At 43.7% G+C, this 121,741-nt stretch overlaps 1 protein-coding gene across 2 annotated transcripts; it reads left to right on the top strand.

The window, feature by feature from the left end:
* Window positions 1–23,258: 23,258 nt before the first annotated feature.
* On the top strand, window positions 23,259–92,910 carry SLC4A8 (solute carrier family 4 member 8). 2 transcript variants are annotated; one of them, XM_081061196.1, is made up of 25 exons: window positions 23,259–23,468; window positions 38,241–38,322; window positions 45,507–45,653; window positions 46,179–46,314; window positions 47,595–47,755; window positions 49,858–50,046; window positions 51,108–51,199; window positions 52,510–52,667; window positions 53,556–53,643; window positions 54,620–54,766; window positions 55,586–55,686; window positions 61,185–61,359; window positions 61,966–62,099; window positions 62,847–63,092; window positions 66,366–66,471; window positions 67,078–67,239; window positions 69,091–69,204; window positions 71,554–71,715; window positions 72,568–72,819; window positions 75,610–75,678; window positions 76,861–77,034; window positions 80,940–81,077; window positions 84,249–84,340; window positions 86,383–86,478; window positions 87,615–92,910. In XM_081061196.1, exons 1-25 carry the CDS (start codon window positions 23,424–23,426, stop codon window positions 87,625–87,627), a joined length of 3,279 nt encoding a protein of 1,092 aa, XP_080917322.1. In that variant the 5' UTR covers window positions 23,259–23,423; the 3' UTR covers window positions 87,628–92,910. The 2 variants fall into 2 exon arrangements, with proteins under 2 accessions (XP_080917322.1, XP_080917321.1); XM_081061195.1 differs by having other exon boundaries at window positions 23,292–23,468; window positions 45,507–45,674.
* The last annotated feature ends 28,831 nt before the right edge of the window (window positions 92,911–121,741 follow it).

The following is a 121,741-nucleotide window of genomic DNA, read 5'->3' on the forward strand; positions in this document are numbered from 1 at the left end:
CTTTCGGTGGCCGCGCTGCAGGAGAGCTCAGAGCCGGAGGCAGCGGCGCTGGCGGAGAAAAACGCGGCCGGGCAATGAGGAGTTCCGAGCTCCGTCCCAGGATTGCTTCTCGTGGACAAGGGTGGGTTTGGACAAATGACGCCTCTCCTCCATCCAACAGCAAGCGTGGGTACGGTGTGCCACGAGCAATGCTAAGGGCTTCCAATGCCAGGTCTCAGGGAAACCCCAGCTCCAGCAAATAACCTACGATTGTTATCCCTGCTATACTTGGGAGGCGGCTGATAACACAGCTAGAGTGATGCTCAAAGTGCATTCATTCCTGGACCAGCAGCACCAGCAGCAGCTGAATAATTTGTTAGAAATGTAGATTCTTGGGTCCCATCCCAGACCTAAACAATCCAAAGCTCTGGGGTTGCGGCCCAGATATTTGTGCTTTTAAAAGCCCTCCAGGTGACTCTGGTGCACACTGAATTTTGAGAACCATTGGACAAGTAGTGGCAGGGCTGGTATTGGAATTCATGTAAATTCAATTCCTAAACCCATGCTCTGAATCATACCCACAAGGCCACGGGCTGCTCCCCGGTCCTCTCCAGCTCTAAGGTTCTGTGACAATCTTTGGGTCCTTATCTCAGTAATAGAGAAGTAGCACAGCTGACTGCGAATAGCTGATAAGTTGGAAATTTTTTATGAAACTCGGACCACTAATGCTGCTTTTCTTTTGTTTTGATATTTAAACGAGTTTGTATTTCTAAGTCCATAAGACCTGGAAGCAGAGGGGTGGGTGGGTAGATCTGAGCGAGAAGACAGTTCTGACAGTTCTGAACTGGGACAGGCAGGGGAAGCCACTTGGGGATTAACAGTTGGGTGAAGAGAAGTAATCTTGTTTTCGAATCTGGGACCCCATGGTAAAATTGAGCTATTCAGCAGGAGGCCAGAGGTTTTCCAGTGATGGAAGCTGGAGAGACAAGGCCAGTGGAGCATGGAGAAGATCTTGCCGAGCATATTAGATGAGAATTATGCTGTAAGAGGAACATTTCCAAAGGAGTAGAAAAGGAAGCATCCACCCACCCTTGGCATGGTCACCAGTCTCCCCTCATTCCAAGTAGCTAAGTAACCCCTAATCCCCCAACTCCCTTACTTTCACTCTAGAGACTTTATGGGGTTTAAAGTCCTAAAAAAGAGACTTTCTACAGAGTTTACCTTGATCATCCATTTTAGCCCCTTTACAGACACTCAGGGCTCATTTTAAAACTCATTGCTCCAGCTGCCACTATTCTCGTCTCTTGCCTTATTGAACAGCTATCTTTCTCAGAATAAGGGCATTATCTATTGAAGATTGTGGGATACTGCCTGTCATTTCTCTCTGGGGGCTGGACACTCCTGTATAGGTCTGACCCTACCGTCTTTGCTCTACCTTTAACTGCTCTGTGACCCCCAGGGGTTGGTCGTGACCGTCAGGACCCAACCTGACCTGAGGGTGATAGGCTAGACTAGACTCACGGCCTCTGTTCTTCCCCAGGACGGAGGCATAAGCCCTAACCCCATCCTGGAATTCTTGAGAGAATGGTATCCAGTTTCGCAAGGAAGTAGCATCAGTCTGTGTTGTGAGCTCCACTTTCCAGAAGCAAATGATTCATCCAGTTTTAGTTCCGTTGACTCTGACTTTAAACGTGACTTTGAGTCCTCAGAATCATTAACTACCTAATTTGAAGGCACCTTGTAGTCTGCAGGATGTGGGACCCACCCCGCTAATGTGTCACGCACTGAGCTGTTCTCTACTGGGAGGAAGGGCTGTTTGGGCTCCCTGCCCTCTGCTCCAGGACCTGGAGATGTACCCCTGCAGAGTGCGTGGTGATTGACTGCAGCCTGCCACTGAGGCCAGGCCACTTTAAAAAATGGTTTTCTTTAATTGAAAAAGTTGTATAGGCACGTGGTTAAAAAAAAAATCAAGCACTATAAAAAAGTATACAATGAAAATACATTTCCTTCTTCCCTAGAGCTTCTGTTCTTGTCTCCAGAAATCATCCATGCATATTCATGACCCAAACTTCCCATCATTAAGCAGAACATGCCTGAATTCCCTGTTCCTCCCTCAGGAAGTTCTATGAATTTCCTTTTTTTTCTCACAACCTTATTTTTGTTTCTTGGCCGTTTCAGATTTGCTGTTGGGTGTTCTGAGTTTCACTTTTCACATCCGTGTGCTTTGTGGGTCTCGCCATCATAAAGCAGGAAATGCGGTGGGGAGCACATTAGTGGAAGGAAGTGACACAGGAGCAGCTTTGAGGCTAATGACATCAGCTTTGGCCCTTATCAAGTCTCTTCCTTCCACATGCAGTCCCTGCTGAGGGAACGCCCACTTCTGGGTGCGGCAGAATGAAGGAGATTTGCCTATCAGGAGGAGGTGCTGGCTGCACTTAGCAAGGAAAGTTTGCAGAGGAAGCTGCCTTGACGTTGCCTGGAAGGGCAGCTGGTCTGCTGACAACCTGCCCATTCTACCTAGCAGTGTACCCCGCCCCCTTCCCGTGCCTAACCACAGAAGGAACCTGACATGTCCTATTCACTTTCTTACATCTCAATTTCTTATCTGTAAAGTGGAGTTAACGATGCCTAGGGTTGTTGGAAAACTCAAGCAGATAACTGAGGTGGAAGTGTGACAGTTCAGTTCTTCTACTCCATCTATGTTTTCATCTCTTTTCTCCCTGTGTTCCCTCTCCCTCATTCTCATCTCATTTCCATGGCCAGAAGAGAGAAGTCAAAGCAAGAAATGTTTTAGGAACCTAAGCAGAGCTGTTCCAAGTTCTGCCATAATCACTCATGCTTTGCAATTCACTCACCGCTATGTGCCTCAATGTCTTCATCTGTAAAATGGGTATAATTTTATTTTTATTATTGAGTTATTATATTAAATAAGTAAAATGTTTAACCCACTACCTGGTTCACAACAAGCACTCAGAAAACATTAGAATGTTAGTCATTATCATTAGCTATTTTCCTTCTTTCCTTCCTACCTTTGACAAAACAGTGTTGAAGCCCACCATGGGTAGCCTCTGTGCTAGGTATTGGGTAGGACTCAGAGATACAAAGGTAAGTAAGCCATGTCTCTCCTCAGGGCACCCATAGTCTAGGAAAGGAAGTTGATGAATGTAAAAAGGATTATGAGTGGCAGAGCCCGGACTAGGGTGAGCGAGACATTTGCCTTGGGTGCAGAATTGAAGGCGGCAACAAAAATTCAACAATCAAGTAATAATATAATATTTTAAGAAATCAAAATGAATGCAAAAAAATCTGTGATGAACAAAATATCAACAATTGAAAGAAGAGTGCTCTGCCGATCCATTTTGGAGCCTAAGGCAAAAGAAAAAAATGTGTCCCCCATATTCATGTTTTCCTGTATTTAAAAAAAAATTTTTTTTAATTGGGGAACAGTGTGTTTTTCCAGGATCCGTCAGTCGTTGTCCTTCAATCTAGTTGTGGAGGGCACAGCTCCCTGGCCCATGTGGGATTCGAACCGGCAACCCTGTTGTTAAGAGCTCGCGCTCTAACCAACTGAGCCATCTGGCTGCCCCTGTAGTTTTTAAATGGTTATTTTTTTCTAGTACATTAAAGTAGTTTAAAAATACTGAAAAATTGAAAAGTAAGTGTATTACAGTTCACAACATTAATTTAAGTTTAAATATTTATACCCAAACAATTTACTATGATTTCACTTCAGCTTAAGTTAAAGTTTATTTAAGATCAGCGGTTGGTCAAGAGAAATTTTCAAACATGGCAGTTTCTCAACTGAAAATGAAATGAGCAAGGAATTAGATTTTGAAAGTATCATTGATGAGTTTGCTTGCATTAAAGCCAATTTCTTTTTTCCTCAGATTCCAATATGGCTCAGCACTGCACTGGATTGGGGTCTGGACGAAGAACCTGGAGAGAATGGAGGGGGTAATAAGAGAAAGAGAGAAGGGTTAGAAGAGTTGGAGGGGTGGGTAATGATATTAACTAAGCCCCTGGCGGTGAATAAGGAAAGGAAGTACAATTTGAGTGGTGTGTCCAGGAAGCCCCCGGTAGTTAGGAGGTGGCTGTGTTGGTTAATTTTATGTGTCAGCTTAACTAGGCTATGGTGCCCAGTTGTCTGGTCAAACACTAGTCGAGGCGTTGCTGCAAAGGTATTGGTGGATGTCATGACCAGCTACAGTCGGTTGAATTGAAGCAAAGCAGATGACCCTCCACAGTCTGAGTCGGCTTCATCCAATCAGTTGCAGGCCGTAAGGGCGAAGCCTGAGGTTTCCAGGAGAAGAATCAAGTTCTGCCTCAAGACTGCAACCTAGAAACCGTGTCTGAATTTGCAGCCGACTGGCCTGACCCACAAATCTCAGACTTACCAGCCCGTGCAGTCATATGAGTCAACTCTTTAAGAGAAACCTATCTGTGTGTATCTTGTTCTGTGTCTCTTGAGAACCGTGAGTAATACAGTGACCATATGTGAGATAAGGCGGTGGACATTGGGCAAGAACTCTTAGCAGAGATTCTCCTAGAAAATACAGCTTGTCACAGCTTTAGTCCTAGCTTGTCCTGGCCTCTGCCCCATTTGTTACAGAAAGTGCTGGCATCTTTATCCTATGTGAAACCCTTTCCAGCATCACAGGAAACAATAGCCCTTCTCGAGGAAGGACTAGGGAGCAGGCACTACGGGTATCCCTGTTTTCACAAGTGAGTGGTTTCTAGGCACAGCAGGTCCCTGTGACCCCAGGATCGGAGCTCTTTGCTGCTCCTTTTGGCAAGTCCCTCCATTCACTCAAGTCCCTATTTTATAATCCTCAGAAAAGTTTTCTGGTCTTTTCCCTCCCCGATCTGCAAAGTTCTTGTTAAAATGACTCGGTATTTTATATTTGGGTTGCTATGTAGAAAATATTATCTATTCCAGGAGACTCTTGATCCATTTTAAAAAATATAACTGAAGCCTCCTAATGTCACACAATGAATAATTTTTCCTCTCTTGGGAAACATGCGAGATTGGCAAATGGGGACTATGGACTCTTTTAACAGTTGAACCCCCAGGATATTTTAAGTCTTGATAATTAATATGCAGAACCAATATCTTTTCAAAGTTTGAGCTCATCCCTTGTTGTGACAATATATGCCTGTCACATCCTACTGTAATCTGGCAGAACGTGTGTATATTCAGGTACCAATTGGTCTGTGTTCTCCTGCAAGTATGAGATATGAAGGAGTCCATTTGTGCTCCTCTAAGGTCTTGCTGAAAACAATTATGTCATGTAAACAAACTAGGTAGTTCACATCCCCAATCACCTTTTTCATGGAGTGGCTAAAGGGATCAAGTGCTCTGGGCCATCCCTTCAAATTGATAAAATTCCATGGACAAGTAAGAATTTGGGGGTTTTCCCCTCACTAACCACAGGTTTTTCTTAGTACCACTCCTCACCAAATAGCACCCACTCGCTGTCTGGCAGTGGGCCCCAACTCTGAGCAAACCTACATACTAAACCTCCTCACTGTGCCTGGCTATTTAGCCACCACCACCGAGGGGGGTTAGAGAGCCTCACTGATCATCAATCGCTGCTCAGACACTTTCTGGAAATCCCGATTTCAAACAATAAAATCCAATATGCTCTCAGAAAACATAAGCCACATTCCATTCACTGAGAAAGAAAAGATTATTTTAATTTAGGGCTTCCTTTCTAGTCTCTCCTCCTGATCTCTGGGTATTTAGGAGTCCCTGAGATCAAGGCACTCTGGATTTAGCCACAGATCCAGGTGGAAAAAACCCAGGGGAGAGCAGAGGGACAATACTTGGCTCTGTGTGGCCTCTGCCCATCCTACGCACCACACCTGGGGGGAAGGGCCATTTGGTACCTACATGCTGTCTTTGGAGAATGCCAACGGTTGATAAAGGCTGGATTTAAGACCAGACAGCAGGTGACTGGAAGAGCCAGGATTCCACCGAGGTCTCACTCCAAAACTGTTTTCACTTTGCCGAAATCATATGCTGCTGATATGTCTAAGTAGATACTTAGAAAACCCAAGAGAATCAATTGGAAATCTATCAGAGCCACAAAGAGAGCTCAGTAAGTTGACTGCTTTTAAAGTAACTTTAACTGTTTCCGACACTATCATGAAAACAGTTACTATTTAAGGTACTTACTAAAAATCAGCACGATACCTGAGCAGTACCAATGGCTGCCTCTGGAGAGGAAAACCACGTACAAAAGAAGGATGCTTCAAGAATAGAGAGAGAAGACCCCTGTGGGGAGCTGGAGACGGACCTGCAGGCCTTGGTGAGCTCTGCAGTGTGTTACCGTGTCCTGGCATTCGATACCCTGACAAACCCACAGGTGCTGAATCTAAAGCTTATAGTGGTCAGAGTATTTGGCCCTCTGGCATTTTTTGGTCCCTTGGCTGTTAGTCTAAGCTCAGCATGGTGATCCCTTTCTCCTTGCCAGTGAAGGGTAAAGCAGGGTGTCTGCTGGAGGCCTCTAGGAAAGCTTTGATTGCTTTGAAAAACAAACAACAAACAAATATAAGAATAAGACAGTCCCTTAGAAGCCTACGTGAGGACAAATCCCCACAGAGGGATGGGCCCCTGTTAACACTGCTGAGCTGGAGCTTACACTGCTCTGGGGGTCCACCCCATCCTGTTATGTGAGATAACTCAGTGGGCTGTTCTGGAGCCAAGGGAGAGAAAAAAGGGGGAAAGGAGGGGCACTAGCCCAAAGGAACCCAGACTTCCTCCAAGGACATTAAGGTTTTGCTTTGAGCCTACCCGAACTAGAATCTTCTACAGAACCTGGAATGGGACTGTGGAAACGATCCTGCCTGGGGAGCCAGAGAACCTGACTGCCCATGTGAATCTAATTTTTTAACTCCACAAGCTGAGACAACCATGTCTGAAGGGGAACCTTAGCCGCCTGCCATGTGAGTGGCTTCTCTGACATCTTGCAAAGAAGTGAAGTCTTGGAGCTGGGACTCATGCACTTATTGCCTTTGGAACCAGAGTTGGAGCACAGGGAACTTTCTGGAGGTGCCAGGTCTCCTCATTCTTCACAGGGTTATCCATGGCCAGATGCTATGGGAGAGGCACATCTCAGCGTATAGGGCTGGGAGGCCCTGATAGGACTCGGTCCAATCAAAGGAGTGACTCATAAGTGACAGCTGACACTTCTGTAGTCATTGGCAAGTTGTCTAACCTCCGTCTTCTCTTTTTAAAAAGAGGATATTGAGATGAGTGTGTTGTGACATTTAGATGAGACAATGTATGCAAATCACTTGTAAAGTGCTCAGAACACCACATTCCATGTTCAACAACAATAACAGCAGTGACAGCACAGGCACCCAGGGCCACCAAGGAGAGCCGTGGAACTCTACTAAACGTGCTGGGGCCACACAGGCCTGAAGACAAGGGTCCATGGAGCCAGCACGTGGCTTCCTTAGTATGTGCCTGTAACTACCTGAGAGCTTCACTTGTTTTCAGGGCTTGGGCGGGAGCCTCACAGCTCGTTGGTGAGCTTGGCTAACCCCTCAAGTTTGGTCTGGGTTGGAAGGTGGGCAAGGACCGCTTGGATCCTGCTCAAAGTTCTTTCATTTTGGTTTACTCCCAAAGCAACCGAAAGCAGTGCAAAGACTAGAAATGAGACAAGGGTACATCCAGTCAGTGGTCGCCCTCCCCCAGGGCCTCTGGTGTCGTTTCCCAGAGATGCATCCCCCAGAGTGTGGTGGTGTTGGCAGCCAGGGGGAGGAAGACATCCGTTACGCTGGAGGAATGCAGAACCTCGGGCTTGGTGCCTTTATACTCCCCACCACCAGAAACAACAAAATCACAATGATTCTGTCACTCAAGCCATGTAATGCAGGTCTAAAGCGGAAGCCTCCAAGTTGTTCCTGTGTCCACCTCGGGGCAATCTCCCCTGTCTGTACCTGGGCTGCAGGCAGGCAGTTGTTAGCCCGTGAGGAGCCCTCCGAAATGTTAGAAGGTCTCCCTTCCTCTGGGCAAATACAGACCTGTCTGGATACAAGCTGCACAACCACCTGTGGGGGCGTGCTACAGGGCTTTGGAGGTCCCAAATTTGTGCAGGGCCTGCCCCAGTGACCCCTGCCTTAGGGTAAGCAAGGGAAGTGGGCCTCACTCTGGGGAAAGCCAGACTTAGAGACAAACTCCAGGGATCGTACCGCTTAGCCCCTGTTGGCTGTTTGCTGTAAATTAGACCCCAGTCTGATATCAGGAGCTGCACGAAGGGGGCTGATGACTGTTTTGGAGCCCCGGGCTGCCTGCTGAACATGAAATTGTCAATCGGTGGAAGGTGACTCCCGACGTAATGCAGGAGCTTGACTATGTATAAGGATGGACAGAGACTGGGACAGGGCTGGTGAAGCGGAAAGGACCTGCTTTCTTCTTTGTCTAGCATATCTTCAGGGAACTACCTCCCTTCAATTATTAGTCCATGAGATTCAGATGAAGCCCACATCATTCCCCAGCACAAACGGGGCATATGGTATCTATGTACATATATCCTTTGGCCACCAGGATTGGTGTAGGGTTAGACACATTACCTAAGCCAGGCTACTCAGAGCCGTCTCTGAGATATTTCTTGGACCTAGCCAAAAAGATAACCCTTCCCCTGCCCCATGCTTCCTATCCCTCACCCTACTTGACCATTGATGAAATAATTAGCTGGGAAGGTGCTAGAAGGTGAGAGCAGCTAGTGGCCATCTGTGTTGTCACATGAGGAAGGAGAATCAGCCTGAGCATGAAGCCGACACTGAGAAAGCAGAGAATAAAGATAGAGTGAGAGAACCCTAATGATATATTTTGGACTCCTGGGTCCTGCTGTATGTGAAATCATTTATTCCTATATGTCTCCCTTTTCCCATTTCCTTCCCTCCTTTCCCTTCCCTTCCCTTCCCTTTTTATCCCTTCCCTTCCTTTCCCTTCTCCTCTCCCCTCGTTTCCTCTCCTTTCTCTCTCTGTCTCTCTCTCCTTTTCTCCCTCTTTTCCTGCCTTCCTTCCTGCCATCCATTCTTCTTGTATTGGTTAAAAGTTGTTTGAGTGTGCTTTTGTTACTTGCAATCCCCCAAATCTGACCAATAAATAATCCGATGTACTGAATTAACTTACTGCTAGAGGGCAGTTGGTGAAACAGCTGTCCATGTTCACTTAATCCGAGGCCCAGCAGGAGGAAGCAGAGAGAAACTCCCGAGAGTAACAGGAAACGATGCTTCTGACTCACCAAAGACCAGAGAAAGAGAGTTGAGTGGTGACTCACTGTGGGAAGGTGGGGACATACTAGATTGGGAAAGATGGACCACCCATTCTTCTAGGTTTTATCCTGTCAGATGCCTTTGAACCAGGCAATTTCCCAGGTAAGATTGGGAGACATACGGGAGACCAGGGGAATTGAAGGACTTCCCTGTGGGAGAGGAGGTGACCCCAGGACTAGAGAGGCAAGAGGCTGGTCCAGTGCCTGGTCCATCTCCAAGCCCACCCAGGGCATGCTGTACCTCAACTCCTATTAGTGCTGAGTGAGCCTGGGAGATCTTCATTTCTCCACCTCATTATAATCAGGCCTGCTGATATTCTGTGGCCAACCATATCCCTTGTGTTTGCTTTGGAGAGATTACACCAAATTCCCTAGTGAGGTCTCCCCTGTTACATATACATGATGCAAACCCACCCTGCCCCCTCCCTCATTTTCCTCGGGTAAACTTCTTGGAGTAGAACTTGCTGGGTCAAAGGCTATGAACATTATTAAAGTTTTTGATTCTTATTCCAGGAGGAACTATTATCTGTTACTAGAAAAGAGATGTAAAAAGTTCTTGCTGTTGTCAACTAGGAGAGGGCTGATGGCCAAATAACTAATGTAAGAGGTGGTCTGTTTTTCTCAAAAACAGGCATGTCTATAATAAATTAAATTAAGACCATAAAATATGGTGTGAGTGCAGCAGATCACATGGCATTAAACAAATTGGACTGCCTGATTCCCAGGAGTTACAGGGGATAGAAAGCACCAAAGAGACATAATGGGGTTATCAGATGCTTCCTGGAAAGTAGGAAGTGTGGTGGTGGCAGCAGCTGAAGTTGCATTTACTGAGGGCAACTACTGTGTAAATGGGGTTAGGACCAGAGGCGGGCAAAGAACTAGCATTTTTCTTTAAGGACATTCCTTGTTTAATGAGGGAGATCACTATCTGCAAATAAAATTATCCCAGGACTGATTCTGTCCTGGCATAAGCAAGAACATTCTAACATTCGATCCACAGTTGGAAAGGTCAATGCATATGAAAGCACTGTGGAAGCCATAAGCCGTTATTGGTGTGGAGTACAGGGCTAGGCACCAGGGAGTCAGAGATGAAAGACGTAAGTCCCTATTTGTAAGGAGTTCCCAGCCTACTGAACCATTCATTCCTCTAGAATGTGGTAAGAGCTGTAACAGAGGAACATACGTACGAGGTTAGACAATTAAGTTTGCAAACTCGTCCTAGACAAAGTGCTACACACCTCATTGCTGAATATCACTACGGTCACCTTCGAAGTACTCTCCTTGGGAAGCTATGCACTGACACCAGCGCCTAGTCCACCCTTCAAAGCAATTTTGGAACTCTTTTTCTGGAATGGCCATCAGAGCTGTCATCATATTACCCTTGATGTCCTGAATGTTATCCAAATGTCTTCCTTTCAATATTTCCTTTATCTTCTGGTAAAGAAAGAAGTCACTGGGGGCCAGATCAGGTGAGTAGTGAGTGTGTTCCAATACAGTTCTTTGTTTAGTGGCTAAAAACTCCCTCACAGACACTGCTGTGTGAGCTGGTGCATTGTCGTGATGCAAGGGCCATGAATTGTTGGCGAAAAGCTCAGGTCGTCTAACTTTTTCACGCAGCCTTTTCAGCTCTTCCAAATAGTAAACTTGGTTAACTGTCCAGTTGATACAAATTCATAATGAATAATCCCTCTGATAAAAAAAAGTTAGCAACATCATTACAAGTTCACGAACTTATTTGTCAGACCTCGTATGTGGAAGGCCCAGGGATGACACAAAGGAGGGAGTGATTAGCTTACCTGCTGGAGGAAGAGGTGACATGACCTGCTTTGTGAAGAACGAGTGGAAGTTTGCCAGGTGGGTATGTGGGAGAGACGCAGGTAGAGGGGCAGTCGGGTTACCTCGGTGGCCACCACAATTGAGAGCACAAATGACATGCCTCGGCTCGTCCCCAGGTCCACAGCAATTTCAGACCCAGAAGTCCAGTCTGGGGCGCTCTGAAGCTCCATTCTCACCCCAGGATCGCTGGGTTACTGGTGTGTAGCAACAGAGCCAGCTTGGTCCTTGCAGCAGGGGGCGTCGTTAAGGAGGAGGAGCCAACCCAGGTCAGTGAGGGGTCAGTGTGCCAGCTGGGCGAAGTTATGGAGGCATGTGGAAACCTTGTCTTGCCCTGAGTGTGTGTCTCTGAAACGTGGGACCCTTGTGCTCCTAGCAGGACGGGTCAGAATTTCCTGTTGAAGACTCACTATTTTTTTTAAACCAGGCAATTTCCACCAGATGCCCAGCTGCCTGCTCTAGTGATTGGGAATGCACAGATTCTGACTGTAGATATCTGCATTAATTTCCTAGGGCTGCTATGAAAAAGTACCACAAACGGAATGGCTTAAAACAGAAATTTATTGTCTCACAGTTCTGTACAAGTCTGCGGGGCCATTCTGTTGTCTAAAACCTACAGAGGAACTCTGCCTTGCCTCTTCCCAGCCATCTTTGTCATTCCTTGGACTGTAGACGTATCTCTCCAACCCTGTCTTCACACGGCCATCTCGTTATAAAGACACCAATCATATTGGATGAAGGGCCCACTCTACTTCAGTAGGACCTCATTTTAACTGATTACACCTGCAACGATCCTATTTTCAAATAAAGTCACATTCTAAGGTACTGGGGGTTACCTTTTTTTTTTTGGAGGGGTGGGACAGACACAATTTACCCCATAACAGCATCTCAGACATGTGGCAGAACTTCTGATGGCAAGGACTGGAACTCCCAGCGCCCTGAAGTGCTGCTCGGGGGTGACAGTTCAGGAACGTGGTGTTCACATCTCTTGGCTCAAAGACCCAAGGCTTCCAGGATTGTGGACATAAGAAGGTGTGGGTTACAGGGAGCTGGGGCTGTGCCACACCACAGCGATGGTGGGTGTGGAGGGAGGGGGCGGATGTGAGTCCCCGTCAGGGGAGCCCTTCTGGGGCCCTTTCATGTTTGTTCTTCAAGGAAAGAGGCACCCAGTGTAATGCTTCCTCTTGAGCATTTTCCTTCCAGAACAGGTGAGGAGTGAGGAAGGGATCTGACCAGCTACCTGGTTTTGTTCTGTTTTGTTTTTTTCAGAGTTTTCCTGGATAGTTTTGCTTGCTCTTAAAAAAAAAAAAAAAAAACCCACAAAAAACCCATTGGTGGTTTAATTGTGATGTCCTGCAATTTATAGATAAGTGAAAGGAGAATTAACAGCTTTAAAGAAATTGAGCTTTTCCTACCAGACACAGGAGGTGCTTTTGATTTACTCAAGACTTCTTTTGTGCCACTCAGTAAGTAGTAGCTGACTTTTTTCATGTAGTTCTTGCTCCTTACTTGTTTGGTCTTTTATTTCTTTATTATAAAGGCCTTTTATTTCTTTATGTAACAGGAATCTTTTCTCTCATTCTATTAACTAGTCACTTGTGCTTTGTGTTAGAGGAAAGTTATTAATTTTTGTACAATAATCTTGTGCCCAGCCAGTTTTCTGAATTGTCCTATTGTTTGCAGTAGTTTTCAGTTGATTCTCTTAGGATTTCCAGGTTTACAATATTATAATTTAGTCTCTTCCTTTCTGATTTTTCATGTATTTTTTTCTGTTGTCAAGTGCCATTGATTCCCTCCTGCACATTAAGTAATAGCCATTGTGATCATTCTTCGCTAGTTTCTGGCTTTGCTGGGAATACTTGTCGTGTTTTCCTATTAAGTATGATACCAGCTTTGGTTGTTCTGTTTAGAGTCACCATGAATACATCTGGGCTTGAATTTATTCATCTTTTTAGTGGAGTATATTTCTTTGAAGCTTTCTTGTCCCGCCCCCCCATCCATGATTTGGATTTTCTCTCTCTTCTAACAATCTTTCTTTTCATAGAACATTTGCCAGTTAGTTGAGTTTTTTCAGTTATTGACACAGAGTTGAGAAAATTTTCTTTGCATTAGTGAGGTTATTTATTCTCATTTCTTTTTTTTTTTTTTTTTGCATTTATACTTTTGCCCCTTGCCTGGCCCTTCCCCGCACTATGACTCCTTAGCTGATGGTTTACCTTTTTACCCAAAGAATTAATTTTGAATATATTTTCCCCAGATTTACTGAGATATAATTGACATATAACATTGTGTTAAGTTTAAGGTGTATGACCTGATGATTTGATACATGCATATGTTGCAAAATGACTGCCACAATAAGGTTAGTGAACACATCCATCACCTCACATAACTTTGAAGTAGATATTACTGTATTGTTAACTATAGTCACCGTGCTGTACACTAGATCCCCAGAACTTACTTAATCTTACGACTGGAATTTTTACCCTTGACCAACCTCTCTCCATTTCTCCCAACCCCCAGCCTTTGGCAACAACCATTCTACTCTCTGTTTCTATGAATTTTGTTTTTTCAGTTAGATTCCACTTTATAAGTGATGTTATACAGTATGTTGTCTTTCTTTACTTATTTTACCTACCATAATGCCCTCAGATTCCATCCATATTGTCACAAATGGCAGGATTTCTTTCCTTTGTTGGCCAAATAATATTCTGTATGTGTGTGTACATTCTTCATACATTCATCTGTTGATGGACACTTAGCTTGTCTTGACTATTGTGAATAATGCTGCAATAAACATGGGAATGCAGATATTTCTTCGAGATGGTGATTTTATTTCCTTTGGATGTATTTCCAGAAAAGGGATTGTTGGATCGTATGATAGTTCTATTTTTAATATTTTGCAGACTCTCCATACTTTTCTCCATAGTGGCTGTACCAGTTTACCAGTCTCCCTGATGATCAGATGTTGAGCATGTTTTTCATGTACCTGTTGGCCATTTGTATGTCTTCTTTAGAAAAATGTCTATTCATGTCCTTTGCCCATTTTTAAATTGGATTATTTGATTTTTGCTATTGAGTTGTATGAGTTCCTTATACATTTTGGATATTGACCTCTTTACCAGATACATGGTTTGCAAATATTTTCTCCCATTCCCATAGGTTCTATTTTTAATTTTTGAGGAAAATTTTCTCCCATAGGTTGCCTTTTCATTTTGTTGATTGTTTTTCTTTTGTGTGTTTTTTTTTTTTTTTTTTTTGCTGTGCAGAAGCTTTTTTAGCTTGATGTAATCCCATTTGTCTATTTTTGTTATTGCACCTTGTGCTTTTGGTGTGATATCCCCCCAAATCATTGCAAAGACCGATGTCAAGAAGTCTTTTCCCTCTGTTTTCTTCTAGGAGTTCTGTGGTTTCAGGTCTTACATTTAAGTCTTTAATGTATTTTGAGCTAATTTTTATGACTGATGTAAGATAGGGGTCCAATTTCATTCTTTTGTGTGTGAATATCCAGTTTGCCCAACTACATTTATTGAAGAGATGATTCTTTCCCCATTGAGTATCTTTGACCCCTTTGTCCAATATTAGTTGACTGAATATGCATGGGTTTATTTCCAGGCTTTCAATTCTGTTGCATTGGTCTGTATGTCTGTTTTTATGCCAGTACCATACCATTTTGATTACTGTAGCTTTGTAATATAATTTGGAATGTTCTTGAATATATTCATAAGTTTGATTGTTTTTCAGTTTTCTCATTTAATAATTTCTACCTTTATCTTTAGGAAGTCTTTAGTTTTTTTGTGGCTCTCTGTAATTTTTTGAGTTGGATGCTTAATTCGTTTATTTTCATATTTATGTGTGTAATTATTTAAAGCTATAAAATATTTCTGGTCTCAGTCTTCTGCAATTTCAGTTTTAATTTCCTTTCTTTATGAATGAATTACTTAAGAGTTTTTAAAATTCCATTAAATAGTTTAAAAATTTTTTGTTACGGATTTCAAGTTTTATTACAATATGGTAATAGAATATATTTTACTCTATAGAATTTATTTCATTTTCTTTTGGCATAATAGTCAATTTTGGTGATTCTTCCATAAGCCCTTAAAAATATATATTCTTTGTTTTCAAAATATAGGGTTTAGTATATATCAATTAGCTCAATCATATCAATTATGTAACTCAAGCGTACATCTTTACTTATTTTTTTTGTCTTGCTCTGTCACAGACTGAGAGGTAAAATAAACTCTTCTCATAATAATATGTTTCAATTCTTCTATGTATTTCCAGTAAATTTAGTTTTTCTATGTTTGTTAAAATGTTTTTTGGTTGCATAGGTATTTATTAGATCTTCATTGTAAAGTAAGTGTTTATTGTTATAAAGTGCTGCCTATAATTCTTGCTTTGAAATCAGTGTTACTAGAAGGAAAGATCATGACTTTAGATCATGACATACTTTCTTTCTTCCTCACTCCCTCCTTCCCTTTCTCTCTCATTTAAATGGCATACTTTTGCCCATCCTTTATTTTTCAAACTGTCTGAGTCATCTTGCCTTAGGCATGACACTCATATTTTGGGGACAATCTGTACTTTTGGCATTTGGTCAGCTTGGGGCAGGAGATGTCCTGAAGTAGTGCCCACTGGCCTGGGAATTTGCCTGTTTGATAGAGGTCTTTTTTAGATTATTTATGTTTTTGAAAATGTCTTTATTTCACTTTCATCCTCCCCTTTTTTGCCCTTCTAGCTCCCACATTTTAATGATGAAAAATTTCAAACATTGCAAGATGAAAAACAATAACAATGAACATCTGTAAAGCTTCCAGTAGATTCCACAATGTTAACATCTTGCCATATTTACTTTATTTTTTTCTCTCGCTCTCTATCTCTATTATCATTTGAAAATCAGTTGTAGCTCATGGTACTCTACCCCTGAACACTGCAGCATGCATCACCGAAGACTAAGAATCATGTACGTGACCACAAACCATTATCCCATACCGTGTTTCCCTGAAAATAAGACCAGGTCTTATATTAAGTTTTGCTCCAAAAGACACATTAGGGTTTATGTTCAGGGGATGTCATCCTGAAAAATCATGCTAGGGCTTATTTTCCGGTGAGGTCTTATTTTCAGGGAAACACAGTACAAAAAAATTAACAATAGTGGAAGTGTTTTTAAATGCTATATTTCATTGCTGGCAGTTCTCCTGGTATTCCAGAATCATAGGGATGCAAGGGCCTTGCTGGAGGCAGAATCTCATCCTGATCATGCCCTCATCCTGGGCGCAAGTGTTCGAAGGGCTGTCATGTGGAAGAGTGAGCAGATTTTTCCCTTTGGAGCTACAGAAGTGAGCACTTGGGGTAAAGAGTGGAAGTTTTCAAGGGGGAAAACTGAACTTGGTATGAGGTTGCTGGCCCCATTCAGCAGTGAGTTTCCTGTCACTGGAAATATCCAGGGAAAATTGGGTGGCCCTTTTCTTGGATGCTGTGGAGGGAATTGCGTTGGATAGAAAACTGGTCTTTAGGATTTTCAAGTCCTTTCCAATAATTCTTAAGGGATAAGGACAAGAAGTTCTGGAGAGACCCAAGGTGATCTATAGCTTGTAATCAAATGGTAATGGCTCTTGTTCATTTTGCCTACCCCCAAACAGAGCTGATTGTTTCTACATGTTTTAAGGCTGTTTATTTTTTTCTCTGCTTTTCATCGACTGACCATCATCTCATAACTGTGGTTGTTCTTGGTAAATCTAGCAAATACTCTTTTCCTGTTTTTTACAAGAAAGGACCGGAGAAACACTGTCTCCTTTAAAGAGGAGGCTGGCCTTTTCAATTTGGCAAAGGATTAGAGGTAGAAAAAGATAAATTAGTGAAATACCTTCTAATTCAACGTCTATTCCTTTTTGCTCCAGCCCAAATGTCTGAATGGCCCTCTTTTCTTTTTTATTAACTGCAAAATAAAAGGCCTCAAGGGATGTTTCATGGGGAGTAAGAGTAGCTTGGACTGAATTCATATCTATGTCAGACAATGTGCTTCCAGAGATATAAGCAGTAATAGTTACTTTCAAAACTTCATGAGAGTTTGTTCAGTGTACTAATGAATGGGTATCACTGACAAGCTCTCTAAAGTAGAAATTATATGAAACTGTCATCTGATCGAAAGGGTAACAGAGGGAACCCCCGGGTTTTTGCTATGGACAGTTCATGTCAATTCTAAAGGAGATTTCACATTTTCACTGTTCCATCAAAGCCAATTCAATTTCATGCAGGAGGTGGCTGAATAGAATTATATTTCTAGGAAGCCACTCAATGAAGTGGAAAGCATAAGTAGTTCTTGAGCCAGCTCTGTTAGTATTAACTGGCCTGGGCAAGTGCCTATTCTAGCCACATTGTAGTTTCCTACTCCATGAAATGTTCTGTGTGCATTTATAGACCCATGGAAGGGAAATGAGATAAGGTGATAAGAAGTTAAGAATTATACACCTGTGAGGTATTGAATTTGTGGCTGCCTTAAGGTGTGGGGACAAAGCACCCAAAAAACAGTTTCCAGGCTCTCGGCCTCACATAGAAAGGTGCTGGCTCGGGTAGCAAATGGCCATCAACTGTGATCAGATGCCAGCAGCTGTGGCTAGTTGGCCGTCAGCTGTAACCCGTAAGCCATTGGCCACTAATATAACGGCTGTGGCTATGCTAGCAAAAGGAATGGGGGCTAGCGAGAAGATGGTGGCTGGCAAGCGCGGACTGCTGTTAGGCAGATTATGTAGATCCTGCTTCCTGTGTCTCCAGCCCAGCCGCCAGCGAGAATATATTGGTTTGACTCCCCTATCTGTGGCTCCGTGGGTGTTCCTTTTTGGCCTTACCGTGTCCTGCGTTCTTGGGCGGGGAGTGGGAGCTGAGACCCTGCACGACATAAGGATTTCACAGGTCTATTGGCTAAAAGTAAGAACTTCCCTACTTAGTATAACAAGCTCAAGAGGTCCTTCCCCCAACCCCTAGTAGATAAGATATCGGATGAAACCACTGTACACATGTGGGGACAGAGCCAGGAGAGCAGTTTCTAGGATCTCAAACTCCCGTGGAAAGGTGCTGGCTAGGGTAGTAGATGGCCATCAGCTGTGACTAGTTGGCCATCAGCTGTAACCAGTTAGCCATTAGCCACTAATATAACTGCCGTGGCTATGGTGGCGAGGGTTTGGCAGAGAAGCAGACGGCGGATTGTGGCTGGCAAGTGCGGTTAGCAAGCGGATGGCAGATTGTGGCTCATGTGAATCCTACTTCCTGTGTTTCGCCTGCCGCCAGTGAGACTGGGGTGCAGGAAGACCCCTTGTTGGGGTACTGGCGGATGTTTGCTTTTGTGTCTTGACCAGCCTCCAGTGAGACTATAGTGATATGACTCCCCTATCTATGGCTCCGGGGGTGTTCCTTTTTGGCCTCACCATGTCCTGCGTTCTTATGTGGGGAGCGGGAGCTGAGTCCCTGCATTACAACACAGACCTGATTTCTAAGCAAGGCTATGTTTGGTTAGAAACAGGTACGATAAATTTATTTAATTAATATGTGTTCAGATCTGATATCAAAGACTTTGCAAGTAGTCCTGGTTAATGCTTGTTTCTCCCAAATTCCCAAATGACTTCCCATCTGAGTCTGAGAGTCTCATGGCCTCTTACCACCAAAGCCTGCTTTTCTATTTTGTTCTGCTTCCTCTATAGGTCTTTCTCCTGACCTTTGCCTCTGTCCAATATCTTAATCGTGATTCCAGAGAAGGCAGAAAGTAGATCTTTGCCATTTTACTTGTGTTCAATCTACCAGCGTCTCACTAAGTCTGGAGCAAGATGTAAAGGAGAAGAGTGTAAGGTATACCTATGGATAATGTTGATGACAATTGGGGGCGGGATGGCTACTTTTCCGAGTCAAGGGTCAGTTGCTGTGGCGCTTCATTGTTCTTTCCGGTGATGTGTGGTGTTCCAGGCTGGCAGCATGCTGTGAACAAAGAAAGTTATATCCTGTAGATATGCCATAACTTGGCAAGGGCTAACGGCGAGTCAAGCACCTGCATAACCTTTTAGTTTGGCAAAGAATGGTGTTTCGCTCCCGCTCTCCCTCCCTTCACAGGAAATGCTCCCAGATGACAGCACAAACAAGCCCTAATTAAGTCTTTCCTCGCATCTTGACAATCTTTTCCACCAACCTTTTTTGGGGGTTTAGATGTGTAATTAAGAGGAAGTGGGAGAAACTAAAATCAGGTATGAGTTGCAGCTGGGAATTGGGAGTACATAATGGCAAGTAAAGACGTGAACTTCTGTCCTGGCAGCTCTTTGGACAAATTAAACAGGGCAAGAGATACAGTAAATTGACAGAGGAATTAAGAAGCTTTTGATGGAAAACTTGGTTGCAATTATATGAGAACATTTTCTCAGACATTTAGAGTTCCTTGTGTTTTTGCCTTTTAGTCTCTGAATAAGAGCATTTCAATGTTTTTCAGCCAATATTTAAAGATAAGTGCCTAGTGCTTCCCTGGGAAGGCTGTGAACATATCCTTATGTGTCAAATTTGGGCCTTTGTGTACTTACCTGAAAGGAGAGTCCCATATATTTATCATGTCTCCAGGGGTTCAAGACCTACCCCCTCCCCCAAGTTTAAGAACCACTGGTACTAGAGAAGAGAAGGATCTAGAGTCAAAATCTGGAAGGATAGCCACATTTGGAAGCAATGAAGAGACGGTGGAGCCTATAAAAGTTAGGGCGGGACGGAGGCCCCAGGCAGCCCTATGAGAAGCGGTAGGTGATTAAGCATGTGCACTCTGGGATTGGATACATCTGAGCTCAGAGCCCAGTGTCTATTAACTGTGCTGGCTGTGTGAACTGGGCAGGCTACATCTCTAAGCCTCACTCTTCAGTTTTCTCATCTGGAACATGGGATGATAGAACCTACGTCATAGAACTGTTACAAGGATTAATTGAGGTCATCCATGCAGTATGCCTCCTTGCCTTCGTGTGTGTATGTGCGTGTGTGTGTGTAGCCCCTGTCTCTACATGTACTTTGTATTTTTCTGTCCATTTTATGCCTTGTTCTAGACCAGGCATCTTGTGCAGGCCCCGGGAAGCTCTGAGTTCTGTTCCCCTATCTGCTTTTTCTGCTCTCTTTAGAAAATCAGTGTGAGGTGCCATCCTTGGCTGAATATCCTCCTTCGAGCTCCTTTAGTACCAGCTCGCTGGCCAGGCTGAGAGCAGTACATTTGCACTTTTCAAGCAGCGTAGGGAGCAGTAGAAACTAAGAATGTAGAGCCTGGAGCCAAGTGAGCCAGCCTCGTTTGGAAAGGAGAAACCAAACCAACGCTGGGAGAGCAGAAACTATAGGCAGTAGTGCCCCAGATGGCAGGCAGCTGCCTCAGGCAGCCTCCGAGGCCGCTTCTGGGGCCTAGTTCCTTTTGTAATTTGCACCACAGACCAGAAGATGGGGCTCGTGACCCTGGAGTCAAGGGCCGGAGGCTCTGCGGTGTTCCACTTTTGAACTGGAGGAAAATCAGACCCACTAGAGCTCCCATAATCCTTTACCTCCTCATTCCTCTCCCTACTCTGCCCACTCAAGCCCACTTTCATGGCAGGGAGCTGTATTTCTGGAGAGAGGGGAATGTGGGCATATTTTCCTCTGGTCACCATCCTTGGCCTCTCCTGAATTACCACATTGCCAGAGTTAGTCTAACCCTCTGCCTGAGATTTTCCCCTCTAATCCATCTTGCCCCTAATCGCAGCTTTTGGCAGTGGTACTACTTATATGGGACGTGTTGTGTAGTGACCAAGAACTGCGGAATCAGACAGACTCGTCCTTGACTCACCTCCTCAGGTGAAGCTCCCCTCACCCCACCTAAAGTAGCCCTCCCCACCCTCCCCTACTCTCTATCATATAACTGTTATTTGCGTCATAGGGGCGATCATGACCTGTGATTACCTTGTTTGTTTACTTGTTTACTATTTCCCCACTAGGTTGTTAGGCTCGAAAGGGCAAGACCCTGTTTGTCTTATTGCTGTTTCCACAACACCCAACATAGGGCTGAATACATAGATTCTCAGTAAATATGTTTTGAATTAATAAATGACTAAATCTCAGCTTAACAACTGCTTGACCTTGAGAAAGCTGCTAAACTTCTTTGAGCCTCAGTTTTCTTACCAGTGAAATGGAGAAAGAAATAATGGAGCTATTATGAAGATTTAAAGACACAATTCATTTATACCATTAAACCTGGGTCCTGGTTCTTGGACATGTACTCTAAAACCTTCAACAGTGTCCTACTTTCTATCATGTGAGAAAAACAAAGTCTGAACTAATTAGCTGGTTCTCCATCATTTGACCATACCTTTTCTTTACCACAATTTTTACTTCCCACTGCTGTTTTCTGTAAATTTCCACTTTGACCCAAATCATGGCTACCCTGAATGGGCCATGTGCATTTCTATTCTTAAGTCTTTGCCCAAGAGTTAAAAATGCCTGCTCCCTACCTTGGCTCAACTATTTTCAGATTTAGCTCAAATTCATGTCCTTTGTGTCATGTTCCTAAAGTGCCCCACGTCATAAAGATCATTTTCTTTTTTGAATTTTTGTAATCATTGTTGTTTATATTTCTCATATGGTTCTTATCCTACGTTCTATTAGCTTGTCATTGTATTAACAAACAGTATACCCTGTTTCCCTAATTATATTGTAAACCCCTTGGAGATATGTATTATATTTTAGATTTCTCTGTATCTTCAGTGCCATTTGGGCCTGTATGTAGTAAGTTTTCAATATGTTTTTGATTGGATTGAATTACAAGCGCATATATTTGCTAACTACTTTCTACATGCACAGCATTCTTGATGCTCAGTGGATTATATAGAAGGATTATTGTAAGAAAAATAGCCATTGCCTTAAAAAATTTACAATATTATAGAAAGTTGAAGTCAACATATAATTAAAGTACTTAAATAACCACAGCATGGTAACTACTATAAGAAAGATATGAAGTGCTGTGAGGATTTAGAGGAGAGAGGGAGGCTATCTCAGGAGTATTAGGGAGAGTGGGATCAAGAAAAGCTTCTTGGAAGAGGTCACCTTTGAGATTGACTTTAAGGAGAGGTTATGATTTTGATGGGAAAAGATGGGGTGAATTCCAGGATCCAAGGGACAGGATTAGTGAAGAGAGTGCTAGAGACTGTGGCAATGAGCTAAAACCTAGAAACGGGACCAGGGTCCTATACAGGAGATCAGAAATATGGTTCTGCCTCAGTGACACTGAAGTGCACCCTTGTTTTATATTTCAGGGCCAATGCAAGGGTGGTATGCAGGGGTTGAAACTTTAACATGTACCTATGGTGCAGAAGTGTAGCTTCTTTGGAGACTGAGAATGACTTGCAACAGTTCTTTTTGCTCCAATGTGTACTCACCTACGGTCTGATGTGATAGTGCAGATAAAAGGAAAAGGCCCCTTTCCTCCTCTTGAGGACAGAGGATTGGTTGGATCATGGCCAGCCTCTCTTCTTTTAAAGCCAAATCAAATTGAATGTGTTACTCATGATTTTCTAATCTTGCCTTCGACCAGTAATTCTTGTTATTAAATAATAATTTGCCTTAGATCATTTCTCGGAAAAGTTGGAAGTGTTTTTGTGGAATTACTTCAACAATCATCCTTCGCTCAACTTTGTGCTTTTCACTGCCAACTTGAAACGCAGGGTGAAGACCTAATCATAGTGAGTCGGTGGAGGACGTAGGATAACTGCCCGTCTGCTTCTCTTTAATGCTCTTTAATCTGGGCACTAGTTCAGAGATTAACAGGTAATCTTAGAAGGCCATTTCCCCTCATCTTTAGTTACTTCCTTCTACAATTCCAACGGACGTTTCCCCAGAATTTAAAAATCATTATCCAAGGAATGAAATAGAATAGACAAAACCGACACTTTCCCAGTTTTCTAGGGTCAGGTGCAGCTGCAAACAGAAGCACGATTTTCAGTTTCTAGCAAAGCAGTTGGAAGGACCTTCAAGCTCAGGGGCCCCTGAAGGGAGGGAGGCGGTTTCCACGGCAACCGGGGCTCATCGGGCTGCTTCCTCCTCCTCCTCCTGGTAGCCCAGGGTACCGCCGGACAGCGTCCTCCCGTGCTCCGCGTCCTGATTGGCCGCACAGGCTGCGCGCTGATTGGCTGCAGCGATGCCTCGCGGGACGGTGGCTATGGAGGCGGCGGCTGTTGATGGTTGACCGTTGGCTCCGGGGTTGGGGTCGCCGCTCGGGCGATTCGTTCAGACCGGATCAGAGTGTGCACGCGGCTGACGCTCGGCCTGGAGCCCGCGAGAGAGACCTAGCTCGGCTCCGCCATGCCGGCCGGGAGTAACGAGCCGGACGGCGTCCTCCGCTATCAGGTAGGGCCCCGCCTCCCGCCACTCCCCGGGGCTCAGCCTCCTCATCCTCTGCCCACCCTCCTGCCGCTGCCCCCGAATCGGGCTCCGCAGGCCACTCCCTGAGGGCGAGGGGAAGCCAGCCCAAGACACCAGAGGGCGCTCCGGGAGGTTGGGGAGTCGGCCGGGTCTGCGAGAGGATGACCTTGGACCAAACCCCGGAGCTGGCCGATTGCTGCCGCATCCCTTGCGCGGCCGGCAGTGACCTCTGTTCGCCGGGGGTCCTCCCTGTTGGGAGAGAGGCTGGCTTCTGGCCTTGCCGTGTCCTGCCTGAATGTGAGAGAAAGGGTAGCCAGGGATCTTGCTCTGGTGGGGCAGGTCTCCTCTTTGTTTTTATTTCTGGGGGGTTCTGTTTTTTTAATGGCTTAGAGGAAGAGCTGGAGAGACTCGAGGTTGGGACCAAACCCTGTTAGTATGTCCAGCTTTGTGGCTTCCTCCACGCCACTGCACAGACATCTGACAAGTTCTGGGAAGGGAAGCAGAAATGGGCTGGGGAAGTGCTGAGGGGTGTAGAACTGGTGTTTATTTCAGGGAGTGAGCAAATCAGATTTAAGTAACTGATAACCCAACTGCTGGGGTGGCTCATGTAAGGAAAAGCATCGCACTACGTGTCAGAGTCCGGAGGTTCAAATCTACATCTACCTCACACAGGCTTTGTGACCTTGAGTAAGTCACTTTCCTCTTTGAACCTCAGTTCCCCCATCGAGTAAAATGGGAATGATAATATATGCTTTCCTTACCTCACAGGGTCAGTTTGAAGGCAAAATGAGGTGCTATTGTGAAAGGGCTTTGTGGAATGTTTATTGTGTGACCACCAGTGAGTGAGGGGTGGTTCATTGGATTCCCTGCTCCCCTTTTCCTGTGCAATCAGGTGGAAAGACGGATTGAAGGGGGGGTCAGATCTACAGTGGAGGGCTGTTTAGAGAATGATGGACCTTCCTAGGCAGAATGATGGACCTCAAAAAAGGTGATGGGTTCTTGGCAACAAGTGCCTCATTGACATCAGGGATGGTCTGTAAGGAGGCAGGGAAAACACTGAGTTTGTAGCAAAATGGGTATCAGACACTTACTCTCTCCTCTTCTTCCTGGTAATAGTTTGCTACTAGAAGGACCATAATTCCTTCTTTGCTTGCTCCATCAAAAAAAAGAGAACCATATCTCAGATTTTGGAAAATCTTTTCCTATTTAATTCTTCTAAGGCCTACCAAATATATTCACTCTATGTTTGGGATACAATGATTAGCAAAAATAGGCGATGTTCTTGCCCTCTGGAGCTTCCCATCTAGTGGAGCGGGGGTATGAGGGAGAGAAATAACCATTTTAATTCACACAAGTGAATTATTATAAACTGTGATGCGTGCTTTGAAAGAAAGATAGTACCATGAGTGGTTCTGACCTTGGTCTCAGGTCAAAGAAAACTTGGGTAAAGATCTAAGGGAAGAGGGAAATCAAAGGGCCTTGGAGACAAAGAGAACACTATATTTAAAAGTCCTGTGGCAGAAGGAGGTACATCTGTCTACAAGACCTAAAAGAGGGCCAGTATGGCTAGAGCCACAGAAAGTAAGTAAGGGGAATGGTGTAAGATGTACTCTGGCATCATAACATGCAGGGCCATCGTGGCCCATACTGAGGAAGTTGGTATTTCTCTGAGGAACAAGGGGAAGCCACTGAAAGGGTTTAAGCAGGGAGAGAAGGAAAAGAGAGAGGTAGAGAGGAAGAGATAGAGCATGCCAGAGACAGCAAGCCAATGAGATCATGATCAAATTTTCCAATTGAAAAGATTTCTCTGCCTGCAGAGAGGAGAACAGGCTGGAACGAATGTGAGGAGATAAAGTCCTTAACATGCAGAATATGTATTGTCAAGATCATAATAACCCTTATGCTTCTATTACCATGTTTTCCCGAAAATAAGACCTAGCTGGACAATCAGCTCTAGTGTGTCTTTTGGAGCAAAATTAATATAAGACTCTGTATTATGTCACATCATATCATATCATATATCATATCATATCATATCATACCCAGTCTTATAATAGAGTAAAATAAGACCGGGTCTTATATTAATTTTTGCTCCAAAAGGCGCATTAGAGCTGATTGGCTAGGTCTTATTTTTGGAGAAACACGGTAATGCTCTGTGAATTTGATAATTGCTGAGAGCTTCTGGGGTAGGATAGAAAATAACTATCTCTTTTATATCTAGTTTGTGAAACTTTCATGGGTACTGGGATGAGGAGAAGAAAAGGAATAGAGTGGGAGAACAGTAGGACCTCGTGAAGGCTGAGTGAGGTGGTGGGCAAATGGGAACTTGGAGATAGGGAGGAAAAGAAATGAGAGTACAAGCAGGAAGGGAAATGGGGCTGACTTGTAGGAGACACAGGGAATCGACTGAAAATTACCAGTTAAGCCTCCTATGTGCCAACTAGGCTGTGTGGCGGGGAGATGGACCTTGCAAAGTGAGGAGATTGTGTAGCTCGATGTAAACAGAGAGAGACTGAAGACATCACATCTAAATATCTTAAGTCTATGCTGTTTTCTCTGGTTTGAACTACTGTATTAGCCTCCTGATGGTCCCTCTGCCTTCTCACTTGCCTTTCTACTTTAAACATGACAGCCAGAGGGAGCTTTTAAAAACACAAATCATATTATGTCATATCCTATCTTGAAACCCTTCAGGGCCTTCCCAGTGCATTTTGGAATAAAATCCAAACTCCTTACATGGCCTCCTGAGCTTGAAAGTGAGCAGGCCTTGTCCACCCTCCCTGACTGCCTCTCCTGCACTCTCTCACCATGCACTCCTCCACGGGCTTTGTGTTTCTTCAATAGGGCAAGCTCCTTCATGCTCCAGGAGCTTTGTTCTTGTCATTCCCTCCACCTAGGACATTTTTCTATCTAGGCCTTCTCATGACTCAAGTGTCACGTCCACAGAGTGACTTTCCTTGACCTCTACCCATAGTCACTCCCTTTCTGATGATACTGTTTTGTTTTCTTAATAGCAGTATAATTTATCTGAATTGTTCTTGTTTTCATTTCTTGTTTATTTTCAAACAGAAGTTTCATGAGGGCAGGAACCAGGCACAAAGTCTTGTCATCTAGTACAGTGCTTGGTATAAAGTAGGTGCATGAGTAAATGAATGATTCTCCCATATCTGGAGCCAATAGGCCTCTCCTGCAGGAGCTCATGGCCTTGTCAGGATTAGCACAGGGCAACAGACGGCCATCACTTGATTACTCAAAAGCTCTTCCTTCTGTGCTGCCATGTCATGGAGCTCAGGTGCTCCAGCTGGAAAATCTTTCCCCTCTTGTCCACTTAGTATATTCCATTTTAACCTTCGAGGTGGCTCCATATCACTATCAGAATTCATCACTCTGTCTTCTCTGCTCATAACACCCACCGAGTTCTGTTGCTTCTCCCACTCCTTACTTATGGAATATACATGTTCATCTCTGCTACTAACCTGACAGCTCCCGCTGATGTTGTTGTTTATGTTAGCGACCTTTTATTGGCACTTGCCATTTGCCAGACACTGTGTTAAGTGCTTTCCATGCATGCAGAGAGGTTAAGTAACTTGTCATAAGTGGCAGAGCTGCCCCTCTCCAAAGGATGTGCCCTTAATCACTCTGCATTACTGCTTGTGTAGCTTGTGTCTTTGACTCCTAGACCAGCGTCTGGCTCAGAGTGAGCACTTCGCAAGTGTTTGAGGAATATGTGTGGCACGGTGTATGAAGGATGTATTAGAGTGAGAAGAGACTGGGGTATAGCTGTAGATGTGAAAAAAACCAACTCCATCTCTGTGTCCGGGGTTTAAGTTTCATGCGGTGACCCTTGACCAGGTTCACTGTCCTTAGCAAGCCTATCAAAGCTTTCTAGTTCATTATCTGTGTTCCTTAATACGTAGCCATAAATATTTTTGTTAGTAATAGCCAGAATGGCATGACAACCGAGAGATATGTCAAGCTAGTGGTAGCATTGATTATAAGCGATTATCTATCACAAGACCGCCAGGACTCATGGCCTCTGGTGCTACTGCATTCTCTGTCCCTGTGTCCTGTCAGTCATTAGTACTGTAAAAAAAGTACTGTAACAGCTCTGTTATTAGAGAATAATCTGTGTAGAACTGCTGGGTCATCTTTTCCGCTCTGACCCAATCTTCCCATAAGTAAATTACCCTATAATAAATTCTGTTATAGTCTATGGAGTTGCCTGCTTCATTTTCTGGTCTTAAGATACCTGCATTACTGAAATTTGATAAGATCTCCAGAGGTGGTTATTGAAATTTTAGGAGTAAGTGAGCTCTTAAAGGGGGTAGTAATGGAGGAAGAAGACCAGGAGCTTTAGGGACAGCCCCTAGTTTAGACTGGAACTGAGGACATCTTGTATTATAGCTTCAAAGTTCTTCTGATCAGCACTTGTAAAACTGAGCAGAAGGAAGTGCTGGAGGAGAAGGCTGGAGAGTTTGGAACCATCAGCACCAAGCTAAATGGAGCTGGGATCTGCAGGGAGGCTCAGCGAGGGTGGAAGTGACGGAGGGGGGAGCCAGTGAATTTGGCAATTATCAAGACTTTTATGTGAATCAGGCCTGCTCAGAATGGAAAATTTTGCAAAATCTTGAGAATAACAAACCCTGGTAAATGGGTGATAAATGGGAAGCATGGCTGATGGGAAGAGAGTTACACTGCATGTCTTAAGGTGGGCCTGAGGAAGCTCTAAGAGTTCCTGAAGGACGCCTGAATGCTCATTCCCAATGGCTCTTGTTGAAGCTCAGTAAATATTTACTGAGTGAATGAATGAATGAATGGCTCTGTAGAGAGCAGGTCAGCTTTTCTGAGGTCAGTTTATGGTAGGTAAGCAGTCAGTAAATATTTGCTGAATGTCATTGAACAAAAGTACCAATCATAGCAGTTTCTCCTCTCACTACATTGCTGCCATCCATACTCCTTCACCCTCTCCCAACAACAGGCTAGGTGTCCTTTCCCTATGTGGGAATTGGCGAAGCTGTGAGCATTCTCTTTACCTGGCTTTGCCAGCTCTACTGGGGAACTTCAGTAGGAGAGTCGTGGACTGTCCTGCCAAGCAAATAATTGAGGTTCTGGGACAATTCAGGCTGCAAATTTACTTCCCGCAAAATTTGTGGATAATTGTCTTAGCTTGTGGTTTGCCTTGGCAGGGTAGATAGGGCTCCCAGTTAAGCCTGCCATAATAGTAACCAGGACACAGCAAAGCAACCATGTTTATTCTAAACCTGCTGCTTGGTAACAGCAACAAATCTTAGATAATGGAGAGGTTGGTTGTTTCCTGTCAGGTAGTAACACATTTACTCTAGTCTTGGTAGTTAGGAAGCCATAATGTATATTAGTTTCCATCGCTGCCATAACAAATTACCACAAATTTAGTGGCTTACAACAACACAACTTGATTATCTTACAGTTCTGTAGTTCGGAAGTCCAACAAGCTCTTACTGGGCTAAAATCAAAGTGTTGGTGTTTCCTTCTTGAGGCTCTAGGAGAGAATCTGTTTCCTTGACTTCTTCAGCTTCTAGAGGTTGCCTGCAGTCCTTGGCTTCTAGTTGCCTTCCTCCATCTTCAAAGCGAGCAACATAGCGCGTCTCAGACCTTGCTTTTGGCCTCACATCTCTTTCTCTGAGTTTATTCTTGTCTCCCTTTCGATTTTTAGAGATCTTTGTGTTGCTTACTTTGAGCCCAGGTAATCCAGGATAATCTCTTTATTTTAAATTCAGCTGGTTAACATTCTGCCTACCATAGTGTATTAACCAGTAATCTATACTAAGCAGGAGGGACTCCAAGTAGGTTTCAGTAAAAGAATCACTGAAACCAGAGCCACTTTGGAATTTTAGGCTCTAGGAGGCTGCTGAAGAGTCAGAATAGGAGGTTCATGGGTATTCAGGAGCTCATAGTCCCTGTGAAGAGGTCGGGAACAGCTGCCCAAGTCCCCCTGGAACCCCTTTTTCTTGCTATTGGCTGTCTGCATTCAGTGAGAAAGTCAAATTGACAGCACTGGAGAGTTGGGGATGTGGGTCAGATTCAGTGATGGGTCTCCTAGGGACCAGAATTCAGACTTTGCTGGATGGAGAGGAAGATGGAAGTGAGTAAGGAGATGGAGAAGTATTGGAAGACTGGTCAGTAAAGGGGCAATTTGAAGTACCAGAGCACTAAGGATTTAAGAAGGTAATAATGTGGGTCTTGAGCTGTTGTCACTGTGGACATTAATTCATGATTAGGTGATGCGAGCTCTCTAAAATGACCAAGTTCTTTGCTTTGGGCAGTATTAGAGTATAACAGTAATAATACTAAGGAATAAAGAGAGTTCTTCCTATCCCACTTAGCTCTTGTGCGATCTAATTTAGCTTGATTTAGTACTGTTGTGAGGATTAAGTGAGGTAATATATGGAAAGCCCAATCTAGGCAAATAGTAAGTGCACAATAAGTGTTTGTTCCTAATACTAATTGCATTAACTCAGTTTGCTGATTAGAAACCCTGGAAGCCCCTTCTATATGTGTTGATTTGAAAATGGTTAAATATATCAGAACTTAATAAATGCTTGACTCTTTTTTTATTTTTTTATTTTTGGTCTGGGGTGGGAATGGATGGGAGTGTTACTTATAATCTTTAACAACATTGGATCCTTAGGAAAAAAGACAAAATGGGTCTTTGGAGGTAAAAAGTTTGAAACTGACCGCAGGAAAGGAAGTGGGATTGAGTTTGGCAGGTCTCCAGCTCCACAGGTCCAGAGTAGAGCAGCAGGGGAGATATGTCCCGGAGAGGGCTCAAGGTGGGCTCTGCTGCCTGCCATTTCCCCCTCCCCTGCAGCCTCTGTGACTGCTTCCCCCAGCAGGAGCCGTTTTGTAACGCAGCCCTGCCCCTGCCTTTTAATTTGTACATTAACTTTAAGTGAGAATCTGGTCTGCTACTTAGCTCTAACTCATTCATTTTTCAAGGCTCATAACAATGCTTTCTCTCTCACTAAGTGCCTTGTAATTTCAACGTTTTCATGTGTATTTAACCCCCTTAGTTCTTTTTTATTTTGTCTTGTCCTTGTGGTAGGCACCCAAATCAATTCACATTTACATAGAGGGCCATTGTCAGTGAGCTAGGAGGAAGTACAGAAAAGAGGAGATTTAGAAAACAAGGCCTTTTCCTAATTTAGTTCACTCTTCTTTCCCTCCCTGTCTCTCCCTCCTTCCTTTCATTTTTCTCCTAAACCAATTTGGATTTAGAGGCTTGATCAGATTCAGGGACAATTTATTTGGTAAGATGACCTCATGGGTGGCGATAAGGTCTCCCATTAGGAGGCATATAATGTCTGGTTGTCTCTTTGTGATATTAGTGAAAAATCAATACATTCCATTTGGGATTGTAAAATGGCAATGTTCTAATTCTAACACTTCTTTCTATTCTTTTTTATAATAAGAAACTTCTCTCATCTACTCTATGGTACAATTTATATAGGAAAACAAGGGTAAATTTTGACTAGTTTTCAAAACAATGAGTTGGTTTATTAGTATTATCCTCCAATGGTGACCAATTAGGTAATTTTTAAAGTGACATTATGAACTCATGTATTTCAACATATTTGATATATGGAGGGTACCAAAAAAATGTATACACATTTTAAGAAAGGAAAACTGTATTAAAATTGTAATATTCAATATATACCGATAACACAAGATGAATACAAGTCACGTTTGACTTCTGCAATTACCAGAGGTGCTCAAAGCTGTTACCATCAGCGTGCAGACACTTCTGATTACGGTGAACTACTGTTTGAGCAACAGTGACCAAAGTTTCCACTTGCATACTTTTTTTGGCACCCCCGGTATTCAGTCTGTTGCATTATTGCCTTTATTGATGCTCAAATTGTCCTATTTTTGGCCAAAAAGGACCTCGCCAAAAGGCTCCTGAGTCCTTTTGGCACAACCCTGGTTGTCTTTGAGTGCCTTTTAGTAGAAAATGGTAGTTTGACCACAATCTAAGTGCTAATGATACTCATGGCTACTGGGTGATCGTTTTTTGAGCAGACAGAGCGAGAAAATATAAATTTAAACATTTACGTATAAAATACATCATATATTCTTGCTGATACTTGTAATTCAAATTCAGGACTGCATGGTTTTCCCTTCTATCTTAAAACTGTATCTCCTTTCACCTCTGCTGAGAATCCCAGTTCGCAGTCACATTGAGAGTAAGTGGAAAAATTCACATAATTACTCATTTGTTTTATCTCACAATACACAACAGTCTCAGAATAATAAAACCAACAACAATATGGTAACTAAAAAGCAGTTTAAGATCTTCAATTGTTTTTGTCCTTAGGGTATACACTACTAAGGATGTTCGGTCTGTTTATTATGTTTTCAAGTTATTTGGAATCATTTCTCTTGGAATAGTTATACCATCACATTAGTGTTTGTTTTCATGTTGGTTTTGATTTCTGGAAATTGTTTTAAACATATTTAATTTTGTTACAAAATTATGTAAAATATTTAAAAATTAGGTATATTCAAAGAAGCTTAGTTTCTATCTTTTTAAAAAGATTTTAAAAATATTTAAAAGATGTTAAAACTATAGCTAACATACAATATTATATTAGTTTCAGGGGCACACCACAGTTATTCAACATTTATAAACCTAAAGAAGTGATCACCATGATAAGTCCAGCAACCATCTGACACCATATTATACTATCACAATATTATTGACTACATTCCCTATGCTGTATATGTGTATTACATCCCCATGACTTATTTGTGTTATACCCAGAAATTTGGACCTCTTGTTCTGCTTCACCTTTACCCCATTTGAAAATTTTTAAATTGCAGTTGACATCCAATATGATTTTATATTAAATTCAGGTGTACAGCATAGTGGTTAGACATTAATATAATTTAAGAAGTGGTCCCCCTGACTAGTCTAGTACCCACCTGGCACTATATGTAGTTATTGCCATATCATTGACTATATTCCCTATGCTTTACATCCCCATGACTATTTTGTAACTACCAGTTTGTACATCTTAATCCCTTCCCCTTTTTCACCCACACCCCAACCCTCTCCCGCATAGAAATCATCAAACTGTTCTCTGTATCTGAGCATGTTTCTGTCTTGTCTGTTTATTTTGTTCTTTAGATTCCACATGTAAGCGAAATCCCATTGCATCTGTCCTTGTCTGTCTGACACTCCACTCAGCACAATACCCTCCAGGTCCATCCATGCTGCCGCAGATGGCAAGAACCCATTCCCTTCCCTGGCCGAGCAATATTCTATTATATATACAGAGGGTGCCAAAGAAATGTATACACATTTTAAGAAAGGAAAAAACTGCATTAAAATTGTAATAATATATACTGATAACAAAAGATGAACACAAGTCATGCGTATACATTTTTTTGGCGCTCCCAGTATGTATTACCTCCTCTTTATCTATTCTTTCATTGACTGACACCAAGGCTGCCTCCGTATCTTGGCCATTGTAAACGACATTGCAATGAACACATGGACGCACAGGTCCTCTCACAGGAGAGTTCTGGGTTTCCTCAGGTAAATACCCAGAAGTGGGAGTACTAGGTCCTTCTTTGTCTCTTGTTATAGCCTTTGTTTTAAAGTCTATTTTGTCTGGTATAAGTATTGTTACCCCAGCTTTGTTTTGTTTTTTTAAATTTCAATTTTCATGAAATAATGTTTTTCATCTCTTTACTTTCCATCTGTGTGTGTCTTTCAATCTGCAGTGTGTCTCTTGTAGGCAGCATATGTAAGGGTTTTGTTTTCTTATCCATTCAGCTCTCCTATGTGTTTTGATTGGAGCATTTAATCCATTTACATTGAAAGTAATTATTGATATATCTGTAGCTATTGCCATTTTACTATTCATAATTTTGATCTTTTCTTTGGGTCTTAAAGAAGTTCCTCTAACATTCCTTGTACACCCTTTTTTATTTTATTTTTTATTTTTTTAAGGAGGGCGCAGCTCACAGTGGCCCATGCAGGGATCGAACTGGCAACCTTGGTGTTATTAGCACTGCGCCCTAACCAACTGAGCTAACCAGCCACCCGTAACATTCCTTGTACCGGTAATACTGGTTTGGTGATGATGAACTCCTTTAGCTTTTTGTTGTCTGGGAAGCTCTTTATCTGTCCTTTGATTTTACATGATAGCTTTGCTGGGTAGAGTACCCTTGGTTGTAGGTCCTTGCTTTTCATCACATTGACTATTTTGTGCCAATCCCTTCTAGCCTGCAAAGTTTCTGTTGAGAAATCAGCGGACAATCTTATGGGGGCTCTCTTATAAGTCACTAGTTGACTTTCTCTTGCTTCTTTTAGGATTCGCTCTTTGTCTTTAATCTTTGCTATTTTCACTATTATAATGTGTCTTGGTGTGGGCCTGTTTGGGTTCATCTTGTTTTGGACTCTCTATGCTTCCTGGATTTTTACGTCTATTTCCTTTGCCAGGTTAGGAAAGTTTTCAGTCATTGTTTCTTCAAAAAGGTTCTCAATCCCTTGCTCTCTTCTCCTTCTGGTATCCCGTATGATGCAAATGTTGGTATGCTTGATGTCCCAGAGGTCTCTTAAGCTATCCTTGTTGTTTTGGATTATTTTTTATTTTTTCTGTTTTGATAGGGTGTTTTATGCTACCTTCCAAATTGCTGATTTCATCCTGTGCTTCATCTAGTCTGCTGGTGATTCCTTCTAGTGCATTCTACATTTCAGTTATTATATTATTCACTTCTGACTGGTTCTTTTTATGGTTTCTATGTCCATTTTTATGCTTGCTATCTCTCTGTTGAAGTTCTCATTAAAGTTCCTTGAGCATCTTAATAACCATTGTTTTGAACTCTGACTCTGGTAAGTTGCTTGCCTTCATTTCGTTTAGTTCTTTTTCTGGAGTTTTCTACTGTTCTTTCATTTGGATCATATTTCTTTGTTTTCTCATTTTTGCTGCATCTCTGTGTTTGTTTCTATGTATTAGGTAGACCTTCTATGTCTCCCAGTCTTGGCCAGATGGCCTTATGTAGCAGGTGCCCTGTGGGGCCCTGGCACAGTCTTCCTGGAGCTCCAGGTGCTCCAGGAGTGTCCTTTGTATAGGTTTTGTGTGCCCTCCTGTTATAATTGAGCCTTGATTACTATTGGCATGTCAGTGGGTGGGTTTGTCCTCAGGCTTACGGGCTGCAGCGTGGGGGGGTGCTTACCCCACTGAGTTGGATTTTCCCCAGCGAGCTCTGGTGCCTGTTGAGACTTGCTTTTGTGTGTGCCACTTGTAGGCCTAATTGGGCAGTGCTTTGCTGTGTTCTGAAGCCCACCTCCAAGTATGTTGGTTCTGGGCCTCTTAGGAAGGACTCGGGTGCGGGTCCAGGTCACCCACTGCCTGTGACTAGCCAGGGACTACCTGGTAGGAGCTATAAAGCTATCTGTGGTTGCTCACTATCTGTTTGAAAGTTGGAGGCATGTGGGAGAGGACACACTGCAAACCAAAGATGGCTACCACCAGTACCAGGCCTGGGGTAGCTCCACACCAAAAGCCAGGACACCCCAGGCCTGCTGCCACCTGCCGCCTTCCTTAAGGGTCAGCCACTGATAAAGCCTTGTGTAATACGTGAGTTGCGTGAGGCAGGGTCTCAGGGCGTCACTAGAGTGGGAAGAGCTGTGGTCACCAGGTTAATGTAGACTCTGGTTTGGTGCCAGTGCTGAGCCTGGAGCGACTCAGCAAAAGTCTCAGAGCACATGGAGGCCAGTCGCTGCCCAACTGGGGCCTGGGGACTCCAACAGTTTTCCAAGAAAGAGTGTAATGTGGGCAGGGCTGGCTGCTCATGGGAAAGTGCCTCCTTCGTTGGGGGAATTGGTTAGGCCAGCATCCCAGTGAGTCAGCAGGGCAGAGCAAGCAGAGCTCAAGAGACCAATCAGATTTAGATTTGGCTGTAAGGGTAGGGGGAGGGCTCAACACAGGAAAGATGGCAACCTCCTGCCGGCTGCATGGGAGGAGGCTGCACAGGGAAAATGCCGACTGTCCTCCAGCCCTTGCTCCATAGCCACACACCTCAGTCTGCCCTCCACCCCAGGCCTCTGAGGCCCCCCGAATCTCCATCCCTATGACGGAGCCCAGAGTGAGTGCCTGGGGGTGTGAGAGTCTGTTTGCGGGCCATTTAAGAGGATGTCTGGGTTTCCCACAGCCTTCCATCCTACCTGGATGGTCAGAATCCCCACTGTTTTTCACAGTCAGATATGCGGGCTCCTCTTCTTGGCACTAGTACTTTGGACTGGGGAGACTCATGTAGGGCTGGGATCTCTCGCTCCCTCGGGGGGACCGTCTATGGTGGAGATATCCCTCCCGGCTGTTCTCTGCCACATGGAGGTTTGGGGCCAGCCCATTTCGCATCTCCACCCTTCCTGCTAGTCTCGATGTGACTTCTTCTTTATATCCTTAGTTATAAAATTTCTGTTCAGCCTGACTTCACATGGTTCTCCAGGTTGACTGTTCTATAATTTAATTGTAATTTTAAGGTGTTCACTGAAGGAAGCAGGCACGGTGTTTATCTACTCTGCCATCCTGGATCTCTGCTTTAGTTTCTATATTTATCTCCTCTCCCCAATGCCCTCTCTCTCCTTCTAGAGGTAACTTTTAAAAAAATCTTTAATGGCACGATGTTATTCCTTTGTATTTTTTTTTAACTTTTATTTATTTTAAGTGTGGTTTTCCAGGACCCATCAGCTCCAAGTCAAGCAGTTGTTTCAATCTAGTTGTGGAGGGCGCAGCTCACAGTGGCCCTTGTGGGGACTGAACTGGCAACCTTGTTGTTAAGAGCACCGGGCTCTAGCCAGCTGAACTAACCAGCCACCCCCCACTTTGTATGTTTGTAAAGATAAACAGATACTTATGTTCTAACACCGTTTCTTAGCTAAATGTTGGCCAACTATACAGTTTTCTCCACCTTGCTTTTTAAACTTAATATTATATCTTGTAGATTATTCCACGGTAGTAATAATATGTAAATTTAAAAATGTCCATAAAACTAAATTCATAGATAAAATACTATAACTAGACATTCGAGTATTTCATCTACTTCCCTAAAAGTTTGCTTATCAAGTTGCCCTCAAAAACTTCTTTTGAATCTTTTTATGGGGAAAATGGACTGTGGTACATTCAGGGTTGTCTTATTTGGGAGCATAGGTGATAACTGCAAAATAGTAAAACACTTAAGATGGAAATTTGAGCAGGACCTGAAGGGATAGAGAGGATTTGGTGTGCTGGGTAGTTGGGGGAGGGGCACGTTAAAGGGCCAGACAGTGCAAGCAAAGGCATGAAGGTGGGAATGTGCATGGCGCCCATGGGATTAGGGAGCCTGGCTGGAGCTATAGGTTTGGTAAGGGAAATAGACTAGCAGGGAAATCAACTAAGGTACTTTTTGAAATAATTCAGGGTCTGGCGAAGGTCTTGATAAGGTAGGTGCCATTATATTCTTTCTTTCAACAAAGATTTATTGAGTACCTATTATGTGAAAACTGTGCAGAGTGCTGGGGAAACCGGTGGTGAGGAAGACAGATATGAACCCTCCCTTAAGAAGCAGAGACATTTCATTACTAAGGTGAAGTACAGTGTGCTATGAGGGCATAAAAATGGAGGGACCTAGCTTACTTCAGAAGAAGGGTAGTTGGGGAAGACATCCAAGGAAGTGCATTTAGGCTGAGATCTGTGGGATGATGAATTAAGTATTAGCGGCTGGTGGTGGAGGTGGGGGTAGCAGGCAGAGGGTGGTAGGTCTAGGCAGAAGGAGCAGCACTGAGGGAAGAAACTCAGTGTGATTCCAGAACTGAAAAAAATGTCCAGTGTGACTGAAAGCATTGGAGAGTTGGGATAGAGTGGGTGTGAAATGAGAGTGAATTTGAGAGAAATTGCAAAGGAGGTCTTGATAAGGAAAGGGAACTTTTTCTTTGAGGGCATATAATAGGCACTCAATACATGTGGAATGGATGAATAAATAAGTTTGAAATTTCAAATGTGGGCTAAGAAATGATGGTGCGAATGAGGTAAGGGAAAGTGAGTGAGCGCAGGCTGCTAGTTTTGGATGGAATATTCGTTTGGCTTTAGATACATGGGTCCTGAGGTGCGGCATCCTGGTCCTTTGTCAGATGCCGAGCCACGTCATTTCAGGCTGCTGTTGAAATTGTTAAGACTCAAGTGAGGGAAACAAAAGGTAGAGCGCTCTTCCTTGGGAATTACGGTTAGAGAAAGAAGATGAGCCTTAGGATGAGACAGAGGAGATATGGTCAGAGGAGCGGGATGGAGGATTTCAAGGACAGAGTGGTGAACAGGCTCAAATGCTGCAGGAGACCAATTTACACCAAATGAGACAATGTCGTTGACACCACTTACAAAATGAGAACATGTTATACGGATGTACAGGTGGGTGCGGAGGTAGAAAGAGCATGAGATCTGTAGTCACAAGACCTGGACTCGTTCCTAGTTCTGCCTTTTACCCCATTTGTGACCTTGGGCAGTAATTACTTAATGTTCTCTGAGTCTCAGGCTGCTCATTTATAAAATGAGAATGAGAATGGCTGCGATGTTTGCATCTCCAAGTTAATGGAGAAGTTCAGATTAAAAATGTACGGAGACCATTGTGTATTTCCTCCAAGTGTTGCATAAAAGGTCTGGCATACGAATGGTGCTTAACTGAGTGTTTGAATGAATGTAGGGGTATTACTATAACTACTTATTTATGTTTCACCAGAGACCAGATGAAGAGGCTGTGGTGGATCAGGGTGGGACCAGTACGATTCTCAACATTCACTATGAGAAAGAAGAATTGGAAGGTAAGAATTGCTGTTCTATGTCACGGGGAAAAAGCAAGACACTGCCTGGTGTGGGAGGAAGAGCTTTGCCGTCAGAAGACCTGGGTGTGAGTCCTAACTCTTTCTCACTAGCTGTAAGATGTTGGGGGAAACCCACTTAGTTTCCCTTCGCCGCAATTTCCTTGTCTGTTAAATAAAAGTGGGGATAATAACACCTGTCTTACTATTACGATCTAACAGACAGCATGTGAGACAGTGCTTTGAGTATTGTGAAGTCCAATATAAATATTAATAAATGACCTGTTCCTTGAGAATGCGAAGTACTCAGGTCAGTTTATTGATCGACAATCCTTAGAAATATAAATATATACAAAATTTTAAAAGAAAAAAAGAGAAATTTTAAAACTCAGCTTGGCTATGACACTGTTTATACCCACTTACGATGTTTGCTCTTCCCTTCTACGTATACCCATTTCTGCCTGGTGTTTTCATCTAAACAAGAAAAGGGAAAATACGTGCACATCTATAACATATTGAAGAGCTGACAGCACAGAGTTGTATACAAGCCCAACTGAAATGGAGGGAAGGCAGAGGCGCTTTTATTGACCTGCTCTGTCTGGTTTACCTTATGAAGGCTCTTTTTCCTTTCTCTCTTGCCTCACCCCCAGCTCCCCACATAACCGTCGTGTGTTGTCCTGCTTTCCTTTTCCCCGTGGGGCCTGGTTTCCTGATACGTGGTGATGCTCAGTTTTATTAGAGAAAGGCTCATGTCTAGTATAGCTCTAATGCGAACCCACATTTGGCTCCAAAAAGCCTCTCTGAACTCCCTGCAACATCCTCTGCAACGTCGAAGGCTATGATACAGCAACTTTCTAATGACAGGGACAGCGTGTGAAATATTCTCTCCGTACTGCTTGTTCCCATGACTTTTTCTCATCAAAGTTGTACCGTCCCCAGAGAAAGCTTGTCCTTTGGATGGGGAGAGCGAAAGCTGTGCAGGCTGACTCAGCCTCTGGGTGTGCTACCATGAGAACTTATGTGGGTGGCTCTGTGGAGGTCACTGGAGTTTGGATATATCAAGGTCAAGTTTTCCAAGTTATTTTAATCAGATATAATATTTAGAAGAAGAGCTAACTCGGATATCTGCAACTGGGAGAAAGTGGGAGAAGGAAAGGAGGTGATGGTGGGAGACGAACATTTGTTGAGTGCCCCCCGGTGTGTTAGGCATTTGATTAGGGCCTTTGTATAAGTTGTCTTTGTTATCTTCACAACAACGAACACAGGTTTTATCCCTATTTTACATGTGTGGAAGCTGCTCACGGTCATCTGGTCTAATGGTAGGTGAGCCTGGGATGGAAGTCTGCGCTTTCCACTCTCCCAGGAGGCCTGCAAGGGAGGACAGTATCCAGCATCAACCCCTCAACCTCCGCATCTTGCTCCATTCTGTAAACATCTGTATGTGTTCCCCGCCCTCCTCCTACCCTGAGAATCCTGTTGCCTCTCTGCCTTCTTACTGCTCCATGCGGGCAATGCTTCTTCTCTCAGTTTAGTTGCTTGGGTCCACTAGATTTATCCTCAGCAAGGAAGTAACCATTTATGAACAACAGTCTCGTCTCCTTGGGCATAGACTAATACACTTGGGCAAACTCTCTTGAATCCTGAGACTATTTCATACGTAGAAGTCAGCTGAGTAATAGGCAGTAGAAGCAGCTGCTCATGATGACATCATGTATTCCTTACGCACTGTCCATTTTGCCGAAAAAGAAAGCCATCGATGATGATGTCAGCACTAGGGGACAGTGCACTGGGAAATGGTCCTTCCTACGTAGACCTTTTTGAAAACTAGGATCTTGTTTATTTATCGCTATGAATAAAAGGCACTCCAGGCAAATGGAGGACAAATGGTGCCTACTCCTCAGGCTTGATGTGGTTTTAGAGCAGCTCTAGAGAGAAGAGGGGATTTGCTGTAGGGTTGGACATGCCGTGGGCTCTGCCCTGACTCCCTATGAGGGCAGCCCCAGACTCAGTGAGGCTGCACTCAGGGTGGCATCGTCTCTTGGAGGTGTGGGATAAAATCAATCCCACTGTGATGGAAGACAAGTAAATTGTATTCTGATTTGATATGAATACCATGAAACAAGGCTGTGTGGCTGCAGATAAATCCCTGGGTCTTCCTTTCCCTTTTATTCCATACCCTCAACCCCACATGATGTAAACCATTTCCAAAACTGCTCTGAGATTTAAGTCTGTGGACATCATGAGACTTTTGTGAGTGTGGGTCTTTTGCATAAATTAATTCCATCAGTTGGAGATGGTGCGTTAAACTGTGATGTTGCTTTTTTATATATATATGAGAGGAGTGAAAAGCAAACATTAGAACAGATTTCCAAAGATAAACTCACAAAGAGTGATAGTCCGCGACTGTGCTTCAGTGGGCTTTCCCAGTCCCAGAGGAACACTGAGCAGTTGCTTTAGTTAGAGGAATGGATTTTTCCATTTTTCCTGGAGGATCATTATTACTGATTAACTACTAGATTTATGAATCCTAGAGTAAGTTTAGCGCCTTCTAATAAGTTTTAACAAATGTGTAAGAGACATTTGGTCACATTTATAAGTTTTAAAAAAAAAAGGCTTGCATCTGATCCACATATTAGATTCCCCCCTGCTCTTATTGATGGAATCAACCTGTAGCCCAGGGGCTCGGAAGGAACAAAACCCTTTTGTATGTGCTAATGACTTCTGTCTGTAGGGAATGGTCAGCCCAATCGCTGTCTGCAGGGTGGAATCCCAACTTGGATTTCTGTCCTGCTCTGCAAGATTCATTCAGTTCACTAATTCATTCCCAGTTCACTAATGATTGATCTCTGTATGTGTATACGTACTTATTTTTTAAAATATACACGAATGTTGCATCTTTCCCATAAGTTTTACAACATGAATATTTGTCTTTGCATACAGATAGCCCCCAAAGAGTAGATTTGACAATGACGGGAAAAAAGAATGGAGAATTAGATGGGAAGGAGGTTGAATTTGGGTGAGTGGATAGGTAGATGAGGGAGATGAAGACTGTGTGATGTGGGCAGGAGAGCAGGCCCGCAAAGGGACCACAGGACGGGGGTCGTTTCGTGAAGTCCCTAGACTGCCGGAATCCAGTTAGAGAGAATGGATTTTATTGGTGCTATTTTCATTTCCTAGCGTCCATTCGTTTGTCATCTTTTCTGCTGATTTCACTCAGAAAATCCAAGTTTCTGCTTCAGAGTCCTCAGCCTAGAAACTGATGCCTAATTTTCTGATTGCCACTCGGTCCTTCTTCGTGCTGAGCCCAGCCGGGGCTTGTTTTCCTTTCTGCCTGTCTCACTGCTGTTTTCAAAAGATAGGCCCTGTGGTCGGCTAATATTTGTGAGAACCTATTAGATCTCAAACTCATAGAGGAGGAAGAGTCTCCCTTCTCTAGGATGTAAGCTTTACCTTCCTTCCTCCAGACCCCTCAAAAGCACCTGTAGGAAGTCTTCCCCACCTGCCTAGTGGGAATTTAAATATCAAGCAAAATCATGCATTATTTACTCAACGTGGATTTACTGAGCCTCTTCTATAGTCTGTTTTTGCAGCAATAAGAAAGGATAGTGAGAACAATTGAACCATCGTGACTTCTCCAAAGAATGCCCTTGCCTCAGCCTTCCCTAGGTCTTGAACATTAGAACCCGGACTCGCCATTATCTGGACAAGACCTGAGAAGTCATTTGGTCCAACCTCCTTGTTTGATTTCAATAGTGTCAGTGAGTAAATTAACCAAGAAAATGAGATCTAATAATATAGGTTCCAATACCTAATCACTGTCTTCCCAATTTCTCTTTAGAATACAGTTAAAATTAAGTAATATGAGCAATATACCAGCACGAGCCCAGTGGAAGTGTGTGGAATGTGCTTAAGGAGAAGTGGAGGTCCTAACCTGGCCAGTCACCTTCTGGGGGATTTGCCAGGAAGAGTAAGCACATGGCTGGGATGGCTCTATTGAAGGACAGTGTTACTCCTCAGACTGTTCTTCACCTAAGTCCAGCGCCACCTGGACACATCTGATTTTATAACACCTAGGTCAGTCACCGTTTTAGGGGCTGGTTGAAGTGATTCTCTAAGATCTAATTACGCTTTTTATGACCCACGGGTTCTTCATGATCTGCCCTGTCTGTCTCTCTAACGTTGCCCCCTCCTCTCCTTTCTTCCTTCACCTTGCTCTGGCCCTACTGGCTGTCCCTTGGCCTTGGAACCAGCCCTGCACGTTGCGTCGTAGGGCCTATGCACTTGATCTTCCCTTTCCCTGGAATGCTCTTCTCCCAGGTCTTCTCATGGCCTCTCCTTCTCATCATTTCAGATGAGAGACCTTCTTAGGTCAGACTGTGTTCTCCTGAGGAGGTCCTAAGAGTTTCTGTTCCTGGTGGAGGCACTTAGGAGATACTCCATTTTCTGAATATTTGTGGATAGATGACCATGCATAAGACACGGCGCTTTGTTATGTGAGGGATTCCAAGAGAAAGAAGGTCTAGCCTGGGACCTCAAGGAGCTTGCAGATGAGTAGTGGGAGATAAGACTGATGTGCAAGGCATGACGTAAGTGCGTAAGAGAATGCTAGCCAAGGACTCTGGGAATTTAGAGGAAGGATGTGGCACATCTGATCCAGGAGATCAGAAATCATACCAAGAAAGAAAGTGCATTTACAATGAACCTTGAAGGAGTGAGCCAAGTCAGCTTCCAGAAAGCACTGGCACTTTTGTGGACTAGCCGTTTGGTGCAGGTAGAAGAAATAATGTGAGATGGTGTTGCAGCAGCCGAAGCCGTGAGAAAGAGACAGAGTCCGAACCAGGCCATTGTGTCGCTGGGGTAGATGCAGAAGGTGCACGTCTCTCGATTCCTCCTCCCCCTGCACCATCATTCTGTGTGAGCTTGTGTGGAATTTCCACTTTGCTCTCTCTTGAGCTGATCACTCACTTGTTGTAGATGTATTTCCCTATTGAGTGTATAATTTGTCCTAGAGGAAGAAAAGACTAGAAAGGAGGCTGGGGCCTTCGTGTGCTGGAGCATGAAGGGCCTGACTGTCGGAGTGAGCCGGCATCAGGGCAGGGCTTTAGGGTGATTGGGTTTTTGTAGGATTGAATTGGTGTGGGAGACAGGACGGAGGCCCCTCCGGGAGTCGAAGGGGGAGGAGAGAAAAACTGGACATCCCTAACCTGTAGGATGTAGCACCAGGGGGCAAAGGGTAAGGGTAGAAATCTAAGGTAACTCGGAGGTTTTAAGCCTGGAAAGTTGAGAGAATGGTTATGTCATGGGCAGAAACATTGAAGAGATGAGTCTGAGCCTGATTGGAAATGGAGGATGGTGAGTTTGCTTTGGGACGTATTGAATCACTGTAGATAAAGATTTGGGGGTCATTTGTAGAAGTGAACTCTGAAATCGGGAGAGTAAATATCACTAAAAAGAGAAGAAAAGGGCCAAGAGACAAACCGAGGGAGACTTCCTTTGGTGGATTGTGGAAGGGATGGAGAAGCGGCCAGAGGAGTGCAAGCGAAGGGGGGGGGCAGGAGCCAAGGGATCTCCCACCACCAAGGGGAAGAAGTGGTGGGAGTGGTCAAAGGACCCAGATGCTGCCTGGAATGTGATGGGCTCTCGAGAAACTCCTGAATTGAATGAGAGACGTAAAGTGGTAGAGATTTGGTGATAGAGAGGAGGTGGTCTTTGGTGTCCTTAATGAGAGCAGTTGCAGTGGCGAGTGGTCACCTGCAGTGGCGAGTGAGCGAGGGCCTGGTGAGCACAGGGACGTAGGTTGGTAGACTGTTCTTGAAAGTGGTTTGATGGAGAAGGGAAGAGGGCAAGGTAGAAATCTGGGAGAGTAGCACTGCATTGGGAAAGTTTCTTTGTAAGATAAGGGTGACGTGAGCATGTGTGTAGCCAAGACACCTGTGGAAGGGATGGGTGGAAAAGAGAGAGGGAGTAGGACTCCAGAGGGGTGGGAGACGATGCTCGTTACTCATTAGCCTGGCAAAGAGGAAAAGCTGGGGAGGAAAGCAAGCCAGGCTGAGGGGGAGGAGCTCACAAGAGAGGACCCGGGTCTTCTCATGAAAACATGAAGCGAGATCACCTGCTCAGAGGCAGGAATAGTGGAAAAGGCTGTGGATTTGAAGACAGGAACTAAAGATTGGAATCGTTTTTGTGGTGGAAGGTATGGGGAGTCAGCCTGAGATCTAGAGTGCTGAGCAGTAGTAACACTGGGCAGAAATGGGAGAAAACCAAGGCTCTGTGTGCTGGAGATGGTAACATCCTAGAAGCTTCTCATTCTGGGCTCCAGGCTTGACAGGAAGGCAGGTGAAGCCAGGTGTAGCTGCGAGAGACCTGCAAGTCATGAAGAGAATAAAATAAGGTATATAGAAGGAACGAGGGAGTAGAAAAGGAGGAACTAGCAAGGAATGCTATTAGATTACTTTTTCATGTTTCCCCTCTTTTTGTATAATATGTAATATCTTTTCCTATAACTCCAGCCCTTTTGCTCCTTCTGATTTGTAACCAGTCTCTCACTGCTATTCTGCAGTGTGTATTCTACAGTGCAGGGGGAAAAAATGGATACTGATCCTAGAATGTGTTGACTGCTAAAATTTATTCCAGGTATTGTGTTAAGCATTTTACATACATTATTTTATTTACTGCTCATAAACCCCTCTGAGTTTAATAAGCTTTTAGTACTCCCTTTTAAAGACAGTCACAGAGCGATTAGGTAACTTGTTCAGGGTCACGAGGCCAGTGAAGGATGAGGTCAAGTTTTGGACCCAGGCAGGTTGACCTGAGCACTTAACCACTTTTCTAAACGGCCTCCCTGTCAGCACTTGGTGCCGTTGTCATAGAGTGACTGTATTGCTTTTTAACAATTGTACGAATTGTCATTGTAATAACAAGTAGCATTTGTACTGGCTTTTAATGTTCACACACATTATTTCCTTTGATCTTAACAACACTTCTGTGAGGTTTGCAGACACATGCAGGACAAAGGAGAACTTCAGCTCCAAGATCTCTATGTTCTTAGCTCTGGAAGTCTTTGAAGTTTTATAATTGCAGAGTTGTGACCAGGCTGAAGAGTTGTATGCTTTCTCCCCCGCCCCCCTTAAATGTGCTAGTCTCTTTTTACTAAAGGATTCTCTGTACGATCTTCTGCTTCTTTTCAGGTCATAGAACTCTGTACGTGGGGGTTCGGATGCCACTGGGCCGGCAGAGCCATCGGCACCACCGAACCCATGGCCAGAAGCACCGGAGACGAGGCCGGGGCAAAGGAGCCAGCCAGGGGGAGGAAGGCCCTGAGGCCTTAGCCCACGGTAACACCCTTGGGAGAGAGGGTGGGTATCTGTGGCAGAGAGGCGTGGTGAGGCTGAGGGAATGTGTGGTAGGCATCAGAAGCAGGTGGTCTTGATTCTCTAGCCCATCTAGAGCGTTTTCAGAGCTTGCTTCTGGAAAGAAGCAGGAGAAATGTCACTAAGAATCAAAAGTATCTTCCTGAAAACTATACAGTTCAGGCCCCCAAAATCAATACCATAGTAGGTGAAGTCATTTACTAGAGAATTAGCCATTCCTTTTGATCAAATTCATCAGATTTCCAATTTCTCGCGGGTTTTCCTCAAGTGGTCTTAGTTAGTAATTTTTTCCTCCCATGAAACTGCTTCCACAGAAGAGCTCTTTAAAAAATTTCTGGGGGTAAAGAAATCTTTCAGATCTGCATTCAGGATTATCTTGTGTATGTTCCTGAAGGTGTAAGGCCCCCAGACACGCTAAGTATGGCAGAATGCTATTTCTGTTCTAAGTTGAGGTTGGGTGCAGACCTTTCTCTGTGGTTGATTTTCCAGACACACCGTCTCAGCGTGTGCAGTTCATTCTTGGCACTGAGGAAGACGAAGAGCACGTGCCCCACGACCTGTTCACAGAGCTGGATGAGATCTGTATGAAAGAGGGAGAAGATGCCGAGTGGAAGGAGACAGCCAGGTGAGGCCCTAAAATAAACTCGGTCAAGACTTGCTTGGAAGGCACATGTGTACCTGTCAGCAAGTGGCAGGTCTGCCAGCCTTTTATTTCTTCATGGGAGAAGTGATGACTGACATGGGGGCTGGTATTCCAGAGTCTTCTATGGAGAGTCTTGATGTTAACCTCTTTGTGATGTCTCTTGTCACACCTTTGCCAGTTGATCTTGAGCCTGGGATTGGTGACAGAAACATGGAACCTTCAGGGGGTCTTCTCCTATTTGGCTGGGACCCAGAGTACTTTGTGGGCTCTCCTGATGATGTAGGTCTGGTTTAGAAGATGCCTGATGGGGCCGCCTTGGTTTGGACCTCGCCCAGAAGACACAGCATAGGTCCAGACTTTTCCTGCAGGTGAACCATAGAGACATTTGGATTTTAATTCACTGGAACTCCCAGAATTTTTGAGACTTGAACTTCCTGTGGGACATTCCAACCTCCTAGAGAAGCTTGGGATTATGGTCAGCCTGCCAGTAGGCTTCCTGGGATAGCTGTAGAGTGACCGTGCTTGTCTGAGGCTCAGACCCCAGAAGAGCCCTCAGATAACCAGGGCCATGCCTAGGGTTCCACTAGTAACTGGCCAGTGAGCGCTATGGATGATACAAAGCCAGCATGTCTGAACCTCGGGAAGGAGGCAAGGTGGGTAACTAGCAGCACGTGGCTCCGGCTCGCATCGGAACAGCTCTGCCTGGATGCGTGCCGTGTCTGTGGATGTGGGTAGAGAGGATTAAATAAGCCAGTCGACCTGAGACCAAGTGAACAGGCAATTAATCATTCTGTCTTTGCAAACTGCTAAAGGTCACACAGATAGGCTCTTTAAAAAAGAAAACTTTCATCATTTTATTAGTGTGATTTGTCAGTGTATCCAAATGACATAGAGTAGATCTATTTTTAATTGCATAAGTAATGCATGCTCATTATAAAAATTAGAAAATAAAGATAAGCAAAAAAATTATATTATGTGCGGAACTCCAGGGATAATGGGGAATGTAATACTTGGTGTGTTATACATGTATATGTTTGTATTTTTTAAATTTTCTTTTAGTAAAAATGGAATCAGACTATACTCAATCTTACACTGTTTTACAGCCTGCTGTTTTCACTTACCAATGGACCCTGAGCATATAGGTTAGATTTCAGTGTTCAGTGTGATGACTCAGAGACCTTTCTTTGTGGCTTACATGAAAGATTCTCTTGGAAAGTCCTCATTTTCTGTCTTTGGCATTTAGTTCTTTGTAATGCTTTCAGGTGGCTGAAGTTTGAAGAAGATGTGGAGGATGGAGGAGAGCGCTGGAGCAAGCCTTACGTGGCCACCCTCTCACTGCACAGTCTCTTTGAACTAAGGAGCTGTCTTATTAATGGAACGGTCCTTCTGGATATGCATGCAAATAGCATAGAAGAAATTTCAGGTAAGGTTAGGTAAGGGAAAACAGAGGAATGTTTGCGTTGTAAATTAAGAAGTGTGGTGTAGAGGAAACAATAAAGTGTCTGTGTGTCCTTGGGCAAGTCATTTAACCTTCCTGACTTCAATGTTCTCAGCTGTGGAGTCTTGATGTTGTGGAATGGGTTTCAAACTAAGAAGCTACGGGATTCAAATGACATGACATTTAGTCTTCCATTTGTCTGTTCATTCAGCAGACATTTATTTTGTATCTGTTTTTGCCTGATAATGTGCTAGGCACAGGGGAAGAAAGATATGACAGTTCTTACCTTCAAGGAGCTCACCTTCTAGTGGGGAAAATAGCCAAGGAACAATTAATGTGATTGAAACAATGGAGATATGGTTTAATAATAATTAGAGAAAGGGGCAACTGGGAGTTTTACAGAGAAAAAGTAATTAAAGATTTAAAAAATATAGCAGCTAGGGAACCCATGTAAGAAATTGAGCCAAAGTACCCCACTTCTTCAGCAAGATATGAAGGGGAGATGTCTGATGGAGTTTCCGGAGTGGTTGAGTGTTAAGTTACTATATTTTGGGAATGGAGTTTGGGAAACACCTGGGTGCGTGTGAAGATTTTTCCCTCAGCCTGGCTCAATTTGGATGGACAGGTTAAATAAGGATTTCTCCAAAATTTTCTCCATTTTTGGTATCCAAGTAATTCTGCCTCTCCGGGATCACATGGGGACCCGAAGGGGGGGCCATCACTGATGGGATGGATCCTGTGTCCCTCCAAAGACTCTAGGGAAAAGTTATTCCTTGCTGCTTCCAGCTTCCAGCTGGGCTGCTGTTCCTTAGCTCACAGCCTCATAACTCCACGTGCCTCTGCCTTCACATGGACTTCTCATCTGTGTCTCTCTTATAAAGATATTTGTCAGTATCATCCAGTATCATCTCCTCTCGAGATCCTTAATTACATCTGCAAAGACCCTTTTTACAAATAAGATCACTTTCACAGGTCTAGGGGTTAGTACACAGATGAATCTTTTTGGGGGCCACCATTAACCCACTACAAAAAGAGGGGAGAGACTTTCAATTCATTAGTGTCAATTGTTGCAAAGAGGTCAGGTTAGGTAAGGACTAGAAATATCCATCAGATTTAGCAACTGGAAGGTTATTGATGATTATATCAAAAGCACTTTCACTGAGGTAGCCAAATTACAGGGAGCTGAGACATTTTTGTTTTGAGAAGTTTAAGAGATAGGAGAGAGAGAGAGAGACAGAGAGGAGGCATTAGATAAAGGGGGATTGGGTTAGATATTCTTTTTTTTTTTTTCCAAGATGAAGGATCCTGAAACGTGTTTATAATATGGGGGCAAGGAACCAATCGATATAAAAGCTAAAGAGAGAGAAATACGGTTCTTTGGCTTGAATATTCAAAATAGATTTTATTTATTAATTGATATCGGCACTCCAACAGTCATGGATGAAGTTGGAGTTGAGAATATGTGGACGTTTTGGGGGGACCTGAGGGGATGTGTATATATAGGGTTGAAGTAAAACTGCCATGGGGCTCCACAGTTGGTTCCCAATGTATTCATGTTAGTGATGAATCACAGCAACGTTACAATTTTGGAAGAAGGGAATATAGAGGAACTTCGGCAGATGACAGAACACATGGGTAATATTGTGGGCTTTTGAGTCAGACAGTCTTGGGTTGGAATCCCAGCTCTGCACCTTACTAGCTATGAGACCTTGAGAAATTTTGTAATGTTTAGACCTCAGTTTCCTGATCTATAAAAATTGTTATAGTACCAGCCACTTCTCAGAGTTTTTATAAGGATTAGATTAGAAAATCTATGTAACGTTTATCGTATAGTTCCTGGCACATACTAAGTGCTCAGTAGTTTCTATTTCTAGTATTAATAACTTGCTGTACGAATAAAGTATAACTCATCACAGCAGCTCTCTTCAGATAGCTCTTCCAGGCACTGACGCAGGAATTGTACCTCAGTGACCCTTGTTGAACTGCTTCCCCCAACTCCGTGCCCCTCACCTGACCCCACCTGGCATTGGCCTCATTGGGTCCATGGCTCATCAGTTTGAGCATTCATGTTAGCGTCTGTTTTCCAGACCTGGTTCTGGACCAGCAGGAACTGTTCAGTGACCTGAATGACAGCGTGAGGGTTAAAGTACGGGAAGCTCTTCTCAAAAAGCATCATCATCAAAATGAAAAGAAGAGAAATAACCTCATTCCCATTGTTCGCTCCTTTGCTGAGGTTGGGAAGAAGCAATCTGATCCACATTCGATGGATAAAAATGGTAAGATTATTAGGAGTGACTGTTTCTCTTTTTTTATTAGTAAGACATTAAGGAACTAGCTGGAGATACTAAGTTACTAGAGGATAGAGCTATAATAATCTGCTTCCATAGTCACTTAGATACTGTACTTTTTGGTGATTGGCAAGTGGGTAGCTGAGAGTGGCGACCATGTCTCGTCACTAGGGCGCATGCCTCAGATGGACCTCAGTGGACTCAGGCTGAGAGGTTTGTGCCCCAGAGTGGCCTCAGGACTCATGTAGATTTTGGGAGACATCCCTATTGGAGATAATTTGGGGCAAGAGGAGGTCAGCTGGAGCTTTCTTGGAGTATAGAAATGTCTTAGATTAGGGAGGCAAAGTAGAGCAGTGTGGACTCTTGAGTCAGACTTCTACGCTTGAGATTCTGGCTTCACCACTTGCAAAGTGTGTAACCTTGGCTGACCTTCTCGACCTCTTGAAGTCTCATTTCCTCCTCGTAAAAGAAGGATAATGCTAGGATTTACTCCATAAGTTTCTTGTGAGCCTTCAATAACTTAATCCACATAAAGCCCTTAGCCAGGTGCATGGTGGGTTTTGAGCACTCACTGAATTTTCAGCGGCTGATTGGTCAGGCAGGACCGGATCTATGTTGATCTCTCCCTGTCCCCACATTTACTGGATCACAGTGTGCAGGGGATATGCCTGTGAATCTGTACATTTGCAAAGTTCTTCATAGGATTCTCTGATGTACATTTCTGGTGAAGGATTACTACCTTAATAGAAGAAGAAAAGAGGATTACAGAGTGTTCAGGAAGAAGGTACAGGAGTAGTAAGACCTCTGTCTTTCCTTTACCACTATCGAGTACACAAGGAGTGGGTTCAAGGAGTGGGCGTGTGTGGGTTCTAGCTTCTTAGTCATCTTAAGCTCTTCCTTCTGCGGCCTTTGCAGGCTATAGTCAGAGCCGAACGATGATGGATGAGGGCTGTTAGAATGGGAAAGGGCAGTGCTCGCTTCGGCAGCACATATACTAGAATGGGAAAGAGCAGGGACTCAGAGAATTCTGTTTGATTTTCTCCAAATAGGTCAAACTCTGTCTCCTCAGTCTGTTCCAACTACAAATCTTGAAGTAAAAAATGGAGTGAATTGTGACCACAGCCCTGTGGATTTAAGTAAGGTGAGCAGAGACATAGGAAGTTGGCTTATAGGCCTAAGAGTATTTCTAGTGGAACGCAGAGTCCAGTTGCTGGAAGCTGGGTAAGCTTTGGTATTTTGACACCTTTTCTCCAAGACCAGAACCCCTTCTACAGGAAAGGAGGCCCATCTGCTTATGTCTTCTCCCTTTGACACCAGCCTGGATGGGACTGACTCACAAGTTTGGTCCATCAGATTCAACATGCTGAAACTTAGACTGGCCTCAGATGATACTCCCTGACACAGACCTCCTGATTTTTCAGAATTATTTTTGGGTATCTGCTTTCCAGCAGCTCCTTCTCACCTCCAACGGTTTTGCTAAAACTATATTTTTGCTACTGTCTCCTAAAACTACTTCGTGGTTGAAACTTTTTTGGAGACTGTGATTTTAGTATTCAAGGCCTTCCGTAGTTGCAGTGCCTTATTGTAATTTCTCGTTCAAGCCTGGATCTCCTGCCTCCAGCCTCTTCTTGCCATGGTCTAGCCTTGACACTGTCTTTCTAAAGCGCAGATAATGTCAGGTCACTTCTCTGCTTATAAGGCAGGGAGCCTTATAAAAACCGGAAACCTCTGACAGAACATTCAAGTTTTATTTTTCTAAATTGTTTTTTATTTTTCAATTACGGTTGACATACAATACTATATTAGTTTCAGGTGTACAACAGAGTGATTAGACATTTAAAAATTTATGAAGTGCTCACCCTGGTAAATCCAGTGCCCATCTGACACCATACAGAATTATTACAATATTATTGACTCTATTCCCTACGTTGTACTTCACATCCCTGTAACTACCAATTTGAACTTCTTAATCCCTTCACTTTTCTCACTCATCCCCTTCAACTCCCCTCCCATCTGGCAACCCTCAAAATGTTCTCTGTACCTATGAGTTTCTGTTTGGTTTGTTTGTTTATTTTGTGTTTTAGATTCCATATATAAGGCATTAAGTATTTTAAAAATAGAAAACAATTGACCTAGAACTTCAAGAACATTTTGTCTTTGAGGAAACATGATGTAATAAAATTCAAATCTGAGCATCTGGATTTAAATTCTCTTAAAAGCTCTGCCATCTCAGGCAAGTCAACTTCATCTCTCTTGGTCTCAGTGGCTTCATTTTTTAAAATGAAAAATGGAGCTAATATGACCTATGTTATCCACCTTACCGAGTTTTTGTAAGGATCCACTGAAGTAGGGTAAGAAAACATTTGTTAAATCATACAGTGACATATGAATGTAAGGCATTAGGAGAGTGAGTGATGTTTGAGGTTGTCAGAGGTCCTTTTGGACTTTCAGGTGGACCTTCACTTTATGAAAAAAATTCCCACGGGGGCAGAGGCCTCAAACGTCCTGGTTGGCGAGGTGGATACCCTGGACCGCCCCATCGTTGCCTTCGTGAGGCTGTCTCCAGCTGTTCTTCTCTCAGGCCTGACAGAAGTGCCCATCCCAACAAGGTAAAGACAAAGACAGCAACTCAGTGCATTCTGCCCAAAACACAGATGTATGTGAGCTCCGGGGAAACAAACCAGCTAACGCCAAAAGATAGCATTAATGAATTTTGGGAATGCTGTTTAAAATTCAGCAGTGTCTCACTGGGGTATATTTGATTAACTTCCATGAAGAAGAATTCTAAGACTGCTAAGGTTATGACTGCACAGTACCTGCAACCTTGGAAATGGAGAACTGAAGAGCATTCAAAGGGCATAGCCTGGGCTTGTCACTTGTTATGATGAGACGCCTAGCTTATTCTCCTAGTTCTACACAACCGTATCCCAGGGAAATGTCTCCGAGCACAGGCATTGATGTCTCTTTCCACAGTTCTGGCAGGATTTGTTTGGCTGGCAGACATATCCACGTTCGTTCCAAAGGCTATTCATATGCTCTGAAGGTGGCGATTCAGGTGACTCAGAGCCTCATTAATTACGGAGCATTCAGATGTCCAGAGCACAATTTAGACTCCTCTCCAGGGCTTGAGAATTTCAACTTCCTTATTCCTTTCCTTTCCCCATCATTTTCTTATGAGAGCAATGAATGAGATTCAGATAACCTTGAATTTACACTATAATGCCATGTTTTGAAAAAGCAAGAAATTGTGTCTATGGAAACCCTAAGAATTACAACCACATTATTGAATGGAGTCATACAGATAGCTTCCAGTGACCATAGTTGCGCTATTAGGTCAAGGCAACTTGTATTGCTCCATCATTAGTCTGCCTCCCTTTATTGAAGGTACCGTGATGATTTCTGTGTGATAGGAGAGAGAAATGTTCTGTTCAGAGAGGAGTAAGATGCCACTTCTTTATGTTTACTCACATACTTTTGCCTTTTGTGTGTGTTGCCAGATTTTTGTTTATCCTGTTGGGTCCAGTAGGGAAAGGTCAGCAGTACCATGAGATTGGCAGATCCATGGCCACCATCATGACAGATGAGGTACGCACCCCTTCTGTTTTTCATTCATTCATCTCATAAATATTTATTGAGTTTTTGCTCTGTGCCCGGCACTGTGCTAGTTGTTGGGGATAAAATCATTGCAATCGCAACGTCTGCTGGGGAGCAGCTCAGGTCACTTCTCTGAATGCTTCTTGTGGGAGGACTGAGCCCTCTGGGAGACTTTTCTTCCTATGTCATCTCTCCCTTTTTGAATAATCAAGGATGCAGACAAATATTTTTCTGGGAAAATAATTATTGCCAAGTAGGATACCTAGACAGAAAGATATTAAGGCTGACTTAACTTTCTGGAGAAGACAGTTAATTAAATGCATCCAACCTATTTACATAAAAAACCTCAGTCCTGTTCCACATAAATGAGACCAGTTTGTATGAGTCAGGGGTTTGCACTCGGCACTGTAATGTAAATGTACCAAGGCAACCAGACATTTTGGCTGCCGTGGTGATGAACCCCCACTGTATCCCCTGGTGAAGACTGCACTGTTCATGTAAGTTGCAAAGCAAGACTTTCAAGGCATATGTCTTAGCAGGATGAGGGAGATGGGGCTGGGTTTTGTCAGCGCTCTTGGACTGGAAAGCTTATTTCACTGAGGACGACCTTCATTAGTAATTCTATCCATAATTCAACCATTATGATTAGGAAATTTTCCATGCATCTTGCCTTTTATTCCATTCTTTGAGGAGATAACAGAAGTCAACATCCGTAGAGTCATGTCTTATCTCTCTTTATACTAGTAGACACATACTTACGTAGTTCTTTTTGCTCCATCTCATCTTTAGGTTCATTTTTTGTTTCTTAGGTTCATTAGCACTTTCCTAAGTGCTAGTTTTCCACATTTCAGGTCCCCATGACAGAGATGAAAATCAAGAGGTTGTATCTATCTTTCACCGTATCCATTGGTGATTGTTTTAAGTAAAGTCATTTTCAGCTTTCCTGAGGGTTTTTTCTTCTCTGTAGATTTTTCACGATGTGGCATATAAGGCAAAAGAGCGAGATGATCTCCTGGCGGGGATTGATGAGTTCCTCGACCAGGTGACGGTGCTCCCCCCAGGGGAGTGGGACCCCTCCATTAGAATTGAGCCACCAAAAAACGTCCCTTCCCAGGTAAAGTATGCACATTAGTCAGTAGTGGCTTAGTGTCACTTACTGAGTGCTTACCGTGGATAAAGAAAAGACTGTGTTGGGTACATGCTAAATAAATTGGAACATAGCCCTGATTTGGGGCACCGAGAATGTCAGAACAGTAATAAGAGATGAATATGTAATAACTCAGGTTGGCTCAGGTGGTAGGGTCAGTCAGGATTACCTGGGATGAAGAGTAAGCCAACTCTGAAGGACTGATGTGGAATGACGGAGAGGAGAGGGAAACACATTTCTTGGTAGTATGTCATGAACGAAGCCATTAAATGAAAAGAGCAAATTGTATATAGAGAGCAAATAGAGTTCCCCTTTTCTGACAGGTCAAAGATGGGAAGGGTACTCCTACTGTGCCCTAGACACTAGGCCAGATGCTTTACACGTGCGAATTCAATCTTCTCAGCAACTAGGCATTGTTAGCCTCAGTTTTACAAATGAGGAATAAAACTATCTTCAAGGTTTAAAGTAAAGTAAGATTGCACAGAGGCAGATTTGACATTGGAATTTAGGTCATATCTGATGCCAAAGCCTCCATTTTTCTGTTTCTGGGCAAGGCAGAGTTAGGAGACAGGTACTAGTAGAGGGGAAGAGAAATTATATATTGTTGTTTTCAGGAAAGTCAATAAACTGCCCCAAATCAGTAAATGCATTTGAAAGCTACAAACAACTTGGATATTTTTTATCTGCTTTTGGATTATTTTACTACCACCACCCCCCCGGCCCCCCCTTAAGGAAGGACAGAATAGATGTCTGATTTTACTAATTTTGTGGTCTTTCTGTTAAAAGGAGAAAAGGAAAATGCCTGGAGTACCAAATGGAAACATTTGCCACATAGAACCAGAACCACATGGGGGCCACAGCGGGCCAGAACTTCAACGCACCGGGCGGTAAGTTCTGGGCTATTTCACAGCTGATACAGCTTGCTGGGCAGAAGTCATGTAAAGGAATGAGTCGTCCTCTTTGCTTATAGCCTTCTTCTCTGTAGTGTCTTAATTGGCTGGGAATGATTTTTCAAATGGAACCACTGACTATGAGTATTATGAATATATCACATATTGTATCCATTCAAGTTTCTCAAATCACTGCCATATTCTGTCTCACCTCCAGTACTTCCTACACAATGTTCCCTCTAATTTGAACACACGTCCCCTTCTTCATCTCCTGGCTAACCTGCTGTTTATCCTTTGTCTCAGCTTAGGTGTCACTTCCTTTGGAAAATCTTCCAGGACTCTGTATAGATGAGGTTAGGTGTTCCTGCTGTGTGCTGCTACAGCTCCGAGCTCTCTCTCCTGCCCACCCGCCACCCTCCCCCCAGCCCGGGTAGAGCCCTTATCATACTTTATTATTATTGCTTGATTCGTTGTTTTTCTTTATGGAATGTTTGCTCCCTCAGGGCAGGGACCCCATTATATTCCTAGTACCCAGAACAGTGCCCTGCATAGAGCAGGTATTTAATATCTGATGAATGAATGAATGAATGAATGAATGAATGCTTTTAGAATGATGCCTGTTCAGTAACATGAATGGACTAAGTGTGGATAAATATTGAGTGATTATTTTAAGAAACTTCCGTAGGGTAGGAAAATATGTGCTATTTTAGGCGTGTGTCTCAGAATAGGCAATCTACTCTTCTAGGCCAAATTTTAAGGAGTGATGTCCAAGGAGGAGTTTCTCTATGATAGGTGAGGGAACAGATCCCCAGACTAGGAGGTTTTATTTGCCAGGTAGGAAGATGGTAAAAGAGGATGATATTTTGGGTTGGAGTGACATTTAGAGGTGTCCCCCAGATTGTGGGAGAAGGTCGAGACTATGGTTCTGGCTCTGTAAGTTGTGCTTGTGTCTAAGAAGGATCTGCTGGTTGGAGATTCTCAGGACAGGACTCAGGTCATGGAAAGAAGCTCTTAACACCCTCTACTCCCTTGCTTTCACTTTATTATTTCCTCCTTGCTTAAAGTTGTTTTCCTTATTTTTCCATCCTTCGTATCCTACCCAATGGAAACCCAAGGCTTTTTTTGAATTATGGAGAGTGATTTCTTTTTCCATTCTTGGAAATTCAGGGAGAGGAAATGAGAGGAGACTGAGAAGCAGGAGAGAATGGCACTCAACTAGCAGTTTCCTGATAGGGGAGTGTATTTCCTTGTTGGAGGAATGCATTTGAGAATGGGGAAAGATAAGGGAGGCATCACTGGAGGAAAGGAGGAGTCCTTTGATGGAAGGGGTCACCAAAAAGAGGGAGCAACCTTTAAGAGGAAGCTTAACGTTTTCTTTAAAGTTGGGAGGGGGCTGAGTTGGGTGGAAAGGCCTGGTATTGAGAGGCAGTTCAAGGGAAACATGTGTCCTCAGAATAGATTCCAGGACCGAGACTGTCTTAGAGGAGATGGTGTTTTTTAAGGGAAAGTGTCTTGGGTACGGATTTGATAGTATTTCAGAGTTATGATTTATTTTTTGAATATAAAGTGTCCACACCCTCGGATTTAGAATTTGAAAGCAGTAGAAATGAGGGCAACAAGTTTCCTCCAAACGGATAATCCATGCAGAGGTCAGATTTCAGGTTTCTTTTGGTGTCAAAGAGAGGAGAATAAACTAGGGTCCCAGGCCTTTTGGGAAGGGGTCACTCATAATCAGTTTCATGTAGGAGTTTGGAAGATCATTAGATTGGATCTCAACAGTTATAAAATCGCGCAAATGGTGCCTGACAGCCCGGAAAACCCCGTGTAGCCAGGAGCGTCAAATGTTCAATCCCCAATGCCGAATACCTTTACTCACAAATGCAAATGGGATTTGAGGAAGTCTTCCCATAATGTCACGGTAGGAACTTCTGGAGTTGCCAAAGGTGAAAGGAAGGGTTATCTGGGCTCAGAGCCTAGTTCTGCTTGGGGTGTGGGAGATACTTCCTCTTCCTGAACTCCTGATGTTTTCCTCTGAGCCCTTTGTAAAAGACTTCAAGACACAGGGCCTTCCTCCCATTGGAGCCTTTTAGGCCAGGTGACCTATGTGTCAGGGACCATAGTTCCATGCCAGCTGTGGCCCCTTCCCCAATCTCAAATTACATAGTGGGTGAATGTGAACCTTTCAAAGCAGATTGACATCCTAGAACTTTCTGGACCCTCTTGGACTGCACGGACTAAAAGTAAATTAGCCTGGGTTTTATTAATCTAATTCTTCACACCTTTAGTTGTGTTTCTTTGAGGGAGTGCACAACCTGGGGCAAAACTTGGAGACTTAGGGGACATTATCCTCGTTGGATGGAGCCGTATTTGAAGATGTGAGAGCATAGACTCGAAGAAGGAGGGAAAGGAGACAAAGTGGAACATACTCATAGTACTTTGAGTTCTGTTACCTGGCCTGCCAGGCCAGGGCTCAGACAGGGTCGTGGACCTCCCTGACACTGATACCAATACATTCCCATACGTAACTGTATGTACTTTACTGGTGATGCCACTTTGGGGAAGGGTTAATGAGAAAAAGAATCAGGAGCTGTTATCTCGATGATCCCCACACACGTCAGACGGGTTTCTTCCAGAGCACACCAGACCAATGGCTGGCTCGCCTGTCCCTAAAGCCCCCAGGAAGGGCTCCCTAAGTCAGTGCTTCGGAGCCCAGTGACCCTGTACATGGGTAGGTCCTTTCTTGCATCAACCTTAAATTTGTATCCCGGTGTGCCTCCTGCCTCACCCCAACCCACGTGAACATTAAGTGTAGCGTGGAAAGGGAAAGGAACTCTCCAACGTGGAGAGAAGCCTCCGTGTCTGATAAATGTCTGTGGTAGATGTGCAGTGATGGGCTGATTTTATGCGTGAGTGGCTGGTATGTGGCTGGCTCCATAAACAGTGTTCAGAAATTATTTTATAGTTATACCATCAATAAGAGCCTCGAATCTTTTCTCTCCCCTTTAAATCACTGCTAGGCAGGCAGAGGTCCGCCCTGTCTACGGCTTCTCATAAATCCATTTCACATAAATCTTTTGTCTGTTACTCACAGACGTTCCTCCCTGAATGCTCCTCCTGCGTCCAAGGGCCGACCAGTCATGGCAGCACCTCACTGGGTTGAGGCTCATAATTGCAGAGGGAGATTTTCCTCCCAGAATAATACCCTTCAGAGGAAGGTCACTGGTGATTAAGAGGTGATATTCACATGGTACTGAGATGCTTGTTGGCTAAGGACCCAGAAACACTTGAGTCTTGCCCCAGACTAATTGCAGCTACCTGTAAGTTCCTTAAGTGGCTATTTACCGAGAGAAGAATGCAAGAAGAAACACTTTATTACAAACTGGAGCCTTGGTCCCAAAACCTGAGGTGGATCTCTGGTGCTCTAGGTTAGATGCTGTCCCAGCTCCTTACTTACTCTAGATGTGCCGGACAGGCGTTTCAAACCAGAACAGGTCACCAGGCTGGCTCTGCCTCTCCCCCTAAGCCTAGATCCAGATCGTGATGTTACCGCTGTACGTTGAGGAAGGGTGAATCCCAACTACACCCACCCAAACCAGAGGAAGAGAGCAGAACCGCGTCTGCCCTGTATCCTCCTGCGCGCCCACTGTACCTGGCCAGATGAGAGTGTTTTCGAATGGAGAAAGTTTGTTGTGTCTTCTCCCCGGGATATAGGCCCCAGACCTTGGCCCACCTCCAGGCTCCTAAGCAGAGAGAAAGAAAAAAAAAAGCTGGCCAAGCCTCCTTCCATGAGAGAGGAGGTTTTTAAAAAAGCTTTTTGTTGTAGACAATTTCAACATACAAACAGGAGATAGGATGTATAAGGAACCCCCATGTGTCCGTCAACAGGTATCAACATTTTGCCAAACTTTTTTCATCTATTTCTCCTCACTTAATTGTTTTATTTTATGTTTTCTAGATTATTTTAAACCAAATCACCGGTAGCATGTCCTTTTACCTGTTACCACTTCAGTATGTATCTTTGTTTGACAAGGATATTTTATAAAACAACTATCATGCCATTATTAAATGTAACAAAAGAAACTAATTCTTTAAGTTGTGTAATGCTCACCCCATATTCAACTTTTTGTGATTGCCTTCGCAATATCTTTTTAGAGTTCATCTGTTTGACATTGCATTTGGTTATTGTTCCCATTCTGTAACAGCCCTCCCTCTTTTTGTTCTATGCCATCGATTTGTAGAAGAAACCAGGCAATCTCTTCCTGTAGAATGCTGAGTGGCTCTTTTTGTTACTCACCTAACAACGTTCACCGTAGTGCAGTGACTCCACTCTCAGAAAAAGTAACTTAGTCTGGGAACACTACTCCTTGGTGTGTGATATTTGTTCTTTTTTTGGCGGGCGGTGGGGGGAGAGGATAGAATATCTTGTTCTTGACCTGTCTCATCCTTAGGAAGTTAGAGATGGGTCCTGCCACCAAGTCCTGTTGATTCTAGCTCCTGATTAGCCCTTGAACCCATCCACTTCTCACCCCAATCCAGTGTATCCAGTCTTGCCCCATATTCCATCCATTACACCCCCCTTCCAGAGTGATCCTTGCAGAATGCATGTGTAATTATGTCACTCCCCTGTTTACAATCCTTCAGTTGACTTGACGTGCCATTAGGATAAAGTTCTAATTCCTTAAAACAATTTACAGGGCCCTTCGTGACTCAGCTTTTCCAGCTTCTCCAGCCTCGGCTGTTGGTCCTGGCCTCTCACACTGTCTTATCCGGCCATATGTCTTTCAGTACGATGACCCGCCACGCTCTCTCACCTCTAGGTATCACCATGCTAGCACCTCTGCCTCATCAGGCTAACTCCTGGGCCGTTCTCAGAGTCCCCACTGGAATGCCGTTCTGTGCTGCCATGGCACCCTCACAGCACTGCCTGTCTCCTGCACTGGACCTTTGGTTCTGAGAGAAGGGCTATGTTTGTCTTGCTCACTGCTGTATCTCCAGTACCTGGCGCAGTGCCAGACACAAAGTATTTGCTGCTCCTTACCAACTGTATGAAAGAGTTATTATGCTAATCTCTCAAGAGTAAGATGGATAATTGTTCAGAGTAGGAAAGTGCATGTGAAGGAGGCTTTTTATCTAGAAGAGATGTAATAAAACTATTTTAATACCCTTAATTGATTTTGTACATTTCCTCCTAATAGTTCAAAATTTGAAGTTTGAAGCTAATACTTAATTTCATATTAATTTTTTAGAACTTTTTATTGACTGGTTAATATGCACACCCAAATTAAATCTTTTTATGCTGGGGATAATCATTCCAATTCTTGCCCTTGGTTGCAAATAGAGTCTGTGCTGACCCCAGGTAAATCTCTTGTACTTGGGGTCAAATTGAAGCCAAAATATCCATGCAGAGCACAGTTGAAGTGCTTTTAAATGTGGGCGGCTCATATGTGTCCGTGGAAGAGGGACAGTGTTAGATGTCATCTGCCATGTTTCCACAGGCTCTTTGGGGGCTTGGTGCTGGACATCAAGCGGAAGGCCCCCTGGTATTGGAGCGATTACCGGGATGCACTCAGCTTACAGTGTTTGGCCTCCTTCCTGTTCCTGTACTGTGCTTGCATGTCACCTGTCATCACCTTTGGGGGATTGCTCGGCGAAGCCACCGAGGGACGCATAGTAAGAACTTTTAACCACTTCTAATGGTCCTGAAAAAGACTTAAAATATTGTGGGGGCAGCCAAGCCCACTGTGGCGGGCGACATTCCCTGGGCGAGGACTGAGGAGATTAGAGTCTTTCTGTTGAATCACTTTGGTATCCTGACTTCCCACCACGCAGCAACACACGTCTTCCTTTAGAACAGACTCTCCTCTGCTTGCCTATCAATTTCAGTGGCTGATTGTCCAATTGAATTGCCCAGTACTCCAAGGATGGAAAACGATATATTAATGTCACTCAAAAATAAGATTTAAGGTGATTCTGCATGACAGCTTGTAGTGTGAATGGTGTCACTGTGCTTTATATGTTTAAATACTGAATTGAGTCACTGCACAGCAGGACTTAGCTAAGGAATCACATGTGGATGGATTGGGGCACCTGAATTATCAAAATGACATTCCTTTACAGGAGTATCAGACAGTGTGTACACGTCACTCTTGCTAAGATAAAATACAAGCAAGTGACTTGTCAGGACACACATGAGAGCTAAGTCAGGAGTGTACATAAACCCACGTTACTCATTCCAGATGAACTGTGGACTCAGTGATGATTTTTTCCCCCTTTCAGAGTGCCATTGAATCCTTGTTCGGAGCCTCCATGACTGGAATTGCCTATTCCTTGTTTGCGGGGCAGGCTCTCACCATCCTAGGAAGTACGGGGCCAGTGCTTGTGTTTGAAAAGATTTTGTTCAAATTCTGCAAGTAAGACATTGGGTTTTCTGAAAACTGACTGCATGTGTTATTGTGCTGTGAGGGTTGAATGTCAGGGTCCGAGGCTAGTATAAGCAGGTAAATATCCTTCGGGGTGGTAAAAACCTGAAGGAAGAACATCATTTGGTCCGTTTTCCTGCCGCCAGGTAGTACCATACCTAAAACAGCACATCTTATAGTTAAAGAGTCTGGTTAATGTCCCTCAGCCATTATTGAAATCTTGACTTTTTATCTTTAAAAATCTTTCCCTAGCTAATTCAAACTTCTCCACTTCCGTTTCAGGTCAATTTTTAGTTTGGCCTAATAGAATACCCCTTCACATTCTGGTTGCTAGTGGTGGTTGGGCTCAGCAATGCCCTTGTTTCCCTACTTTTTCTATAAAATCTTTTTTTCATTTTGTATTAGCAGTAGGAGCATATGGAACAAGGGCCAGCTCCTTTTTCTTAACTGCCAGAATAAGATCTTAATCATATTGGGCAGTCACGGCAGAAATGTGTGTGGCACAGCCCCTTCCTTCTCCACTTTCCATGTCCTCACTATGACAAGTACCACCCATGAAGCAAGCCTTTGTCACAACAGTCCCAGGGCAGCATTTAGGAGTGAAGTGCCGTCAGACTGGGGAGAAACTGGGTTGCAGTACTCGTGTAGATAATCTGAAATGAATGAACCACATTTTTGACCCGTCGCCTCTCGGTGCCATCCATTCAGGCGTTTTGATGAACTTTGGTTTTGTTTCAGAGACTACGCTCTTTCATACCTCTCCTTGCGAGCTTGTATTGGGCTGTGGACCGCCTTCCTGTGTATTGTCCTTGTAGCAACTGATGCCAGTTCCCTTGTCTGCTATATTACCCGCTTTACTGAAGAAGCGTTTGCCTCCCTGATTTGCATTATATTCATCTATGAAGCAATAGAAAAGTTGATTCACCTGGCGGAGACCTATCCCATCCACATGCACAGCCAGCTGGATCACCTGAGCCTGTATTAGTAAGTATGCTTTCTGCTGGTCTTTTTTTTTTTTTAATTGAACAAAGGGCTCGAGTTTAATGGCTGATGTAGTATGCCAGGCAGTGCTTGCAGTTTCTCTTAAGGAAGTGTCTGCGCCCCTGGGAGACAGCCCAGCTATGGATGTGGAGACTTGGAGGATTGCCAGAGGAGAACAGTCAAAATTGATGACAGAGAGGATGGACTAAGAGGGGAATTCAGAGGGGACTTGAGAATGTTTTCCAAGCCTGTCTTTTGGTCCCAGGCATTGAGACAAACATAGGCTGCAAATGTAGCAGGTAGAATTTAAGTTAGTTGTTGGGAAGAACTTATTTTCGTAAGGACTTGTGAGACCCTGGACCATGTTATCAAGATTCTCTGAAAGTATGTACAGGCGACTTGTGTGGATCATTGGGTTTGAAGTGTATTAGTAATTCCTTCCAGACCCATGGGTCTTTTACTCTGTTTCTTAAAGGTCTAGAAATCTATTTACTTACCTAGATTTCAACTAAAGACACTGTGTTTTTTTCACATGTTCAATATTTGGATCAACTGGAAAAGAAACACAGTATTTGGTTGTGTTTTCAACCATCTAGGGGAGTCTTGTCCTATAAAACAGTTCTTCTCCGGAATAATATCCTCCAAATTATGACTAAAGACCCTTATCCTCTAACTCTGTATATCCAGTTCCCTCCCTTCTGGCTGGCTGTGCATTTCTGATGTGGAGGGTCTGGTTGTGAAGAACAATTTCAACCTGAAACTGCCTGAGCAGAGAGAGCACACTGCATGGGAGACGTTTGCTAACCCCCCACCGATACACTTTTATAGATTGAAAAAAATCAGAATTCACATAACATTTGTTAGAATTTTAAAAAACTATTTTGTTATAAAATAACCATTAGAGCAGTAGGGAGTATCATTTTTGAAGCCGGGTGGATTGCCTGTTGGCATTAGAGTAAGGTTCTTTGACTTTTTTTTTTTTAAGGTTTTTTTTTTTTTTATTAGTTTCAGGTGTACAAGACAAGGTAATACTTAGACGTTCATTTATATCCCTCACACTGTGAACCCCCCTCCCCCCATCCATTATCCCTCTTTGACTTTTTAAAATTATTTATTTAACAAGTATTTGTTGAGAACCTACTATATGCCAGGCACTGTTTTAGGCCCGGGAAACATAGTGATGTACAGGCCAGACAAAGTCTCTACCCTCAAGAGTGGGAGAAGGCGGACAAAAGTGACCGGCCCTGGACTGAGGAGACTTTCGATCTGGATACTGTAATTCTTTGTTAATAAAGCCTAAGATAGTATTTTTCTTAGTTTCATTCCACTGAATTGATGTGAAGTTAGACTTTCAACTCTTTAAATGATTTTATGTTAATATGTGTGGGACTGATTTGCTTTTTAATGGACTTAATTTTTTTAGAGCAGTTTTTAGATTCACAGCAAATCGAGCAGCAAGTGGAGAGTCCCCATATGGCCCACTCCCTCCACTGTCAACAGCCCGTACGTTTGTTGCAATCAATGACCCTGCATTGACACATCAGTATCACCCAGAGTCCGTAGTTTACATTAGGGTCGCTCTTGGTGTGTTGCACATTCTGTGGGTTTTGACAAATGTGTAATGACGTACCCACCATGAAAATATCACGTAGCGTAGTTTCACCGCCCTAAAAATCCTCTATGCTCTGCCTATTCATCCATCCTCACCACCCTAACCACTGATCTTTATACTGTCACCATGGTTTGCCTTTTCCACAGCATCATACAGTTATAATCACACAGCGGTTGGCTGTTCAGATTGGCTTTGTTCACTTCGTAATATGCCCTCAAAGGTCTTCCATGTGTTTCGGCTTGATAGTTAATTTCTTTTTATTTATATTTTTAAAAATGTATTTATATTTAAATTAAATGTATTGAGGTAACCTTAGTTGATAATTATAAATGTTTCAAGTGTACAATTCTATCGTACGTCATCTGTGTATTGCGTTGAGTGCCCACCACTCAAAGTCTATTTTCCTTCCCTTACCACATGTCCGACCCTCTTTACCCTCTTCATCCTCCTTCCAGTCCTGTTCCCCTCTGGGAACTACCATACTGTTGTCTGTCTATGAGGTTTCTTTTGTTGGTTTTGTTTGTTCGTTTGTTGCTTTCAGTTTTATATCCCACATATGAGTGAAATCATATGGTTCTTGTCCTTTTCTGTCTGACTTATTTTGCTTAGCATGATGTTCTCAAGATCCATTCATGTCGTTGTAAATGGCAGTATTTCATCCTTTCTTATGGTTGAGTAGTATTCTGTTGATATATGTACCATATCTTTATCCAGTCGTCCGTCGAAGGACACGTAGGTGGTTTCTTTTTAGCACTGAATAGTAGTCCATTGTCTAGATGTACTATAGTACAGCCATTTGCCTACTGAAGGACATCTCTGTTGTTTCCAAGTTTGGAATTGATTTTTCATACCTAAATGTAAGACTTTATAGCTTTCCCTATTACTTTTTGTTTTGTTGATTTCCTCCTATTATTATAACCTGTTGAGATCTTTTTGAATTTTAATTCCATTCATGCTATTTCTTTAGAAGGCATGCTCATTAAATGCGGAGATGAAACCAAGCTGGTGGGAATGGCTATGTCAGTTGAGCACATGGGGAGCCAGGTCAGGCATGAAGTATGCTGGGACTGCGAGGCAACATGGTGGGCAGTGGGACAGGTCTGGTCTGGTCTGGTTTAGATAGAAGAAGCCTGGGAAGCCAGGGAATGGCCAACGTAGTGGAATATTACCAGGTGTTATGCAGTGTTAGGAAGAGCTTACAACACAATTCTAGGAGACTCTGAATTTTAGAGCAAGAATGTGACAGAGGTATAGGGAGCAGGGTATCCAGGCTTGGGGAGCTGTCGGGAGCTGAATGGGGTACCATGTCTTCCTTGCTATGTAGGCTAAATTCCACAGGATGAGCGTAGGAGAAAGAAACTAAGCAAGAAACCACCAGGGCTCATTCTGTGCACATCAGATGCCATAGTTGGTTGTCAGTACAATTTAATCCAAGGCCCACGTGCTGATTTGAGCCCATCTTTTCTAATGACTGACTGAAAAATTGGGATGTGGATAGACCTGCAGATGGGCCTCAACCAGTAGGACCAACCTCAGGGATCTGAAGCGGGCAAAGGAGAAACAAGGCGGGCTGTGATAGAGCTTGTAGCCCAGTCATGGCTAAAAATATTGAATTGAATACTTGGCCCCTTTCCTCAGGAATCTTTTTTTTCTTTTCCCCTCAGCTGCAGGTGTACTCTCCCAGAGAATCCAAACAATCACACACTCCAGTACTGGAAGGAACACAACATCGTGACAGCAGAAGTCCACTGGGCTAACCTGACTGTTACTGTAAGTCTGGGAGCTGCCAAGTGGCCTACCGTTGTGACTGCCAGGTTTAAGGGGGCTTTCTAAGTAGCAGTGGGTAGCCCTTTAGCAAGCTCGGGTATTTACAGAAATAAAGCTTTTTATTTTTTTAAACTATTCTTACTGACTTTTTTTCCCTTCAAAATTCTCTTGTATGTAAAGGGAATAGAGAAAAAGATTCTCTCTCTCTTCTCTCCCACATGCAATAGTTACATCCTACCCATTGACCCTGCACGAAGGATATGTGAGGATGAAACCAGGCAGGGTTGGGGGGCAAATCTGGGTTTTATGGGCTCAAAGAACAGTCAAATTTGGAAGTCCTCTGGAATAAAAATAATACAAATTGCTAGGACCCTCCGAGAACTTCATGTTAGCTCGAGACAGTTCACATTTTCTAAAATATCGTAGTTAGGACCATAAGTGGTCACCCTACCTGTGCAGGCGAGAGCCCCACTACTGCATGGAGGTCAGTGCGCAGGCACCCGGTACCCACCAGCACCTGTGGGATGACAGCGGGTGGTAGATGCGGAAGGCAGTGGCTGCTTCCTCCCTCCTGCCTGTCTCTCGTTACCCAGATGCTTGTTCCTACAGGAATGCCAGCAGATGCATGGCGAGTTCCTGGGATCTGCGTGTGGCCATCACGGACCCTATACTCCTGACGTGCTCTTTTGGTCCTGCATTCTCTTCTTCACCACCTTCATCCTCTCGAGCACCTTAAAGACATTTAAGACAAGCCGCTATTTCCCAACCAGAGTAGGTAGCATGCTCATCCATTTCTTCTGTGTCAGAAGTCTAACATAACAGAGCTTGTTCTCAGCCTCCATGCTGCTTGCTGAGTAGGGTGGTGGGTGGAGAGCTCCAAATGTCCTGATGAGCCACACTGTGTCATCGTGTAGTGTTCAGCAGCTTCTTTTATAGGCGTGTCATATGGAATGAGGAGTTAATACTTAAAACCTTTTTGATTTAAAAGTACCAGTGAGTTGAAGGTGGAGTGGTATTCTCTAAAAGCTATTAAGTCTCATTTCCAGAATGTTGTTAAGTTTCATTTCCAGGATGTTGAGACATAGCATGCAATAGCTACAGCTGGCTCCTGAATATATTTCCTTGGGATGATCGCTTTGGATACGTAGGGGACCCCAAAGTCTCCTCCAAGGGATGGCTCTCATAATAGCTTGTGAGACCACTGATCACATTGTCTGAAGCAGCCCCGTGCTCCTGACTCAGTTTGCATGACCGAAGCCTCAACGGCCTTTCCCTGACGCAGACGACAGTGCCGTTGTGACCAGTTATGGCGGAGCAGAATTAGAGGTCAAGTGTAAAGTGGCTAGAGGGGCCATTGCTTGGAAAAGGAGCTCAAGTCGGGAGAAAATGGTGGTTTCTCAGTAAGTGAGGTTTTACTCAGGCACATTTGCAGAGCAGGATGTGTGAATGGGTAGAGGGCTCAATTGATTGGATATCTACTGTACACACATACCTGACCAAAACACTCTTAGACTTCAGTGAGCCTACACAGTGGTTAAGGGAGACACATATTAAATAAGTTCAGGGCCACTGTCCTGGTCTGAACAAAGAGTGGACAAGTGGCAGTGGTATACTAACTACTTGTTCAGTTCTGGGTTAAGTGACTGGGTTAAACTAAGTCACTGCCATCAGATAGGAAGTTGAAACACGTGAAACAACCAGGTCCATATGAGACAGTAGTAAAGAGTTGTATGCCAACCTTGCATGTAAGTGCCATAGGAGTTCAGAGGAGAGAAGGGCCACTGAGTCCCAAGATAGCCAAGATGGCTTCATGGTGGGGACAGATACACGTTCAGAGAAGTTATGTAACATTCGGAGGAGAACTAACAAAACCAGGCGGGGGAGCTGGAAACCTCAGGTTTCAAAGGAAAGCAAAGCTAGGTTAAGGGATGCTACTTGTGGCTGAGATATATTTTGCTCTATCTCTATTGGAAGTTCAGAGTAAGGCAGGCACTGGGCATTGCAGAGGCACTGTATGTTATTAAAGGTACACTAAACTATACAGTGAGATAGTTCTCTTAGGAACAAAATGGTGATAAATGCTATGGAGAAAAATAAAGCAGGCAAGGAATATAGGAAGAACTGGGGTAGGGGGTGGTGACCAATTTTAAGTAGGGTCACCAGAGAAGATCTCATGGAGAAGGTGATAAAGGAAGTGAGGGAGCAACCCAAGAGGTTACCGGAGAAAAACCATGCAAGGTAGAGGAATGAGCAAGTACAAAGACTCGCAGGTGGGAATGAGTCTGGCATGTTTAAGAAACAAACAGGAGGTCTGTGTGGCTGGAGCAGAGTGAGCGAGTGGGAGAGCCTTAGGAGCTGGGATCAGACGCTGGTGTATGGGGGCCTCGTATGCCAAGATGGCCGTTTGGATTTTTAACTCAGTCAAATGAGGAGCCATTTTAGGGTTTTGGTGGAGGCATTAACTTGGGCATATTAACATACTCCTGTTGTTTAAATATGCTTGTTTTTATTCACTATAAAATTAAAGCATTCTACTGAAGCTTTTAAACCTTTTACAATATTAAATTCTTTCCTGCTGCAGTTAACCTACTAAAACAGTTTTCCAATCCTTTCACATGCCAGGTACGCTCCATGGTGAGTGACTTTGCCGTTTTCCTCACAATCTTCACAATGGTCATTATTGATTTTTTGATTGGAGTCCCATCCCCAAAGCTTCAAGTTCCCAGTGTGTTCAAGGTAAATAGAGCTCAGTGTGCTTGTTACCCTCATGTAGTTTCATAGAAACCGGTCCCGAGCATATTTCAAAGGTCTTTCCATATCCTACTCAAGCCTTGCAGGCCTCTACATCTGAACCTTGCTCTTTGTGACTTACTTTTCCGGAAAACAAACTCTTCATTGTTGGCTAGGTTCAAGTCAGAGAACAACAAACCTAAGGTCGTTTAATAAAGGAAAAATATTGTTTATTATCATTAATGCCGCTTACTATTTTTAATATGTGAAGATTTAAAACAGTGGAATGTGCACATTTACGTAAATACATACCAATTACTATGGAAATGTAGGTCTCTGAGACAAGTCTGGTTAATAGCACTTTCGTTGAGCACCAACTGTATGAGGACACTGGGAAGGATGAGAAAGCTAAATGTAGGACTGGGCCCCACTGCTGAAGAATCTTGCCTTGTGAAGTGGTGAGCTGGCCAAGGGGCCTCATCCAGAGTCAGGTTACTCCTGTCAGAGTAACCGCGACATCTCTTCAACCTTATTTCATTGTTTGTATAACTCTGTAATCTATAATATTTCCCCAAAAACCTGTATAAAAAATAAAACAAATGATCAGTATGTGAGGACTCCAAATCGATTTCCATTTGGAGGCACTGAGTAAACAGAAGATGGAAAAAGCTGAGCTCGGCTCCCTAGATCCCCATGGGATAGAGAGGAGAGAAAACCTGGCCATACTCAGTGAGTAGAGAAGAATCATAAAATGAGAGGACGGGAAAGGCTGTGGAGGAGAAGGAAGTCAGGAATGACGCAGTCTTTGACTTGTAAAAGCCTCTGTATAGTCAGCCTTTGTCTTCTCTTCTTCAGCCCTCCCTGAAGTAGGCCTGCTTAAAAATATCTTTTTCCATATTGCCTGAACATTTATTTTGTTCAATTTTCTGAAATGCCACTAGTTAGAAATTTACGGATTTGAAAACACCCTCTTTAAAACTATAATACCTCCCAGAATGTGTCGTTCTCACCTTTGTGTGAATGAGTAGGGTCAGCTTTCTCTCTACTACCTAGCTGAGGTCAACCCTGCAGGAGGAATGGCCTTTGTGTAAAAACAAGCAATTTGGGAGCATTAAGCAGTACTTGGAAAGGTTCCCGAATGGGTAGGCTTAAGATAGTCAGGAGACACCGGATTTCTGGGACATCTGGGAAGGCCTCTGGGAAGTGGGAGAAAGATGAGAAAGGGAAATGGGAGAATGTCAAAGAAAATGTTGCTCATTGGCAGGTCTTGCTTTCAGGAAGCAGAGAAGAAATTTTCTTTCTTCTTCGCTTCCCTATTACACCACATGGCCCCAGTGATCAAAGACCCAATTTGAAAGTTTGTACTATTACTAATAAGTTATCATTAGGTAGGGATAAGTTTTTGTATTAGCCTGACAATTTAACTACCACTTCAAACATTGTTATTGAGGAAACAGATTCTGTAAATTTTCTGACCCTAACCCATTCATAATTTGGGACTTGGTCATGTTATTGAAGAGTCTTTGAATCCTAGAGTCACAACCAATATGGAACCAAATACTTTGGATGTAACAATCTTTGCTTTGTTGAGTTTTGGTCCATTCTGAGCCAATTTGTATCCCTGGCCTTTTATCCTCCATCACTGCTTGCCAAACAAGGTGAACTCTTCTTCCTCAGAGTACTCTGAGGAGTGGGGGACGGGCTGAGGCTCTGGGAGAGTTTAGGTATGTCATGAACACCCAAGTAACATTTATGAACAGTGGTCTTTCAGGGGCATTGGAGAGTGTCCTGGATCACAGAAGTCCCCAGGTTCTGCAGTCTCAGACTTCTCTCTCAAGTCTGTAGACCCTGGATCCCTATTTCACTGCTGATGGGAGAATCCAGTGTAAGCCCATGAGATTCCATGCAACTGGCTCTACTGTGCCTTTATTGTGCTGCAGACATACATTCTCTGGCTTCTGGAAGAAGATAGTCACAATTATTTATATTTATCTTTGGAAGTCATTGAATTATTTTTTGACAATTTTGTTGCTAATTATATTTTACTTGGGCTAATGTTGAGATGAAGTTGCTTTCTCTGTACACAGTTTTGGAGAGTAGGAGAAAGAAGTGAAGAATTAATGAATATTCCATAAGAAATTGATAATTGAGGATCGACTCTTTCAAAGGGGATTTGGAACAAAGTCATAGATTTTTTTAATACAGAGTTTCTGTATTTTGTACCCTTCTTTTTAAAAAGGATTCCTATTCAAGAATAAAAAGAATGTTGATATTGTGATTCCTTTTGATCTGTTTTGCCATAATGACTACAGTTAACTTAAAATACAAAAACAAACCTTATTTTTTTCCCTTTAGCCAACAAGGGATGATCGAGGGTGGATCATTAGTCCTATTGGTCCCAATCCCTGGTGGACTGTGATAGCTGCAATTATCCCAGCTCTTCTCTGCACGATCTTAATATTCATGGACCAGCAGATCACAGCTGTCATCATTAACAGGAAGGAACACAAGCTCAAGGTGACAAGAAGTTCTGACCTAAAAGGACTAATGGCAGCCTGTTAACTTTAAAATTTTTTTTTCAGTTTTAGGGTAAACCCATTTATACCACAAACTGTAGAACCTGGATAAAAACAGTCATGAAAGGAGATCATAAGGGTTTTTAAGGGGTTTCCAATTCTTAGATTGGAGCACAGTGGTATGATGCAAAAGAAATTTGGGCTCCATTACTCTCCTCTCAAACTTTTGGGAAAGGTAGGCATGCAGAGTTCCTGGTGGTCCATATGCTCTGGGTCAGGCTAATTTTCATGAGGTTCAGGTCAGGGCTTCAGCCACTCTTTCCCAGAGGCAGGTATTCGCCCACTGGTGTCCATTACTGGGGTTTCCAGACTGAACACAGGTAGGGTTGGTTCCTGTGCATGTATTAGTGAGAGACTTCATGCCTTCATTTCTGTTCTTTCCTTACTTAGAGTAGGCAACATGAAAATTTGGCAAGAATTTGGGAGTGTGATTTAGGAACCCAATAAGGACATTTATCTTCAACTCTTGTAGTGTTTACCATCTAGAATGGTCAAGACGTGGCTTGGTCTCTGGTTACTCTGCCAAGAAAGGGCAAATTTTTGAATGTGTGAGATTCAGAGTGAGATCTTTGATAAAGAATGGATATTGGCCTGTTTTGGACAGGCTGAGGTTTCCCTTTCTCTCCTGCGTTCCCTCTAAACCAGGAGGGGCTGAAGACTTATCTGGGATCACTGGACCCCTTCCTCCTTACCCATCACCCCTTCCTGCTTTGGCCCTGAGACATTGAGCTCTCTGTCCCATGCCCCACCACACCAGCCCACTGATGGTGACAGAGACTCTGTCTTCCCACAGAAAGGTTGTGGCTACCACCTGGACCTGCTGATGGTGGCCGTCATGCTGGGCGTCTGCTCCATCATGGGCCTGCCCTGGTTTGTGGCTGCCACTGTCCTGTCCATCACACACGTGAACAGCCTCAAACTGGAGTCGGAGTGCTCTGCTCCTGGAGAACAGCCCAAATTCTTGGGCATTCGAGAACAGAGAGTGACCGGCCTTATGATCTTTGTGCTGATGGGCTGCTCAGTTTTCATGACGGCTGTATTAAAGGTAATCATTCATTCATTCATTAGGTAACGAGTGCTTGATTTGAAAATAAGAAAGGTCATTCTAGTGGGTAAGACAGATAAAATGTAGTTTAAAAAGTTAGTTAAGAAAGCAAACATAATAATTCCAGAATAGAAGTGATAAAGGGAAATATATAGTGGTCTGTCGTGCTATAGAGAGTTAAGAGAGTACTGTTTTAGTTAGTGTGGTCAGAGAAGGCCTCTCTAAGGAGATGCCATTTAGGATGAGATGGAGCCAGCCATTTCATGGATAGTGAGAGATGGATGGCATGGGGGAAAGGGAGAGAAGTATTTAGTAAGGCCCTGAGGTGGGAAAGAGTGATACATGTTCTAGGAAACATCAGGGCTCTAGGATGTTGAGGCATCTCACAAAGGCAAAAGCACAGTGAGGTGAGATTGAAGAGTGAGCGGGGAAGATCACGCGGGGCCTTCTTCACGCTGGTAAAGGTAATCTCGGAAGGGAGACATAGAGAGGGACATGATCCATTTAGTATTTTAAAATGATCATTCTGGCTGATGGTTAGAGATTAAGGTTTTAGGGTTGGGGAAAAATAGAAGCAGAGAGAGCAGTGAGGCTATTAACAGGTGCGAGATGATGGTGGCTCGGATGAGGAAGTTGGTAGTAGGGACAGATAAAAGGCATGGGTTCTGTACATCTTGGAGGCAGAGCCAAAGGCCTTTCTTTCCTGTTGACTAGATATAGAACAGGGTGAGGAAAAGGGAAAAATCAAAATGTCTGCTAGGTTTCTGACTTGACCATCTGGATGGAGAGTAATGGCATTTAAGATGGTGACGACTGCGTGAAGAAGGAAGTGATTTTGTGAGGGGCGGGACTGTGGTCAGAGTTGGGTGAGATGTTTGGGAGGCAGCTGAGTGGAGAGGCTAGAGGAAGGTTCTGGATTGAAAATATAAATGTGGGAGTCCACATAGATGATACTGAAAGCCAAGGGAGTAGATGAGCTCCCTTGGGGAGATGGGCAGATGTAAAAGAGAAATAGGATCAGATGAGAGCAGAGTCTAAGGAGCTCCAAGTTTAGAAGTCAGGTAGGAGAGGAGACAGCAACAGAGACTCCGAAACAGCTGTCACAAGTAGGAGGGAAACCAGGAGGCTGTGGTGTCAGGGAAGCCACTCGAGGGGAGTGTATTAAATAGGAGGGATTCGTTCGAAACTGTCTAGAAAGATGAAGGCTAAGCCAAGGCCACTGGATGTGGCAACATGGAGGCCTAACATGATAAGAGTAGATTCAGTGGAACAGTTGGGCAGAAGCCAAATTACAAGGGACTGAAGAGTAAAGAGGAGGTGATAAAGTAAAGAGTGTGAACAGGCAGCTGTTTCAAGAGGGTTTTCTGTGAAATGGAACAGAAAAATGGGCAATGGCTGGTGTGAGATGTGGGATTAAAAGGGGATTTTTGGAAAGATGGAAGGTTCCTTGAACATGAAAAAAACAAAACCTTTCTTGTGTGGGTGTAAGGCCTATATGTGGGGAATTGAGGTAAAAAGGAAAACTCTTTGGCTGGATCTCTAATCCCTAACCTCTGGAGCACTTATCTCCCTTGCCTCTGTTCCCCTTTTTGGTGAAACTTCAACCACCCTTGCAAATTTACACTGCAAATGCTGTTTAAGGGTGAGAACTAAAAGATGGGAAAGGATTCCACACTATCTTCCTGTCCTCTTACTTTCCACTCACTCAATCTTGTCACCTCTCCTCACTTCCCTTACCCACCTCTACTCTCTGTCCCTGGCCCTACCCACTCCCACCTCTGGTCTAGGTGCCATCTGGAGGGGCCCAAAGATTGCTGCTCCTCCAGGAATGTAACCAGGGTGGTGGACATCGCCTGGCCTTCCCGTAACTGTCTTGGGGGGGGGGTATTCTTTTAGGAAACCATTCAATAGTTCTATGAACAAGGTTTGCACCAAATTGAGATGTCTACTCACTCTAGTTTCAATTGGGGTTTTCTAGTGCTGAGGAAATTATGTTTGAGAATGTTCTTTAGCCCCAGAAGAAAAGCAAGTCAAGTTGAGTCTTTAGCTGTGAGACTTTCCTTGCCTTGGTTCTATAGGCCTCATTTCCCTACCTCATAGAATTGCTCTAAAGATTACCTGGATTGATAGATGTGAGATGATAGGTGTGCATGTACGTATAGTCAAGTGCAACATAATAATGTTGCCATTTCTTCCCAAATCATTCCCTCTCTGATAGGACACCTTACCTCCCCACTCCTGCCCTCAAGTCTGGTTAGTAAAAAGGGAAACTTTTCAGTGCATATTATTTTTTTTAGATAAGAAATAGTCATTCCCTTTATTTTTAAAAGTAGGTAAAAAAGTCATTTCATTTTTTTTCTCATGCATCCATAGAGCGCAGGTTAAAACTCTATAGTTTAGTTCGTATTAAAATACACCAAATCCCTGAGGAGATGAATGTGTAATTACAAAAGGTTTAAAAGGTATCAGTTGTAAAAGAGGGGTGTGTGGGTGTGTGTGTGTCTGTCTGTCTGCCTGCCCATCCCCATGGAGGAGGAAGAGCAAGAGATGGGTAAGAGATGAGGTCTATGATTTACTCAGGACCAGATTACACTTACGTGTAATGATTTTTATCGCTGTCAGCTTCTGTTTTGCTTCTACTTCTAAATCATGTAAAGGCAGCAGAAACTATGCAATGTTTATGCAGTGATTTTGTGACTTTGCTTCCTTCTTGGTAATTTAAAAATCGATATAGTCTCGAGGGCGTTGATACCAAGTGTAATCTCAGGCCTTTCTGTCCTCTGTCTTCAGTTCATCCCGATGCCGGTACTCTACGGAGTCTTCCTCTACATGGGAGTCTCTTCTCTCCAGGGAATTCAGGTAATGCGTGACTCAGCCAGGGCAGTGTCTTCTCACCATGAGCTTACCTGTCCTGTCCAGGGCGGACAGCTCCCTAGGGAAGCACAAACCAGTTCTTGAGAACCATTTCCTAGCCTCGCTGATTAAGCTATTTTAAACATTTCTTTGGACGTTGGTTGAAATAAAGTCATGTTAGCATGAGGGTACCGAGACTTCCAGGGTGGCCTGGGCTTCATGTCATGGTTCCAGTCACTTGTTAATTATTCAACAGACAATTATTAGAAACGCATTAAACAGTAGGTGCTGTGTCAGGTGCAGGTAAACTTAGATATGAAAGGTCAGCCAACACTAATACCAAACTGGCTTCCACACACAGACAATGCTAGTTTTAGTGCCAGGCTAAAGGGTAAGAGAAGGGGTTTAACTGGGGGTACGTTGGTGAAGAAATTTGGGAGTAGTGGGAGCTGCTCCAGGCTAGCAGATACTACTTCCTGTCATACTCTGCCTTTTCCCATCTATCCGCTTGTTCCCCTGAGTCCTTTGAACAGAGACACTCAGGAGCTTGTCACTGATTATTTGGCTACTCCAGATGACGTGATGACTTAGCTACTTTTGTTGGTGCCTGGTTCCTCTTTGTTTTTATAGAATGTCTTTATCGTGGTTGTTCTGATACACTGAGTTCTAATGTGACTTTGGGCAGGTTATTTAATCTCTTTGGGTCTCTGTTTTCCATTTTATAGTATAAAGACGGTCATGTTTTCTATATCCAGAATGTTACGAGGTTTCATTTTATGTTTTTACTATAAATAATAACAAGAATTTGCAAACTCCTCCAATAACCAGGAAGAGATTTTGATAATAAAGAGAAAGATGCAATTGCCTAATTTTGTTTTCAACAGTACTGAGAAAGAGCTTTCTATGGAACCACAGTATGGGGTAGGAAAAAGAAATTTGAACCTAAAATTTAAAAAGATGGATTTGAATTCTGACTCTGTCACTTAACAACCTTGGCCAAATTACATGCTCTCTGGGACTCAGTTTCCATACATTACATGCTCTCTGGGACTCAGTTTCCATTTCTGTCCCATGGAAATGGTATTACCTACCTTTCAGAGCAGGTGATGTAAGAGACATGAATGGGCCTAATAGGGCTTCTGACCCAGAGAATACTCCTGAAAATCAATGCCAGTCCCCTCCTTTCAGTTCTTTGATCGTCTGAAGCTCTTTGGGATGCCTGCAAAGCACCAGCCAGATTTCATCTACCTGCGGCACGTGCCGCTGCGCAAAGTACATCTCTTCACGCTCATCCAGCTGACCTGCCTGGTCCTGCTCTGGGTCATCAAGGCGTCTCCAGCCGCTATTGTCTTTCCAATGATGGTGAGTTTACAAACATTATTATTTCGTTTTAAACATGATGATAAAATATACATAACATAGAATTTACCATCTGTACCTTTTAAAGTGTATTAATCCAGTGGCTCTAAGTACATTCACATTGTCGTGCAGCTCTCACCACCATCCATCTCCAGAACTTTTCTCATCTTGCAAAACTGAAACTCTGTGCCCATTAAACAGTAACTTCCATTCCCTCCTCCCCCAGCCCCTGGCAGCCACCATTCTACTGTCGGTTTCTAGAGACCTCAGACAAGTGGAATCATGCAGTATTTGTCCTTTCGTAATGGGCTTATTTCACTTAGCATAAGAACTTCAAGGTTCATCCATGGTGTAGAATGTGTCAGAATTTCCTTCCTTTTTAAAGGCTGAATAATATTCCGTTGTGTGTGTGTGTGTGTCTATATGTATATAGAATATAATATATATATTCCATTGTGTGTATGTATATATGTAATATACATGTAATATATGTGTCACATTTTGTTTGTTTATTCATTGATCAATAGACACTTGGATTGCTTCCATTTTTTGGCTATTGTGAATAATGCCGTGACTATGTGAGTCATGCTAACAGGAAACAAATACCTGTTTGTATCCCTACTTTCAGTTTCTCAGGGTCAATATGCAGAAGCGGGATTGCTGGCTCATATGGCACTTCCATTTTTAATTTTTTAGGACATGTCATACTGTTTTTCATAGCAGCTGCACCATTTTACATTCCCACCAGCAGTGCACAGGGTTCCAGTTTCTCCACATTTTTGCCAACACTTATTTTCTGGGTTTTTTTTTGAGGGGGGGTTGTTTGTTTTTTTGTTCTGTCTTCTCATGTGCTTATTGACCATCTGTCTATCTTCTTTGGAGAAATGTCTATTCAAGTCCTTTGCCCATTTTTAAATTGGGTTGTTTGTTTTTTTGTTGTTGAGTTTTAGGAGTTCTTTATATAATATGGGTATTAATACCTTATTGATGGTGAGTTTTTGTTTTTTGGTTGATCTTTGTAGGAGCAGCATTATTTTGGGGATCTTGGGGTGTCGATGCATGTGTGTAACAGTTTGCCACGTTTCTTTTCAAGGTTATGAGTCTGCCTGTCCTTCCTTCCTTCCTTCCTTCTTTCCTTCCTTCCTTCCTTCCTTCCTTCCTACCTTCTTCCCTCCCCTCCCCTCCCCCACTCCTCTCTCCCTCCTCCTCCGCCTTCTCCTCCTCCACCTCCTCCTCCTTCTTCTCTCTTTCTCTCTCTCTGTCTCTGTCTCTCTCTCTCTCTCTCTCTCTCTCTCTCTCTCTCTCTCTCTCTCTCTCTCCCGACATGGAGAGGAGCTTCATGTCTGCAATAATTTGCATATGACTTCCAAAACAGTAGAGTTCCAATTTAGAATTTACTGCAATCAGAAATGCCTAAAGTGGTAGAAATGCACTGCTTTAAACCACTGGGAGGGAGGAAGAGGTTGGTGTAACACTGATAAGTGATTGGGACATCCTTTCCTCCTTTCTAACTGAAGCAAGGGCTTTGGAAAGGAGACTAGGAAAGCTGAACTGCGTGTGGTGTAACAGGTGACAAGCTGTTTTCTAAATCTAGGGTGATGATGAAATTCTTGCCACCTGACTTTCATCTCCTCCTCTTGATGACTTTCTTTCTCTAGCTTACTCCATGTCATGAGGATACTGAGAATTCAGTGGGATGTTTGAAAGTTACCATGTTTCCCCGAAAATAAGACCTAGCTGGACCATCAACTCTAATGCCTCTTTTGGAGCAAAAATTAATATAAGACCTGGTATTATATTACATTATACCCCGTATTACATTATATTATATTATACTACCGTATTTGCCGGCGTATAAGACGACTGGGCGTATAAGACGACCCCCTAACATTTCCACTCAAAATACAGAGTTTGTTATATACTCGCCGTATAAGACTACCCCCTCTTCCGCACACCTTCCACACACCAAATAACTTTCAGTTTAAAATTTGCATCATACTTCTTTCTTTTGGCTGGTGCCATGATAGGGATGATAGGGGTTTGACTGGTCGACATTTTCTATGCTGTACTGTACAATGGTGCAGTATTGTGGTTGGCTGTTGGCTGTATACAAAGCCTGATTTGATTGGTCCCTGCTCCCTGTTTGCCCGCCCTGTCACTATAGCAGTCTGGTCCACCCTTGCATCAGCATCTCCCTGGGACCTCACTAGTGCGCAAGTGCGAGCTCTTCAACATTCTAACAGGCACCATGATAGCGCAAAATCGCGAATCTTCAATGCATATGTAAAGAAATATACGGTAACCCGAATTTACCACACTCGCAAAATCGCACACAGCCGACCATACACCCAGTATGGTATCGCGATTCGCGATTTTGCGCTATCATACTGGGTGTATGCTCGGCTGTGTGCGATTTTGCGAGTGTGGTAAAATCGCATAACAGCAAAATCGCATAACAGCCGAGCATACAGCCAGCAGCGCTGCTGATGCCTGAACGGTATGTGGAATGAAGTGGGCGGGCATCGGGAGGCCACTATGGCACGGGCAAGCACTATGGGCAGTCTATCTGAAGTGTACCTGGCGTATAAGACGACCCCCCCACTTGGAGGCATATTTTTCGGGGCCAAAAAATCGTCTTATACGCCGGCAAATACGGTATATTATACCCGGTCTTATAGTAAAATAAGACCAGGTCTTATATTAATTTTTGCTTCAAAAGAGGCATTAGAGCTGATGGTCCAGCTAGGTCTTATTTTTGGAGAAACACAGTACCCAAAGAGTGGGCCTCTAGGGAAAAAAGGCAATGAGGATAATGTTTGGTATTTGTTTAGGTACTTTTGAATGCTGTCTTACTGGGAGAATATTCAAAGGTGAGGAACCTGGAGCGGGGTTTCTTTTTCCCTAGTCTCCTAGATATATACTTTCCTGATGGGCTTCTCAATTTTGTCACAATACATGTAGGGTTCTGCATTTGGGTGTTATGTTCAGGGGTTGGGTGTTTGGTTAAAGAAATAGCAAATTTCTGACAACTCCTGGAAGGGATACTATCAGTTTTGGATTCATTGATAATAGTCAATTGAAATTCAGGAGAAATGTGGTTGAATTTAATAAGCCTGATTTGCCTTATTCTTTGTCCAGTCACCAGATGTAGCTGATGAGCACCAGTCAATCCAGGCAGGACCTTTTGGGTTATTATTGGTTCCTTTTTGGCTAACATGACCCTTTTGGGAAAAAAGTGGAGCAGCAGTTGAGAAACCCTGACCTATTTCTATTGAGGATTAGCTGTAAGATTTTAGGCAAGTCACTTTCTCTCCCTGGTTCTCAGTTTTCTCATTTAGAAAGCATGTCAGACCAGGCCAGAGGGCAGAGACAACAACCACTAGAGATCCATGATGCAGGCATAAAGCAAGGATTTTGTGGGGAAACGTATAGGCAAAGGGCCAGAGGAAATCCAGATGGTCCTTCAAGGTCCCCTCACCCCATAGTGAGGCATGCTTGGGCTGGCACAGCTGGCCCCACCATAGCCCTGCTCCTGCAGAGGCTCTCCAGCCTTATGCTGCCCTGTAGCCCTTCCTGCTGCTCCTCCTCCCTCCACCGCCACCCCCCCACCCTGCCAGGTCAGGCAGCTCTTAGAGTCCTCTGCAGATGAATGGTTTCTCTTTATCATGAGGGGATTAAATTAGTTGCTCTCTAAATTGGGTTGTTATGATTGTTAAATAAAATAGTGTGTGTAAAACACTTCTCTGAGTATCTGGTACAAAGAGGGCACTCAATAAAAGGCAACTGTAATGATTGTTAGGAGTTTGATTTAGCTTCAAATGTCCTAGTCTGCTGTGAAAAGAAGACTTTGCTCTTAACTCCAGGAAGTAATTGAGCCCTCTTAATCCACTTTCTTTATTTTTCTTCAGGTTTTGGCCTTGGTCTTTGTCAGGAAAGTCATGGATCTCTGTTTCTCTAAGCGAGAGCTGAGCTGGTTAGATGATCTCATGCCTGAAAGCAAAAAGAAGAAGTTGGATGATGCCAAAAAGAAGGCCAAGGAGGAAGAGGTCATGCCTCTTGCACCAACTGTACACCTTGGGACAGCCTCAAGTTACAGAACATGGGAGGGGCCACACGTCTGGGATCCCAAGGGTTATATTTAGGAGCTGGGAAGCTTCCACCAAAGCTGTTCTTAGCTGAGAAAGGATTAAGGAGTCTTGTCCCTGTGTGTCCTTCATTTTTGGATTTGATAACCAGCTCCCCCCGCCCCCTTTGTTTGTCTACAGTCTACTCACCAGGTTCACACTTAGAATATGAACATATAGAATCTGCTCTTATTATCAGATCTAATGGTTCATGTTCTCCCAAAAGGTCTAATTTGACAAGTATACAAAACCTATTATTTTCTCAGAGTATTTGTTATGTACCTAATTGCAGATGATGTTGTGATTGGCACCATGCAAAGATAACGTGCATAGGACTTTCTGTCCTTCCTCGTTTCCCTCAGCACTTGACATCTGCCATCCACACAATGGACCCTCAGTCATTAGCCTATACGTGCAAAGAATGAATGTGAAACAAAATGAAAATACCAGACCAAGAAATGAATGAGCCGGAAAGTGTTTCCAAATACAGTTAATGCCTGAAATCGTGTCCTTTGAAATGCATTTTAAGGGATATTTTTTCTAATATCTTGAACTTTTAAAATCTTGTACTACTTTTTCCCGTCCTATTGAGGTGTAATTGACATAGAACATCGTGTCAGTTAAAGATATAAAATGTAATGATTTGATACTTGTATACAGAGGGTGCCAAAAAATGTATACACATTTTAAGAAAGAAAAAAACTGTATTAAAATTACACTGATGGTAACCACTTTGAGCACCTCTTGTAATTGCAGAAGTCAAATGTGACTTGTGTTCATCTTCTGTTATCAGTATATGTTGAGTATTACAATTTTAATACAGTTTTTTCCTTTCTTAAAATGTGTATACTTTTTTTGGCGCCCTCTGTATATTGAAAAATGACTACCGCAATAGGGTTAGTTAACATATCCATCACCTCACATAAGTCACAATTTTTTTTTTGTCGTGAGAACTTTTAAAATACTCTCTTAGTAACTTTCAAATATATAATACAGTATTGTTAACTATAGTCACCATGCTATACATTACATCCCCAGAACATATTCCTTTAACCACCTTCACCCATTTCCCTCACCCCACCTCCACCCCTGGCAACCACCAATCTGTTCTGTTTCTATGACTTCAGTTTTTTTAGATTCCACATATAGATGAGATCATGCGCTATTTTTCTCTGTTTGACTTACTTCACTTAGCATAATACCCTCAAGGTTCATTCATGTTGCTGCAAATGGCAGGATTTCCTTCTTTTTTATGCCTGAGTAGTATTCCTGTCGGTATGACCTTTTCTTTATCCATTCATCTATTGATGGACATCTAGGTTACTTTATTTAGGGTGATCAGGATGACTCCTCTAAGGAGACATCTCAGCAGAAACTTGAATAAAATGAGGGGCAAACAATGAGGATATCTGAGAGTAGGAACATTCCAGGGAAACAGGAAATGCAATGGTCTTGAGGCAGGAAAGAGCTTGGTATGCTTGAGTAAAATCAGGAAAACCAATGAGGCTGGAAGGGGGAGAGGGGTAGCGCAGAAACTAGTTAGAAGGCTGTGGCAATAGTTCAGGCAAGAAGTGATGGTGGCTGAGGCTAAGGGAGAGGTGCTGAAGGTTGCTAGGTTTCGAAGATGGAGCTGACAGGTTTTGCTGATGCATAGTGAGCATGGCTGAAAGAGAGGAATCAAGGACGACTCTTAGATTTTTGGAGTGAACAATTGGATGAATGGCTGTGCTATTTATTAAGATGGGGAAGACCTAGGAAGAGCAGCACTGGGAGGAAAATCATGGGATCTCTTTTGGATGTTAAGTTTGAGGTGGCTGGTAAACATTATATTATTTTCCAAAATTTCTGAAGTTTAAAATTACTGTATAAAATTATTTTAAAACCTAAGTGTAGTAAAAGAAAAAATGAATACCCTCAATTTTCACATCAGCATCCAATATTTATGTTCAATTTTTTTATGTTCTGTTTAAATCCTTACCATAGTGTTCATATAACTGTGATTAACTGTATATTTGTGTGTGGGGCAATACACACAGACACACACACATTCTGATTTTCATATCCTCAACTTTATTTCATAAGACACTTTAATGTTTCTATATATCTATATGATAATCATTTATTGTTTTAATGGCTGCATAATATTCCATAGTATTATTATCTTAATTTAAACATCCTTCCTTCATTAAAATTTATAGTTGTTTTTAGTTTTATTATTGATTATACTACTTTAAGTTTCTTTGTACATATTTTTTCTCTGTAATTATTTCCTTTAAATTAATGACATTTTTAAAAAATTTATTTATTGGGGTGACAATTGTTAATGAAATTACATAATTTCAGGTGTACAATCCTGTATTACATCATCTATCAATCCCATTGTGTGTTCACCACCCAGAGTCAGTTCTCCTTCCATCACCATATATTTGATCCCCTTTACGCTCATCTCCCTCCCCCCACCCCCCTTACCCTCTGGTAACCACTAAACTATTGTCTGTGTCTATGAGTTTTTGTTTCTCATTTGTTTGTAATGACATTATTTTTTAAGAAACCATTTTATTATGAAACATTTCAAACGTATACAAAAGTAGAAAGAAACAGTATCCATATTCCCCCAATTAACTATTTTTAACAATCAGTTTGAATTAAGATACAAATAAGGTCCATATATTGCAATTGGTTGATATGTTTCTTAAATCTCTTTAAGGGTTCCCCTTTCATCTTTTTTTCTTTTTGTTGAAGAAACCGGATCGTTGATCTATAGGGTTTCCCACCATTTAGATTTTACTAAATGTGTCCCTTGGTGTCATTTAACATGTTCTTCTGTCCCTTATATTTCTAGTAAATTGGTAGTTGGGCCTAGAGACTCATTCAGATTCAGGTTCTTTTATTTTTTTTTAAAGTATTATTCCATGTACAAATATCTGCTTGTCTCTTTTTGTGTTGAGTCAAATCTATGAAAGAACATAATTATACTCTTTTATAATAAATGTGAGAAAAATTAGATAGAAATTGGGATTATAGAAAAATGGGCTAGTGTAGACTCATGGTTTTACTTGGTCCAACATATAATAACATCTCCTTTTCTTCCAGGAGGCTGAGAAAATGTTAGAGATGGGAGGAGACAAGTTCTCCTTAGAGAGCAGGAAGTTACTAAGCAGTCCTGGAAAGACCAACAGTTTCAGGTAAAACTGCCTCAACGCCACGGAGTTTACTGTTTGGGTTATTCTGTAAGCATTCTGGCTTTGTCAGGGGTGGGGGGTGTCACACATGCAGCTGCTGGTGTAAAAAGCTAACACTCAGCCTCCCAGTTCCAACCTGTGGAAACACCATTTCTTTTCATGGTTTACGGACTACCCGCCGCGTGTCAGGCACTAGACCAGGTGCTGGGAATCACAGAGAACAGAGGAAGGAGCCCAGGTACCGAGCGCCTTCTCCTTGCCAAGACTGTGCTAGGATGTTTACTGTGTGCTCTTGTTTAACCTTTACACCACCTCTCTGACACGTCTCATTATCCACATTTGGGCTGTGAGGAAACCGAAGCCTGGAGGGTTGTAGGTAATTTTCCCAAGGTCACAATGCTGCTAAGTAGGAGGTTTAAGATGCAAACGCTAGTCTTTGTATTCCTCAAACTAGTGCTCCTGCCTTTCTCTGCCACCTTCCAAAGATGAATAAGATATGGTCTTTGTTTCCAGAGAGTTCTCAGCCTGGTGGGCGTGAAATTCCCAAGCTTGGGCAAGCCTTTGGGGAGGAGCAGAGACAGCCCATTCCAATGTAGCTTGTGGCATCTACAGTCCTAGGAGCCAAGGGAGACTGAACTGGGATCACAAAAATCCTTTACTTCTGCCATTAGTTTATCCCCTTCCTCTACTGAAGCCATTGCTCATCACAAGTCACAGGAAGCTAAATTAGTCCATTTGTGGTTTCATTTCTGGTTTTTGTTTCACAATGGAAGAGATACACATAAGCTGAAAAAAGCCCAGAGGTTCCGAGGGGGCAGAAATGGAAGAGAGAGGAGATCTGAGTAATACAGATCCTGGATAATTTATTGCTGAATCAATCACTGAATTTATTGTGGTTTATGTTGTATACTGAGTGGGAAATGAGGAAAGTCTTTTCTTTGATCTTTAAAAAATTTATTTATTTTTGACAAATACAAATAGTATATATGTAAGGTGTACAACGTGATGTTTTGATGTATGTATACTGTATGAAATGATTACTACAATCAAACTAATAACATGTATCACCTCCTGTAATACCATTCTTTTTGTATGTGTGGTGAAAACACTTGAGATCTACTTTCTTAGCAAATTTCAAGTGTGCAACACATTATTATTAACCATGGTCACCATGCTGTACATGGGTTTTCAGAATTTATTCATCTTGTAACTAAAAGTTTGTCCCATTTGATCAATGTTTTCCCTTTCCTCCATCACCCAGCCCGAGCCTCTGGTGACCACCATTCTACTTTCTGAATTTGACTTTTGTTTTTTAACTGACCCCAGTGAAATGGAATCTTTGGACTTGAATAAACTTTCTACACGTTCTGGAAGGAGCCATAGGCTTTGACTCACTGGTGGCAAAGTAGGAGCAATATTCTTCCTCTACTGGGTGCTGCCTCCTCTTTCGGCCTTTTGAAAGGAGACAGCCTGGCTTGTAGAAAACTAGAGTCCAAAGACTGGATTTAAGGTCTTGATTCTCCACCTCCTGACATTTGACCTTGAATGGTCACTTAGCCCTAGGAGCTTTGGTTTTTGCACCTTCAAATGAGCATGTTAACATTCTCTAATGCTCTGATAGTTAAGATCATATATTTTAAAAGTCCCTTGTAAACTACAAATGGGAAACAGTTGGCCATGTAAGTGAGAAAAATGAATGAAGGGTGCTTAGTGCCATGCCTGGCACACAGCGAGCGCTCAGTAAGTGGGAGCTCCTGCTGGCATCACAGCGCTGTCATCAATGTCCCCAGAGGGGCCCCTCGAAGGAGTGTGGAATTGTGGGGGCAGGGCCAGCCACCACCTGGCACACCAGGCCCTCGGCACCACCTCGTGCGTCACCTTGCTTATCTACGCTGTGACCATCTGGATCCTAGCCCTCTTGTCAGCTGCTAGTTGAGCTCCCTCAGACCTAATCTTGTCCTCTCCCGTGGGTGGTGGTCATTATAGACTGACATATGTATTTTATATGTATGTCTCGCATTTACTGTCCTAAGTATTGATTTCAGATGTGACCCCTCTGAGATTAATATATCTGATGAAATGCCTAAAACCACAGTCTGGAAAGCGCTCAGTATGAATTCTGGAAATACAAAGGAAAAGAGGTAAAGAGAATTTTAATTGCTGATTTTTATTTATTTATGACTTTTAAAGATAGTAATCATGTTGAAAGTAAAAGATATTTTAGTTGTAAAATTGAATTTGTCTAATAAGCATCACTTCCCAGACTGCTGCTAATCCCACGAGAATAGCTATAAGCCAAAGAAAAGTCAAAATGCTTTTTCACTATTTGAACAGATACGCAGTTTTGAGCTGACCATTTACACAGGCCTAATGTCAGGATGGAATTATTTTGGGATATAAATCTGCTTTATCTACTTACTTCCCTTCATCCCCTTTCTAGTTTCCATTTCAAGATCTATAGAGCATTCCTCCAGTTACTGCAACCACACAAATGGGATGTTGCTGAAATATTCAGGCAGTGTGGATACAGGTCCAGAACGAGAATTATTGCCAAGTAAAGATTTTGAAATATTACGTTGTAACTGTTTTCTTATTTTGAAAACTAAATTCTGCATATCATTTGCCAATAGCATAGATCAATTTTAATCAGGTTAATGAAAAAATGGAGGGATTTGAGGCACCTTTGCCTGCATTGAAGTAGACTTGACACCCAAACTGAATAATTTAGTCCAAACACCATTTAAGTTTAAGTAGGCAGATCACGGAAGGCAAAATCTGAGGTTTTATTAAAGGCAACTTTTCTAGTTAAAAAAAAAAAAAAGGCAGTAGGCTAGAAATTAGGAGGCCTTGTTTAGTTATTAATTTTGTGCATAACGTGGCAGGCCACCGTTTCTGCCTCTCTGTTTCCTCAGCAGGAAAATGGGGACAATACAACTGCCTCACTCCTAAGGCTGCTCTGAGGAGAAACAGAAGTACTGTGCAGAACCACAGCCACCAGTGGGGTGGTAGTGATGGGTTATATCTTCACCAAATGGGTTAAAGTAAATCTGTGCTGGCTGTGAGTGAAATATAGAATCTTGTTTCCTTCAGAGGAAAATCCAGGCAGCTGTCGAAATGTATAACGCACACGGTTATTTTTAGTTGATAACTAGTCTACTTGTAAATGAACTTAAAATATAGCCAGATCCAAATTGTGGTGACATCTTCAAAGTATTGTGTTAAAAGCAGGAATGAATCATGTGTTCCCTTTTTGTCTAATTGTAACACTTTTATTCAGTCTCTTCAACTAAAAGTCTTTGCTCGGATGGAAGATTTGGGCTATGAGGTGCCTCAGGGAAGTTCTGGTCACAGAGAAGATGGTGAATCTCTCAGAGAAGAAACAAGACCAAGCCTGGCCCTGTCCATGGTCACGTAAAAGCCATGCCAAAGCATTCAGTTTTTCATGGTATGAGTTGGAGGGCATCCAGCTATCCCCATACCAGCAGCCAGTCACCAGACGTGAATGTGGAAGCAGAAGACCACCTCCTGCTGGTACTTCTCCTCTTCCTTCTCTTTCTCTTCAAACTGCCACCATTGAAGACCCATTTTCCAGACATTTTCTCTGAAACTCTCTGCCGTCCTGCCAAGCCATACGGATCCATTCTGCCACTGAGGATTCCTCCAACGATGTCCCTGTTTCTAAAGGATGGGGTAGGGGAGTAGGAGCAGAGCAGAGCGAAAAAGGAAGGCTCTCCAGGCCCACAACAGCTGTGGGCCTGCTCTGGGGGATGCTGGTCAGACCCAGAGGGTGTCAGGAGGCTCTGCTACGAGGAGGGTCAGCGAGCTGGGCATTGGCAGTGCCCACCACTGCAGCCAGAAGACGCCTCTGACCCGGTGCGTCTTCCCCGTTCCCTAGCAGCAGTCTGCATAACTCAGCAAGAACCTTGGATGATGAAAGGGCCGAGAGATATATTGGAGTTACTTAGCTGAGACAGGAAAAGGCTCGGGGGGAATCAATAATTTAAGTGAGGATGAGTAGCGTCTGTTAGTTTCATTGAGGATAGAGTAAGAGAATCAACTTAAATTGCTACAGAAGAAATTAGCTTAGACATAAGGACTTCTAGGCTGAAAATTTGTCATAGTGTCTGCTTTGCAGATATCTGGGAAAGGTTTGATAATAGTTGTTTGTGAGTAGAAGGGGAACTAAGATGTTTTTATTGGCCATGTTGTGGAAACATCCATATCTGCTGCTGTCTCCTGAGGACACATTTGATTCCATTCCTGGAGAGATCCAAGTGCTTACGTAATGTTTCCTTAGCTGCCTTAGTAGCGAACCATCATCAACTCAATGGACCGAAGCCACCTTCAGCTGTGTGGTTTCTTCATCATCAGGATTTCTGTTGGTTGACAAATGTTCTGGCTCTCAGATGTAAAAAGCCACACTGGGAAATGAACTGTAAGTGGTGAAATTAGTTTTGGTATTTAGTTTACAGCTATATTTATAGTTTTTCTTTTCTCTGTTGCATTGAATATCAAGGGTTTGGGCTCCAGTGTGTATAGACTTTCCCTTTCTTTGTGCACAGAATGTGACCAGCAAGCATGTCGGCACCCAGGGAATCCGATCACATTAGTTTTCCATCCTGGAAAATCTTTGTATAGTGGGACATTCCCCTGGTATGCTCTCCTTTCATAGGTGAAGAGTTGGCTATATAACGTTACTGAATTTTGCATTCCTGAGACTCTTAAAATATGTTAGTGTATTCTAGGCTCACTCTCAGGACCTTTGATAGTGAAGGAATCCTGCATTTCTTTCATATTTCCCTTCTCTTAAAGCCACAATTATTTTAATACGCAGATGATTTTCAAAATATCTAACAACTGGTACTGGCTGGACACCATCCACTCAGAACGGATGCCTGCTGTAAACAAGCAGTGTGCGTATGGCCTATTGGCTGAACATCAAGCTGCTTTCAAATATGGAAATGATATCCCTTTGAATTGTGGGTATTGTGCCTGGTTTGTCTGATTTCTACTCACAAGGCTGTTTGAGGGACAGCCTCGGCTTCCTTTCATATGGTGCAGACGGAACAGGTATTCTCCTTTGAACCATATGGGCGTTAAAATCCTTGTGAGCCAAAGCTTCACATTTTGTCACTTTAGGATAAATGTAATAGTTGTACCCATTTACCTACCTAATCTAGAAAAATCAAAAGGCATCCTGTCAATGGGAAAGGCTTTCGTGCTGGCTTTCCCTGTCCCTCTCTGGCTGCTCCCTGGAACTCGCCTCCTTTTTCACCTTTGTTTCTTGAAAACACCCTTGTTTTCTTACTCCATTGTGCCCCACCATGTTCTCCTGCCACCTCTGCGTGGGGAGGCTGGTGACTGCTTTACCTGTAATAGGGAAGAGCCCATCGTGCAACAAAACTCGGTGACAATATCGCTCAGAAAGGTCTCTCTCCTACTACACTGATGTCTTGTGATGCCTGTGTCTGCTGGGCTCCTCGAGAGTAGGGATCTGTCTTCGTGAACCCTGCGCAGTGCAGTTACAGGACCGCAGGTGTGCTTTCGAGTCCTTCCCGAGCTGACTCTCCCAGGTGCCTGCGCCTTGGGAATGTTAGCTGTTTTCAAAGGCTGTGCCAATCTTTTTAGGCCTTTAGATTTTTCTCCAACAATAGCTAGCCTCATTTCTGCTACATCTCAATGGCCCGAATCATTCCCTATTCTTACTCTTTCCCAGCTCCCACCAAACACTCAACCCCAGTCCTGACTGCTTCCTTGCTCAGGTCTGTGGCTGGTGACCGTGGTGGCCGATTCAAGCTGGACTGCCTTAGGGCTAGGAAACTTGGAGTGGAGGTGAAGCAGCAGCAGCGTGTGTATATGTATGTGCATAGGCACGTGTGTTTATCGACAAGTGAACATGTATCCGTAAGATTTCATTGCTGCTATTAAACAGCCTGTGCACCTAAGCTGTGGGACATAAAAAACAATATGATCATTCTCCCATCTCAGACTTCTCTAACAGAATAGCTTGGGGACAAGAATAGGCTGAGTAGTCAATAGAAAAAAAGTGTTTAAGATCAACATTAAGGAGTAATGGAGTTAGGCGTAGAAAGCAAGCCAGGTGTTTAGGCGATTTCCATGCCCAGGTTTGGTTGGGCCAGATAAGCAGTCCAAGGGGTGATTTCAGGAAGAGTTGGTGTCAGCAGGCCAGTGTCCTGATGGACTGGCAGTATAGTGGTAGGAAGGCAAGGAAGCCGGGGATTTCAGAGAAGAATGATGAGCGGAAGGTTGGTCTAAGGGGAAGAACTGGCATCGCTAAGAGGGTGGGCTACTTCCTAGTCCATGACTTCTAGGGCGGGGTTGGTCTAGACAGAAGGTAAAGACCAGCAGAAATATGCTGTGAAATTGTCCAATATATTTGGCTGCATTAAATGTAGGCTAGCTCTTTGGGGCTATGTAGGATTTCAAATTTCTGATGATGGGATGATCAGGAGATCCGGTCTTTCCCACATAACAGCTCCTATCCCCATCTCCCTGTTCAGATAAATTGGTTTTCAGGATAGGGGGGTAGTGAACCATATATTTCCAAAAGACAGTGTGAACATTTGCTGTTTCTCTTTGTCTGGGATGTGATTGCCTTTTAAATTAGTCATAAATGTTTGATAAGAACCTGGGATATGCTAGTCTCGGGCTTGGTTGACATCTCAGGCTGTCTGACCACTGTGACCTTCAAGGGGTCTCTGGTTCTCGGAAGCTGTAGTTTCTGGTCATCCAAAACTGACAATTCCCAGTGCTGCTTTATTTTGTACCTACTCAACTCGCCAGACTTCACTTTCAGTAGAGGAATCAGCAGTTCTCCCTGCATCGTCTCTATTGATTCCAACGTCCATGTTTTGAGTCTCCACGTTTTCCTGAAGCGTGGGAGAAAGCTCGACCCCAGGACCCCTGCTCTCCTTTTAAATGGCCTCACAAGCACTATCCAGTATGTTCTCTCTGCTCATTTAATCGGCTTCTCTACATTTCCTATTCTGCAGGAGAGTAGCACCTCCTCTTACGACTCTAAGCAGGCTTGGCTTGTTTGTTACTGCATCTTCCTTGGACTTCTCAGGTTTCCAAGCCACATCCCGGCAGGACATTCGGGAGCCCTGCGCTGCATGTTGACAGCCTCCTTTTCCTTTTCTCAGTTGTAGCTGTTGGGCTCCCATAAGGTGGAAATCCTTCTTGCAGGTCCTGGCTGATCAAGTGAAACACCATCCAAGTTCCACTCCCTTTGCCTGACTCAGCTCTTTCAAGCACCCTCTACTCTTCTATCTTTTCCTCAGTCTTTCAAGTTCTCCTTGGAGGGAAGAAGTTCTTGGTCAGAGGTCTTAAAAACCACCAACACTTGGGGGTGGTGAGAGACGTGAGGAGGTTAAACGGTTCTGGGACAAAGAGGACTTTATGGTTGTTTTTCTCACTTAGGATGAGGGACTAAGGATTCTCAAGCCCTCAGGCTCATCCATATTTCAGTAAACAGAAAAAGACATTCTGAAACCAAACAGAAGTAATTTTTCTACCAAATCTATTATTTATGGTTCTTGATGCCCTTGGTCTCTTTACACTAATTATAGAGAATGGGCAGTTGTCTCGGTTAATATTTCTTTATGAGAAAGCAGGCTAATTTTCATAACCAAAAGAGGTGTGAGGTAACTCTATTACTGCTTGAAACATGAAAAGAGGAAAGGAGTATAATGTGAATCTTTTCAATAGGGAAATCCAGAAAATGGAATGATTCATGCATACATAGGCAGAAGTCTTTTAGGAAATTCTGTGCTCAAAGGGAATGGAATGTTTCTAATCCTTCTGAAAAGAAAAGGAATGGCATTTTCCTTAAACCTAACCCACTTTCAGCACTGGAGAACACAGAGCTTTTTTATTCTAGCTGATGGCACTAATATTTCCTGAGACAGAGAAATCCCACCCACGGCACTTTTCTGAGCCCAGCAAAAATCAGCAGAGCTCAGGCTTCTCTTAGCAGGTTTGCACTTGACTCCAACATGCAGGTTTTTCACATGTGCAATAATGTTGGAAGCAGAAGTACCAAACTGAATGTGCAATTACTCCTTTTGCAAAAGAGGCCAAAATCATCCCCATTTTTCTCCCATATTCGCTCCTCCAAGATGAAAGCCTCCTTCTTGTTTCTCTGTCTGTCCGATTAGTTAGATATGGCTGCCCTCCCAAGCTAATGGTGTCTGGTGGAGAGCCGAGCAACCTTCCCATGGGAGGGGACAACTTGAGGTGCTGGTACATTTCCCTTGTTTTCTATGTGCTTCTTTCTAGTAGGTCTCATGTAGAGATAGAGATATTTTAGTTTTACAGATTCCAAAGTATATATTTTTAGTGTAAGAAATGTACCCTCTCCACAATCCATGGTGTACATAGAACCAAGAACAATGTGTTGTGATAACCCCTTAGCAATCTGTGGTAGGACTAGGATCCCTTACCACCAAGTTCACGGTCTGTCTGTGAACCAGGGGAGGTGGTTGTGACACCTCTGCCCGCCCAGACTTTCCTGTGCTCAATGGGTGAAAAATAAAGTCTGTGTAAACTGCTCACACCTGTGGTTTTCTTTAAGCCCAAATCAAGGGGCTGAGCCAATACTGACCAACTACAGAATTTGAGAGAAGAGTTACAAAGGTGGGAGAGAGAAAGGTGTAGTGTCTGCTGAGCGTGCCTTGAGAGGCCGTGTGTACCTCCTTGGGGCAGAGAATGGAAGGAGGCTATAAGGGCCCTTTCTTTGGGGACCACTTAGTCTTGTGTTTGGGTGGGGGGACAGGACAGCATGAAAAGAAAGCCCATTTTGGAGGTACAACCAGGCTGATGAGAGCAATTGCTAATATTTAAGGACTTTCCACTGCTTAGAAATTCAGATTTTTAAAATCTGTCACTCCAGAGTTTTGGGTTTTGAGGGGCTGGGATGTGCTCCATTTCTCTTCTCAGATCCTCTTGTTGGTGGGTTGGTGAAAAGGGGAAGAAGGAAGCAATGGAATAAGAGCAGAGAGACCAGTGAGGGGGTGAAAGGCCAGGGTGGGGACTGAGGCAGTCAGCAGGCTTTATGGATTGACTAGAAGAAAGGAATCAACTGGAAGCATCAGAACACGTAGCAGTGTTACGTGGAAGAGGAGCCACTGCAAGTTGGGCCTGCAGTCTGGAGACAGAACTCACCAGCTCTGAGAGCTTTTGCTATCTTTTCGCTATTTTTTTAAACATCCCGACAGTATACACACGTCACCTTGTCTCAGAGAATTACATTGAGTAGTGGGAAGGCTACTCGTTCAGGGAGTGGAGCCGGTTCTGATGTGGGGGCGGGAGCGGGACGCATTTCTCATTCTCACATCCAGAGGACTAGCCTCTGTGTCATTAAGGATTCCATTAAGTAATAAGTGACAAGTGCTCGGAATGGCACCTGGCACGTAGTCAGCATGCAGTGAAGTAACAAGAATCCTGGAGGTAGGTTAATTCAGCAGCAATTACATCAAGGTCCGATTCTCCACAGCCCTCATGGTTTTTCCTCTCCTAGTCACAAGATGGCTCCAGAAGCCCCAGGCAGCACGCCAGCCAGCATAACGTGGGAAGAACGAGGGGGCATTTCTCCAGCTTCTCTCTCTTTTAAAGAGGAAAATATTTCCAGGAGGGTTGCCCTCTCCCATGTCGTTGGTCAGAACTGGATGACATAACTCATCTCTAAAATGGGAAAGAGATGGGCTGCGTTGTTGGGCTTGGACCAATTAGGCTTCCCCCTCTGGAGTCGGGCCCAACTTCCTTGCCATATTGCTGCTCCAATACTTGGATTCTGTTAGCAAGGAATAAGGCAGGAGGTGGAAGTGCTTAAATATCCAAACATACCTGCCAAAGAACCCAAGCGAACCTGAGCCCCGGGGCCTCCCACAGAGCAGGACCCTCAGGAGGCCAGGGGACCTCATGAGAACGGGGTGCGGGGGAAACGCAGGTGGATTGACCGTCATTCTAATGTCACACGTCTGAGAGAAAAGCTGCCATGCAAATAAAGAGTAAACTTGTTTGACGATGCTCCAGAGGACATAACCAGGTCCAACTTATTTTCTTAGGAGGCAGAGTGGGCTCATGTTAGGAACTTAGAGCTAAAACTGCCCGGGAATGGGATTGGCTGCCTTGGGAGCCAACGTGTGCGAGTGCCTAGCGCTGTGGCACGGGTGGCCGTCTGCCAGGAATGCTGCAGGTGTGGGAGGATGGGCTCGAGGGCCTGTGACTCGATGACAGGGCTAGGGAGGGTGTGCAGACAGATAACATCGCCTGGGAGGAGGATGAGCGATGGGAGGGGGGTGGTGAAGGAGTGGGCGGGGAACAGATGTCTGAGGCGAATGGAGGGAGCAAACAGTGCAGGGACGAAGGAGTGGGATGGGTTGTCTGCTTCCGAGGCCAAGCAGGAGGATGAGGACCTCAGCACTTCATGTCCCCGCTCTTCTGGGGCTGGGTCTTTGGGTTCCATGGGTCCCACGTTACATGGATCTAGCTTAAAAAAATAGGCTTCTCTAAGGACACAATAGGGTATTTTCCCGACCGTCCCTGCCCACCACCTGCTACTACAGGACCTCCCGGCCGACTCCTGTCTGCTTGTGAACATGGTGACTTCAATGACAACCCTTCCAGGGCCAACTTCCAGCTCTTGGTGCCTCGCCCAGTGCTGAGTGAGGCCCTGCTGTTGTCGCCACCTCCGTCACTCACTGAAGACGTGCTGTGCCAATCCACTCCATTCTGGGCCAATACTCCTGTGCTCTGTTGGCATTGGGTCACCAGGGCCGTCCAGGTAGCAATCCCGAGCGGCTCACCCTGATCCGGGGGTGTGGAGCCTTTTCGCCCAGCATTGGGGCCCTGTCTGCTGATGGATTCCCAAAGCTAAGTTGCCTTGGTTCCTCTAGTGAGCCAAAGCAAGACAGTTCATGACAAGGTGGAAAGTGCCTGGAAGGCCCAGGTCTCACAGAGAAGGGAGATGAACAGGTTGGCTCTTACTACTGATTTCCCACCTGGGTCCAATCAGCTGTGCCCAGTTTAAGGGTGATGGGGGCAGCAGAGGCCATGAGGTGGGGTTGCTCCTAGAAGGAAGTGTGGGTAGGACTGGCAGTGAATAGCATCTCTAATATAAAAAGCTGGCCTGCTTTGCGGGCTCGGTATGTGTCAAACACTGGGCTAAGGACTTCAGACGCATAATTCATTTACTTTTTGCAAAAACTCTTTGAGGTGAGTTTTCTTACTTCTTTCTTATGGGCGTGGAAACTGAGGTTAAGAAAGGTAAGTGATTTACCTGGATGTGCAGACAGTAGATGGCAGAGCAAGGATTCAGACCTAGGTCTTTCTGAGCCTAGAGCACGTGCTCAAAAACTATCAGCGTGCATTGTTCTGGCCTCCTGGTGCAGCTGTCCAGTTTGCTAGGCCCAAAGGACCCCAGGGCTGAGGACTTTGCTTGGCCATGACCACGCTGCCTGGCTGATTCAACAAGTAAGGATGATGCACTTAGTCCGTCAGGCACCCACCCCCCCCCCCCCAGTGCTGAGGGCACAGTGGTGAACAAGCTCACAGGCTTCCAGTCTAGAAGGGGGTGACATACATGAGCACATTACATGCAGGAGGGGGCTGATGTCCACAGGATGGGCAGTTTGGAAGGCCTTTGTAAGGGACCCCCCGCCTCATGGTCATCACACAGCCCTGGGCAGGAGGAAGTCAGGAGATAAGCTCTTCCTGCCTCTGCTCTTTCCTAGCGTCAGTTTCCTTCTCTGGGCTCCAGTTTCTTCATCAGCATAAATTAGGCGTCATGCTTGGTTTCGTAGCTCTTTTCTGAGTTTGATGTCCCCTAAGTCTATAATGAGGGCAAGAATTGCTAGGGAGGATCCACTGGGCTGGTGTGGTGAGCCAGGAACCACGGAGGTGGATACATCTGGAAGACTGGACAGGGTCCAAGCGAGTTGGAATCTGAAAGCCAGTGGGTGAAAGCTTGAGGCATCGGCAGCAGGAAGGTGAGTGAAATCCCTCACAGGATCTAGACCCTCAGGGACCCTGGTAGGGGCGGCCTGGCGCCCATGTCCACCCATGATCTCTGGACCAGGCATTGACATTGACCAAAGTGACCTTCGATCTCCTGCCTGGAGAAGGGAACACAGATCCATTCACATCCTCACTAGGTCACAGACGCAGCTTTGAATGGCCTTTAATGAGTTATTGGAAAAATCCAAGCAGAGGGAACCTGCATTCTGTTACTGTAGTTTTAGCCACACCCCCAGGAGACACTGTGACCTTGCGGATCAAGTCTCTGGGATTGGAATCTGTCCCGCTGGCAACATCCCAACCAGGAAGGGCGGAAATGAACACCTAGAGAGGAAGGGGGGGGCCTGTCTAGCCCTCCAGTCAGCCTTCCATTGTCTGATGGCTCACGGCTGCTTATCTCTAGCCTCTTTGGGGAGGTGATGAAAGCTAATCGTACACCTGCATCTGGGTCTCATCCTTCCCTCATACTCCTCCTGACACAGCCCCTCTTCACATCTTCAACCCTCCTTCTTCTGATTGGTTTCTTCTCATCCATCTCCCCCCTGCACAGGACAAACATGCCAAGAAATGTCATATCTCAGAGAACACCGTGGGGTCTCAATTTCCTCTTCAACCCCCAGCTCCAGGTCTCCCCTGGTCCCCGCTGACACTGACGCCCCACAGTGCCTGCCTCCAGCTCCTCTCCCTTCTACCTACTACTCGCAGCTTCACCACAGAATTGGAGTTGGATGAGGTGTATGGATGCTGTTGGGCTCTACATAGATTCAGTGAAACATACCTTTTGTGGAGCACTATATAGTAGGTACAATTATTCATATTTTATAGATGAAGAAACTGAGGCTCAGAGATGCTAAGTAACTTTCCCAAGATCACACCGCCATTAAGTTTCAGATATGACTCCAAAGTCCTTTCCACTACATGGATTTACCTCCCAGAGCTTCCAGAGGAGGGTTTATTAAGCCTTTTAAACTGATACTACCCAAATATAAAATTATTTCATATTACTAAATATGCTTTTCCCTGCTCTGCATTCTGCTCCCTCCCCACCCCCCAGAGAACCTGCTGTGCACTTTCATAGGAAGAGATTCTCACCACTCCCAGCCCAGCCCCCAAGGGCCATGAGCCATCTTACAGAAGTGTGATTCCATTTGGGGAGAGGCCCAAATTCTCCCGTATTCAGCCAGAAGTGTACATCTGGAAAGAAAGGTATGTGCCAGCGCCTCAGAACGGGAAGCACAAGTGCCTTTGAGCAGAATCAGGAGAACAGACCTACGGGACCCTAGGGTAAGAACAGGAGCCTGTCCTCCCTCCCTCCTTTGCCTGGACCATCTGGGTCAGACAGCACAGAATTTCCCCGGAAAGCAGCTCCTCTTCTATTCAGTTTGTCCAGATCTGGAGGGGAGTGAGCGGGCCTGGCTTCTTTCTTCATAGCAGCCTTTTTGCAAGCAGCATCTTGTTTGGTTCTTGAAACTGTCTGAGGGCAGTTATCCTTCTGGCAGTCCTTCTTCCTTCCTTTTTAGAGATAAGAACTTTCAGGGCCACAGGGCCAGTGAGTGCTGCCCTGCTGGCCCTCGCTGCCTCCTGTCTAGGTTTGTACATTTCAAAGTGGACATTTATCAGCAATTTGGTTTCATGGGTCAGATTTTAAACATTTATCATGAAAGTAAATTGTAGAACTGTGTTGTCAAAATACGCTACCCACTAGCCACATGTGGCTATTTAAACTTAATTAAAATTAAAAAATGTAAAAATTCAGTTCCTTAGCCACGTTTCAAGGGCTCCATAGGCACATGTGGCTGATGGCTAGTGTGCTGGATAGCAGAGTAGAACATTTCTGCCACTGCAGAAAGTCCCATTTGACAGTGCGATCACCAGATATTTAGACGGTACAGAAAATGATGAAGTTACGTAGAAGTATAAATGTATTCGTTTTCCATTGCTAGAATACAAACGACTACAACCTTAGTGATTTAAACAACACACTTGTTACTTCACAGTCTCAGTAGGTCAGGAGCCCAGGCGTGGCTTAGCTGGGGCCTCAGCTCAGAGTCTGTCACGGGGCTATAGCCAGGTGTCTGTAGCCAGGTGTCCATAGCCAGGTGTCGGCCGTCTCCTATGAGGCTCAGCGGGGTCCTCCCAGATTACTCAGGTTGTTGGGAGAATTCCATTCCTTACAGCTGTAGACTGCGGCCCTTGGCTCCTAGCAGATACTTGTTTCTATAGGTACCTCAGGCATACCTCCTTCTTCAAGGCCATCAGGAGCGCGTCTCTGACCTCTGGACCCTGTCTTAAAGGGCTCGCCTGATTAGGTCAGGCCCACCCACGGCCTTTTGATGAACTTAGTTCCCTTTTGATGAACTTAGAGCTAATTTTAATTTCATCTGAAAGGTTCCTTTCCTTTTGCCATGCAATGTAACATAATCACAGAGAGATATCCCATCACCTTTCCTGTTGTCTCTGGGTTAGAAGTACTTGCTTCTAGTCTCACAGGTGCCACCCACATTCCGAGAGGGAATTATACAAAGGTGTAGATACAGGGAACAGGAATCACAGGGCTATTTGAGAATTCTGCTTACCACATTAAAGTATAATAGTATGAAAAGAAGACAAATGATATACATCTGTAATTCCACTACTGAAGGGAACCATTGCTAACATTTTGGGATATCCTATACTTCTGAGCATATTTCTTGTTCGCATTACTAAAATCAAGCTGTATGTACAATTTGAATCGGGATTTTTTTTTAACCACTATCACATCATGAAACAGTCATTGCAGACATCATTATTAGTCACTGGATAATATCCTATCAAGGAATATATTGGGACTTATTTAACCAATTCCCTATTATTGGACATATGTGTCATATCTAATTTTTTGCCTATTATTATCAATATTGTTGACAAACTTCTTCGTGCATAAATGTTTTCTATATGTCATGTTATTTCTTTAGATACCATAGTGGAAATGATTGGTGTAAAGAGTATGGCCATTCATCAGGCTCTCGATACAATTGACGAATTGCTTTCCCCAAATGTACCAACTGCTATCCCTCCACAGGCACGCCCATTTTGCTGCAGTGGGTCACGGTTTGGGACCTCTTGGTTTTGGCTTAGTTGAGATGATTGAGCCTCTGTGAGCAGGATCACAGGATGTGCAGCTTGGTTTCCCACCACACTGAGCACCTCCCCCGAAGCAGGCGGGGGTAGCCCAGATTCTTCATCAGCCCCCGGAACTTGAACAGAACCTTTACCAAGAAGCACAGCTTTTCCCCATCCAGAAAAACTGACAGCTGCCAGGCTGGGCTAGGGTCTCCTCCAGACACCCCAACATGGGAAAAGAAACAGTGGGTCCCCTCCTGTCAGGGTTTTGCCTGCTGTTTGAGCACAGTACAGGTCCACTTCAAGAGAAGTAGGAACTTCAGGAAATACTTTGAAATTTAGAATATGTGTGCCCAGGTTCTGGGGGATTTCTTCATGTTTCAGGGGAAGCCGTTGCACATATACGACCAGTTTATCAGAGAGCAGCTTCCCCTTTGCTGCTGAGATTCGTGTCGGGGAGGGAGAGGCCGTTTTCTGTCCCAGTATTGAGCACGCTCAGTGGATAGGGAAAAGCTCTACCATTATCTCCCAAACTCGCGACACTTTGGACACCAGATGTGTGGGTTTTACCCATCAAGCAACCCTGACACTAACTGCCTGGAGTTAGCTCAGACCCACGAAACTGCCCTTCAGGTGCCAATGGCAAGCAGTGGGTCCCCAGGTTACCCACAACTTATGTCCAACTTGACTACAAACCGGAGGGTTCCACGACCCCCTCCTCAGGTTTGATAAATTTGCTAGAGTGGCTTGCAGAACCCAGGAAAACAGTTTACTTACTGTTGCCAATTTATTTCAAAGGATATTTTTAAGGCTACAAATGAGCAGCCATATGAAGAGATACATAGTGCAAGGTCTGGAACAGTCTTGAGCATCTATCCCGGTGGAGCTGAGGTGTCCCTCCCACCCAGCACCGTGGATGGGTTCCCCAACCTGGAAGCTCTGTGAAGCTGTACTTCTGGGATTTTATGGAGACTTCAGTACTTAGGCATGATCAATTATTAACTCAATTTCTAGCTTCGCTCCCCTTTCCAGAGAATGGGGCGTGGGGCTGAAAGTTCCAAGCTTCTAATCATGGCTTGGTCTTTCTGGTGACCAGGCCCCATTCAGGAGCCCACCAAGAGTTGCCTCATTAGAACAGAAGAGGCGCCTATCACCCAGAAAATTCCAAGGGACTTAGGAGCCCTATATCAGATGCTCCTATCACTCAGGAAATTATAAGGGTTTTAAGAGCTCTGTGACAGAAAGGAGGGGCAGAAAACAATATATATATTTTTTCTATTATTTCACACTGCCTTTCTGCGTCAGCCATACAGGTGAGGAGCAAAAGCACGGCCTGGCCCCTCAGTCATTAGCAAGCCGTCTCCCCACTTTCCGGGCCCAAACTCCACTCTTCCTCTGGCCATTATTTCAGCCCTTCATCCCAGCTCTGCCTCTTACTAGCTGTGTGATCCTGTGTAAGACACTTCCCAACTTTGGGTATCAGTTTCCTTCTCTGTAGAGAGAATGTTGAATTTCAGGGAGCTTAAGTTTTCCTCCATCACTAGCACTTTATGATATATTCGAAATTACTCTGCTACAATGCAATGTCTATAGTATGCATTTAATGTTAATTTATCATGCAAAAATAACAAAGATGGCATTCACAGAGAGAATGCTTGTTTAATCCACAAGCGTTTACTGAGTATGAGCAGAGCTGATGCTGAGCCGAGAGATACAGAAATGACGTGGAATAACAGAGTCCGAGGTGCTGGCACTGACGGGGCACTGGACGTCTCAGGGAGGGGAGGGGTCAGGGTAGGGACATCCTAGTAGGAGATGGGGATCTGTCTGCCTGACTCCCGGAAGCTTGCCTGGCTGCTGCTGCTGCTTGGTCCCAGAAGCCACAGGACCCCAGCATTCGGCTGGGGGCCTGCCCCTTCCTCATTCCTACTAGTTCCAGAATGAGTTTCCAAGGTCTGTCTTGCCTAGTAGAGCCCTGCCAGGATAACACTCAGGCTCCCAGACTCTGAAAGCCACTGCAGCCCAAATCCCACAGCTGTGTCTGCCCTGCCCCATGCATCAGAATGCTTGGCGTGGTTCAGTTTGCAAACATCCCTTTGGACATGGTCTGCTGATCTCACCTGGGGAGGAGCAGGAAGGCAGGGCTGCCTCTTCTGCCGGGGCTTGTATTCACAAGCAGGTTGTTCTGGAAGGTGCCAGCTGGAACCCGGCTCACCCTCCACTCACTGAGCTATGTGCCCTCACATGGCTGCGTTTGGCTGGTGGAAGGAGCACCTTTATCAAATCTGCACAAAGGCTAATGGTGGCTCTGGGTTTTCCAAGCCCTGCAATTCCAGCTGTCACCTCCTTGTCCATCCTCCCTGGCCACATGTCTTAGATTCCTCACCTCACCCGCTGACATGTGACTCTGGGGCTTCATGATCTGCCATTGGGTGTTGCCTCTTGCACTCCTGTGTCCTTCCTCATTACTGTCCTCGCTCGCTTCTCAGACTTCAGACCAATTCTGTCACCAGCTCATTGATCACCTGAACTGAGAATCAGTGTATCGGGGAAAGCCTGGCTCCAGGGCCAACAGCGTTAGCAGGAAAGTTCAAGAATATAGGGGGCTCCTGAGGACATAAAGAAAGGGACCAGTTAGGGAGAGGCCAAGGAGGATGTGAGCTGGGGTAGGGGGGCTAAGCTGACGGGCACAGGAGAGTGAGGAAGCCGGGATCTGGAAGGGGCTCCAGGGGCAGAGCGAGCGCTGTGCTGCTCTCCCCAGGACACGCGGCCTGCAGAGCAGCAGGGCCGCCAGAGCTGCGGGCGGGGGGATGGCAGTTAGTATCTATAAAGTGCTGGGAACAGTGTCTGCGCACAGTAGGTGCCATATAAATGTTTGAAAAATAAATATGGATGCAGTCCCTATTGATAGTGCCTGGCTGCCCTTTATCTCAGAAGGCAGCCCTGCTCTGAGCAAATCTCCAGGGCCTCAGACAAGCCACAGGAGGTCCCTCAGACGGCGCTTTGTCACCTTTATTATCTTCGCTCCACTGACCTCTCTTTTCCCTGTCAACCTTTGCAATAGGTTGTCATCGCAGAAGAATCCTTTCCATGCCAAAGTCAACACACTGGCCTGTCACTAGACTAGACACTTGTTGTAGACGGGGCCAGTTCTATCGTGTTCATCTTAGCATCCCCGGTAAAGCCCCGCATGGAGCACACATAAATGCTCATTAACTCTTTGTTAAATTAACACATGGCCCAACTCTAAGGCATAATTAGTATAGTGTTAATATATATATTAGTATGCATGTGTGTATATACATATGTACATACCAGGGGCGCCAAAATAATGTATACAAGTGGACACGTTGGTCAACATTGCTCAAGCAGGAGTTTGCCTTAATCAGAAGTGTCTGGATGCTGATGGTAGCCACTCTGAGCACCTCTTGTAACTGCAGAAGTCAAACGTGACTTGCATTCATCTTTTGTTATCGGTATATATTGAGTATTACAATTTTAATAGTTTTTTCCTTTCTTAAAATGTGCATACATCTTTTTTGGCACCCTCTGTATATATGTATGTATATGTCTGCAAGTATATGCCAATTAGGTACAATGATATTTATATGCCAATTAGGTACAATGATATTAAGAAGATAGTTAAGAAGATTAACACCAAATAGATTAGTTACAGAACAGGCTCAGTTGGGTCCCTGTTGAGGGTCTGCTCTTTGGTGTCTGTGCAGAAAAGAGTTAGCTCATCAGGCCTGGGCCGCTCAAACCCTGCACCTTCCGAAGGGAGGCCTGTCTTCAGGACTGGCCCTTGATATGGCATAGGCTGCAGCTTGATAAGAGTTTCTGTCAATGCCTGAGGCTTGGGCCCCATTGTATCAGTTTGACCAGGTAGTTTATGGTAAGAGCGTGCATGGCTTATGCCTGAGACCCTGGACCATGCTGTATCCGTTTGACCTCGAGTGGGGCAGGGAGCCAGGGGCAGTCATGTGGGCACTGCGAGCCTACGTGACTGGTCCCCAGAAAAACCCTGGACAACAAGGCTTGGATGTGCTGCTCTGGTTGGCAACTCTTGGCATGTGTTGTCCCAGATAGTTTCTGGGGGAATTAAGAGCGTCCTTGTGCGACCCCACTGAGAGGAGACTCCTAGAAGGCTGAGCCTGGCTTCTCCTGGGCCTCACCCCATGCACTTTTCCCCCCTTTGCTGACTTTAATCTGTATCCTTTTGCTTTAATAAACCATCACTGTGAATATAAGGGCTTTTCTCGGTCCTATGGGTCCTTCCAGTGAATCACTGCACCTAAGGGTGGTCTTGGGGACCCTAACACAATGTCTGTGATGGAAGAAGCTTAGAAGCGGAATCATCTTTGTCTTCAGCTGTATTGGTGCCTGAACTTCGTTCATTCATGCAACAAGTATTTCTTGAACACCTGCAATGTGCAGATGTTGCATTCTAGATGCTGGAGTCAGTGAAACAAAGACCGCTGCCCTCGTGGAGCTTGAGTTCCAGTGGGGGCAAGGGAAGAGGCAATAAATATAATAAATAAGGCAATGAATGCCATGGTAAAAAAAAAAGTGAAGCAGGTAGGGGAATCTGGGGTGCTGGCGTGGGGGTGGGGCTCACGGAGACGGTGAGATGTGGCTTGATGGAGATGAGGGAATTGGCCATCTGCATTACTGCATGGAAAGTTCTCTGGAGGACCTGCCCTGACCCTTGCTCCGGTGTTGGGCAGTGGTTTTCATTCTTTAATGAGCACCATAATCACTTAGGAAGCTTATGACAAAAACAAACAAAAGCAGATTTCCAGACCCCCTTTGCATGTGCGGAGGGAGGAAGTGGACGAATACGTTTAACAAGCACTTCCAGTTAGTCTGAGTCTGGACGTCAGTAAGCCACAGCACGTCAGGCAGCCTAGACGGTGGGTAAGGCACAGACCTTGCCCTGGAAGCACTTACTCTTCCGTGGAAGAGAGGGGCGGCTGGATGGGATGTAGTGCCTTTTGGAGCGTTTCTCTGCCATCAACATATCTATGGGGCTTTCTGAATTGAAAATTGCTGAGTAGAGAACTCTGAAGGAATAAAATCTGAGGCACTAGGGTTGGAAGGATTAGGGGACAGAGATGAGAACTCCTGCGTTGAATATTGAGGTTCCCCACAAGCAGCAGAGGAGGTGCTGAGATACTGGGAACTATCTATGGGAAGGCAAGAGTGCTCTGAATCTCCGTAAGTTTTCCCAGAGGTGTCTATGCCTGAAGGGACAGTCTTTGGTTCTGGGGAGACTGGGTCACTAGAAGGGGCCTTGGAGAGAGTAGCAAATGCTGATGGTGCTACCCCCTGGCCCCCCCAGATCCTGGTCACCAGCTGTGTCCACCCCGCAGCTTCTGTGTGTTCACTCCTAAAGGATCCATTGAGCAAAGGTCTTCAGAGGCTCACACGTGGGCCACCGAAGCCGATTCGTCCAGATGCACCAAGAACTGAAAGTGCCTGTGAGTTTATACCCCGCCTTGGCCAGTCGTAGCCAGTGACTGATGGGTGCAGGAGCATGAAAGAAAAGGCCCTTTGCCCCAAGGTGGGACAAACTCTGTGCTACAAGTTACACTCAGCGCTCCCCGTGGGATCAGCCTGAGGCCAGAATGTCACCTGAAATCAAACACTGGCTTCTCCTTCCCTAGTCTGCTTCCCTCATCCCCTTATAGGAGTGGGAGTGTGTGGGGACAGAGCCCCAGAAAGCAGTTTCCAGGCTCTCGGCTTCACATAGAAAGGTGCTGGCTCGGGTAGTAAATGGCCATCAACTGTGATCGGATGGCCAGCAGCTGTGGCTAGTTGGCCATCAGCTGTAACCCGTAAGCCATTGGCCACTAATATAACTGCTGTGGCTACGCTAGCAGGAAAAAGGGGGGGCTAACAAGAGCAGATTGCAGAGAGGCGGATGCCGCCGGCGAGAATATAGTGATATGACTCCCCTACTTATGGCTCCGTGGGTGTTCCTTTTTGGCCTCACCATGTCCTGCGTTCTTATGTGGGGAGAGGGAGCAGAGACCCCGCAGGATGCCCCGCATGACACATGGCGTAGTCGGCTGGATACGGTGCTGGCCAAAGCCCTCCGAAGGGCAGTGGAGCAGTTTGTGCGTATGAACACTCGGTCTCAGGAAGACCAGGAGGAGCAGTTGCCTGAGAGCTGGACCCCTGTGGAGAGGTGGAAAGACGTGGACGGTTCCCCAACCAGCAGAGGCCAGAGAAAGCGAAGGTTGTTGCCGCCCTGTGGGCTGGGAACTGCTTGCTGAGGCAGCCCGGATGCAGGACTTTTAGTCCCAGAAGGAAACGGCTTGCTGAGTCCTCCGTGGGAGATGAGGGTGAGGTCAAGGTCATCCCTCACCCCCAGGACAGCCCTGGGGAATGACTATGGACTATGGGGAATTACCTTCCATCCCTAATTTAATGGACTACTTGACTGTTTGGGAATATACCACCATGTAGTGGAACTGGCGGATGTTTGCTTTTGTGTCTTGACTGGCCGCCATTGAGAATATGTAAGCACCTTGACTGTGAGCCGCTGTTGTTCCAGCACAGTACCCCGAGAGGCCCAGAGAGAGAGTGGCAGTGCCCTGAGAGGCCCTGGCTGTGCCCGGGGAAACAGGTGGTACCCTAAGAAGCCCAGGATGTCTGGCTGTGCCCAGAAGTACTGGTGGTGCCCTGAGAAACCCTGGCTGTGCTCAGAGAGCCTGGCTGTGTCCAGGATATTGCATTCACCTCCAGGCTCCTTGCACAGGGCCCCTCGCGGAAGACGCTTGTCGCGTAGATTGTGAGGTGAGACCCTGTAGGGGTGGAGTGTGGGGACAGAGCCCCAGAAAGCAGTTTCCAGGCTCTCGGCCTCACATAGAAAGGTGCTGGCTCGGGTAGTAAATGGCCATCAATTGTGATTGGATGGCCATCAGCTGTGGCTAGTTGGCCGTCAGCTGTAACCCATAAGCCATTGGCCACTAATATAACTGCTGTGGCTACGCTAGCAAAGAAAATGGGGGCTAGCAAGAGCGGATTGCAGAGAGGTGAATGCCGCCGGTGAGAATATAGTGGTATGACTCCCCTACTTATGGCTCCGTGGGTGTTCCTTTTTGGCCTCACCATATCCTGCGTTCTTATGTGGGGAACGGGAGCTGAGTCCCCACTTGTCACCCCGCGGGACAGAGTGTTTCCTTAGTAAACCACTTGCGAATGAGTTTGTGTCATCTGACCAAAGCCAGACAGACAGTTCAGTCATTAAAGCAAGCCGTGCCCTAGCTCATAGTTCTTTAGGGAGAAGGGACAAAATGAAGGGTGGGTGGAAAAGTTGAACCTATTCCCATGGCAACCCAGGGACCCATTCCTCTCTCCTTCCCTAGCCTGGACTGTCCAAACCTGCCTGCCTGGCTTCTCTGGAGAGGGTATTGTTAGTGCCTAAGAAGAGGTGGCACCAGGCTTTGGGCTACCCCAAACCATGGGAAACTGATGGAAAATACAAAGTCAATATTAATTCCAGGCAAGACCAAAGGTGTAAATCTGGAGCCCAAACTTGGGGCAGATAACTTCAAAACTCACACAGAGAGGTCTCACCCTTCTTAGTGAGCCTAGAAAGCTGTTCAGACAGTTCAGGGTGTGCTGAGACCAACATTAGATACTTCGTTGAAGAATCCGACTTTTAGTCCCATCTTTGCTCAGCTTGCCCTCTGCTGGAGTGAATCATGAACAGTGGCTAGTTAGGAGGGTGGGAGCCAAAAGCAGGCCTCCAAAATCCTACTCACCTTTCAGGCTCCAATTTAAACGTCACTTCCTCCAGGAAGCCTCTCTCTATGATTCTTGTAGTTAGAAGCAAGTCCTTTACTGTGAGCTGCCCCAGCCCTTCATTTACCTAATGGTACTGCTTTATGCCATGGCTATGTAGTACATATGTTACCTCCCCAATTAATTTGTGAGCTGCGGAAAGGATTCTTTCTTGAACTTTACTCCCAAAAGATTTTGTACCTGCTCAGAAATGTCTTCTACAACTAAGTCCTAAATTTACATCATTAAAGAGAGTCCTTTGAATTCAAATGTATCGCCAGAAAGACCCAATTAAAATGTAACTGTAAAGATGTAAACATGTTGCCTAGACTGTGAGTCATTAACCACTTAGGGCATTAGCAGATTAGCGGAGTCCGAGAGTCCTGGGGGGATGGGAAATTCTTTTGAGGTGGCAAAAAAAGATGAGAAATGGAAAAAGGGTAAAGAATAAAGGAGGAAAGATTTGAGCATGAGGCACTTTTGAAGATAGTTGACTGGACAAGGTTGGGGAGAGGTTGGGACCTTGGAAGGAGGCAGAAGGGGACTAAGAACCCACTTACCCTGAGGTAGAGGTTCCAGAAGGAAAGGTGGGGGACACATATCAAAGGAGCTATTTTACCTGGTAGGACTGGAAAGAAATTCTTGGCCCCAAATACAAAAAGAAAACAGTAAAACAAAGTAATAAATAATTAAATGTCAGTAAAACATAACATGATGGCGACTTCATTCATTGCAAAATGTAGCATTTATAAATGTTCCTTTTGAAAAGAATTTGTGGGTTACAGTTTTCTCACTTCGTAAGAATTCCCCAGTGGAGACGGTGACTCCTGAGAAATTGTAGCCAATTGCAAATGAAATATTACTCATAGCAAAATCATTCCCAAAGCAAAATGATAAAATTCCCTTCAAATTTGCAGGGCAAAATTACATTTAATGTAGGATGTGAGTGCATTTTAATACATTTGATATAATAAAAGTAGGAGTCTCGGGGGCTTGCAAAGTTTTTTAAATGGTTCTGAGTATCAAAGAACAATTTCATCCATCCCCTTCAATTTCACTCTCGATGCCATCACAGTCTTTACCACCCGTAGACAAGCTGCTTCCTTCTCTGAAACACAAATTTACCTTCTTGTCCGCCTGCATGGGCCAACCACACACAATTAATTGATTGATTAAATGCCTGGACTAGATAACTAAAAAGTGTTCCTATTCCTAGGGACCCTCCAGAGGGACCCACTGATATTCATTTGTTATGTATATTTTCTGAGTATCTTATGTATTTACAAGCAAAAATTAAATATGCATTCTCCACCTTCCCCTTTTTCATAGCTGTTTATATACTGTGTACCTTCCTCACACAGCCAAGTCCTTGTCTTTTGTCCTTAACAATCGAATCCCCTTTGTAAAACTCTTCATTTTGAGGAAACTGCTAGTAACCCTCCCCCCATAATAGAAGGGGAGAAACGTACAGCCCTTGAGGAGGTAGAAGCAGTTCGTATCAACGCAGAAAACACTGTGCTACAGAATGTAGTTAAAAGAGAACTCCTAAGTCATTTCACGCAGAAACGATTTAGACATTAGTAGAGAATGCCAAAGTCGGGGGTATGGAATGAGCGAGCCCTGCAGAAGCCTGATGGCCACAAGTGACATTGTTTTATTGCTAGAGAAGTGGGGATGGAGGCCAATGCATCGTCTTTCTGCGCCCCCTCCTCCTCTTCCTTCTCTTCCTTTCTTTCCTCATTCTTTTTTTTTTTTTCTTAAGGAGGGCGCAGCTCACAGTGGCCCATGCAGGGATCGAACTGGCAACCTTGGTGTTATCAGCACCGCGCTCTAACCAACTGAGCTCACCGGCCAGCCCTCCTCTCTCATTCTTGATGGAAGTACAAGCGATTGCAGAGAAGTCTGGCAGAATGGCGAGGTGGAAGCTGAGCAGCTCACACTGGAGGGTCTTTTTGGTGTTTCCTCATGATTAGAGTGGGGTGATGAGTTTTTAGAAAGAATCCCACAGAGGTGAAATGCCTATCGCACCCTATCACGCAGAGGTATATGATAGCAACCTGACGTTCTGCTGGTGCGGTTAACCTTGGTCATTTGGTTTAGGTAGTGTTTGCGGGCTTCTGCACCAAAGCACCTATTTTCCCTTTTCCACACCGAATTCTTTAAATATGAGTCACTAAGTTCACCGTTACTCAAGGGTGATGACGAAAGTCAGGCTCCACCTCCTAAGGGTGGAGTATCTACTTATAGTATTTGAAATTCTTTTGTAAGGAAGATTTGTCCTGTGTCAGTCATCTATTTATTGAATCATTAATCTATACCAAGATGGAATTAAGCATATTCTACAGTTTCAGTTGTAATCCAATACGGTGATATTTATTTTGTGGCTCAAATTGTTTGGGCTTTGGCCGTTGGGAACTCTTTCTAGTTGGTCCCTCTCTCTCTCTGACGTCCTTTTGTGTTTTGAGTGCTTCCCTGCTTTCTGGCCCTACAAGTTGCTGATCTTTATATTTCTAAAATCCTGCTCTGTAATATATCACTTCGTTGCATTTTTCCTAGCAAAAATTTGCATATTTATACTTTATATTAGACATGAGCTGGAAGGAGGGAAGTGAGGAGATAGAGACTTGCTATCCCCCAAGAGTCTCTCGTCTCTTCTTCCAAAATTACAGAGGTCACCAGGTAAACCTACCTTTCCTAGTCTTTTTTTTTTTTTCTTGCTGCCAGATGTGTCTACTAACTGAGTTCTGCCCAGTGATTTGTAAGTGGAAGTGGCGTAAGTGGTAAATGAGCTCCCTGGGTCGCTCTTCTCCTTCCTGGCTGACAGATAGTGAGACCCACGCCGCCATTTCCTATTCGCTGCGGCAGCAGGAGCCCAGACCCCATGTTTTTTAGCTGCCCTACTGAGGGAGTCCCCGAACCTGTTCTCTACCCCTAGGAGTCCTTGTAACACCACACCAGGAGATGCTACTTGGCCCTATTCGCTCTGGAGGGGTTGTTGAAACCCAGCATAGGAGCTCTACCACCTGAGGACGCTCCTTTTTTCACATCATGTGGTGGATTAAAAAATGGCCACAAATTCTTTGTTGTTCTTCCCATCAAGAGATGGAGCCTATTTCTCCACCCCTTGAATCTGGGCTGGTCTTTTGATTTGCTTTGGTCAATAGAACATGCTGGAGGTAATGTATGACTTCCAAGCTAGGCTCCCACTTTGCTCCTCTTGGGATTCCGCCCTGAGCCCACCATGCTGAGAAGTCCAGGGTATGAGAGCCAGTGGAGAGAGAGGCCAGCTCTCTCGGATATTCCTGCCATTCCAGCTGAGGCCGCAGACACACAGGTGAGGCCATTCTGTGCCATTCAGCCTAGAATGCAGCTACATGAGTGAGGCCTGGAGAGACCAACAGAAGAATTGCCCTTTGAACCCACAGGATGGTAAGAAATAATCAATTGTTGATGTTTTCTGCTACTAAATTTTGGGTGGTTTCTGATGCAGCAATAGGTAACTGATACATTTACAGAAGAAGTCTTTTTATTGAGTGCTCGTCCCTACACTTACCCAGAGGGCATTTCCCCTTTGCAATAGTAAAATATTTGTCTACTGACTGTCTTTACCTCGTTGTCCCGTTTACGGGCCCCTGCCATGGGGGGAGCGAGCCCAGCTATCTCATTGTGCCACTCAGCTCCCTCCCTGCTAAGAATGCGCGCTGAGCATGGGCAGGAGCTGCCCTCCCCTCCCCCTCCTTCCACCCTCCTGCTTCCAGTGTGGACGTCATGGTGCAGTGTATGGAACGTGAGGGCCAGGAAGCACACGACAGATGGCAGAGCAACAGAAGGAAACTGCTCAGTGCCTGGATGCCCTCCCAGGGCCACCACACCAGCCCTGATGGAGGGGCTGTGGAGATGGGGGTGCCCTCTGGGGCCCCCTTGAAGCAGCGAGTGTATGCTGGTGCTGGGAAAGGGTGGGGCAGGGGAGCCCATTCAAAGACATGAAAGAAAAGGAAAGTTTTAGATGGGAAAGGTGTAAGTAAGGCAAGGGAAATGTTTTCACTAGTTTTACACTAGTGAAGAAAAGGAAAGAGCAATTTAAATAATCCCAAATCTATAAGGGTGGTATTTTTGAAAAGCAAGCACGGGCTCTCCTTTTCACTCTTGCAGTTTGCTCAAGCTGAATGTGTTTCTTACATTAATGGTCAGACGGCCCGAGGCAGCATTCATGTACTTTTAAAAAGTGAAGTGTTTTCTCAGACGTTTTCTGTATAGTCTCCTAAATTTTCTCACAGAAATTCTTTTATTCACAGTTAGATTTGAAATTCACCTGAAATTGGTTTTTATGCATGATACGAGGTAAAGACAAAGTAGCGATTATTTTCAAAACCATCCTTTCCCTGTGGCTCTAGTGATAACTTTGTCATAAATCAAAGGCATTTGGCAGTAGCTACTAAAATTGAACATACACATACGTAACTCCACTCCTAACACATGCCTAACAGAAGTGCATTCACATGCACTTGAAAAGACAGATGCAAGAATGTTTATAGCAGCACTATTCAAAATAACCCTAAAATGAAAACAACCCAAATGTCGATCAGCAGAATAGATAAAAGAATCATGGTATATTCATGCGATAAAACAACATACAGCCATGAAAACAAGTGAGATAAACTACACATAAAACTTTGATAAATCTCACAACCATATCATTGAGTGAAAAAAGGCAAAAGTAAAATAATGTAAACTATATCGTCATATTTATATAAAGTTTTAAAGTGGGCAAAACGCATCTAGGAAGTTAGAAGGTTATCTTTGGGGAGGAGAGTGGAGTTAGTAACTGGGGGACCCGCAGGGGGTTTCTAAGGTGCTATTAAAGTTCTGCGTCTCCATCTGGGTGGTGATCACTTTGTGATCCTTCTTTTAAATGTACGTTTATAATGTTTGCACTGTTTTGTAGGTGTATTACACACCAGTCTCAAGTCATTTTTTAAAAACAAGTTGGATTATGTTATATTCTAAAGGAAGTAAGACTGAAGAGAGGCATGATAAGAGGTAGGACACATCAGACCTTCTTTTAGTATATGTGCTGCCGAAGCGAGCACACATCAGACCTTCTTTTGATTTCAAAGTAGCTGTGGCATTTCTCTAGCGAAGCACCAAAACATAAGATACTTTATACATGCAAAGCAATGTATGATATTTGATATAAAATGGTGGATGGAAGAGGAAAATAAAACTAGTAGTCAGATTTCAGCAAATCTCAAATACCACTGTACCATATGTTAACAAACCATTTATAGAGAAAAATATGTCGCTAATTAAATATGAAACATACCTTAATGACAGTCCTGGGTGACCCATGAATGGGTCATATCAGCTTCTCGTTGTTTTGAGATTTCTTTGATGTATTCCAAGGGACTTGGCCGGTCTTCCTACCTTCAGTTGTCTATTTGCTTGGCTTATGATATGATCGAGATGCTTTTGTATATATTTCAGGAACAAAATGGAGTACAATTTCATCTAATCGTGGCTCTCTTCCTTAGTTCCTGTAAAGCTCTTGGTTGGACTTTACAAGAGAATTTAGCAGTTTGGCCATTCTTCCAAGTGAAATGTTTGCTTTATTACTACAAATTTGCCCCTGCTGTTCCATTTCCCTGCCTTTCTATGACTACAATAACCTTCTGTTTCAATGAGAAGTCTTTTAAAAGACATTTTAAACACCAATTAAACTCATCTACAGCGATGCCAGTGGGATAGCTCTGGCCAAGTTCACACACGTGAAGGCAGTGACACAGCTGCTGCCTGACCAGCAGTGACTGTAAGAGGCTTCTCAATTTCAGAGATGTTAAAATGTGGGGGAAAAACACCCGTGCATCTTAGAATTGATGAGTCAGTGTGTTGAAGGGAAAGGCAAAGTCAGAAAATTACTATTTACAGAGTTAGAGGAAGTCTTACATACTTGCATAATTTGGGCTGAAAATAAGCAGTGATGTATTTCAAGGACCTAGGAAAAAATCAGGGAATAGGTCAAAAGAAAATAACATAGTTTGCCTCAAGTAAATATATTATGCTTGGTGGAGGCTGGTATTCATTAACTTGATATGGCGAAGTATGGCTCGTCTCCCTCTCCCTCGGGTGGTGATGGTGGGGGGAGGGGCAAGATGATGTGATAGCTCAGAACAGTGGAGTCCTGGTAAATGCTTAGCAACTGGCTCTTCAGATAAAAATGCTCATATGTGTATGTTTATTATACATTTTATTGATATAAAGGATGTGTAGCAGTTTACAAATAATATCGAATACATAATATTCTTTGTTGTAAATTACCATAGAGCCAATTGGCCAATTGAGTCCCACAGAATGCCTTTGTGGATTTTTCCCTAACTCTGTATCCACAGCCAGCCTGTGGTTGCAAATGACAAATAAGTACAGTTCTGACATGAATGTTTGTTGATATTTTTGTTTACATAAGTAAGAGCAAAGTGAAACAGCAAAGACATATGTTGGAACTTCACTCACTTATCAATGACATAGTGACTTCTTTGCTGAATTGGATAACAGTCTTCTGATACCAAAATAATCTTTCTTCAAAGTTTTCGTGTTATGAAAAATGTAACAGCTAATTAGAGATACGCATACCAAAACCACAATGAGATACCACCTCACACCTGTTAGAATGACTGTTATCAATAAGACAAGTATTAACAAGTGTTGGAGAAGTTGTGGAGAAAAAGCAACCCTTGTACACTGTTGGTGGGAATGTAAACTGGTACAGCCCCTATGGAAAACAGTATGAGGTTCCTCAAAAAATTAAGAATAGGATTACCATACAACCCAGCACTCCCTCTTCTGGGTATCTACCTCAAAAAATTTGAAAACATCTATCTGTAAAGATATATGTACCCTTATGTTCACTGAAGCATTATTCACGGTGGCCAAGACATGGAAACAACCAAAATGTCCTTCAATAGATGATTGAATAAAGAAATTTAGGTATATATACACAATGAATACTATTCTGCCATAAGAAAAGATGTAATAGTACCATTTGTGACAACATGGATGGATCTTGAGATTATCATGCTAAGCAAAATAAGTCAGACAGAAAAAGTCGAGAACCATATGATTTCACTCATATGTGGGATATAAAACTGAAAGCAACAAACAAGACAAACAAACAAGCAAAAATCATAGACATAGACAATAATTTAGTGGTTCCTAGAGGAGAGGTTAGAAGAGGGTAAAAGAGGCCAAATATATGATGACAGAAGGAGATTTGACTTTGGATGGTGAACATACAATGCAATATATAGATGATCTATTATAGAATCGTACACTTGAAACCTATATAATTTTATTAACCAATGTCACCCCAGTAAATTTAATTAAAAAAGAAATATGTAACAGCTGTAGACACAACACATATTTAAGTTTAGTCTATATTATTAACATTTTCCCATCACCTTGTTAAGTCTATAAACAATCAACAAAATGATAACTCAAGTTCTGTAAGTAGTATGTGCCAACTGTTGTTGTAGTACTCCCATCAGGGCTAATTTCCTGCTCTCAGTATGATATTACTGACCGTGGAGAAGGAAAGAGATGTGTAGTAGCACACCATTAGATAGTATTTCCACCCAACAGATGTGAGATGTAGATAACATTAAGAGCATAGACACTAGTAAAAAAAAAGGTAGTGATAATAATTAGGTTGTGATTAATTTTGAGTATTTATTATTTTGTTTTAAGTATAATTTATTTAATTGTAAGTTTGCCTCATTTAATTTTGAATAATGGTTGTGTTTAACAAATGCTCACAAAATTCCTGAAATTTTAACTATCAGCTCTTGCAAGCCTGTATGAGTCAGCTCCTGCACACCTCTGCTTTGTAGTCAGACAACTTCAGGTTTATACTTAACTTTACCTTATTCTCCAACCATGGACAATATACCTCGCCTCTTCAAGCCCTCTTATTTCTACAACAGGGCTAATAATATCTACATCACAGAGCTGAGTTAGGATGGAACAAGATCAAGTTTGTGAAGTGCCAAAACCAACACAAAATAGGAGCATAATATTAAATTTTTTTCTCTTTCTCCGGTTTTTCTCTGGTTTCATCCATTCTGAACGCTGCTTGTTAAAATTATCTTTCGGAAACAGATATATTGCTATGTCATCTCTCTGACCTACACTGGTATTAATTTCAATTTGCTATCAAAGTCCGCATCTCACCAATACCATTTTTTCATTACTTTTCCGGAGGTCATCTGTGCCCCATCTACAGATCTGCTGACATCTCCCACATTGTCCTGTGGATCGTATCTCTACACCTTGGCTCCTGGCGTTCCTTCGCATGGGATCTTTTTACCATCTGTGCCACCTTCCGCCTTCCCCATCAAAACACATCCCCATGTACCTATGGCACACCCCATTTGTTAGCCCCGTCTCATAATAATGTCTAACCTGTACTGAGTGCTGGGGATGTGCCAGGAACTGTGCAAAGTGCTTCAGATGCATTATCCCATTTAGTTGGGCCAATTTAAAGATGAAGAAACAGAAGCACAGTAAGAATAAATAACTTGTCTGAGGTCATATACCTGGTGAATGGTAGAGCTGGAACTGCACCTCGGGTGGTCTGACTCCAGAACTTGGGCTCTCAGACATCATGTCCCACTTAATTGCCTGAATAACTACCTTTTTAAATAAATTACCTCCACTTTTTTAATGTTAATATATCACGTATAATGTTATACATCATATTCTTGGCCTTTTGCATGTCTAGGTTTACATGCTTTATCATAGTACCATTTATTTGAGGGCAGAGGTATTCGTGTACAAAATTTATAAAGTGCCCTCCTTATGCATCAGGTGCTATACTGGGCATTGGGGATACAGGGCCAGTCCTGGGTTAAAGAAATGACAAAACATCCATCCAGCAGAATACTGTGCAGCCGTAACAAAAAGTGAGGAGGCTCTTTGTGTAAGGACATGGGAAGACTTCCAACATATACTGTTAAGTGAAAAAAAGCAAGGTGCAGAACACTTTGTGCACTATGCCACCTTTTGTGTAAAACATGAGGAGGGGTTACTGAAGAATTTTTCCTGTGTTTTTACCTGTTAAAAAAAAAGACCCAGTCTTTACCATTATGAGGTTCATAGTATGGACAATGTATTATAATAATACCGTGATTGTTGTACAATGAAAACTTGACCTTCAAAAAATATGTATTCTGAAAAGTTCACAAATTCCTAAAATAATACCACCGTCACTGCGAAGTCCAGCTGTTTAATGAAATCTCATCCTCCCCTTCCAGAATGTATAGTTGTTGCGGAGAAGTGGCTTCTAGCAAGCGACTATATTTCCAGCCTTTCTTGCATGTGGGATAATGTGATTAAATTCTGGCCAATGGAATGTGGGCAGAAGTGATGTGACCTCTTCTAGGCCAAACCATAAAAACATCCTGTGGGAGCTGCAGGCTGCAGGTTGACATCCAGGAAGTTACTGAATGACTGAGTGGAGCCAAGCTACTCTGCTCCCCTTACTACCTGCTGCCCATTGGGCTTCACCTGAGAAGTAGAATTCTATTTTGTTTAGCCAGTGAGAGTACGGTGTTTAATCTATTATTACAGTTTGTATTACCTTCATTGATACACCACTCTAGTGTACAATTTTCCTCTCAAAATATAACTAAAAAATTTAAATGACTCCTTCAGACTCTTACTAATTTATCTCACCTGATAAGCATATTTTTGTACACTGGCTGGAACACTCGCTGAAAGTTTCACGAATTGATTTTTCTTATTTTTACCTAAGACCTATGGTAGCATCATCCGTATCACAAAGCTATGCCACAGACATATGGGACATCTCCCTCTTTCAGTGATCCAATATTTCCATTTTCTTGCCAGAACTATATTTTCTTAGACCTTTTAACTTCTGTCTCTAGTGTTAACAGCTGCCAGTTTTCCTCTTCTTTTTCTCCTTTTTAAAGTTTTATTTTATTATGAGATGCATCATACATTCAGCAGAGAGCATAAAACAGAGAGTACAGTTTCAAGAAAAATTAGAAAATGAAGACATGTAAAATGCCACCCAAGTCAAGAAACAGAGTATTGCCAGCCCCCGAGAAGCCCTCCAAGTCTCCCTTCCCAATTACGATTTCTTTCCTTCCCCACAGAGGTAGCTACTACCCTGACCTTGGCGATAATCATTTCCTTGCTTTTCTTGATTGTTGTACCACCTATGCCTGATCCCTAAATTATGTAAAGTAGTCGATCTGTTGTTGAACCTTATATAAAGGAAATAATCAGCTCCATCTACTTCGTGTCTTGCTTCTGTGTCCAACATGATGTTTGTGGGCGTCATTCATGTTGTCTCATGTGCTCTAGCTAGTTCATTTTCATTGCTGTAGAGCAGTCCTTTCTGTGAATATTTCACTTGTTCATTCTATTGCTGAAGGACATTGGACTACTGTAAACGCTGCTTTTATGAACATTCGTTTTCATGTATCTGGTGCAGATGAGCACGTGTTCCTGTAGTGTGTACACCTGGGAGCGGACTTGCTAGGATATGGTATACGCCTGTCTTCAATTTGACTGGATACTGTCATACTGTTTTGCAAACACTTCATGTGCCCACCAGTGATGTATGAAAGTTCCCCTTGTTCCATTTCTATGCCATTCGGTGTTGTCAGACTTTAAGTTTTTTGTCAGCCTGGTAGGCATTTCATTGTGGTTTTAATTAGAATTTTTGGTTATTTTTTTTTAATTTATTGGGGTGGCAATTATTAGTAAAATTACATAGCTTTCAGGTGTACAATTCTGTATTACATCATCTATCAATCCCATTGTGTGTTCATCACCCAGAGTCAGTTCTCCTTCCATCACCATATATTTGATCCCCTTTACCCTCATCTCCCTCCCCCCACCCTTCTTACCCTCTGGTAACCACTAAACTATTGTCTGTGTCTATAGTTTTTGTTTCTCATTTGTTTGTCTTGTTCTTTTATTGTTTTTGGTTTATATACCACATGTCAGTGAAATCATAGGGTTCTCTGCTTTTTCTGTCTGACTGATTTCACTTAGTATTAGAATTTTTGGTTATTAATGTTGAATACCTCTTTATATGTTTATTGACCATTTAGATTCCCTTTTATGTGAAGTGTCTATTATAAGGCTTTTGCCTAGTTTCCAATGGTAGTTACCTTGATTGCAGGAGTTTTTAATCCTAGACCTGTGTCAGTTGTATGTGTTTTAAATATTTTGCCTACCCAACACCTTGTCTTTTCACTTTCTTTATGGTATCTTTTGAAAAGTAGACACTCTTAATTTGATCAGGTCTGGATATATCTTTTTCCTTTACAGATAGTGTTTTTTGTGTCTTGTTTAAGAAATCCTTGTTTTCCCTGAGTTCATAAAGTTATTCTCCAGTACTACGTTCAAAGCTTTCAAACTTGACCTTCATATTTAGACTTTTATTTCACATGGAAGTAGAGGTCTAACTTCATTATTTTCTGTGTGGTTACCCAATTGTGCCAGCACCATTTATTGAATTCTGTCATTTCCCCATTGATCTGCAATGCCACCTGTGACTGTACATCAAGGATTCATCTGGGGGGTCTGTTTTGGGGATTTCCATTCGGTTCCATTGGTCTATTTGTCTAACACTGTTCCAACGCCATTTATTTTTTCCCATTTCAGTTTTCTTTGTCATTCATTCAACACATTTCTTCTGAGTGTCGGATAGACACTGCTTTAGGTATTAAGGATAAAGCAGTGAACAAAGCAGACAAAAATCCCTGCTTTCCCAGAGTTGTTCTAGTGGGAGAATCAGACAATACACTAGATAAATAAATAAAACATACAGTACAGTAGATAACGATATGTGCTACGGAGAAAAATGAACCAGGGAAGGGGAATTGGAAATGTGGGGCGTGGGGCTAAACTTTTGAATAGGATGGCCAGGGAAGGCATCCTTGAGAAGGAGATAGTTTAGTTTATATCTAAGGGGAATAAAGGAGCACCCTGTGGCCATCCGGAGGAAGAGAGCTACAGGTAGAAGGATCAGCAAGTGCTGGTGTGTGCGTATGGTGTCAGTAAACAGAAGGAGCTGAAGTTAGTCAACAGGGACTAATCATAGCAGCGGAGGGTGGATGGGTTGTAATTCACAGAATTTGGCTTTTATTGCTATTTGGCTCTTACTGCTATTACAAGTAGAGTGACTTGATCTAACTTCTAGTTAAAAGGATCTTTCTGGATGTTGAGTTGAGAAAAGACCGAAGAGGAGCCAGAGTAGAAACAGGGAGATCAGCTAAGAGGCTGTTGAAACAAGTCATGTGAAAGACAGTGATGACATGGTAACTCTGGTGAGAGAAGTTAGACTCTGGATTTGCTGACGGATCAGATGTGACATTTGAAAGAAAGACAGTAGTCAAAGATTACTCCAGAGTTTCTTCCTGGGGGCCTTTTCTATAGAGAATCAAAGTTTTTATTTTTTGAAGCGCATTACTGTTCACAGAATGCTGACGAAAAGAGAAGAGGAACTTCAATATGATGTAGGTGGTGGGCAAAACTCATCGGCCACTACCTCTATGAATAAAAGCATTTTGCACTGCAAGGTCACATCGTTGGGAAAGGAAGCAAGAATGAACAATACGCTTGTCACTGTAGCAGTAGCAAGAGATGATTGGGGCAAGGACAGTGGAAAGGAGGGCATAGAGTCAAAGGCATTAGGGAGCAAGAGCTCCCAGGACCAAGAGTCCATTAGAAGTGAGGTGAGTGAAGAGAAGGGGCATATGGATAATAAACTAATATGTACCTAGAATGGTGCTAGGTGCCATTCTATGTTCTTATAGGATCTTGTCATATCTTACTATGAGACAGGAGCTATCATCAACCCCATTGAACAGGATACGACAGCATAGTAGTTACATAACTTGCCCAAGGTTCTAAGCCATGCTTGGATTTGAATTCCTGACATCTTGCTCCATAGTCCACGTGCCTGACCACTATGAACACTGCCTCTCAACTATGCCTAGCTAAGCATATACTTACTACTTCGGATGCACAGCAGTGCCATCAGTGGGGTTCCAGATGTTGACCTTGAGGCATGAGGTATGCTCTTGTTGATGCAGTTCGACCAAATTAATTGGTAAGTTATTTGCAAAGCTACAATAAAAAGCAGTACAAACCAAAAATAAGATAAACCACAAGTAAGACAGTCCAAAAATCCATAGGCTAACACATGAGGCGTATCGTTGTAAGGGATTTCACATTGGTTGCAGTGAAAAGGAAGACTCGTGTGAATAGTATCTTCCACATCACCAATACTTCTGCAGGGTTTGCCAGTGTGGGAGGAGATCAGGAGTAATCTCAGAGATAACATCTTCAGACTGGAGTCTGCTGCCATCACAGGAGCTAAGGGATTCAATCTTGTTTCCATTGAAGGGAACAGTAAATGTAGAGGAAGCCCTAATGTCTGGAATGAGGGATAGAAGATTAAGTAAATTATTATTAAGTCAAAAGGTAGAAGGAGAAGTGAGGCAGAACATCCCAAAAAGGAAAATACTTCTGCTGGATTTCCATCAGGAAACCCTAGATGACCGCTAAAAGCAGTGGCAAGGATGAGGAAAGGACCAGAGGCTCACAGGCTCTCAGAGTGGGAAGGGGCAGAACTCCACTTCACGCTTTAAACATCTATGTACACTGGCCATTCTTCACCAGGGGTTTAAGGAAGAGTTTCACAACTGACTGTGCATTAGTATATATGCATGTGTGTGCACGGATCTGCAAATCTATCTGAAAAGATTAAGAATCCATAGTTTTCATCAGATTTTCATAGGGGTTCTTGATCCCCAAAATGTCCAGAACAACTGATTTTACAGTTTCTCCATGAACAAACACTTTTGGCTCCTTGGTCTATTTTGTTGCTGATCAGCACCATTTAGAACATCCTTCTTCATACTGAGCTAGCATCTATCTTCTAAGGACTCCCACTCCTGGTGTTGGTTTTGCCCTCTGGAGCAACACTGGGTAAGTCTAATCCCTCTTTCATCTTTCTAAATGGAAACTCACTTCTCACTGTATTGAAGTTTTTCCTGATATGAGCTTAGTTGTGAAAGAAAGTCCTTGACATTTTTGATGCCTTCAAAGATTCTCATGGAGTCAGCAAATTTTCTCATATTTTGAAAAGTTTGTAAGTTTAGCTAACTGAAGCTCAAAAGTAACAGATTCTATTACTTGAACTGACATCATAACAACAGCACATAGTATATCACTCCATTTATTTCAGTTATCTTTGATTTCTCATACAGCTGAATTTTCACGTTCCTTCAAATATTGGAGGAAGGATATAGAAATCTGTTCTCTTACTGTTTGGCAACTAATGTCTAATGATAGCTCCAGAGACTGATTTTCAGGAAAAGCAGCTTTAATAAGGAAGGCCTATATACTGATTGTAACAACCACACAGCTCCAGAAAATGCAAAA

The sequence above is a fragment of the Rhinolophus hipposideros genome (genome assembly GCF_964194185.1).
Source record: "Rhinolophus hipposideros genome assembly, chromosome: 9".
Lineage (NCBI taxonomy): Eukaryota > Metazoa > Chordata > Mammalia > Chiroptera > Rhinolophidae > Rhinolophus > Rhinolophus hipposideros.

Bases quoted from the DNA above. Each gene is read 5' to 3' on its own strand.
- SLC4A8 (XM_081061195.1), top strand. From the start codon at position 23,424: ATGCCGGCCGGGAGTAACGAGCCGGACGGCGTCCTCCGCTATCAG. The intron at 51,200-52,509 runs GTGAGCAGAGAC...TTGGACTTTCAG, and splicing joins GCCCTGTGGATTTAAGTAAG to GTGGACCTTCACTTTATGAA. The intron at 61,360-61,965 runs GTAAGAACTTTT...TCCCCCTTTCAG, and splicing joins AAGCCACCGAGGGACGCATA to AGTGCCATTGAATCCTTGTT.